This window comes from Rhea americana, unplaced genomic scaffold (assembly GCF_003343005.1).
Source record: "Rhea americana isolate MKP2758 unplaced genomic scaffold, rheAme1 scaffold_41, whole genome shotgun sequence".
Classification (NCBI taxonomy): domain Eukaryota; kingdom Metazoa; phylum Chordata; class Aves; order Rheiformes; family Rheidae; genus Rhea; species Rhea americana.
In genome coordinates, this window is record NW_028186546.1 from 1,767,561 (window position 1) to 1,911,739 (window position 144,179).

Below are 144,179 nucleotides of genomic sequence, written 5' to 3' on the forward strand. Positions count from 1 at the left end.
GCCAGAGGCTTGGTACAGCTAGAGATAAGTCACTTCCACAGATAGCATACATCAAATGGCTCAGAAACTGTTTATGCTACCCCTGTATGCTTAATATTCCTCCCTTCTTACGAGTCACCATGGTTTTCCATAACAGAGAGCTTTGTTTTATCTGCATCTGCAGATCAGCTGTGGAATCTCTGGATTCAGCGGGAAATGGCACATTGTAGATATATGGGCCTAATTGTATCATTATTGGAGTTTGGASCCTTATAACGAGGCTAGTTGTGATGAATGTCTCATTTTCATGCTCCTAATCCACAAGAGTAACTTCAGCAGGGCTTAGACTCAAGTTTTGTTATCTGCTTGTTTGCACTTTTGAGCAAGTACTTCTTTTATTGCTGAGGTACGCAAAAGAAGGTGTTGTTACCTCCTTCCTCAGACTTGTGTGAGCCAAAAGCTTTCGGCAGACCATGCAGCACCCTTGGGACCTGAATGTACTTGCCTGCTCTTGTGTCTGCTTAGCCTGGGTGCCATGGTACTAGAAAAACATTACTATGTACCTCTTTTGCAGTGCCTATTCCCAACTTTCTCCATGCCCTCTTCTCCATCTGTTTATTTTACAGTCAGGCAGGGAAGCAGTCCAGAGAGCTGATCTGCATAAAAAATAAGCAGACCAGAAAAAAAAAGTGGTGGTGTTTTGAAAGTTGTGCTGGCTGCAGCTGAAAGGACAGGTGAGTTGTGGCATGCAGTGATGGGTGGGGAAGGATGAAACAGGCAGCAATATCTTCAGCTSTTTTTTCTGCAAAGACTTGGTGCTATCAAGCCGCAACCTTAATTTGTATTAGAGTTTACACAATGCCATAAGCAAATTTGCTATCTTCTTAGAAAAYTGTTTGTGATCTAGAGCTCCATGTTTCGGTGTCTTTAAATAGGGCTTGTGCTTTTGCCAAAAAGAATGGAGGCTTGAGCTAGGTTTTCCTTTCCTAGTGGTATCAGGATGTGCAGCTGCTGGTGGACTCAGGAAGGAGGAAAGGTCTTTACCAGGGAAGCAGTGCTGCGACCTCACTGTCACAGAGCGTGGTGCATGTCCCTGGGCATGCGCTGCCAGTTGTGCTTTGTGCTTTATGGTGTCTCCTCTCCCATCACGGCTGCCTCTGACCGTTGTCACACGCGCGACCCTCCACATGGTTGTTCTCTCAGAGATACCGAGTGACGGTAGCTGACGGAGACGTGAYTGTAGCTTCCAGACACAGATCTTGTCCTTGGCAAAGGGCCAGAGGCAGAGGAGTGCAAAACCTCTTTCACCTGAACTGGAAAGAAACAGCACGGATTGTCAAGGCCTGGTTGCCTGGGGATGTTTCTGTGTGTGTGCATGATGGCTTACCTAGCCCTCAAAGGCATCTCTTAAAGCTGAGTCTAAAAAAATGCATGTCTTCCAGGAGAGAGAAGGGTAAATCCTGACTCCAGAACTAGGTAGAGACAATCCTTTTTGAAATGACTTCTTGTCCTGCCCATCCCCATCTGAAGCAAACCTACCTGCAGTAAACATGCAGAGGGCTCAGGCTTTCTAGCTTCTGCCAGATAGGAGCAAAGCAACCAGCTCCATCATGTCCAGTGTCCCACTAGACTGTCTTTCCTCTCACTTCTGCTTTACAGGGTGACTCCTCCAGAGCAAGAAAGGAACAGGGTATACCCAGGTATGCAGAGGAATCAGTGGTGATGAAATTGCCACCCTAATTTAAGGATGAGGCCAAAGCAAGCCAGGCCATGAATGCTGCTGAGTGCTGTTTGTGGTTGATGTTAAACCATTTCAACTTGGTGACCTGTAAAGGATTAACATRCTCCCTTTGACTACCAGTGGGTGATCTATCAAGGCAAAGAAAGAGACACTTGTGCCTGGGAACCTCCAGGCTGTTGAGTTTCCTGATGCTGAGCCTGGCTCTTCTCCCTCTTCCCAGAGATCACAAGGGAGTAGGGAAGTCACGATGTTGGGACCTACTGGTTTGATGGCTATGAATCTCTGCTGTGCTACAGCCACAAATTAACATCAGCTTCCCCATCTGACTTCTCTCTACAGAACCGAGGTGACATTTCATCCTAGGACAAACCAAGGCCTGCAGCTGGCTGAAAAAAATCCAGCCTGTTCAGAGCCAAAGGTGAGAAGAGACTGTCAGCAAGGTAAGACGCGAGGCTGGATAGCTGTTCTTTTGACAGCTCTTGCTGATTTGCAGCTGGAGGGGCTGAAGCCTGGAGGCGAGGGTACAAAAGAATGACTGGGATGTGAATCAGAGAAAGAATTTTTCTGTCCTTGGTGCCCTTGGTGCTACACTTAGATGTGTAGCTTGGTCAATGGCCAGGTAGGACATCTTGGCATGCATGCGGGGGGGAATTTCTTCACTGTGAGAGTGACGGAGCACTGGACCAGGTTGCCCAGAGAGGTTGTGCAGTCTCCTTCTCTGGAGGTATTCAAGGCCCACCTGGATGCAACCCTGTCTACCATGCTGTAGGTGACCCTGCTTGAGCAGGGAGGTTGGACTAGATGATCTCCAGAGGACCCTTCAAACCTTACTGATTCTATGATTCTTTGATTCTCTGGTAGGGCTAGATTTTCTTATTGGATGTCAAAATAAGTAGCCAGATTGACAGCTGCGGTCAGTGTAGGGACGGAAGGATTCTGACATGCACTGAAATTGTAGTCCAAATGTTGTCACGGGATTGCAAAGTTTTCTCACTTGCTATACACACTGCTGAAAATCTGCACTTTGCTTTGGTGCCTAAACAAGATCTGGACTCCTTGGAAGATGTGGACATCGATGTATGTGTGTGTGTTTGAGTGGGACCAGGGCTGCAGAACAGTTCATTTCCCACAGTTTCAGCCACACTGAGATGGAGCTGACAGAGAGTCATGCCTCTGAAGATGGTCATTTCCTCTCCTTTTCTTCCAAGAGAAGGATTTGTTCTTGCATCTTAGCCAGAAGCCAGACTGTCCTGCTAGGTTCTGCTCCTGCAGATGGTAATAGTTGTCTTTCTACAGTCACTTGTATTTTCATCTGTAGCCTTACAAATCTCTCTAGTCAAAAGGACATACCCTTTCTTTATTTTATGATGCCAGCCAGGAAAAGCCTCCAGGAGACAGTACAGCCTGCAGTACAGCATTTTGTGCCTGCTCTCCTATCTGTGATGGGCTTTGCTACTGGAATGAAACAAACCTGTTAGGCTCTTTCTGCTGACCCTCTTTGGCAGTGTTTAGCCTGCCCAATTGCTAATCCAACTAGCCGAAGTCAGTTCAAACATGGTGCTTTCCCTCCTGGCCTTTCTAGCTTTTTTCTGAACCTTTATGTTTTTGATGTTCTGAAATAAGATTTAACACTCCTGCTCTTGAAGGTAGCAGAAAGGCTTCCATGGCAGATGAATAGGAATAAAATCTTTGGGATAAATGCTCCATTGTGGTAGCTAGTGTCATATTTATGCTTAAAGACTTTCCAGTGGGATTAATTGCCCATATTTTTAGCCATATGAAAGCAAGATATTGAAAGTAAGCCTTGCCTAGGCTTTGCGCCTAGGCACAGAGTGTGATTCCTCCCACCAGTTTGAGGGTGGAATGGATCGCATCTCAAAAGACCAATCTCTTGCCATCAGATACTGAAGGAGCAGCAGAGGAGTTACCTCTGAGTTTGAAATGGCCAATGCTTGACCAGCTCCTCTCCATCTGAAGCTGTCACAATGTGAGAGCTCCCACTTTATTTCCTGCACCGAGGGGCTGCATGGAGCTCTTCCCTGCAGTGTCTAAGCTTTGTGTTGCTCCTGCAGCTGGCTTCATGCTTTAGTCTGAGTTCATCCATAAAGCAATGAGAGGGAGTAAGAAGGCTTTTCTCTTTCAAATAGCGCAATCCTGGGATTGCCTGCTGTGCCTCCAGCTCCATCTCCAGCTGCTGAATCCAAACAGTGGCCAAAGGTCATAGTCTCAGTCCTCAAATGACTCAAAAGAGGAAATGCTGTACATGCTGAAACTGTCTCCTTGACAAAAAAGCAAGAAAAACATTACAGCTGGTGTTTAAATAGCCTGACCCCTAGTAACACTGGCTTACTAACTTTAAGAGAAAGGTAAATGCCATGTTTGGAACTAGAAAGGTGATTGTCAGAAGGAATGGTCTGAGGTGGTGAGGGGAAGATGCCCTAGTGCCTAGATCAGGTTCATCTGCAGTCCACATAGTGACAAGAAAAGCAATGGCTTGCAGGTGCCTTACAGAGCATGTGGATATCTACGTGCCCCATGTGTGCATTGCCAGGACCTCTGGGACAGCCAGGCTGAGGATTGGCCTCTCAGTASTAGATTCAGCTACTAAGCCTTGTCTGGGGTGTAGAGAACTAGTCCTGGGGGTGACACCAGCAGCCCGCTGAGAGTGGTGATGATCGTGAGCTGTAGGGGARGAGATGGTGTGAAAAGAGACTGGGAAATGCAACTCATAATGGGCACTGATAGAATAATCTGATTATGCAGAACTGACRTCCCGATCCATGTTTGTCAGTGGTGGGCTCATGCCAGGGCTGARGAATTTGTAGCTGGGGGCGATGCACAGCCTATGACTTCATTTCATATGCCTGGCTGCCCTGTTCAGGCATCGTGGCTCAGAGCAGTCAAGTGTGGCTCTGGCCAACCTAAACAGTCCTTCAGCGCTCTCCCAGCATGTCTTGCACCATCTGCCATGCCCATATGCCTCAGTTTTGTCCAAAGGCACTCAACATATACCCTGGACACCACTCTGGTGTAGTGTAYTGTGACACAGCCCCCACAAGGTCTTTGAACTGAAAAATAAGAATAATTACATTTTATGCCACAAAGACAGCAGGGAACCCAGAAGAAACCAACAGCAAGCACTGTTCAGTGTGGACATGATTAATCTATTCCAGGGGAATGATATTTCAAAATGGTGTAGACAAGAGCTCCCAGCATTTAGCCTGGAGGCCAGAAACTGTTTCCTAGAGAGGATGACTAGGAGTACAGAGACAGCCTGAGTTAATTAGATCATCTGTAGCTTGTTCAAGGGGCGTGAAGGATCTGTTTGACCTTTTGTGATGAAAAGGTCCATAGCCTTGTTTTACAGAGTAAAACAAGAAGGTCTAAGCCGCTGAGAAAACACTTTAGCTCAGCAAATTTGACCAGCCATATGGAGAGCTGACCTGCAAGACTCTCCTTTGCAAAGGAAGGTTAGAACAGAGTAATTACCTGTCCTGCTCTGGTTTTGTTTGGGGATTTCTGTGTGTAGTCTTTCAGTGGGAGCAATTGGAGCAGTGACAGAAGGACAGGACTTTTCTACTAGGAGAATGGGGACGCTCCCTGACTCCCTCTCCAGGCAGCAGCCACAATCAGTCTGGCTTTCTGGTTTAGAGGTAGATATAGACGGTATATGTGGATATAATTGTACTGTTGACTGTGAGCTTTCTGACAGAAAACAGCCTTGCAGAAAAGGGCCTTGGGATCTTGCTGGACAGCAAGTTGAACATCAGCCAGYAGCATGCCCTTGAATCATTGAACTGCATATAATGCTACATTARCAAGAGCATAGCCAGCAAGTTGATGGAATTGATTATTTCCCTCTGTTCAATATTTGTGAGACATGTCCAACTACTGTGTCCCATTTTGAGCTCTCCAGTAAAAGAGAGACATTGACATACTGGGTAAAGTTGAGCAGAGGCCATTGAGAAGGTTGGGGGCTGGAGTACATGAGGTAGAAGAGGATGCTGAGAGAGTAGATTTGTTCAGCCTGGAAAAGAGTAAGAAAGATGATATCTTATTGCTGTCTACTACTACCTAATGGGAGGTGTACAGTGAAAGGATAAGATGCACATATGAGGAAAAAGTTCTTCCCCCTGAGGGTGGCCAAACACAGGACGAGAGGGCCTGAAAAGTGGAAGAAGCTCCATCCCTGGAGATATTCAAAACTCAATTGGACAAGGCCCTGAGCAACCTGAGCTAAYGGGCACTGCTTTGAGCAGGGTATTGGACCAGACACCTTCAGAGGTACCATCCAGCCTCAAARGTTCAAAGGTTCTATGGCATGTGAATATGTGTACATAGATGGTACATATAGACAGATACACATGAGAGATGATTTATCTGGGATTTGAGATGCATGCTGAAGTTACCCACAGCACCATCACTGCGTAGTGTTCCCTGACCATGAGCAAATGCAGAGTGTGAGGAAGCAGATAATTTCTAGTTAGAGYTTGGCATTCCAAAGAAAACAAGGACTTTCACTTGTTGTCCCACTGCTCCCTTAATGCTCCTTTATGATTTTGCGTTACAAATTGTTCTAACTAACCTAAAATATGAAATGTCCTGTCCCTCCTGGGCCCCTTTAATCGAGTAACCAGACTATGCAAATGTTACTTCTTATTTGATGTCTTGGCTAAGGGATGAGGGGGYAGAGTGACAGAGGAGGAGTGACCACCACCACTATTGGCTGCTTTGTCCCTGCAGCAGCAGCACAGGGCTTGTCCTCCATCCTCCACTCCTTTGACTCATCTTCAATCCCATCATTTTCCTGTCTTCTCTTCTGAGGGAAGGCACCCTTTAACCTATGGGAGTCAAACTTCCATTTTGCCTCTGCTGTCGACAAGGCCTGAGCCTACTCTGATTGTAAGGCTACATGCAACCCTTCCTCCTCCCCAAAATTAATCATCTGAATTTTAATCTGCAAACTGAAAAGCCCCCCTCCCATTGGCACCACATGTTCTTCAAAGCACACGAAAATCCGCTGCCACTTTCCACATCAGAGTAGGGATTTGTTTTTCCTTTGTATGGGGAGCTGGGCCCCTTCCTCCCTTGGGAAACTGGTTTTTGGAAAGTCAGTGATAGCAGCTAGAGCCTGGTTCTGGGTGAGGGATGGGCTCCCAGGGTTATCAGACATAACCAAGGTGTCTGTCCATGATTGTCCTGCTGATTTTGTCGATATGCCTGGCTCAGCTTCCTTGCAGGATTTGCACCCAGAATGCTGCAGAATAGTGCTATTGAGCATGTCCCCCAACGCACAGGAAGTGATAAGCATGAGGAAAATGGCAAGCTGTGATTACATATTCTCAGGAATTTTGCTCTTATTATATTGTGCATAATGTCACTAAGTCTTTAAACTGTGAGGATAACTCCCTTTTTATGCTTTGCTCACTGTATCTGTCAATATCTGCAACAAATGGGGCAGGTATCTACAGAGAAATACATATTTTTTTCACTCTGGACAACAGGGCTACCCAGGCTGGTAAAATGGGGCAGGAAATCCGTAGAAGAGAAAGAATCTGTGCATGGATCACTGTAAATGTGTTGCTTCCTTGGTTTGCACAGTTGATGGTTGTGGGTCAGTGTCCTCTCACCCTCACTTCATCTATACCCATGGACTTGTAGGTCAGACTTGCTAATCCTTGGTTCTGAAAACAGGAATTAGCACTTTAGAAAGGTAGCTGGGTGAGACATATTTCAATATATCTCATTGAAAGGCATGGCAGCAGATGAATTTGAAGGGTCTTGGGCTGTCAGACCAAGTGTGGCCAGCACTAGAAATTTCTGGGAAATGGTAAATTTCATTTGTGTCCTGCTTGAGTACAGAAATATGCATTTTCCCTTCCAAATGGAAATCTCATAACATTTTCAGCAGAGGGAATGCCATAAATGAGTGCTTCAAGAYTAAAACGTGAACTGCAGGAATCAGCACTGTCAACTGAAACTAGTGTCATTCTTGACACTAGTTATCATTCTTGACAATTTTAAGGCTGTTATTCCAAAATGAGAAGAATGGTTCTGGTTTCAGATGATGRCTACAAGGACTTCTAGGGGTCCTCAGGCAATCCAGATGGATTTAGGTCTACCTAAGACATTGGGCTGGATGGTTCCTTGGGTTATCTGACTGATGGAGCAGTGAAGCACCCYAAAAGACAGTCCAGCAGTCTGGAGATAGCATGAACTGGGATCGTTCCTGTAATGAACTGCCTCAGAACCTCCAAGATTATCTCAGTATTTGACTAGGAACTATCAGAGACTATTTCAAAGAAGTACTGATTTCATTGTGTCTTCTGGCTGGCCAAGGATCCTGATTGCAAATGTGCAAGTCTGCTTTCCTGGAAGTATGGATAAGCAAGTTTCTACAGAGCTTCTCACCCCATCGCATGAACTGACCATCAAGTTTCCAATTGAAATCTGTCTTTTCCAAAGGAAATATCTCTCTGACTGCGCTCCATTGGAGCTTCATTGAATACAATGTGTTTTCCATGACATGCTCACTTTTCCACAGATCTACATGTTCTGATGGGAAAAAATGTTTATCTGGAAAATTCCCAAGCAGCTTGACTGAGTTTGAGTGGTGTGAAGCAGGCCTGGGAGTGGGGTAGTGTTGAGAAACATCACTGCGTCATGCTGTCCTTTCCATCTCTTGGGAGTAACCTCACCCTAGACCTGACAAACCTGTCACTCTTGGCTAAAGACTCGGGTTTTCTGACTCTATTCCCAGCTCCCTAGTCTCTCTACAGAGCTTGTTTACATGGCTGTCTGACATGATAAAGCTATCACAGGGATAGCTTTATCTTGGTCTCCTAAGCAAACAAGACTTACATGAACACACTTTGTATAATGCTTGCAAGAGAGTTCTGGCTTCATCTGTGTCCTCCTTTACTTCAGCTCTCTTGAAGGCTTTGACCAATTTCCATCAGATTTCATGGTAGAAGGCACACTGATACAAAGTTCTTACAAGTTTCTTGAATGCAGGCTGCTGAGGAATGGAAAGAAACTGTCTCAGTGCCCAAGAGTTGGACTAGCTGGCACAAGAACCCAGCCCTTATGAGACAAGAAAGAGTTGAACAAGGGCGCTTCATGAAGAAAACTGCAGCTGCAGCTCACCTCTTAGCAGACACCAGAGTCCAACTACAAGGCACAAATCCACGTGGAGTCATTAGGTATTATTGACTCTACTGCATACAGATCTTCCCCTCTCTTTCCATTCTTGCAGAATGAGGCTGACAGTGCTAGAAGGCTCACAGTCTTCATTCATGGCTGGAGAAAAGGAGCCATAGGGTAGTGTATATTCTGCCTCCCATGTGGGGTCYGTAGTAGCTCTCCCTTTGCTATGATCAAGGCTGGGTCGCTTCTCTTTTCTCTGTTTGCTGCTCAGCAGGGAAGAGAAGAAACCTTGTGATAACTGTCCAGGAAGCTGCCCTTGGATTCTGCTTTGGCATCCAAAGCTGTATGTGGTTCTGGAGCTTACAAAAGGAGATGTTAATGTTTCATATTAATGAAACACTCCTGGCTCAGCTAACCAGAAGTCTATGCTGTGCAAACAACAAACATTCCTGCCTGAAAATTCATGCTGTCCACATTCCTCCAGGGACTGAAATCTAACCATTTGGGAGGCTCCAGGAGCACGCAGTGCACTCACTTGAAAGTCATGAGTCAATCCTTCCCCCTTTTCTCTCCCCCCGTCATGACATTTAACTGATGTTTTAGGCTTATCTGCCTCCTCATCGTGCAGTACCAAACTGTAGGGCTGGAAAATTCGAGGCAGTCTAGTGTATAGCTTTCTCCTCTAACCATGCAACTCCAAGGATGGGCTTTAAGAAGGACGCTGAAGATCAGGAAACTCCTGATGAGTTGGTGTGAGCTCACAATGCCCCTTCTTCTAGAAATATCTCAGATGGATAAAAGGCATCAAACAGAAATGACATGTTTTCTAGCTTCTGCTAAAAACTGAGCCTTTGAATTCTGGCATCCAGACTCTGTCCTGGTTGCAACATGGCCACAGTTACCATCAAAGGTAAGGGTCATATATTGTGCACACCTGCACAGAACGTCTGCAACAAGCTCCAAGAGTCATCTCCCACAAGGATGCTAAAAGCATGTTGAGATGCAGTCTGTAAGTTGTCTCTTAGCTCTGCYGGAAAAACATGGGCTGAATGATGACTCTGCCACCAACTGCATCTCAAGAGTCCTGCAGGAAAGAGGGTTTTTTGTAATGGAGTAGCAAGCCCCTATGAAAACAGACAGGGAAAACTTTGGAGAATAACTTAATGCTGTCAAATCAACTTTGCACCTGCTCCTTTCCAYGGCTGGAGGAAGTGGACTTCATCCCTGTGGGACCGTGACTTTCTTTTGCTTGTTTTGCTTTGGGGCTCTGCATTTGCTGGTATATTGTAGGCGGATTGTACTGCCCTCTGACCCTGCGTTTTTGGAGACATAACACATCTGCTCCTTGCACTCCCGGTTTTGAATTGGAGTCCCCTCCCCAAACATCTAAATAYGCTGCTTCCTGTTAGTGTCAAAGAGGCTTTCACAACCTCTTGCATGACAGCAGTTGACATGTGGAAAGGTGATGATGTCACGAGTGRTTGCTGCAGCAACCAAATGTCAGGGTGCATGCACCCTTTCCAAGAATGCGGTTGTGGTACAGATCTGACACAGAGTCGGAGTAGATCCTTTGGACAGAGCTGGAGGAGATCCAGGTGATGCCGGGACTGTAAATATGAGTGTGCCTACTGTCCAGGGTAACTCTCTCTGATACATAATTGCGGACGTGAGGAAATGATTGCCAGAGAGGAAGTGAGTGTGCATAGGAGTACCTGCATCTCTGCAAGGGCCTGACCTCACCCTGAAGAACGAAACTTGAGGATCAGTAATGTCTGAATATTAAATCAGACAAAGCAGGAAGAGGTGCAGAAAAGAACCCTGAAGGAACTGGAGGCAGATCTCTGCCATTGCTCATCAGGGCAGTGGTCCGGGGAGCCCAAGGGGGTAAACTTTGTGTTTCAGGCCTCATCTCTCTCTCTTTTCATTTGGGCCATAAGGCACCCTGGTGCCCCTCCAGCTCTGGGGTCCCATATGCCAGACACATGAGCTTGCCTTCATCTCTAGAACCAGCGTGGGATAGCGGTGTTGCAGCCCCATGATCAGCCAGCGTTKGTGCTCAAGGGAACCCTCCCGGGCAACAGATGCCCTTTCCCGTAATGAGGCTGGACACGTTGGGTCTAGTGATGACCCCACTGTGTGACCCAGTGTGCAGGGCTCAGGTGCCTGCGCTATAGAAAGAGGCCGTTGCTTAGGCTCAGCAGCTGAGCTGACCTGACAAGAAAGCTTTTCAGCCTTGTTTCTTCCCTTCACCCTTACTCTGGCTATTCAGGTTCACACCCTCTCCCCACAGCAGACCCTTTTTTGAGCAGATTCAACTCACTAATCTGGCAGAACACTATCCCACTGTCCAGGGGCAAAGAGGACAGGGGGAGATGAGGGAACCCCCTTCTAATGACAGTGAGCAGTTAATTTAGTTCACCATATTTCCTGAAGTAGGCCCATAATTTGAAAAGTAGCAAAACTTTCCCTTGTGTACAACTAGGAAGAACCAGGCTTACTTACTGGAAAATATGCATGTGTTTCAAATTACTTGTGTACAGCAAGGACAGGGCTCAGCACCTCCAAGACTGATGCGTTGCTTCCTGAGCTCGCAGCTGATTCTGTGGAATAAGAAGGATGAATATGGAACAACGCAGGAGTGCTGAAACATCAGTCAACAGGTTTATCAATTGGTCTTGATTTTAAGTGCACTATTTAATTAGAGTCGCAGAGGAAAACTTTYGAAAAAGTCCCCCAACTTCCAAACACACAAAGGTAACAGTCCAAAAGGGCTTTCTCAGAATTCCTCCAGCCCAGTAAGTACCAGCCAGATGATAGTTTTTTTTCTTTTTTAATGGAAAAAACAGACTATGCAGGCAATTGATCTGATGTTTCTTGGTGAGCAAGGATAATTAGATCGTTGTAACTATATGCTGCGAAGTGTTCTTGGACTTTATAAATAAAGGTCAAATGCAAGACACTTCCTGCTACTTTTGCTGACACGTGGCTGCCATTTAATGATTCATAATCTCTACACACGGCTTGGCAAACAGAGGGGATTTTTTTTATAGGAGCTGTTTTCCACTTGTGCAAGCACAACAAAGGATTTAAAGGGGCCTGCTCCCATCCACCTACGGGCACGGCAATTTTCAGCAAGAGCTAACTAAGGCGAGTAGGACGGTGATCAGGGGGCTGAATTATGCACAGYGGGGGTCTGATCCCCCCATGCAAAGCTTTTAGGGGGCTTCAAACGGAGGAAGTTTGAAGCTGCGCCTGTTTTTGCATTTACGTTGCATTTTTCTGTTGTGCATCACAGTGCCGTATGCAGCTGCATAAATGTTGCTGTCATCGCATGGCAGAGGGGGAAAACAGGCCCGGAGAGATAAGAAAACCTGACGGTGTTTGTATAGGATTGCAGCGGGCTTTGGTCTTCTGGTCCACAGGCTGAGCTTTAGATATCAGATGGGCACTAATGGGCATGATTTCATTATCTCAACAAGAACAGGAAAAATGTTTACATGAATTAAGAGCCTCTCCACACAGGGACGGCTCTGCGGTTTGCACAGTGCTAGCAGGACTCTCACTGAGGCCTGCAAGTACAGCGACGACTGTAAAAGGTGAAAAGGCCCCTTCAGTTTTAGGAAGCCGGCTGAGCTTAATATGCCAGKAAAATCACAAAGGCTTTCTTATTCTCAAAGATTTATATTTAAGTCGTGTAGAATTGTAGCTATTTTACTGGAGATAACCTTTTCTCCTTGGCTTTTGCGCAGAAAGTATCTGCAAGATTCAAGCAGAGCTGAAGCTTTGAGAGTTGCTGAATATTTGGACATTTGGGCTGAATGCAGAAAAGAGGAATGACTTTTTTAATGCACTATCACCATTTCTTGGACCACCCGGGAAATCTGCCTAATCTCCAGGTTTTCTTTTAATAATCTGATGAGAAGTTTATCACTGATGAAAGTTTCTAATGGGAGTTGTGCTGGGACATATAACCTAGGATGTGTATTTGTGAGCACCTGATTCCATTAAGGATCATTTTTTGCCTTTGATGTTTGTCTCATTTCATTTCATTCGGTAACCTTTTTTCTTTTTTCTTTTTTTTTTTCCTTGTGTTCATGGAAGGCCCAGGGAAATGGTTTGAATACTGTTGTGACAGCATTTGAACRAATTCATCATTCTGTCAGTTTGGTATTTGCACTGAGAGCTAAAAGCTGAATGAAAGGAGAGAGAGGGATGGGAAATCTGGAGAGAGCATATGAGTGGGAGACTTGCCGTCCGTATTCCTACAGACTGAATCCTGCTGCTTAAGTCATTTATTGAAGGCTGTTTTCTGGTAAGGAAGAGCCTCAGCACCACACAGGTCACCAGCCACTGCTGGCACACTCAGGAGTAATGAATCACTGACGCTGTCTGTTGGACTGAGTCACCTGCGTGGACAGAGACCTTTTCATAGAAAACATCCCTTGGCAAGAACCAGCAAATCAGTAAAAAAATCCAGGTCTCTTTTCAGTATCYTTTGTCAGATGAAAGCGCCTCCTTGCAGAGAGTTTTGCTCAGYTGTATATTGCCTGCTCCTCGGGGTTTTGTCTGTGGTTGTGTCCTGGTGCAGAATGACCTGAGGTTTCCAGCTGGCAGAACAAAGCCAAGGGATCGTGTTTGTGGGTTGTTTGTTCAGTGTCCCGGTAACAGGACATTGGGCACCTGGAAAATTTGGCATGCAGAACTTCAGTGTTTCATTATYTTTTTCTTTTCTTCCAGATCCTAAAGCAATTGAGGAAAAAAAGAAAAAAGGTTTAATAATCCCTTCCTTTTTTTTTAACAAAAAAGCAAACTGTGTGAGGGGAAAAAAATTAATGGCAGGCCAGTTTCTCACCTGCTTACTTACAAACCACATGAACATGGGCTTGGGGAGGCAAGTGAAAGCAGAGCACAGTCCTAGATAATAGAGGAGGACATGAGAGAGGGCTGGAAAATCTTGAGTGCAAAAGGGACAGGGTGGCTAGGGAGTGGCCATCCAGTGTCTCATCCAGTACAAGAAGTAGGGGCCCGCAAAGAAAGTTAATGCAATTGGGTTCCCAGCAAACAGTGGAGGTGAGACCTCATGCAGTGGGGAGCAGAGCTGTAAACTTCTTGCTTAAGGATGTTGCAGATACCAGAAGGTTCAGGAAGTGAATGGACCAGAGCTCTCTGGAATTTACTAAAYGGACAAACCGTATCAGGTTCAAGAGATGCCTTTAGCTGAAGGGCCACGCTGCAAGCCAAGATATGAACGGCTGGTTTTGTGATGCCTTGCACCTCACCACGGAGGACCTTATGACAATGCTCGGCTTTGGCAACTTCCTTTCCCAAGCCCCTTCCCACTTTTACCTGCCCCTGAGAAGGTGACTTCCTATGCTCAAACAGGCTGCTCAAACCCAGGACTGGAGCAGCATGGTTGTTCTTATGCTTTTACCCTCTCCTAGTGATACTAGGCAGCCAGCCAGCATTTTGACCAAAATTTTGACCATCTGCTGTTACGAATTCTYTTCTTCTGCTTCTCTCCCAACAATACTCTGCTGCTCTTTAGCTCTGCTGTTGGGTGATTTTACCGGTTTATGTGAAAGTCTTGTTTTGCCCTTTCTTTGGGAAGTGAGACCAGAGGCCTGTTTCCATCAAAGGGTTTTGGCTGCCTGATTCCTGCTGCTTGCCACCAGTTCTGCCCACCTATCTGTAGCATGCTGCTACCTTTCTCCTTCCCATTTTAGAGCCATGAAAACACATCCTGTCCTCTTGGAACCATATCCTAGAGATCTGAATGTCACAGCAGGCTGCATGGTTTAACACAGGAAACATTTGTGCCTGCTATTTAAGAGAAATAAGTTGCTCATGTTTCCCTGGGAACCAGCTTGTCAATCTAGTTTGCTCGACTCCTCTGTTATTAAAATAAAATGTGGAAGAGTAAATGGATATTTTGCAAGATGCATGAGTTAAATRCTATTTGAATAAAGAAGAGGAGCCTAAATTCTAGCACTTTTTCAGATGGATTGTTATTCTTTTGGATAACTTCTGTGGCTAGCAGGATTGTGTGTTCATGCACAAAACTTGGAGGCTGTCTTTAAAAAAAACCTGTGGCTCTTCTGTTGTCATATTATGCCCATATGCAGATTATACATGATATTTGCTCCCCACATCCCTTGGCACCAGCTTCCTCTGTTGCTTGTGGATTTATGGAGGCTGCAGTCTCTTCTCTACCCTATTTTTTCAGAGTTTTTCTCTTCACCCCTGGAGCGCCTCTGCTTCTGATTTTGTGCAGGTTATYYGAGAGCTTATCTTCAAGACCTCTGACTTAAAGACTGCAGGTTATCTGTGGGGCAAGCTATTTTTAGGAAACCCAGTACCAAGATGTCTCATTWCACTTGGCAGCGTACACGTGCAGAACACAAAGACAGCCTCTGTCCTGGGTGTCTTGCAGACTCGGCATAGTGAGGAGTGGAGAGACAGGCACAGACAGACAGCATGGCTCAGGGAAACAACAGGACTGTTTTGGTCAGCAGCAGTGGTCAACAGCTGCGGCCTATGAGCTGGCATCTATAGGCACTGCAGTGCCCAGAACAACAGCAGAAAGGGAGAGATGGGGTTGCCCTTCTGATCCGACCTGAGAGCCGAGTTGGAAGTGCTGATGGAGCAGGAGGGCTCTGAGGACTGTTCACTGGCTTTTGCAGGTATCAGCCCTTGGGCTTTCTGGGGGAACATCAGAAACAGAGATATATTGGCTGAACYTGGAAGTACTGCTGACACCTGACCAATGATGGAGATCAAAAATGAGACCTGTAGGACTACTCTGCATTTTTCCACTATTCTCACTGCAGTTGCCACTTCTTGCCCTTTCCTCTGTTTCCTGCTGTGAGATGCTCTAACGCAAGTGCTCAGCTAAACCTCCTCCCAGATTTCCACATTCAATCTTGTTCCTTTGTACTTGCCCAATTTTCATTTCCTGAATTCTCTGTGTTCACARTAGTCTGAGTGATTGCAGTTTCATGCAACCTGTGCTGCACTGGCAACAAAGTGGAGTGAAGGTCCCTAAGTCCTTTCATAAAAAAGCAAGCTAGGTGAGCCAGGTCTCTTCCGGGGATGAGTTACAATCATGAAATGCTTGGAGAGGTGGACAGCAGTTGACTGTTCCCTCTCTTCTACTATAAGACCATATGGGCATTAAATAAAGATAGCAAGCTCAGAGCAAACCAAAGGAGGTGGTTGTTCATGCAGTTCCTCTGTGGAACTCCTTGATGCAGGATGTTGTAGATGGTAAATACTTATGTTGGAAGAAGGGACAAATTCATGAAAGCAAAATCCAGTGAATGCTACTAAATACCTAGAAACTATGTCTGGTTAATGAAGTCTCTGAGCAGAAAATAACTGGGAGCTGAGAGTGGCAATTCTTACTCTTCTACTTGTGGAGGCAGGATACTGGGCTAGACTAATACTGTTCTTTCATTCTTTGCCAGATCCACTTTTCCACCTCTTTTTTTCTGCTTTTTTTTCAAAGACATCTGCTTTGTGGTGTGGCTGTGTCTCCTGAAGATGACATCCTCCAGGAGGTGAGAGAGATGTAGCAGGTCACAAAGTGGCAAGCACATGCAATAACAGCATGAAATGCAGGAGCCTGGATCTGTGTGTTCCTTGCCTTGCATGCATGATAGTAGTGAGGACTGAAGGTTCAGGACTGATTTGTTTCTTGTGGCTAGTGTTACACTTCCCTTCTGTTAAACACACTAGTAAAAACACAAACCAAATCTTGTCCAAAGCAAATTTAATAACTGGCAAGTGTATGTACAGTGATTTAAAACCTCAGATAAGGACTGTCCTGCATGAGTGCACTGTTCCTGGGAAAGGAGTGCTGCTGATGGGAGATTAGCCACTAAACCAGTTGGACCTTGTGGTGCCTGTTGTCCTGGTTCCCCTCTGTGTTGATCCTCAAGTTGAAGAGAACAGGCAAAGAATGGGAATGGTGGCAGATATATTCCAGAGYATAWAACACTCAGAGACATCAAGTCTCAMATCCCTGTTACAGAAGCTCCAAGCTCTGGTGAGGAGGTGATGGAAAAGTTGGAGAGAATCAAGCAAGAGTAATGAGAGACCCTGAAGGGACTGAAATATGTGGATCATAACGAAACACAGTGGAAGCGTCACAGCCAGATGCTGTGTACGATGAGGCACTGTGAGAGATCCGGGCTGTCGAACTGCACAACCTCTGGCCAGTGCGCAGATGTGTGTGTTTGCGGGGGTGAGAAAGCATGCTCTCTTTTAACCTGCTTTTTGGCTGTGCTCCTGTGAAATTATTTTTACTTTCCCAATTAAAGAGAAAATAGAGGAACCTCACCCAGGAGAACTTACAGAAATAGGATGATTTTTTCAATTTAGCAGAAAAGAAGTATTTGGGGTGTAATGCTTGATAGGTGCAAGCTAGAAACAGGGACACATTTCAAACATTCAGAATACAACAATTTACCAAGGATTGCAATAGACCTTCCASGCATAGACTTTTTTTTGTTGTTGGAAAGCGGATGCTTCTCTCAGCAGGTACATTCTTTCGGGAAGCTATATAGGGAAGTCTTAAAGCCTGTGGCTTTCAGGATATTAGAAGAGATTATTATTTGAGCTGTGTGATTCTGGATATCACCTTCCTGGAAGGGAATACAGAAGAAAAAAAACCTACAAAGGGAATTTCAAGAGCTTTCCTGCCCACCCGGACTTCTTTTGTTTCTAATCGCAAAGGTGAACTGGATGATTATTTTGTGTCTAGATTGTTTATTATAGCAAGGAAATACTTATGATAGATCTCCCTGTCACCTAGACAGCCCGTCAGATGATGACTGAATAGCAAACGTCATTATTACTCATGCCTTTGAATTACTGTAGCTCTGCTGGAATAGGTCACAAGGCTTTTTAGCAAAGAGCAGACTCTCTGAAGAGGCTTTTGAAACCGCCTGTCACTTGAATATACTTTCAAAGGAAAGCTGCTGGGCTCTCAGATTCCCTTTGTAGTTTTGATAAAACCTTTTATTGACTTATTGTCAGGGGATTGTGAGGAGAAGGGGAGAAACATTCACAAGAAGTGATACTGTTTGATCTTTGCCCTTCCCTGTTGTGTTTATGATCAGTAGTCTTCCTTCAGATAAACCTTCTAGTAGGATTTTGTATTTATATTAGAATGCTTCTCTCTCCTGCACCGGATGTGGTTTTGCTTTTCATCTTGGGAATATATGTTTTTGTTTGACTATTCAAGTGTCCCTGAAGTGAGTGAATGAATCATGGAAATTCTGTATTACGTATGTATGGGAAGATAATAAAGCATTATATCTGATCTTTAGTAGTAAATTTGCTTTCTCTGTTGTATTGGGAGCAGGTTGAATGGATTAGTTTCTCTCTAGTAAAAACTAAMGTGTAAAGGATGGAAAAGTCAGCTGGGCTGTTTGGAACGTTTTAATGTCATTACTTAACACAAGCATTTCCGARCTGTATTTTATGTACTGCTTGGAGGAACACACTGCTCTAAAGTCATGTRTAGCCCATCCTCCAGCAGGCAGCCTCAGGAGCCAACAGCAGTGCCCTTATGATAGTGATCCTGGCTTCAAAACTCRGGAAACCTCTGCTCTCAGAAATTTTGTTGGCTCTTAAGTTATATTTTAACTTGATAGAGTTCTATTAGAYGCCAATGGATGAGTCGATCCCCCAAAGATCTGAACGTGTGCTAAACTTCTGAGATGTAATGAAGCTTTTTGACTGCAGTCATGCTCTTAACTGTGAGTCTTAGAAAGAGTGGGGAATTGGTCTGTAAAGTATAGCATGCCTTGTAGTTTGCATGAGATGGCTGAGCACTGAAAGGATTGCTTGACTTCTGGGGGACTTCTGATGATGGCTCTTTTGCCAACCTTTCAAAATCTGTTGTTAGAAAAGTAAAATAGTAAGAAGCAAAGCCTTTTATACTGAATATGAGGAATACTGTATTTTGGAGCATGGAGGGATACTGAATGCTACACAGTTTTCATCCTGCATTCCTACTGGAGTCTTTTACAGGCAGCTGGATCTTTATTTTCCTAAAAAACGTTTCACGTCATGCTTGATCTCCATCTCATCTGACCATTCTAGGAATATGGCATTATGTTGGTCAAGATCTACAGGACAATCACTTAATGTCTTTGAATCATTACTTTGCTTGACAAAAAAAAGGATCAATCCATCCTATAAATCCTCTTGACATGACTTCAACCATCCATAAATCCAGAAGCATAGCTTAATATAGTATGTTACAGGAAAAGTACAGGTATTCCTCCACCCCCTCCATTTCCATCCTTAGCTTTCTGATTATTTCGCTATACTGCCTCCCCCCTTTGAAAGTTTGTGTGTAGAAGGACATGAGATCTGAGTTTTTTCTGGCCCCCACTGGGAGATTTTGGTGAAATGCAAAAACCTCCACAAAGAGGAGACCTTCCAGGCAGTATCCTTTTCTTTCTTTATGACTCCAGCTGGCAGCTCCTTAGCTGTCTTCTCAGCTGTACTGCACAAGAAGATCTTTCTCCTCAACTTTTGGGTTATATTCCCTGGATTTTGCAGTTGATCTTTGGAACGCATCTTTGGAAAGATCTCTGATCTTTCCATTTGCATTTCATTCATAAACCTGCGGTTCATGGGCATCTTCCAAGGAAAGATATTCTATTTACCTTGTTAGGCCAGCTGTTCACAAACCATGAGCTAAGAAGATAAATGTCAGAGGCACAATAAGTGCTTATTTTAGGATCTCCTCCAAATTCACTGGAAATACTGAGTATGACACCAACATCAGCCATACCTGTCAATTCTTCATTTTAAATATATTTAATACTGTATTAAACACATGCTTGTAATACAGTATTGCTCTATTTTCCCACAGGTAATTGCATTTTCATGTACCCTCAAAATTTCTTGTAAGCGTGCCTAAGGCTTTTGAGCTGCCTAAGCTCTGCTGCCAAATTTAGACTGGAGAAAGAGAGTTGAGCCCAAGGGACCGCAGCTACACAGAGCTGTCTAGATTTAGTTCAAATCCTTCAAACTGCAGCCGAGGGAGCTGCAAGCTAGTGCAGTTCTGGAGCACGGTTGTTTATTTGCTATGGAGGAAATAGAAGTGCCATTCAGTAGGAATTGGCTCACCAGCTTTCCCAGCTGCTGGATGACTAGTAGCTCTCATGGGTCAGCTTGCCTGTGGGAACAGGGAGCATCAGCCTGTTCTTCACTGTAGCTTCTCTTTGGCTAGGACAGACATGGCCTAGATTAGAGACGGCTTCCAGAGGCAGGTAGTCGCACTGTGAGATGCTGAGCACTTCAGGCAGGATATCTTGGTTTCCTCTGCTTCCCCTCCAGACRGGTAGCTCCACGCCGTACCATCCAACTGATCCCATTTCCTCTTCATCTCGGACCCTGCCTGGTCCCATGGGAATGGCTGCTCTTTCCAGTCAATGCATTCTACCTAGTTGCCAATTCTTCCCTTTCCAGATGTACCCGGTTAAAACAGGGATGCGGCTCATTTCCCTGAAGTCCTTTAATTTGCAAAGCTCTGCTTCCATCTGTAGGCTCTGTGGAGTCCCTGTGCTGAGCCTGTGGAGCACGTGCATGGGCAGGGCTGCTGCCTATTCTTCGACAGCAAGATGTCTCTTTGATGCCTGTTGTCCAATACTGGCTGTCAAACAGTACCGTGGCTGCAGCTTCCAGGTACCATAAGGTGCTTTGCAGGAGTCAGTTCCAGCTGTGAAAACAGCAATAAAGCAGTCATAAGACAACGAGGCCTGGAAGAAAATGACACATAAAGGCTATATATATAAAATGGAAGAGTTTGTATGGTTCTTACTATTTAGTTGAAGCTGGGAACYCCATGCTATTCTTGCTGTTTTCTCCAGATGTTTTCCTGGCTAGGCAATCCAACCCCAGCTTTGCAGGTATGAACCTCAGCCAGGCAGCTGAATTAGTATGTTTTATAAAACCTTAAAATGTTTGAAGGCAATTTGCACACACAACTATTTTCATCCAACATGCAGTCTTTTCTCAAGACCTTCTCTGCCATGACATCCGAAAGCTTAACAGGGAAGCTGGGGGATACTTAAATGTTTCAGCTCTGCTGGTGCATCCTCATTCTGCATGTTAGATGTTGCTCATCTCTGATTGTAAACTTTTTCAGAAAGGGTCTATAATTTAATAAAACATGCTATTTACAGGACCACTACTTGAAGACTGGTGTTTATCATGTAGCTGTAGCTGCCTGAAAGACATCAGATTCAGGAGCGTGTGATTCCCGTCACCAGAATGAGCTCTGTTATATGGCTTTCAGTGCTGTCTCCTGATCTGTTGAATAGTGGAAGGAGATTTGTGCTTTCTTCTGCCTTCAGCAGAGGTCTGTGTCATTGAAGAGGTTTGTGTCTTGATGGTAATTTTTAGCATGTGTATCCCATAGCACCTAGATGGCATGTCTGAGGGGCACTGTGGTTTAATGCTGTAATTCCCGGTGCAATCCTTTACCCATGCTGTCCTCAAGAAGCCAGCAAAGACCTATGTATACCCAGGACTTCACCTTTGCAAAGACATCTGCAGCACCACGCTATGCTTTGTAATTAGTAGTTTGATATTGCTGTGAATTTTCCTGGCTTGCACAAACTGCTTGATGTTTTTAAAGGAAGAAACATCATATACTTGCAGGTAGGAACAGCATTTTAGGTCTTCCCATGTTGGTCTTGCTTTTTTCCGCGTGTTTGCTTCCAAGCTGAGTTCAGTCTCAGCTTGGGGGCAGGGGGGAAAGAGCTGGCTGCGGAGGGGCTTTCCCCGAACTCGGAGCAGCATTTGGGGATGGCCTTCGCGGGCGGGGGGACGGGACGCCTGGGGGCGGCGGAAGCGTTTCGGGGGCCACCTAAATATTTTAGGGGCGACACCTGCTCCCGGGAGCCGGAAAGAAGGTGGAATTAATTGGCAGGGAGCTTCCGTGGATTATTATTTTATTTTTTGGAGGGGAAGGAGGGAAGATTTCGGAGACCCCAAGGGAGGCTTTCTGCGGAGGGGGCCGCCCGGCCTGGCCCCACACGCGGCCACGGCGCGAGGAAGGTGGCGCTTGCCGGGCCGGGGGGGAGATGAGGCGCCCCGGCCGGGGGTTTGGAGGAGTGAATGCCTCAAAATGAGGGATTAATCCCCAAAATAGGCCCGAGGTGTGTGTGTGTGTGTGGAGGGGGTGGTGAGGGGAGAGGCGAGGGCCAGGCCGCCGCCGCCGCGCCAGGCCGCGCTGCCCCTCAGCGGGGAGCGGCGGGAGGCGGAGGAGAAGGAGGAGGAGGAGGAGGCGGAGGAGGAGGAGGCGGGCAGCGGGGGCTCCTCGAGGCGGGGCCGGGGCGGGCCGAAGGGGAGGGCGGCTGGAAAACAGGCCGGCGCTGGTTCTCGCCTCGCAGTGCCAGGAGGAGCCGCCGCCGCCGCCGCCGCCGCGCCGGGAGCAGCGAGACGCCGAGGCGAGCTGGGCGGGCGGCGACACCGCGTCCCCCTCCGGCCACCGCAGAGAGAGAGGTACCGGCGGCGGCGGCGGCATCATCGTCCCTGCGCTCCCCTCGCCTCGCCGCCCTCCCCGCCCCGCTCCCCGCCGGGGGAGCCCGCGGCCGGCCGGCCGCGTCCTCGGGAGAGGGGCGCCGCCGACCCCTTCCCCGCCTTCCCGCCCCCCCTTTTTTCCCGCCTTCCCCCCACTTTTTCCTCCTATCCACCTTCTTTCCACCTTTTTCCCTTTATCCCTGTTCCCCCCCTTTCCCCTTTCCCCGTTTCCCCCCGTTTTTTCCCCTTACCCCCCGTTTTTCCCCCTCTTTTTCCCCTTTCCACCGTTTCCCCCCTTTTTCCCCTTTCCCCCCGTTTCACCTTTTTTTTCCCTTTTCTCCCCATTTCCTGCCTTTTTTCCCTTTACCCCCCATTCCCTGCTTTTTTTCCTCCCCATTTCCCCCTTTTTTTTCCTTCCCCTCATTTTCTCCCCCTTTTTTCCCTTTCCCCATTTCCCCCCTTTTTTCCTCTTTTCCATTTCTCCCCCTTTCCCCCCTTTCCCCAATTTCCCCTTTCTTCTCTTCCCCCATTTCCCATTTCTTCCTCTTCCCCCCATTTCCCCCCCTTTTCCCCTCTTCTCCCCATTTCCCCCTTTTCCCCTCTTCCCCGTTTCCTCCTTTTTTCCCTTTCCCTCTGTTTCGCCCTCCTTTTTCCCCTTTCCCTCTAGTTTCCCCCCTTTCTTTACCTTTCCCCCAGTTTGCCCCCCTTTTCCCTTTCCCTCCATTTCCCGTTTTCTCCCTTTCCCTCCCTTTCCCCCCTTTTTTCCCCCTTGCTCTTTTCCCGACGCCTTTCCCCGYGCGCCGRCGGCGGGGTGCTCGCGGCTGGCACRCGTGCGCACGTGCTYGGCGGCTCTCGTTCGCACCGGGCCGGCGCGATGCCGGTGTCTGGGCGGGTTTTCCGGCAGGTCCGTCGCCTTTCGCAGCTTTACGCGGGCTTTTAAATCATCGAGCTGGCGCGGGAGCTCGTCCTCGGTGCGCAAGAGTGAGATGCATCAATCCAATCGCATGTAACCGAAACCCGACCTCAAAACAAAGGTTTTTAGCAATATACATCCTCGTTCCCCAAATACAGCTGAGCTGCTTGATCCTTATTCTCAGCTCGCCCTTAAAATTCCTCTATTTAGAGGCACGCTGTCTCGAACCCTGTGCAAAGCCCATCGTAAAGAGTGCGGAGCCCATCCGTAATTGCCCTGCTACGTTGGATGCAAGCACGAGCTTTATGCAAAAGTGAAACCATCTGTATAAGCTCGTAYGCGGCCACTTTGGGATCCCGCGCTAGCGCGGGGTTGAGTCCAGCGCTCTGTCCTTAGCTCACCCCGCTGATCCACTTTTCCCGTAGCGCTAAGACCCAGCACTGCGCTGCAAGTTCCCCGACAGGTTTAGCGGAGGATGTGTGATCAGACAGCGAGCGTGGCTGCGTATTGTGTAAGAACGCTYTGTGTTTCCAATCTTTTACAAATGTTGTTTTATTGACTTACTGATAACGTTTTGCTCTTGCAGCTCCCTTTTTTTTTTCCAGATTGTTAGCCTGATACAARCTAATGTTTTTTATGGTGCTTCCTTGCAGCAGATGTGCAGTGTTTCTGTTTTTCAGCGGATAGCAAGGTCCGTAGATTCAGCTGGCTCTGCCTCTAAAAAAAGACGAGTGTCGTCTTTCCCTAGTCATCCCCTCCTCTCCCTCCCTCATTCTGCCCTTTGTGGAGTGGGAAACTGGACCGGGAAGCAGATAAATACAGAGCTGGCAGCAAGACAGGTCTCAGATCTGACTTGGTGTCTAGATAGAAATTGTGGCATGACCACTGAAGTGTTTACGTGGGCAACTTGGGCATTAGAGAAGCAACTGGGTGGTATTTTTSGTGGGATTTTGGCCAAATTATATGTGAAAGTGGGCTTTGAGATTGGGGCTTTACCTCATGTAAACACCGTCTGATGTTGAGCGCTGTTGGAGCGCTGTTTATAGTCCTCAGTCCTTTAGCCCGCTGGAGCTGGTTTGCCCCCCTCTTTCTTGAAATGATGGCTCTGGAGTGGAGGGGGRACACCCCAAATCCTGGGAACCCAAATCCTTTGCAGTCTACAAGCAGCCCTGGATAACCCTCTTGGTTCTTCACTTGGATAACTGTACTTTTTCTGAAAAAATCTCTGTTGTGTCTTTGCCACCAAGCGACAGAGTGCTGTCGGAGTGTTAATTGTGGTATCTTTGAAACACAGTCTTTTTCTGGGGCAGGGAAATCTCAGTCAGCTTGATAGGGATGAGRAGATTAAGATAGAGTTTGAAAAGCTCTGTCAGATTGCTAGCTTTCCTCGAAAGCAGAAGGACACTTACTATTTATGGGCTCCCAAGGGACCCTTGCATCTGAAAGGTGTGAATGGTGTTCTTTTACCTGTCCTCACCTTAACTAAGTAGTGTAGTTTGGGGTTTTTTGCAGTCTTCTACCTTCTGTGAACTCCTGCCTATCTCAGTCTATGGGACCAGCTTGGGAAGTTTGGAGAGGAGTTACTAAAATAATCCAGCTGATTTATTTTTTATGCTACGGGTTTGAGTGAATCATGTAGTGCGTTCCTGCTGCCTATTGCAAAAGTGGAGCTGCATGTCCTCTCAACCCCGGGAACTGGTTTATGTCACCTTGTGTTTTTTACGACCGTCTTCCCTCAGAAAAATAATTCTTCTTAAAGTGATATCAGATTCCCTGTTTAATTTCTAGCTGACCCAAATGAGGGTCAAAGGAAAATGGTGATGCTGGCTTCTGAAGTCTATGCATTTACTTACTTTRTATGCTTGGGTTATATCAAAAAGAAATGGAAAAGATTTTCTYTGTGCCTTTTACAAATATTAACGTACAGTCCATTTAATTTCACAAATCTGTCTGCCATCTCCCTCTTCCAGTAACTGTAATTCACAGACCTGAAAGTGGAAAAATGTAGACATGTCCCCTCCCAGGAGCTACAAACATCAGTCCTCTCCAGAAGTTAATGAAGTCAAAGCTATGGAGATGAAATAACTGTTTTTTTTTTTTGTTCTGTTAGTGAGTTAAAAAGTTGTACCAGAGTGGTAAATAATAAATTAAATAGATATAAAAAATCTTGGAAATGAAGTAGATGGAGAGTGCATTTGAACTCYTCCTTCTGAAGAGAGTGTCTAAACCATGTGGCTTAAGGATCCCTCCTGCTCCACCTTGGTGAAAATGTTAGTCTGAAACACAGCACTAACAAGGGACGGTGATACCAGCCCACCATGTAATAACCTGGAGCCTAGCAAGTCTGTAAAAGAGGGATTAGAAGCATAACCATAGATCAACTAATGCCACCAATTACTTGTATTAAGGACACTTAAAAATGAACTATTTAGCAAACACATCACAAAACATTGTGCCCTTTCCAGAACACGTTGTCTGTCTTGTTTCAGCCAGAGCCACTGAGGGAACAGGAAATTTCTGAGCTGTTTTGATGACACATCCAGTCTTCGTCAGCTCTTCCTGGCTTATGGGTTTCAATGTGGCCAGGTATTTCATGCTCTGTACAGAGGGCGCATTTGTATAGGCATAGTAATATGACTTGGGTTTATAGTAGTCACCATGGAAATTATGATAAGTCTTTGCTTGTTGAAAACTGATGTTCCTGTGGTTTCTTCTAATTTTAAGAGTAAATTCCAGAAATACCATGGGTGGGAATATGAGCTATTTAGAAAATAAGAGCTTCGTGGCTACGCTGCTCAGCACGAGAACACCATGTGCCTCATGGTATCTGGAGCTCATGTTGGTGTATTGTAGCCGTTCACATGATGTGTGGCTCTGCTCTGAAAAGTGGCTGCGTCAAATCATGAGTTTGAGGTCCTGTGTTTGTGTCTTGGTATCTTTTCTTTTTTCAGCTGTCAACACTGTATTGCTGTGAAAATATTTTGGGGAGCATTTGCGGTTCACCTTCTTGCTGTATCTGAAACTTCCAGCTTTGCAAGCTCRGAGGTGAGCTTGATTTGGAGAACCACCTGTATTACAACCTGCAATAAAGGCTCTTGAGATTAATCTTGACTCATGCAACTATCTTTTCTGAAAGGAGATATTGTCAGTGGTGTTTTAGTTGTTTCACTCTACAGCTGTGCAGGCTGCCTAGTCTTTTATGGAGTTCATGGCACGGTCCTTTACCTTCACCTGACCAGAGTGCATCCGTCCTGTCACCAAAATATAAAGCCTGGCCAGCAGAGTTTGCACATGTTCTTTTGTCATCTCTTGGGAAGAAAAGGCCTTGGATACTTCAGGTAGCATCCRTGAAGGATCCTGGGGACAGCGGTTGGACTGCAGGCTGGAGGAACGATGGCAGGCAGTCAACTAGCATCCTCASCCTGCAAATAGCACAGCATGCAGGGTGGATCCTGTTTGCAGGTTGAACCTGGCAGTAGCATAACACRGACCTACACTGTGAGAGATGCACTGTATATGTTGCTGTCTATTTTTTTCCTGGGGATAATTAATTGCAGGGAAATTTTAAAAAGTGGTGCTTCTTTGAAGATTTTTAATCCATGCCGTGGTTTTAAGAGTATTTTTTTTTTTTTTTGGTGGCCACTGGAGTTTTTGTATTGTGATAGTATTGTGATATCTTGGAGCTAGGACCTGGTGGTTGTAAAAATGGGAGTGGCGAGGTGTGGTTTGGATTCTCATTTTTGCAAATAGGAAAACTATGGAGAGATCTGGAGACCACAGAGTAAATCATTGGTAGAACTGAGATTTGAGTAAGCAGGGCAGAGTCTCAGCTGTGTGAAGTCCAGAGAGCTGAATTTGCTTGAATAAAGATGATTTCAGCTTGTGGGGTATCTTCAGTTTCCATTATTTGGTCACTTATGTTTCTTTTATCAAGTAGTCTTTAAAATGTTGCAGAGTCTTTGTAATGGCTTGAAAATTTAATTAGAATCTAGTTTTCTTTTTTTAAACTACTGAGTTCAAAGGCAGGAACTACCTTTTAAGAAATAAGAAAATATTTGTTTTCCTGGCTGACAAAAGTAGAGTACCAAGCAATGKAGGATCATTTCAGAAGAATGGATAATTGTTTATTATTTTCTTCACGCTTCACAGTTATTCTGCATGATCACAGACTTTTTTTAAGTGTGTCCTCTAGATTTAGCTGAATGGCATTTAACAGCGTAGGTTACTGGCATGCTTGGAATGACTCAAATATTGGACAGGATATGATGGTGTTTGAAGGCTTTGAAGAGAGAAGAAAAAAACCTTTGGTTTGGTTCGTTTCTGTTGTGAAATACCTACTCAGAGAAGGCTGTCTTGTAGCTGAGGTGTCCAAGAAAAGACCTTTTGCTACAAGCTAACAGGTAATCTGCGGCTGTCCCTAAGCCAGCTGCTGAATAAGAAAGGAGCAGTTTCTTTTCCTTTTTAAGAACTGTGTTTGGTTTAATTAATTTTGCAGGGCAGATGGGGTATGCTGGAGTACTAGGCTTTTTCTCTGGAGGGTATTGTACAGGTGCAGCATTCAAGTGTGCTAACCTAATGTTTCTGTTGGACGGACAGACATTTATTTTGAAACTGAATTTAAAATTCTTTTGTTCCACRAGCATGCATATTCCAGGATGTAGGTGTAACCTCTTGCTTTGATCTCCAGTCTTTTTCTAACAGGATTTTCTTTTTTTGGAATTGCTTGCTGTTGTGGTCCCAGTGGACTCTGCTGGGAAGACGTGCATCATTAACGTGTCTGGTAATGCTTTGATTGAACTCTTAAAAATTGTGGACCTTTTTGGTAAGTCTGGGTTGCTGTGAGGAGTATAGTTTTGCAAGACACTGGCTTCAGCAGTGGAACTGCATTAAGCTCTTTTTATTGTGCGGTCCTGTCTCTGCCTACATGTTTCCTCMCTTGCAGAACTGTTCTCCACCCCCATCAGGACATAGTCTCATGATTGGCTTATGCTGATTTAAGACACTACTGCTATTGAAAGGGTTTGTCCCACTCAGGCTTATGAGATGCTGCAGCCGTAGACAAGAGGATCAGGGTGCCTATCTGCCTGACAGCAGGTTATTTTTTGTTTTTATAGGGTAGATTTTCAGTTGGATCCAATCCCTGGCCCATTGCATGACTGCCACTGCCAGTACTAGTGAGAGAGTTGAACTGCRTCCCTTGAGAGCAGTGCAAAATTAGATCAGTGGACTGAAAAACTGTGCCTGCAGATGTACAGGAGTGTATCCATAAACACACATACACACACAGCAGAGGGGGTATTTTTGCCTTGGATCATTTCTGCGAACTTGGACACTGTGCGGTTCYGCAAACAGGGACAACTGAGAGGCTGGAGATCTGCTTTGCAAGAGTTGAGCAGGGGGGAAGGAAGCAAAAGCTCTTAAAACCACCTTGCTGTCGAAGTTGATAGTTTTCAAGCTGTAACCCTGAGATAAAGGTTAGTACTTCGGGGCTTGCAGTTTGCAGTCTGCTGCTTGGATTGTCTGATCTCCCAGAACATTATGTGCCATTAATTAATTCTTTCAGAAGCACAGTGCTTCCAGTAATTTAGCAGACTAAATTAACAGTCCCGTTTACAGTAATGGGAAGCTCACACCGTTGCTCCAGTTATACAATAGCATCTGGTGCCGGACATCGAGAAGARCTTGACAAAGGACTAAATGTGACAATGGTCTTTAGAGATAAGCACTGGGCTATTAATCTTTTTGTCCCCTGATTCCCTTGGAGTGGGATCCGGAACTGTGTGGTGGGCTCCCTATACCCTGCAGCAGAGCATCAGGAGGCGATCCAAGGTTTTGATCAAGGGCTGCCTAAAGTCAGCTTCACTCTTGTTAGCTGGCTGCTGGAGGCTGGCCAGTAGGAACATTGTAGATCTAAGGGATGGCCGAAAGGTCCATCCTAACTAGATATCGCTTCACAAATAGTTTATACAGGTGGGATTCGTGTGTTGAAGTCTCAGTAAAGCACAGGGAGAGGCAGTGCTGGAGTTGAGTTTGTAATGCTAAGCAGATGATCTGAAAGTGTTTTTGGGGGTTATTTTTTGGTTTTGGTTAGAAGCATAGACATCTGGCTCAGGGGTCCCCAGAACGTGAAGGGGATCCACTCCTAAAGATTGTATGCCTGCATATATTCCAAGGAAGAACAGCTGAATGGCTTAAGGAAAAAATAGAGTTATTCTGGCTGCATGGTCCAAAATTGGAGGTCAAGTGCAGATGGGCTCTTGTTAACAACCATCCCCGTGGTGTGGGATGTGAGAGAGGTACTTGGCAGCTGTGGTCTGTCTCATCGGGAAGGCTGTGGTGTGTAGCTCCTGGTCATGTGTCCATGGTCCTATTCCATAAGACTTGCTTGTTTGTGTTGTATTGCTCTTCAGGAAGTGAGGCAGGAGTTACTATGTAAGAATGGGCAACCCCTGCCAACGGGATCCAATGGGATCTCATGGCATTTGTGTGTCATATTATGGAAACAGAATTATTAAGAATAGAAATAGAAATATTAGGAAAGTTCTTTTGGTCTGGGGCTGCTGCTGATACATTTTCTTGYCATATTTTTCTGTTATAACTGAAGAACAGTAGGGCTGGAAGGGACCTCAAGACATTGTCTAATCTAACCTTATGCCCCACAACTGGGTCAGATCTATCTAAACTTTTTCCCCAGATGTCTGTCCAACACAGTTCTTAAAAGCCTCCAGTGATGTACTCTCCCCACCCTCCCTGGGTGAACCACCTCAGTCCTCTGTTGTTCTTAGCATTACCAAGCTCKTCCTAATGTTTCCTGCTGCAGTCAAAAACAGCTGACATCTTCTTCATTTTCCTCTTTGCAGCAGTCTCTGGGAATGGGCAGTGGCTGCAGTTGGACGATTTCTTCTGTGAAATGCAGGATCCAAAACAGCAGTGTGCCATCTGGCACCTTACCTATACTGAACTGGCAGATTACTTATGACTCACATGTATAGACTTTGTGTTATCTTTTATTTGGCAGAAGCACAAATAACCGCTCATGACGTAATGTGTTGTTTCATTATGAGTTATGTCTCTCTACATACTATAAAAGTAAGACACATACTCTTCAAGTACTGTCTTTTCTACTGGGATGTACTGTGGGTCTTCACAGAGASAACAGTGTGGTAAAGTGGAGGTCCTTGTCAGCTGCTGTCGTCAAATCTTTCCCTGTGACTAATTGGGTTGTAATTTGGGCAGTTGTGCCCTCCCCATTTGACGTCCCAGCTGTAGTTCACTGGTGACTTCCTATTCACCCTCTCTGCAATGGTTATACTCTGTGCGTTTGGTTTTGTGGGTACTCTCTCTTCGTTGCTGTGAAGGACATTCATGCATTTGCACAACTGGTAGTGTGTGGCTATGTTGATTCCTTTGGGAGGAGACCTGATGTTCAAAAGTAAAGCATGACAGAAGAGAAAATGTAGCGGATTAGCACTAGAACCATTACTTAGAAGGATAAACTGGTAACATGCTGGTCAGCATGATAAGTAATGATCAGCTGTTAGCTTGAAGGCGATTGCCATTTGATCATTATAATCTTAGGAAAATGATTCCAAATGGCTATTGTGTGATGGAGAATCTTAGGAAAATGATTCCAAGTGGCTATTGTGTGATGGAGCCAGATATCTGAGTTTGGTTTGTTCTGCTTCCAAGTGGACAGATGTTCCCATTACACAAAATATTGCAGTTTGCATCCATTGGCCATCTTGTGTGCTGTAGCTGAATCTGTTTTCTGAGGTTTTAGAGGGCTCATTTTAGCAGACAGAGGAAGGTGGCAGTTTCGTTTGAACTGTGTCTGAGAGAATATGGCTATTTGCTGTTTCCATTTGCAAAATTGGGCTGTACCAGTTTTATTTTTGGAAAAAATCACTTGCCTGTGAATATCATTGTGACTATTTTATYTAGCTTCTTATACCTTTCAGTGGGAGAGAATCATAGAATCATAGAAATCAGTAAGGTTGGAAGGGACCTCTGGAGATCATCTAGTCCAACCTCCCTGCTCAGCAGRGTCACCTAGAGYRYRTTAGACAGGATTGCGTCCAGGAGAATAGGAAATATGTATGAAAGCTGTGTCGGCTTCCAGAGAGCCTTCATCTCGAGGTAACTGAAGAAGCTAACGTCATTATAAAGGCTGGTCTGGACAGGTCTGAAACACCTCTTGGAAGCTGCTTGTGTTTATTGTGCTAGGAGGAGCAGGTTGGGTTGAACAGCCTTAATTTTATTTGAACTGTTAGTACGTATCTTCTCTGAATTCTCCTCAGTTTTCTTTTAGAGTCTTTATTTGAAAACTTGTATAATGTGAGTCTTCAGTTTCTTTTGCACTTTCAAAGATCTGGCTGTTTCAAAGAGCTGTGAAARTTCTAGTGTTTTCTTCTTATGTTTTTTTTTTTCTCCTTTAATTACAGATAAAGGGGACTTCAGTCATATGAAAGGTATTTGATTGATGGCTTTTGAGTCCAGAGCACTTGTTATTACTGAACAGGTGTATAGAGCTGTAGGCTACTGTGCAAAATCCCTTGTTCAGTGTTTCTTCATAATGATTTTTTAGAATTATTGAATAATTTAGTTTGGAGAGGACATCTGGAGCTCTGTAGTCCAAACCACTGCTCTGAGCAGGGCCAATTTCAGAGCTGGTTGCTCATGTCCTTGTCCAATCAAGTTCTGAAAATCTCCAGGGATGGAGTTTCCRTCAACTCTCTGGGCAACATGGTCCCATGTTAACCCTCTGACAGTAAGGAGTATTTTCCTTTTATCTAATCAGGATTTTCCTTGCTGCAGGTTTTGCCCATTTCTTCTTGTGCTTTTTTTGTGTGCTGTTCAGAGGAGTCTAGTTCCATCTTCTCTGTAACTGCCGGTTAGGTAGTTGAAGATAGAAATTAAATCCCCCATTAACACCTATTTCTTCTCAAASTTAAACAAACCCGATTCCTTCATTCTTTTCTTGTATGTCTTGTGTTCCAGTCCCTAGATCATCCTARTGGCTCTCTGTTGGACAGTTTGTTGATGGCTTTTCTGGGACTGTGGCTAAATTAGATAGTACTGCAGATGTGGCCCCACTAGCACCAAGAGAAGAAGAATCACTTCCCTCAAACTGCTGACTATCGTCCCTCCCGATTGAGCCCATTTTGTGGCTGTCTTTCACTGCTGCAAGAGCACACTGCTAATTCCTCTTCAACTTACTGTCCACCAGGACCCTCAGGTGTTTCTCTGAAGAGCTTCTCCCTAGCTAAGAAGTCCTCAGTTTGTGTTGATAAATGCTTTTCTCCTGTCTTGGGTGCAAGACTTCACATCTRTGTTGCATAACTTCGTGAGGTTTCCTTCAGTCCATTCCTCCAGCTTGTTGGGGCAGTCCTGTCCTCCAATGTACCAGCTGYTCCTCTCAGCATGATGTTGTCTGAACTTGCTGAGGGAGCTCTCTACCCCATCATCCAGGTCGTTAATTGAGATGTTAAAAAATATCTGTTTAACAACAGTCTGTTGGCTACTGCCCCTTGCACTCAATGATCCAGCCAATTTTAATTATTTTGTAGTCCACTTACCTGATCTGTATCTCTCCATTTGTGGAGACAAACTGAATGTCTCTAGGTCAGTCAGWCGATCTTTTCAAGATTTGCTAAGATTTACTTTGGAACAACAACAAAAAGTTGTGTTTAGACCTATGAGGAGAAGTGTGCTGGAAGAAGTGAGGTGTGGAATGAAAACATATGGGGAACTATAAAAAGTAAGGTTTCTGGTCTCTTTTTCTGTATAGATAAGCCCATGGACTCTTGTTCTTTCCATGCATATTGCTAATCACTAGCTTGTTTTTAAGTGGAGAAGTGTCTTTAGAAATAGTTACACTGGGAATTTTTCCTGCTTGATGAAGGAAGAAGGAGGCTTCCTTCAGGCTGTGGCCTGCCTGCCTGCTTGGACTAGTCTATTCTTAGCAACATGTCTGACTTAAATGGATCCAATTTCTTCTCATACCTGGTGGTTTTTTTTAATTATCATGGATTTTTGTTGCTCTTTCCAAGATCCAATCTGCATTTTGTAAAAATGTACAGTAGGTGCAAAAAAGTGAGCAGCTGATGGCAAAGCCATGCAATGTATAGCTAACTGCTTTCCATGCTTTTCCATAACTGCAGGCTGAGGTTTGCATTTATGCTGCTTAGGGAATTACTAATTGCTGCATAGGGARTTGCACCCCATTTTTACATTTGTTCATGTAACTTTGCTTTCTTAAGTATTTCCTCTTGTTGATATTGGACTAGTGTGTGAAGATCATTTGGAAATCTGAACCTGTACCTCAGAGTGCTTGCAAATCCTCCCAGCTCTGAATCATCTGTTGGTTTTATGGGCATACATTCCAGTCCATCATCCAAGTTATTAATGAAAATGTTGCACACGTCTTATACCTGGCTGGACCCGCTTTCAAGTGCCTTACCAATTATATAGCAAACCATTGATAATTACACTCTGAGAGTTATTTTGTCAAGCAGCCATTTTATAATGATTACATCTCGTTCATGTTTTCTTAGCTGGATCTTCTGGGAATATCATGTCAGTGTCAGAGCTAATAAAGATTGTGTTTCTGAATATCCTTATCRCTTCTGTATGGGCATACAATTTTTTCCTGGTGATGCATGGATCCTTTATGAAAGGATCTGTCTTCCATAGATTTTTGAAGATAGAAGGGACCTTGAAGGTGGTGAGATCTGCCCCTTTCAGTTAAACGTGCAGACTACACCAGATTTATGAGAACTTTTGTAACGGGACAGTTGCTATATGGCAGCCCCAGGAGATCAAGAGGAAGCAAACGTGATGTGTTTATGGCTCCCAAATGAAATTAAACAATTACCTGAATCCAGTCTTCAAAGCAGTCTTTGAATGAATCCCAACCCTCTTTCTGCAAGGGTTGGAAAAATAAAGTACGTGTCTAATCTGTACCAGATATCAGCCAACTGTTATCTGTGCCTACGTGCTGTTACTCAGATCTTGTTAGTCGCCTAATTGGATAATAGGCAGTACACTTCACAACTGCATAAGTATATTAAGCTCAGTCTGCTTTGGAGCAGGGAGGGGAAGATGTGCTTGGTGACAAATGGACAGAAGAAGCTACRCAGCGGAGGGGCAGTGTAAATACGGCCCTGTACCCCCATCACTTCATGTCCAGGAACTTTCCAGGACAGAAGCTTTGTGCATGTCTGTAGCATTTACATGAGTATTTAAGTCCCAGAGCGGAGAGTTGTGACACTTCTAGATTTTGTCCACATCAGCTGAGCAATTTCACTTTTAAAAGCACAGTTCTAACAGTTAAATCCCTTTCAGAGGTATCTTGTGCAGGATAAATTCATCCCTGGTTTTAAATCCAACAGGATATAGCGAAGGGATGTACCCTATGTGTGTAGAGAAGTGTGTATTTTGCAGCAGGTTCCTGGTCGTAAAGCATGAGGACGATGCAGTGTGACCAGGATCAGAAAGCCTGCATGGGACTTGGGGTGAACAGTTCTAAGCAATTCGACATATGGAAGAGAGAAACTCTTTAATTCTAGAAATACTCTTCCCTGTCTTTCYGGTGAAGATCCAGTTACTGCATTTATCTGTTTTAAAACTGTTGGAATAGGTTGACTCTTTTCCAAGGCGTAGCTAAAAGTCAGTCTCTTATAGAGCACTGTGTGTTTGTATTTTCCCAACAAATAGCTTATTCATTAAAAGACATGCAGATGTGAGCATAGTTCATGAGTTGTCACCACCTATTATATTCTCAGGAGAAGGTATGCACAGGGAACATTTCTGAGTACGGAAGTTGCATCTGATTGAGGGGATCGTTATCTCAAGTTAATGGGAAAGTAGCTGTGCAAATGTTTTGTGGATTCCCTTGGGACAGATGGAGAGTTTTGACACAGGGCTCAAGTTTAGTCTAGCTTTTGGCCTTGTATATGGAGTGAAAGGCTTAGGGCTTTTCATTTATAGCTTATTTACCTCATCTAATGAATATCTCCAGCTTTTCATGCTGTCCAACATCTGTGTAGCAGGCAGAAAACAAAGTAGTAAGACCTCTTTTCTTTATGTATTTATTTTAAGCAAATGTAAACTCGTTTAAGTGTGTTTATCATTGTGCAGCACGGTTAACAGCTGTGCAAAGTGCCTTRCAGTTGTGTGCATGATTTCATATATATGGGAAGTTGAGAGGATTCTCTGATATTTTTTTGTTTTTATATTTGGCCAACAAGGGTTAAGAGTTAGGCACTTGTCTGTGTGGGGAGGCTATTCCACTGCAGAGGGGTGTGAATTTAAAACATGCCAACTCCCCTATGGAAGATCTTATTAAATAACAAAATCCCAGACCACTTTTTTTTGGATGAAGATAAAGGATTGCAGCATAGCTGTTTTGGCTCATTTCTGTGTAGATGATCCTCCAAACTACCACCTTATTTTAGATGAACTAGTGAATAGCTGTCAAATGCATTTTATAGTATTCATGCCTAATGTAATGACTAGGTTAAGATGGCCTTTCTGCAAAGGATAATTCAAATGTCAGCATCTAGATTACCTAGATAGGCACTGGAGGGAGTCTACATCTTTTTTTTTTTTCGCTACATAGAAGACCTAGACTCCTGTCTGAGACACTGAAGGTTGGTAGCTACAGGTAACTGTTGCTGCATGCCAGAGGCAGATTTGAGTTTTCAACATCCAGAAGAGATGGATTAGTGATCTGTCCAAAGTGTTCAATGAGGTGAAGGTTGCGTACTTTCTGTAGCAATATACACTGATAATTCCTTTCTCTCCCATCCCGAACTGCTGTGTATTGTGGTAATGACTGACTCAGTCCATCATCAACTCTGTATTGGGCTGTAGTTCAACAGACACTTATTAAAGGGTGACGAATACTCTGTTGTATGCAACTGATAAGAGAATTCAGAAATGAAATTGAATATTAAATTGTCAGTGACCTTTTTCTCTCCTTTAGCTTTGGCTGAAAAAAAAAGATAATGACGTAGGCCCCTTTTCTGTATGGGCAAGATCTAGACATGCCTTGCACTTTCAGAGTTGCTTTTCAAAACCCASGTAACAATTTGGTGGTCCTGTCTGACCACTGCCTGTTCCAGGTAAAACCCAGACCCARTAACGTGTGTATCAAAAGCAAAATSTTTTCTTGGTTGATTGTTAGTGCTGTCTTTACAAATTTCTTAAAACCAAACCCACAATGCTGTATGTTTTCCAGAAGATGAGGTGGTGTCCTAGGTGGTGAGATCTGTGATGCTTCTTAGTTCTTGGAGGAATTTATCTCCCAGTTTTGGCTAAGCAGAGTGGAGCTTTCCCCTATTGTAGAGAGGTCTRTGGTGCTCATGGAGCGAGTTTATCAGTCTGGGTCTTCACTGGGGCCTTTAGGCAATATTTTAAGTTTCCCCAACTTTGATCRCAGAACATCTTATGCCTGGAGTCAAGGCCTTGACTGTGACAGGCAGTTCTTTGGAAAGCTGTGCAAAGATCCTCGTGTCTCTCAAAAGCAGTGGCCTGTGTTTCAGAAAGCAGCGCTGTGAACGAGGAGAACAAGTTTGAAATCACGTGTCCGCCTGCAAGTACTTTTTCTTCCTTAGGAAGATTTGCTGGAGAATGTTAATTGAGTCCCCTTTTAAATGAAGGAGACTTTGCTTCCTTCCCAAGTTTTCAAAACAAATTTTCCAAATACAGAGACCATGTTTCATTCAAGTGTAAATCCTTTCTCTTTAACCTGGAAGTTATCCCAGAAAAAAAAAAATCCATTCACAGTGGGACAGACCCTTGCAGTTGCAGTGGAAAAAAATGAAGTGGATCAAATTGTCCAAACAGGAAGGGAATTAAGAAAAGACTTTACTCAGTGAGGTGAGCTCTCAGTTTAAATAGTCTTCCTGCAAACTCCACTTTGTAACTCTGTTGCTTTTGAAGCATCATGCTATAATTGAAGTGACTGCTAAATTTAGAAATGACGCATCTTCCTTGCCAACAGGCCAGCCTATCTGTAGGCTGCATGGGTTTAAGTGTGAAGTTATGGGGTGGATGCAAGAAGTSGCTTGAAATTCATTGGCTTGTTATCATCTCTTTTGACTTCTGCGTAGCTCGGTGGTCCTGTTGGGTCTCTGAACTCCAATAATTTATGCTCCTCTAGTTTCTTTTCATTTGAGGGCATTAATCTAAGTGCTCTTTTGACATGGCTAGGTAGTAATGCTGTTTAACACATAGTGAAGCTGAAGCAGTGAAAGGATAAAGCTTGACAAGCTGAGTGAAACGAGCTCCTATCCAAAAGCTTTGAAATTGTGCTGTATTTTTAGCAATTCCTGGTTAGAATTGTCATTCTGTTATCCCCTGTCACACAAGAAGTCTGTAAAAGAACAGATAAAACACAAGTGGCCCAATCCCCAGCCTCTGCTGTTTACTGCMTGACAAATCTTCCTGCTTGGTGAAAAATCCCTTAGAAATATGATATTTTTTTTTTCGCCGGTAGCTCGTATTTCTTAATTCCTCTCTTCCTGAGCAGTATTTTATCTTAATTCTGTGAAGTAGTTTGAGACAGTTTATTGAAAAGGAGCAATGCAAAATAAATCTCCCTTTGTTTCAGTAGTATGGTTTGATAGTCACRGAGAAGAAATACTGTTCTGAGTTTGGTGATTCAGGAGGAATGAAAGGCACCTGGTGGAAACAGTAATCCATCATTTCTGTGCATCCTACGGTACACTGGGCTGCAGTTGCCTGCAGGGAATTTAGTAACCTCAAAGCGCAAGAACTYGAGTGGAGGAGGTTTTCTATCTCAAGAGAGAATTTCATCCTCCGGCTCTGTTTTGATGTTTGCAGTAAGGTGGAAACAAAAGCCGAAGGTGTCACTGTTGTGTTTTTGTCCCCGCTCTCCCACCTATCTTTTCCTTGCCTTTCACCAACAGTTTACGCTTTCTGCTGTGCTTCAGGGTGTCTAGATGCTAGCACTTAACGAGCGAAATCCCGCAGCAGGGTGAACTGCTGCTGTTGCGTTACAGCCGGGATGCTTACTCCTGTAAGATGCTTTTTGTAGCAGCACCTGACTACCTAAGGATAGCTGTAGACAGCCTGAATGCAGGCAGTTTCTAGTTAGGAGATGTGTCTGTGCTTTTCCATCGAAAACATTTGTGAAATCAGAACATGTAGCTGTCGTATGCAAAACCCTACGCTTCAAGTAGCATGAGGAAAACACCTTTCTTCTTCAAGGTGAGCCTCTGATGGGTAAAAATCTCAGAAACCCGGTCTGTCAAGCATGACCCAGAATTCATCGAGATCTAGGGAGATGCTTCCCAAACTGAATTCCCCTATCCTGGGGTTCTTGTCCGATGCATGCATTTGTGCAGAGAGCAGTATGGGGAATGCAGGGTATATTGCAATATCCTAAAGTTAGTCTTGGCCATGTTTCTGCTGCCTGAGAGCTGAAGCATGGCTTCCCCAAGAGTTCAAGATCCGCATTTAGTGTTCCTGAGAAAGATATGCCCCAGAGAAGTCCCCTAAATACAGTTCCACCTGGAGAGACGTACTTTTCCTGCRGTAACGTCTAGTCTGTTCCAGGCTGAAGTCAATCCAGTTACTGTGGCAGTAAATCAGCACCGTGTTCGACTTTTCTARTTTTGGTTCTCAGCCCTTGTGTTTCAGTTGCATGTAATGATTTTCCTCATGACTTGAATGGTAAAGATGTGGTAACCACACAAGGATGGCTTAAAATCAAAGATTGGGTGTGGGTGTTGCTTTCAAATAGAGAATAAATGTTGCTATTTAGAGAGTTGTGCTGCTATTTCAGGACAGCTTGTTAGGTCTGGATTCTGTAAAGTGGTGAGAAAATATAATTGCTTTTGGGCTAGTATGTCTCATATGGTGTGTCCTGAATTGATCCTCACGTACACATTGAGTTGGAGCCAGTACTGAGCCTTGCTGAATGCAGATTCATTCCCTTTTTCACCCTCCTATTACACAGAATGGGGGAAGGAGAAGAAGATTCCTGATGAAATTTTGCTCCCAGGCTTGCTCCAATGAATTTAAAACCCCAAACCACAAAGAATTCCCAGATGTAATATGGACACCGGTGTTTATTTGCCTGAGACCCCATTGTGTTCTGAGTTGTGCAAACGTAGGCATGTTTCCGATTTAATTAAGGCTGTTTTTATCAATTAAGTTTCACAAACAATTGGAGCGAGAAGGAGGGTAACGGAGATAAGATTGCACGGTTATGCAGATGGGGTAGGGTACAGCTCTTTTTTGGCAGTCAGAATACAAGAAACTTGGTTGCAACATAGTTCTGATCCATTATGCCAGTGGTTTTAGCTTGCAGCCTTTTTCCCCTGTAGTTTACTGTCTGCTTCTCCTTCCTTTTACAGTCCTGAAACACCAAGCTTTGCTTCATGGGAAGCTGAGCAGTGGGAGATGACTTCCAGTGTTTACTGGACGTGCTTGAGGAGCTGGGAGAAAAAGGGAGAGTTCCCAGCACTGGGTCAGCTRCTGCTTGGCAAGCATGTGAGTCAGAATTGATCCATGCTCATGGACACAGACAGACCAGACTCAATCTCTCCATGCTAACTTGGAACCAGAAACATGGGAGAGCACAGCACAGACACAGTAGAAGGCAAACCAGTTTGGGTCTGGATATTGCTTGTCCCTGTTAGCTCAACAGCATGTTTTTGAACTAATAAACTCTCTCCATGGTTTGAGGCTAGCATGGTTCAGCTGCAACTAGTTGTACTGGCTTAGGTTTTAACTAGGTCACTGTGCAGATAGGTCCCTGATGGCCTGTAGTATGYGAAAACACAGTGATTTCTATCAAAGATTTTAGAATTCATGGCTASATCATGATTTCTTTCTCCAGGGTTAAGATGAGACTATATCATTTGCTGTGCCAGTTTGAGTGCCAGTCTAGCAGCACTGTTTTCCCAGCTTTTCCTGATCCATGAGGAGACTGTTCTTCTGGCAGTGTAAGCTATCACTGGTGATAGAGCAGGTGTTGTGGAATGTCCTCTAGATAGGTGGGCCCTTGTACCTARTATCTCAAGCTCCCAAAAGACAAGTATATACTAAGCTGTCAACTACAACATATACTTGTTCTTCTCTCTTTGGGGGATTTGTAGAGCAGAGGATTTACTGGTAGCATTTGCTCATCTGTTTTGCAAGGAACATGCCAAATTGAAAGCTGTGCTTTTGGTTGCTGCTGTGAAACTCCTTTTTCCTGTCTCCTGTGTAATATTGTAGCCTCTGGCACATGAACCACAGCATTAGTGTTCTGATTTCATTAGCTCTGTGGGCAGGAGAAGCTCTGTAGCCCAGAACGCATGGTTCAGGGAAGTCATTGTCTCAGCTGCAGATGAGCTAGCTGGTTTTGTGTGACCAGAGAAACTGCAAAGAAAGGGAGAAAGAAGAAGAGGCTTCTCTCTCCAAGACTGTCCCAGGAACGCAGTCCGTCTAGCCATAGCTGGCCCATCTCTCACCTACACATGGTGTCATTGCAATGTATTCCTGAAATGCCTTTGACTTCCTTCTTAGCGCATTTTTCTGGGAAACACTCGGGGGTGATGACCACATCTTAGCATTTCCATGGCGGGGTGGGGTGGGGTCATACGGGTGGAAGAAATCGTCTAGTTATTACCTTAGTCCTCAGAACTGTAAATCCAGCCTGCTGTCCCGCTGGCTGAGCTGCCTTCCACTAGGCTGTCAGAGAGGCCTTTAAAGAGCAGTTCAAGATAGCCTACTCCCTTCTCTTGCTCTCAGAGCTGACCGAGTCAGCTGTATTTTCACGGTGCGCTTCAGCCAAGGGAGCAAGCTTGAGAATCAGCCATGAGCCAGCCAGTTATTTTGATTTATTTTCTTTTCTTTCTCGTTGGATGAGAAAGATTTGAAAAACATATAATGGTGCATTTTATCAGTGAGTTTTAAATGGCGTGATTCATCCACTTATGTTCTTGGCATGAGGTTCTTTGGTTTATTTTTTGGATATCCTTGCAGCTCTGTTAGTGCCAAGCACAGTATGGAAGTGTCCTGTGGCAGACAACCTGCTCTGCCCATATGTTAGCTTAAAAAAAAGATTATAATAGGAAGTCTTTATACTGCATGCCAACATGCCTGGGACTTGTTAAATATATTCTGCTTGTCAACAACTACCCAATTTAAAAAGTAGCCTTGGTGTGAATCAGCTTTGAACAAGTTCATTTGACTCAAGGGATATTTGCAGGCATTAAAACAAGTTGGATCACAGTGGTAAAAATGTGCAGTGGTTTCCCGATCAAAAGCACTATCCAAAGACTTCTTCTTTCTTTCTTTTTCTTTTTTTTTTTGAAAAAACTTCTCCTCTAAATGTTCAAAAGCACAGAGATTTTCCTAGTTAGCACATTTTTGGTGACTTTGGAGAGTAGAGGAGGCTTACTGGAGCAAGTATTTTTGGAAGCCACTAGCAGGTAACTGGAACGCTTGTTACAGTCTATGCAAACAGTACATCTGTATAGAGGGGTATGGGTGTAAGTCTTGCCTGAAGTCAGTATTATTCAAYGGGGTTCACTTGCTGCTGCGGTCGATTCCTCGCTAGGGTATAAATCACTGTGACACTTACGGGCTCTTTAACAGGTTCATTTTTAAAGTCAGAATTGTGGGATCCGTTTACAAAGCGAGCTCTGTGCTCTGCCTGCGCCCTCTTCCCTGGCTTATTGCCTGAAATTGCCTGCCTGGCCAGCTTGCCTGCCAGCTCTGCAGATCTCGCCTCTGTGAGGAGGCTGGTCCGCGTGGGACTGGCGTGGGAGCTTGTGGTCGTCCTGCAAAGCTTCCTGGCTCTCCTTGACTTGAAGACTGCATTATCACTGGTGCTGTTCTGTCCTCGTTTCCCTCKGTCCATAGGATATTGGTCTGATCAGTCAGAGGCTTAGGCTTTAGCTAGTTGTCTTTTCTTGCAGTTCAGCTTTGAATAGGTGTTGTCTGCTCAGAAGAGCAGGCTGCAGAGAAGGTGCTCCAGTGCCTCTAAGATAGCAGCAAGTCTTACCAGGGTGCCTTTTCCACTGTCTTACTAGGGTTGGGTTTGACGGTTTATTCTCTCTGTCTCCTCCGTGTTTTTCCTGGATGATGGTGTTGCAGGCAGAGGCAAAGGGGACAGCTGTCTTGGATCACACTTATGAAAAATATTGTTTCTCAGAACATTCTGTTTTTTTTTTGTTGAAGAACTTAAACATTTCTGCTTCATTTTCTATGCCAGCAGTGTGGGACCACAAAGTGGTGCTGTTGTTGGAGCCTGTTGCTTGCACAAGATCTGATGGCCTCAGCTCTAAGATCTAGCAGCTTTGGTTTGTTTCTAATTCATAACTAGCAGAATAGTTTTACAGAGTTAACTAAGGGTGATAGTCCTTTATTTGACAGACAGGGGAACTGATGCACAGATAGATGAAATGGCTTGCTCAAGCCATCACTGGTCACCCTGAGAGCAGGAGACTGTTATTTGTTGTGTGTCTGTCTACTGAAATAGGACAAGTTTCCAGCTTGGGAAGTATTTTAGTATGGCCCCTGCTCTGCCTCTCCTGAGCGATGGAGGCATGATACTTCTGGAAGTGAAGAGGAAAAAGAAGATAAGGTTTGCAGCGTTTTGTTAAAAGATGGGGAGTAGCCAGCCCAGCTAAGGTCATCATCTCAGGCTTGAAGAGACTCGAGTTTGGGCAGGCAAAGTTTAGTACTGTGATAGCCCTCTCTACCTTTCAGGATGTGTCCAGAGGAAGATAAGTGCAGAGTCAGCCTGAAGGTCTCTGCTACTTCCAAAACACTACTGCTGCAGAGGTTTTGGGCAGAGGGCCGTGGATTTGGTGGATGGGTAAAATGGGATGGTTTTTGTTCATATTACTAGTTTTAAGATAGTAGGTACAGCATGTTGTTACTGTGTTTCTGTCCTTAGGTATGATCCAGCTGTGCATGCACTATGTGTCAATCATTGTGGTGGGTCAGTAATTAGTAAATGGGGCTTGTAGAGGCTTGTGTAAGATCACTGCTACTGAGCTGCAGCCTTCTTAGTTCCTCAAGCTGCATTTGATAGCTTGGGCTTTTATGTAGGCACATTTTAGCAGATAGTAGCATTCAGTCCAAATTTGCTTTTCTCTGACAGCCACCCCTATRAATTCTAGCAGCTCTCTGAAAACCACTTTGATTCTGCTTCTTCTGTGGAGATATATAAGGCAAGTCACAGGCTGTTCATCTGTAGCAGAAGTGTTGTCTTGTTTTTATCACTGCAGTAAAAAGCTGTGTCTGTCTCCCTTGTACCATCATGTTGAGGGAGTTTAGAGGCTAGTCAGCTCTTCATCACYGGGGCTGGTGGACAATGATGAGGGCCTCAGGATAAGTGGGTCATATTAATGCTATGAGATGTGATGGGTAGGGTGATGCAGAAATGATTGAGGAGCTCCACTCAAAGCCCACTGGGATCCAGGAAGACTCTTTCTCAGGAATGTTAAATGCAGGTCTTACTCTTGGTGAAGAATTCATATATATATATATAYATATATATGAATTTTTATAATTATAAATTTATTTATAGATATCCTGCTAAATGAGCAAAATGTGGATGTCTTCCTCCCCTTAGGCAATGAAGGATGCCATGGGAAGATACTTTCTTTTGAAGGTGTCTTGCCACATGATGGGAAGGAGCTACCAACACCTTGGGGAAAGTGAGGGGACTGTGTTGGTGACAGTCCTGCTTGGGGCAGGGGGTTGGATTGGAGCTCTTCAGAGGTCCCTTCCAGTCAGCACTTCACAGTTTCTGTGAGCTGTCAGGAAGTCTCCCCTGCAGAGACCCACTCCCTGCCCAGACCTGGTGGCTATGTGGAAAGAGGGCAGCAGGAGCAATCTGGGCTAGGTGAGTTATTCCAGCAGCCCACATCCACCTTGCAAATTTACTTAGAGTGATGAAACAGGTCTCCCTCCCTTGGCTGGTCTTTGGCCAAGGAACTTGTGGTTAGGCTAAAGGATTGAATTGGACAAAACCTGAGCACAAGGCTGACGGTGAAACACTGCTCTGCCAGTTGTTTCTACCTGGTGATTGGAGGTAGGTTTCCAGGGTGTGCAGGCGTGACGGAAGTTAAAGTAAATCTCACTGGTGCATATCCTGACGGCAGCACGGGTGTTACGAGCCTGGGAAGGGCTCTGGTATGTACTGGGATGGCTGAAGTCCAATCTGCTACTCCTGCAGCTATCCCGGTATCCTCGGGAAAACGAGGTGTGTCYGATTCCGCTGCAATAAAGCTCCTGTTGCATGGCATACAACCTTGTTGGGTTGGTGTTTGTGCAACCACTTTATTCTGAAGGGAGTTTATAACAGTCTGTTTCATTGCCTCACGTATTTGATTGATGTGGAGGACTTAAGTTCAATTAATACGTCTCCTGCCTTGTGTTGAAAGGTTGTCCATACTTAACCTGTGGTGGCTCTGAAGAGGATTGTGAGCAAGTTTGGCAGGCAACCTGCTGGACTGGAGGTTGCAATTGCAATTGCAAGAGTGGAAAGGAGGAGAGGGGAAAAAAAAAAGAGAGAAAGAAAAAGATGTTTCAGTTTGACATGTTTACAGCCTGGAGAGCTTGGAAAGAGCATCTTGAAGTAACAGGGAGCAAGCATTAATTAAAACAGCTGATTACTATCACTATTAAAAATAGATATTTCTATTTTGCATTTGTCTAGCTTCAGCTCTTAGGCGCTTAACTGCACTTTGWCTAGATTAAATAGCTTTTTGGTGTCAAGTATTGTCTGTTAGTAAATACTTTCAGATTATGACCAATATACCTGTCTTATAAATGTGTGTATATAGTGTCCCTTCATGTGTTGATATTCCCTGGAACAGTTGCAATTAAAAAAATTCCTTTCTTCCTCTGGTTAGTGTGTTTAGTTCTAGTGCCTCCATTTAGTGGTTCAGTTGAAATTAGGTCTCATCTGATTTATTTGAGTTCCTTTCAAACACAGTCCTGTTGTTTAGGTTTCTGATGAAGGGTGATGCATAATTCCCAGCAATTAAAAACCTGGAGGGAAAAATGTGATTCTAGTAAATTTTAGTCTGTTTGTGCTGGAGCTTCTTGGTCTGTGCAGTCAGCAGGGATTTTGTTTGTGTTGATTATGCATTTCTCACCCTCCAGACTGGCTGTTGCTCTTGTTAATGTTTAATGTGAAGACTGTGAATTCAGCGCTGTACAGAAGAGCTAAAACATGCAGTCAAGTATTGTGGTTAGGAAAGAAAATCATATCCCTGTGCAGGAATCTGAGAATAACATGTGGAACTACAGTCACTCCTTGCCTGTTCTGGAAGCGCAGTTCATCTCAACCTCATTTTAATTGTCTAAAACTATTTCTAGATCAGTAAGTACTGTGGTGGTAATACGAGAGGATGTGTTGAGTGAATGAGTCAGTGYTGAGGCCCCCACGTCTACACTGTATGTGTTTGTGTGGAGCTGCTGTGCTCTGGTCCCATAATGAACATCCCTTAGTGGCTGGGATGCATCGTGGGTTCTCTTTGAGTGCATCTTCAGGTTTGGTTTCATCCAAAAGGAGTCCAAGAACTCCAAGAACTGCACAACATGAATGAAAGAGTGGGAAGTGGAGCTGTCATTCCAAAGCAARCTTCTGAGCCTAGCTAAACTGCTAATGTAAGTGGACTCAGAAATGTGAGGTGACTTTTTTTTTTCTTTAACTGGTCTGCAAGYTCCCTTTCAGCTATTCCATCCTCAGATATGTCTGAGATCAGCAGGATGGTTTAGCTTCTGCTGGTGTCTCTGGCTTTCCATCAGCTGAAAGGTTGCGGACAGCAAATGCAAGTTGGACTCCAGACTGATGAAGTTGGATGAGACAGATTCCACCTGGAGTGGCCATTACTGTGGTCTGTGGGATGCAGGGAGCTCACTTTTGGGTCTTGGACAACCTACTGTGTGAAACAAAGCAAAGTCTGAGGGGAGAGGAAGGCCTTTTTTAGATTAACTGATCTAGGTGGAGAAAAAAAGCCAAAATGAAAAAAAAGAGGACAAGCTTTTAAGCTTGAAAGCCTTTTCTTTTTCCAGTACATTACCTTGCCTAAGTCTTTGTGTCATCACAGCTATGATAGTGCTACTGTAAGAGTGTTTGGGTGAGCTAAGAATAGCAAATTTCCTTGACAAATGTTTTTGTTTATTTTGGTTTTGTATTTTTAAATTGTCTGAGCCTTGGTGACCTTTTTCTTAAGGGTCYTTGGAAGAATAGCCTCATGAGAGAATACAGTTGTGATAAAGGTGGCAGCTGTGAACTRCCTTAATTCTCTGGGTTTTCACTTGTGATTGAAGTCCTAATGAAAGCTAACAGCTCCACGGTGCAGATGAAAAGAATCATCTCCCTGGGACCAGTCACTGGGCTGGCTGCATAACTAAGGCCAGYAGAGATGAAGGGATGGGGAGTTTGTAGTTGAGAGGTACAAATGCCAGGAATGCAAACCCGTGATTCTGGGTTAGTAGAATGGTGCCCATCATAGAAAATATATTTTTGTGAAGGTTTGCCTACTGGGAAACAGAAGCTCTTGGGTGTTATTTAATATTTTTTTTGAATGGAGAAGATGGACAGTAGGGAGAAGAGATGAATGAGGAAGAGTCATGGCACCTAGGAATGCGAGGGTAGACTGGAAATAGAGACTGAGAAAGGGAACAAATCTAGAAGAAGATGAAGTTAAAATATCATGAGTGAGATGCTTAGATAAACAAGAGGTAGTGGGATCAAACCTATATTTTTAAGGCTGTAAGAAATTGTGGCCTATTTGGATTTTCCTTTATGGTGGGTAACCCGTGCTGATTAGCTATCTTACAAGAAGGCCRTAAGAGACAAGATGGGAGGATTTTACTCTTAGGCAAGCTATGATTTAGTATTACCCTTGCTTTTGGTTGGATGCATAGTAAAGTTACAGCCTCAAAGAGATTCACAGCAGAGCAACTAACACACTTCTTACCCTCTAATTACAAAACAAAACAAAACAAAACAAAAAATCCTCCCAACCTCCTGGGAATCAGGTTGAAGTCAGAAAGCCAGATAGTCTGGTAATACTCACTGGTGCAAGTAGTGTCTGGTGGATTGGCAAATATTAGTAGACTGTTTTATGTACTTATCTTACTTCTGAGCCTAACTAGGTGTATAACTGATACTGAAATAAGTGCAGTGGTGATCATATATTTATATTGTCCATTGATTTCACAATAGATCATGTATCTTGATTGGGAAGCTCAAGCTCTTGCTAAATTTTAATTGCCTTCTCCTGTCGATCATACAGTGAAGGTTGTTGGCTCGTTAAGGGTRGTTTCTAAATCCGGATTCTGCACACAGAAAATACCCTGTTATTTTCTCATCTGTCTAGACAGGTCACATAATCCAGTATTAAAATGATGAAATGGGAGAGGAAGACATGTTATTTAAGACTTTATGTGAAGAATTCACAAGAGTTTGCTGAAGCTAGCGTTAGGAAAGCTGTACTTGAAGAACTGAGCTAAAACTGTTAAATTCTTACAGGATATAAGTGGCAGAAAAGGTGTTTCTTTACTGTGGCAATTAAAATATATACCTCAAGGTGCCATCTGAAGACTAGCTGAGAAATTAARGAGTTTTATGGAATGTATATGGGTTGTAATAAATCCTGAAGGCATTTCTAGGAAGAGTTATTTCAATTGTGGGTTTATAATAGCTCGAAAATGAGAAAGGGCTAGCCAGATTAAAATTTACTGCTTCTTGAAGAAGAGATGACTAGGATCATGCATGAAGGTCCTGGGCACTGAGAAGAATGTGAACAGGGTGCAATTACCAATATTTCTCATAACATGCTTTTGGGGAATGCCCTCAGTTCTCATTGAGTACTGGGTTTCAAACTACCAACAGGACATTAATGTTTGCATAATGTTAATAGACTGAGGAGCTACTCACCGTAGAACTGTTGTGAAGGCCAGAAGCATTAGAGGACTTCCAAAAGGAGTCAGCAAATTCAAGAAGGGAAAGTCCACCAGTGGTTGTTGTGCTCAGAGGTCTGGATATGAGTTCCACCTTAGAATGTCCCTAAAGAACTTAGGCTGGAGGCTGKATACTGCCAGAAGAGGGTCATTCCTGTTTGTACTTACCCCAGGCTCTTCGATGTGACTTGCTATGGCAGCTCTTGTGTATCCTTAACTGTACTATTTTGTCCTTCAGGCAGCTAAGCTTCATATTCCAGTGATGGTATCCTAACTTTTCTTGGTTTTTATAGAGCAAGTGTAGAGAGGTGACGTCACTTTCCTGCAACTGCAGGTCTTGATGTTCAGGGCCCATCTTAAAGATTTTCAAAGAAACTAGAAACCCGTGACTTCCTAGCTTGATAGGCTAAAAGTCAGTAAGTTGGCATATTTGGAAGGGGAGGTCAAGGACTAATGGTTGACTCACTGACCRCTTACCACTTGTGCAGCCTTGGAAYGATATAGGGACCAAGAAAAGTGGTGGCTTCACTCAACCTCAAGTGTAGGTAAAAGATGACAATGGAAGAAAAATCTGTTTCTGGGAAGCCAAGCTCCTTCCCGTTGTTCTGCATTGTAAATAGAGAAAAGTGATGTTTCCTCTTCATATATTTTTTTTACTAAAACGTTGTCCCTGATCTCTGTTTGCAGAGTGCGTTGTGTGCCTCTSAGGGGTGGTCTTATGTTTCATATCRGYCTCTGTCTGGTAGGGATTTAATCTACACATCAYGGAGTAGTTCCTGATTCATTCCCAAAGGAAACTCTCCTTACTGCAGAGTAGGACTGCTGTGTTCCTGTTTATCTTAACCCATTCTGAAAATCCGCTTTCAAAGTGAATTAAGATAAACAGGAACCAAACACTCCTGTCCCAGATAAGGAATGTCTGCAGGGGGAGTGAATCAGAAGCAAAGCAAGCAAAGACTAGTTCTGAGGTGTCTGCAACAGAAAGCTTGGCCCATCTCATCAGCTGCTGTAGGGAAGGTATCTTGCATCTTCCTCCTCCCTGCCTGTTCCAGAGCTTTACTGTTGCTTCTGGAGCCAGGGAAGAAAGTGTTCTCTACTGCTTTTTCAAACTGATTTACTGCTTTTGGATCCAGCTTGCTTGGGAGTAAGTCCAGTTCCTGGTTTTGGCYGCTCATAGCTTTTCCTCTTGTTAAGTGACCACGATTCGTGACTCTTGCCATGAACTAGAAAGCACTGCATGCTTGACATGTTTGACTCCTGCTTGGGAATAACTCTCCAAATGGCTGACTCCACATGAGAGAGATCTGCCAGCTCAGATCCATCAGTCAAGAGGTGAAAATAGTGAGATCTGATTGATGTAACCACAGGTAGAAGTCTGTAGTATGGTTGYAGCCAAAGCTGGCTAGATGTCATCTTTTTTGTTGTTCAGCAACATTTGGAACAAGCTATATTCATCGAAGCAGAGTTTGCTATAGGCACTTTGCTAAAATCTCTTGCAGACAAGCCCAAATAGAAYGGATTGGGCTGAAGTTTCAGCATTTGAAACAAAACCGTTTCAAAATAGTTGTGAAGAGTGCAGGCAAGATCATTTTACTTTTTATACCACTGCTTTAAAGACTACTGAATTCAATCTAGTGTCATCTCTCTATTACCCATAGCGGGACACAGTTGGTCAAGAAAGATAAATGCTTTGTGATTGTGGAATAAAAGGAACTCTCCAAATGAAAATACTATTGTTTTGTCCTTCATTAGTACACACGGTCACATGCTGCAGTGGCCCAGCAGTGTCTTAAGTACAAAGGTTTGATTCTTCTCCTGGTGGTGCAAGAGAGGAACAGTAGTCTTTGATGTTGGCCAAGTGTTGGGAGACAGGAAAAGGAGAAGGGAGTTGGGGAAGAGCTCTGAAGGAATATCCTCTGTGTTTTGTTTGTTTGTTTGTTTTTAAAACTCTGCTTTCAGTAAGTATTGGATATGGAGGACAGTAAAAAGGCAGAGAATGATGTGTGTACTTTGTCCAAATCATTGGGCACCAGCTAATTCAAGAGTTGATTGAATCTTGGACTATGTATCTCTCCTTTAGAAGCCAGGAAAACATATCCTYTTGAATCTGGATGGAGTGTGGGTCTTCATATGCTGTTCTTTGGCACTCTAGAGGATACATGTAAACCTATCCAGACTAGACATTGACATTTGTGCATAGGGACATCCTACAYGTATGATCCCTGAGAAAAGGTTAAACCTTCCTTGCAAGGAGACTGGAAGCACTGACTGTGGCTGCTGGCAGCTAAGGTGGTGACTTTGGCCTACTGTCTCTCTGGAGAAGGCCTGGTGGACACTCTGCTTCCTCTGGTTCCTGCCACATGTTGTGTCGTTTGACTTTTCTTCCTAATATAATGAAGTTCATGGCATTGATTCCTATTGCTGTGGATGAGAACAGCTGTCTTGTTTGAGTGGGCGTATTTTCTATCTCCTGGCTCCTAAATCAGAGCATAAAATTTTCACTGGAGCAYGTCCACAATACCTCCATATTCTCAAGAGTATATAAGCAGACAGGGACAGAATATGCATTCAGGCCATGTACTAAAATAAGGCAATGGGACCTGAAACTAGGAGTGCACACAGTCAAAAAGACAGCCTCTAGGATTTTGCAAAGAAAAATGAGATGCYTCTTGGAGGATTGGTTGGCTATGTTGCATAGATGAAGGTACTYGAGTACTGYGTCCAGTTCTGGRCTCCCCASTACAAGAGAGACATGGAGCTACTGGAGAGAGTCCAGCGTAGGGCTATGAAGATGATCCGAGGGCTGGAGCACCTGCCCTGTGAGGAACGGCTGCGAGAGCTGGGCCTCTTCAGCCTGGGGAAGAGAAGACTGAGGGGGGATCTTATCGATGTGTACAAGTACCTGAAGGGAGGGTGTCAAGGGGACAGGGCCAAACTCTTTTGAGTTGTCCCATGTGACAGGACAAGAGGCGATGGGCAGAAATTGAAGCACAGGCAGTTCCGCCTGACCGTGAGGGGGAATTTCTTCCCTGTGAGAGTGACGGAGCGCTGGACCAGGTTGCCCAGAGAGGTTGTGGAGTCTCCTTCTCTGGAGATCTTCAAGGCCTGCCTGTATGCAGCCCTGTCTACCATGCTCTAGGTGGCCCTGCTGAGTGGGGAGGTTGGACTAGATGATCTCCAGAGGTCCCTTCCAACTTTACTGATTCTATGATTTCTAATATCAATCTAATGGGAATAGATATGGATTTGAACCTCTCCTAACACTAAGACCGATCCTGATGTGACAGGATGGTGTTGGCTTGGAGGCTGTGTCATGTGACTGAATTTTTCAGTTGACCSTCATTGGCTTTCATCAGTTGAAACATTTTGTCCATCTGTACCATTGCTGTAATGATTGGTTTGATATCTGATCTCCATGCTTTCAGTTAAATCCTCTTTACCAAGTCCCGTAGTTATATGATCTGAAGCTTATGCTTTGTGGTTGCCACAGAGGCATAGTGAAGCTTCATTACTGTATTGTGAAGCTCGTTGTTCTTGGGTATGTGATTTTCCTTTTTATTTTTTGAAGTCTTTACCACAAAATTGCCACTTCTTGATGTTATTTAAAGAGATTGGAGTTTGCAAATCCTTTGACTTCTCTAGAAATAGAATACATGGTTGCAAGAGGGTGGAGATTTCTGGAGTTTCCAGTGTTGGTACTGCAGACCAAAAATCTGACCTCGGTTATCCTTTCTGTGCATCCAATTTGAAAGTCTGGTTCTAGTTCACAAGTTCACTTTCTTTCCTTCTGTACATTTTTTTTTTTTACAGACTTCTTTAGGATTTTTAACTGCAGGGCTAAGTGYGAGCCAAGTTCCCTGAAAATGCTTGTTTGCTTTTTCCATAGGTTCCTTAGAAAGAGAGCTTGGACGGCATGCAAAGTTGTGAAATATCTGCAGACAGCACGGATGATCCTCTTAGTAGTGGCCTACGGAGAAAACGACAGCCTCGAATAGTAGTTATTGGTGCTGGGCTTGCGGGCCTGTCAGCTGCAAAAGCGCTCTTGGAAAGTGGTTTCACGGATGTAACTATCCTTGAGGCAACTGATCGAATTGGAGGCCGAGTGCAAAGTGTGAAACTTGGTAAGAGCAGGATTTTGGTAGCAACGCATTGGGTTTTCTTTCTGAATTTGRCTAGCAAGCTTTTGTATTATTATTAAGTTACTTTGTTCTTGAAAGCTTGCTTTTTTGGTCRATGTGCACATGCAGAAGGGTACTTGAGGTATGACATTATCAGACACGTGACTGCTTGGGCTTCCTTTAGGGTGGGTGGGCAAATTTGGGCTGTGCTTACAACACCTTCAGATCTTYAGATGGAAGACTACTCCAAAGTGGACCATATTTGCATAAAATGAAGATCTTGGTGATTGTTTATCTGTTTATAAGAAAAGCTAAGTATAATAGGCTTGTGAGAAGTACCTTGTGATTGACTAAGTTTATCAAGACAGTTTCCACCACAGTTTTCAAGCCTGACTCTTGCTTAAGAGCAGTCAGTAAACTCCTGACCAGAGAACATCCATTTCTCTGTGACTTACATCACTTGCAAAGGGACAAGCTCAGAGCTATAAATAGGCCCATTCATTTCCCTAGAACTAATTTACTGTGTAGGCACTACCCACTGTGAATCAGGCTGCTGGAAAAACCTCTTCAATATATCCTTTCATCATGATTTGCAGCTTTCCTACCTCTGTGGCTTCCTTTCTCGGCATGTAATAGTGGTGCAGACACTGGATATTTTAATCCTATCCTGTAAAATCTCTAAATGCAAAGTTACTGGAACAAATGTTGCCCTTTGCAGTGCAGTAGTSAATGAGATTTCCCCTGGTATCTAGAAGGACATTGCCTGTCTTCTCCGCAGGAGGCGAACAGCTCTTCATTTTTACTGAATTGTCTTCCTGATTTCAATTAACTAGTTCTGCTTCTGATCCCACTCTGTGTATTTATTAACTCCAGCCTCTTGCTGGCCTCCTTTCTTTTTACTTCTCAGGTCGTTAAATCACATACTGCATTTCACTCGATAAATTTACAATAGTAAATAAACAGCAGTGTCCTATGAACTTTTAGAAGGGAAATGAATGAAAAGGCAGTCGGACAAATCTAATCTCCAGGGTCTTAACAGGGCACTTTGCATTCTGCTGAGACTTGGCATAGAGGTTAGAATGGGAAGTGTGTCCTTTACTCACAATACACTGTATTAAAAATATCCTGTATCATGTCTGTGAAAGGAGGGAAGTGTTAGAGATCTGAAATCTTCAGGGAGCGATAAATATTTTTGTCAGTGCACCTGTGAAATAATTTTGTGGTACTAATACAGAGACCATTTCTGTCATCTTTGGACACCTTCACCAGTTACTCACATCTCTGCCTTTGCTGAGAATCTACCTCCTGTTAGAGGAGGTTACCACTTCTTAACTAACATGAAGCCAAAGCAGGCTTTTCTGCTTGGTGAAGATGATGCAGTTTGTAGCTGTAACCATTATTTGCAGAGTAAAGGACTGGAATCTAAAATTTTAATCTTGATATKTTAACACTTGTTTGAAAACTGTGACCTGTCTTGTCTCTTCTTATCTTCTGCAAATTAGCAAAATTACACTGTGCAGGTAATGCATGCAGCTCTTTACCAAGGTAGTGCATGTTCTGGCACCTTGTGAGCTTTGCAGATGCGCACACTGTATAGCCGCACTATTTTGGAGCTCTGCTGGGTGGTAAAGCCTTCAGAAGCAGCATTTACCAGGAGCCTCCTTATTCCCTGGTTACAAAAGCGACAGGGAAGCATGATGCTAGGCAGTASTGTCTTCTTCTGTACTGCCCAGAGCATCAAGGTCACACCTGGGGCAGGTGAGACCTGCTCATTTCTCAGATCTGGCTAAAACTTCCACAAAACTACTACAGAAGGGGTTCTTCTGAGTCTTCAACATACAACCGCTTTGATCTGCTGGTTTGAAAGGAGTTTAAATATTAGACTTTTCTGGCTACTCCCCTCTGATGCAAGATGAAATTTAAACCTTCAGCACAGATAGGATTACACCTTCACAGAGTTATATCCTAGTACTTCCACTCTCACTGAGCAATGCTGTATCCTGCAGGGGTTAGTATTTTCCTTTACTTCAGGGCCAGTTTTAAAGKATGTTGCTACTAAGCGCAGGAGAATAATTTGGATTTTCAGAGGTTCGATTCCTTGTCTCTAACACAGGCGAGGCAGAGGGTTTGTGTGTCTGTGGACTGTAAGTGTATTTCTTGTATATGATATATAACATCTGTATCCACTGCAGATATTTCACGACAGGATGCCTGAGGAGTAGTCAGGGATTCAAAGGGAAATGTGAAAGTTCCTGTGCATATTCAGAAGGCTTGATATGCAATCTATGCATTCCTTTGGAAAATTGCTGGTATGGTATATTGTTGTGTATAGGCCTGTTTTGACTGCTGCTTGTATGTCAATAATTATATTCGCAGAGTAGCAGGCAGATTTTACAAAAAACTTGTTCTATTGTGTGTTTCATTCAAAGTAGTTTAATACTGAAACTGAAATCTTTTAAAGCCTTGAAAGTGAATTAGGTTTCTCTGTTTAAAAAAAAGATGTTATTTAATCTTACATTTTCAAATAACTTATGTAATTTATACTAGGTAATAACTGGATTATCTGCTTGGGAGTAATGCTAGTGAATTTCTAAGTATTACAGGCTAGATGACTATTTTTAATTTCCTGATATTTGAATACATTCCACACAGCCACTGAAAATGAGAGAACTTGGATCACATCAGTCATGTTACTGAGCACCAATTGAGAGGGACCTGCTGGTGCTTTTGGCATTCCTTGGAGAGATCAGGTGCCCTATAAAAAAGAACTAGATCCAGGGGGGTTGTTAGTACAGCAAAGAGCAAGCTCTTGACATGAAGCAGCAGGCAGTATTCCTGCTGATGATCTCGTATGTGAGGACTTGCAGGAGGATTGCAGTTAACAAGGTGACTGCCACATGCAATATTTATGAGCCTTGTACCTTGGCTGCCAATGTACAGCAGTCATTTCCACGAGGCTGGATGCTCTGAGGGTATATTAGAATTTGTGGTGCCTTAAATATTCACGTTTGTGCCTTGATGTTGCACATCTTTAAGCACGTATTTTATTTTAGGTGTGCATAGAAGTCTTTGCACTCTGAAGCCCTCAAACATATTTTGAAGGGCAGTCACCAGTGCTCCTTAATGATGAGGTTGTTGTCTTCTTGAAAAACAAGGTGTGTGAAGCTTCCCTCTGAGGTAGGGTCTCAGCTGGACAGTGGCATTTCTTGGAGCTTGCTCCCAGTAAACCTTAGTGCATTTGTATAATGCTGCAATGTTTTTGAGCATCTATTTACATGTGAAACAACACGTGATGGCTGGTAACTGCATGATCCTTTCTTCATCAAGCAAGATCCTGTTGAGAGTGAAAACCTTCAGCCTGCTAACTACTCCACTTGTTCTTAATCACACATTCAAATACCTCTACAGAATGAGTGATACTATGTGGTGTTGTCTGGGATACTGAGAAGGACGATGACTGGTTTGTCAGATTTTTTAAAAACAGTTAGCTTTGGACTTCTGAACCTGATTTAAATTTTCAAAGGCATAAATAGTAAAATATAACCTATTTCCTCATTTCAGGAATGCATATATATTTTTGCATTTCAGATGGCCTGAGGCATTTTTATAAATAACTTACATTTTTAATCACAAGGCAGGGCTTAGTATGCAGGCCAATGTTACTGTCCCAAGGCAGTCCCCATTTTTCCTGCATCTTGCTGCTTTTTTTTTTCCTGAATCTGGATATCCATCTCCTCCTGTCCAATATAGTAGATATTTGAAGTCTTTAGGTAATCTATATATGTTCTTTCCCTCCTGCTTTAATATTTGTGTAAGTATTCTCTTATGTCCTATTTGAAATACTACCATGTGGATTCTTACAGCTCTTCTCCTTTACTCCCTCACCCACCTTTCACTAGTATATAGCTTACACGAACAGTACATCCTCTACTCTCCAGTCTTGTTCTTAGGTGCAATTTTATAGAAGATGATATAGAAAGGCCAAGTAGCAGGCATAGAGCAGCTGGCAACAACCGTGATAAGAACTGGGAACCTTAAAGATTCCACATTTCACTGTAAGTATCAGTGGTGGCACTGTGGTGTATCTTTACTGGAAACATCTCATCTTTCTTGCACTGTCTGACATTGTATCCTGAAGGACTTGTTTGAAGAACACTGATATTACCCTCATATAGCAGGGAAAGCTCTACTTAAATGATGTTCAAACACGTGGTGTACTTAGGCAATTGCTCTGGTTTTGCACATGTACATTTCATTTGAGATTGAGTGTGACACACTTTCAGAAAAATGGGTTTCTATAACTAGTCTGCTTGGTTTACACTCCTACAGAGCACGCCACTTTTGAACTGGGAGCTACGTGGATCCATGGTTCACATGGAAACCCAGTCTATCATCTAGCAGAAGACAATGGTTTACTTGAGGAGACTACTGATGGTGAGAGAAGCGTTGGCCGGATCAGTCTTTACTCCAAGAATGGGGTGGCTTATCATCTTACCAACAATGGACAAAGGATCCCAAAAGATGTGGTTGAAGAATTCAGTGATTTATACAACGAGGTTGGTATTCAGCTGCTCTGTCAGGCTGTAGATTTGTCTGAAACATGGGGACCCCTTGTCAGGTTTAACACTGCAGATGCTGGGCAATGGTGGAAAACTGGTAACATCCTGAATTTCTTTTCAAAAGATCCAATGCTTAGTTTACTTCCATCTGCTTAACTCTTCCCCATTCAACATCCCTGATGTGGGATTAACTCACTGTTGTTAGGAAGAACAATCTTTCCATGTTTGTCATCAATTTAATCACTTCCAGCAACGATTGCTGGGGAGATCCAATCTTTTGCTATAGAAATCATTGCTACTTAATTAGCAGGATAAAGTAGGGATCAAATTACTAAACAAAGTAGAATGCAAAATCTTAACAACAACTAAAATATTGTAGCTCTGTGACATTTTATTGATGTTATAAATACCATAGCGTGCTGTGTAGTATGCCAAAGTCAGTGCAGCATCGCAGGCACTGCAAGATTTCTTGCATCAGAAGGCAATTGGCGTACTTTGCAGGAGATTCAGACCGATAGGGGCTTCACTATAAAGTTATTTTAGTTTGTTCTGCATCACGTTCAGCGATGACCTCTTCATTTCAATGTAGAGTGGAGCCTCGTTGTAGGGCTGAAGAGCCAAATCAAAACAAACTACAGATGCAGACTCTAAAAGTACTAAGTGGAATATTGCAGGGTGGAAATGGAAATGCATGTTTAGTGAAAAGATTAACCGCTGCTAAAGAAGCAATAAGCTGATGTTAGGTTCCTTGACAGGAAGAACCAAATATGCTTTGATGTAACTCAGCATTGCTCTCATGATTCTGCGGTGTTTCTGTCAGAGGGAAAATGCAGTTCTATATATTGATTTGTGTTACATGTGAAGTAGAAAGATTGATGGTACTTCTATCGGCTTTCACTAGCTAGAGTTAGCCTTAGAATAGAGTGGAGTCAAAGGAGGAGGCTTATCAAAGTTCATTTATAATTTATTTTTTCCATGTCACTTAGAAATTATATTTTGGGAAGGGAAGCTCAATGAAGAATATCTTGTTCTCCAAGGAATGTGATCTCTGAGTGGTTTGTATAAAATAGAGCAAAATCTTATTAACTTTTTTTGGCTACAGTCATGTCTAAAACCCCCAGATTTTCATCTGACAGGCAACTTCATCAGTATTTGATATTTGGCTAAACACACACCAGATTCAGGTTACTCTTATATACTTTATGTTTAAAAATACATCCTTAAACGTTCAGAAAGCCACCAAGAAAAACTTTTTACTGTGGCCTGTGATCAGTTATCATGAATTGAATGTAGAGAAGGAATCAGGACGTTTTAGTTGGAAAGACTTTTGACGTTTGGGGCCTTGGAGCTGGAATCTGTGATAGGATGGCACAAAATCACTTCAGTTATAGAGGAGAGTGGTAGGAATTTTAGAGAAACTTCATTAAGGAAGGAGTTCAGCAGACCACAGCATGAGAGGGAATTCTTGGACAACTGAAGGTGGAGATAATTTGTTTGAACATCTTTTTCATATTACTGGATTGAAAACGTAATCCCAATCAACGGGGGAAAAAAAAGTAAGATGACTTTGGAGCAAGGTCAACAGCAAATAAGTCTGGAAGAGAGAGAGAGGGAATAAGTGAAAATAGTGCAGTGAGAAACATTAATGCGTGTAAATGGACGGAACACCACCAAATTGCAGGCAGTGTTCAATGATCATCTTGTCTTAAAGAAAATAAATAGAAAATCTCCAGCAAAGAGGGGGTGTCGGGGGTAGACAGACTCTGAATAGAAGAAAACACAAAGATGAAAGCTACTTAGTTTTRAGGTACAGCTTATAAAACAAAGACTGTAACAAGGTGCAGACGTTTTAAAAATGATTAATTTAGTAAACCTACCCTTTCCTTTAAAASAAAAGAAAGGGAGCAGCCAGTGACATGAAAGAACAACACATTAAAAGTTAATCTTCTTTATGCAACATGTAATTAGCTTATCGTTGCCACAGGATATCTTTATTGCTAGGAGACAGAAAAGGATTTCACGTTTATGGATTGTAAAAATGTCTACAGCTAGTCTTTGCCATAAAAAACTGTGTAAGAGACAGCTTAAGCCAAGAGGAGGACATCAGCCAACCTCTAATTGCTTTTGATGGGGAGGTACTTTGTGCTGGCATTTGTTGTGAGGGCAGCTCATGGTGCTGTGAAGCTTCTTGTCCTGGCTTTTCTTTGGGGTGTTAGACTAAATGATCTTTAGGGATTTAAGACAACTGACCATGAGTTCTTCCCTGTGCTATTTCAGAAAAGTGAGAATTAAGGCGAGCTGTGTGAAGTGCTGAAAAACTCTTKTTAAAAAAAGACTGTGTGAAATACAAGTTGGCGGCTGCATGTGCCACAGGCCTGCACCTTTGGGAACCTTTTCCTTTGGCATAAAGTGCAGCAGAGGTTTCTCTTTATGCATAGGTAGAGTCAGTCTGGTGTATCTTTGCTTTCCTTCAGCTTTTCTGCATTTTCATCGTTCCGTTGGGTTTTTCTGTCCTGGCTGGCCAGTACTCTCTTGCTTTAACCTGTGAGGAAGTGGGTGCTGGGGAGAAAAGGTGGGAGTTTGGGCTTCAGTTCTGTACCTCTACTTTTATTTGGAGGCAAGATTTTAGCGAGAAGTATTTTTGTCACGTCCTGAGGTTGTCACACCAAGGTAAAGAGCAGTTCTGCAGCTCACCAAATCCTGAAGTCAGGTGCATGTGATAGACTTATACTCTGCCTTGTAAGAGCTCCCAGAGCCTTCTCAGGACTCCCTGCTGTTAGCATTGCACCCTCCCTCACTACATCTCGCCCTGTAGAAGAGCAAGCAGTAGCAAAGGCTGCAACGCAGACTGTCCTGACCTGGAAAGAAGAAAAAAAAAGCAGCAGCAACCACATGATGTAAACGCTAATCAGGGATGGAGCACTGGCATTAACAGTGGAAAATGCAGTCCTGAATGAACAGGGGCTAAATTTGTCACAGTTTCACATGCCTGCCTTCCCCTGCGCAGCCTGCTCGCTTCCCACGAACTCGCACACTGCCCTTCTTTTGCTGCAGCTGCTGCTGTGTGCTTGGGTTCAAGTGTGTCCTCCAGCCCCGCTTCTCCATCTGCGTGTCCCTACTTCTGCTTATCTTGTTGTTCAGACTCTGAATTCTGGTGAATACAAAGAGCAGAGGGTCCCTTTTGAATGAATGTTTCCCTTGGCATGTAGGTCACTGAAGCTGGAGCTTAGCAAAGCCTTAGGACTCCCTAAGCAATGCCTAAGCAATAAGGGACTCCTATACTGAGTTCTCCTGGTATGAGAGGCAAAGAACCCCAGTACCTCCACAACCTTGCCTTGTTTGTTCACTTGGAAAGTTCTTACACTTTTTCCGGGAGCTTTTCCAAATTTTTCTTTTTTTTTGGCTGTCTTTGTCTATACAAGTTTTGCTTCGTTTTGTTCGTAGTAGCTTGAATTTTTAATAGCTACGGGGATATCTCACAGAAGCCTTTATTTGGTTGTGAGGAAGACGTGCAATAAGACTGCTCATCTCTTCATTTCTATAGCAGAAAGGACAGTCAAAGTCTTACTGCGAGCTGGTGACCAAGCTGACTTGAGTGCTCTTCTGAGAGAGCACTAGCAAGCTTGGCAGTGTCTGTAAGGATTGTCTCCATTGCTGCAGAGCAGCTACCTGTATTTCCACTCGCTCCCTTGCCAAGCAGTGCCCATCATGAAGGGCATCAGGCCTGCATTCGGCAAGACAGCTCTCTGGCTATGGTTGTTTTAAGACTGTCCTTATAATTTGTACTGTGGAGGGCTGGCATTGCTTAGGGTCATCATCTGCCCACTTAGTTGGCCTCATCAAAGTAAGGAGGAAGGGTTAAGTACCAGCACTGGGAAGTTCTCAGGCCTGTCCTGTCCATACCACATGCATGATTGGTATCCATACCAATCTTTGTTCCTTCATTGCCAGTTCTGCTAGGATAACTGGGGGGATCCTGGGGTTGGGAGGGATTTAGGGCTCTGCTTGCTTGTAGCACACTTGCACGCTGCACAGAAACGGGGCAGGAGCGTGACCTCCGAGGGCTGTAGCTCGAGGGTGCACATGTATGTAGAACCGCTGAGAAAATGTGAATCAGGTTTAGCTCGGTTGGTTGGAGTGTGGTGCTGCTAATGCCAAGGTCATGGGTTCAATCCCTGTATGGGACTATGCTGAGGGTTGGACTAGATGATCTCCAGAGGTCCCTTCCAACTTTACCATTCTGTGATTCTATGAATCTGGACAACCCATCTCAGAGCTGTTCTTCTGTCACTAGTAAGTGCCCTTTTTTCACTGCAAAGAGATACTTAACACCAACTCCCAGGTATCTGCGAAGAGTGGGAGGCAGTTGGTGACTTTGGCTAGTTAAACCCAGGTAACAGACTGCACTGCTTTTCCTGTCCAGTGTCCAGGGATTTCACAGTCCACTGGTCAACTTGATTTAAAAAACGTGCCTTTTTTCACTTAGGCTTTTCAGTAAAGGCCCTAAGGGCCCGCTTCCCAGGAACCCTCCCTTTAGCAATCAGCTAATTAATGGCCTCCTTATCTGTCAGCTTTCTCCTGTGTGCTGCACAGTTTCTGGGGGAGGGATGCAGCCAAAGAATTGCAGAATTTTCCACCCTTCTCACCCCCACCCTGTGCTGGGCTTGATGCCATCTCCAATTAAACTCTAGTGCCTTGCATTATTGTAGAAAGCAGGGCTGGAGGGCCACTGAGAGTCACCGTTCCCTCCCTGCCCCTCTATTGCACTGACAGATGTCTGCCCTAGTAACAGCTTGGGCCTATCTCCTTCAGAGGTTTTGCCCATCGGACCGGGGATTAAGTCACTTGAGTTTTAAAGCCAAGTGACAAAAAGACAATGCTAAGGCTTGTCAGCTGCTCTGACAGGAAAGAGCGTGGATGGGGATGTGCTTTCCTGATCTCCTCCAGTACTGAAAAACTTCTTTATTTAGATTTGTTCTTCCTAAGAGACTGCCTCTTCCTGTGGTAGATGAGCACATACGTATTAAACTTGTAGGTGGAAACCTTAGGGTAATAGAAAGGACATCCCTGGCAGAGGCTGTGTTCTCTGCGGAGACAGCTGCTGCAAAGCTGATCGGAAAGGAGACAGACTATTTGAGCTGAAGTGAAGCCGTTTTAGGATTAAAGCCATTCAGTTAACTCTTTTTAGACTTCGATGTTGAGCCACGTTTCCCTTCAGGATTGTATGTAGACCCTCAATATTAAGGATGGCTGTCTACCTAAAAAGGATAGTCGCTTGAGAGGTTCTGCTGCTTTTGCTTCTGTTCATGGTTCTTGCAGATTTGCTTCTGGGACCACTTATTGTGCCCCAACCTAGAGGAGCTTCAGGGTGAGAAATGAGTGGATTGTTGCTTCAGGATGTGAATTAACCTATAGTACAAGCCAGGAGAAAATACAGATGCAATCTGCCTTTTCTTTTGTTTTTTTTTTTCTTTTTCCCTTCTTCCTGCTGTGTCAGGTCTGTCTGTGATTAGAGAAAAAGAGATGAATCTGGACTGCATATGGTGTAGTTGTCCTTGCTGATGGGCAGATGGGCATGGTGCCCTCAGTTTTGATTCGTGGCCATTTTGTAGGGTAAATTATAAAATCAACAGAATCTTTCAGCAGGTTCTTGACACTACCTTTCAGCAGGCTTTACTTGATGTTTACAGCACAGGGAATTGTTCATTTCTGCTCTTTCCTCTGTTGGGCAATGAGGAATACAATGCTTAATAAAAACACGCCCATGACTCACTTATCCTTTTGGCCAAGTGGTAACTGGGTTTTAATACAGCTTTGCTTGTCTTGTGAATGCGTTATCTGCTTATAGTGTGCAATCGGCTTATGAAAGCTGAGCTGCATTATGCTGACGCAAGGTCTATGCAGCTTGTACTTGTTTGGGCTTCGGAAATCGGTAGACCTGAGAACCGTGGGACGTTGAAACTGCCAAAGAGCTTGTGACATTGGGGGATAGAGAAGAGATCATTTCTTTTCCTTTGCTGGAAGTCTTCACTTCAGCATAGGACATTGCTCCTAGCCTTTCTTACCTGGAAATCTTGGAATGGCTACATGTCCTATCAGTGCCTGCAATTCTCTTCTGTCTTCCGCAGTTCCACTCATTTTTTATGACTACTTCTCCTCCCTTCTTTTGTATATATTCCTTTTTTCYCCCTCTTTCACTTATTTTCTTCTTTGATTTCCTTGCCATCCCTTACTTGTTCTCATCTACTGTCCTTCCCCCATTCATTTACCTGCTCTCTCTTACTCCTACCACTGTCATGCATYTTCCCTCATTGTATCCCTTCCCTCATCTTCCCTCCATTCAGCCTCCTCAAATACACCTTACTCCTAAACCCTGAGAGAAAATATAAATCGTATCAAGCTTCTGGAGAGCATGGATGGCAGTTGGACACTAAAACATGGTGGGTTAGCCAAATGAGGAGAGAACAGGAAGCTTTAGGAGACTTTGGAGAGGATGGCACAGTACTGCCTGCTTCCTACTAGGCATTTACTTTCTAGTGAACTCTAAGTACTGGATATACCCAAATAATCTGTCTCCAGAAAGGAACATGAGTTGTAATCAAACCGTCTTTGACAAGAAAAACAGGCAGGGATCTTGCCACTTTACTTATAAAAGCACTGTGCACTCCTGTGGCATGATGTAAATGAGAAAGTGACTCATTCTGGGCAAACAAGTTATTAATGGGATGAGTTGCCCTTCTTGAGGTACCTTTTAAGAACTTCTTTGTGCGATGTTACAAAGTTCCTCAGAATTTTTCTGTGGAAAYGAAGGGCCATGATTCAACTGCAAGCCATTCTGAGAATCTTGCAGACAGAAGTACTTATTGCCGCAGACAGTCGCAAGCGGATGGCCAGGGTTGATGATTGTTTTCTTGCTTTTAAGCAGCTTATACTGTGGAAAACTGTAGTAAAAAAATATCAGAAAGATCTTCAAAGAGGAATGATTTGTAAGAAAGGGATCTTTCCTGTGGGTCCTTCTCAGGCTGATTCCTGGTTGTGGTATTTTGAAGTTTTTGTTTGGATCTATACTTTTTCTGTACTCAACAAGAAAAATGTGTGTGCATACAAAATTCCTTTGCTAAGCTTGTGCTTGTTACTTCCTATTTCTCGGGGGACAACAGAAAAGTAAGAAAATGAATTCCCCCAGTTTGATGGATTCCTGGGCATTGCTGCTGAACAGTTGGGATAATGGAGAGGGTGGAAAGGCTGGTTCCAGATTAGAGTAGTCAAACTCCTGGGCCCTGCTACCTGAGGAAGGTTTTAAACATGGAGTCTACAGCAGGAATTGCACCTGACACACTGAGGTTGTAGGAAAGAAGAGCTGATGCCTTAATGTCAGAGGCTAGGGAGCACATAAGTCTTAGTGTGTGAGTTCGCTCCTAGCAGACTTTGAATGGAGAACGGGGTTGACCCAGGTTATGTCACTGCTCAACACAGTCAAAAATCACACCTAACCGTGCCCTGTAGAAAAGCTAGAAATCTGAATCTCCTCAAATTAAAAATCTGCCCTCATAGCATCCTCAGATGCCCTTCTGTCGCTCCTGTGGTGGTCTCTAGATGGAGATACTTTGTAGTCTGCCCTTAACCTCCAGGGAGCTGACTTACTGATTCAGCTGCMATATCTAAACAGCTGGTCAAATAACAGGATTTAGCTCCTGAAAATGGCAGGATTGTCTGGCCTGGTCTTATGCCATTGAGAGAATGGACATACTCAACAAACAGCTTAATAGTAATTAAACTATTGCAGGTGAGCAAGGGTGATTATCTGTGGCCTTTTTTTTTGCGTGGAGGAGGGAAGTACTGTGTCTTCTTCTGACCAATAGAACTGTGGGTGCAACTTGATATGGGGTTGGAACAGAGGGTACAATAAACTGCTGAAGCTCATTAGAAGCCTGGATCTCCAGAGYTGGCAAAAGGAGGTGACCTGGTTTTAGATGCAGGAAGAAGCATGCTGTGTGGGGTTTGGATTCTTCTGTGAATCACTTTGTCTTTCTTTCTGTCCTGTCTCTGGCAGGTCTATAACTTGACTCAGGAATTCTTCCAACGAGGTAAACCAGTCAATGCTGAGAGCCAGAATAGTGTGGGCGTCTTTACACGGGACGTAGTGCGCAAACGTGTCAAAGCCGATCCGGATGACACGGAGGCCATCAAGAGGCTGAAACTAGCCATGATCCAGCAGTATCTTAAGGTGTGTGTGCACGTTGTTATTTGTTTGTTTTTTCCCAAGGGCAGATCCATCTTGAACCTCAGAGACCTGGCTAAGCTTTGCCCATCATTGAGGCATTGCTTTCAGTGGACTCTTGCAGCTGGGTCAATTAATATTTATATAGACAACTTTTTCTTTTGAGGCAGATGCTAAGATACTGGGCTGCAAGAAATAATACATTTGCTCATTTTGTCTTTCTTTGAGTTTCCAGATTTCTAATCAGAAGGATATTTCCTAAGCCTTGTTAAATTTTCTGGTGCAATGTAAAGTTTTCTTTCCAACTGAAGCTAGTTTATTGTCAGCTTCTTTGAGAAATGTGTTGTCTTGTGCCTTACACTTGGGACCCCATGATCCAGCCAAAATATCTTTTCCCCCTTCTGCCTCTGTCCGTACCTCAGAGACCAGAAGAAATGTAAATTTGATACTAGTAATTTTCCTGGGGAAATCCCTGGAAAGCATCTTAAAGGTAAAGCAATAAAATCAAAGGCAGATTGTATAAACCCATGTCCTAATCATTTTTCCTCAYGGCTTCCCTAGTTCTTTTTATCTCCTTGATGCCTTGGCCTAAATGAGATCTCTGTGGGACGAGGACTTAATGCTGCATCAAGCACTCCACAAGTAAAGTGTAACAGTCATTCCTATTTCAATTATAATGACTTAAAGGCTTATGAAATGAGGCAGGGGAGCCAACCGGCACTGTGTGACGTGGGTAAGTATGTAGCATTCACTATTCACAGGTGGGAATCTGAAACAAAGAGAGATAAAGACCTACTTGAATCTYGCAGGAGGTCTGTGGTAACACTGAGATTAGAACCCAGGTGTCCTGACCACTGCTCTGATCTGTCAGTGTCCTAACTCAAGACCTTGTACAGCAGGATATCTCTGCAGTTGCCATGTAGTGACTAAATCATTCTGTTAGCCATGTAATATTTTTGGTGTAGATGATGTTAGTCATTTCATATACCTGATTTTTCTGGTGGTTACTTCTGTGGTTGCTRCAGCTAGAGACTTTTCTGTAACTCTTGCAAATCCCTTCCAATGTGTAATACTTGAGAATAACAAAACTTTCTGATATTTAAGACTATCAGATCAGAGCTACTGCTGAGTGGATTAGCTGGTGTCTCAGCTGAAGTCAAGTCTTGGTAGTTGCCTGTTTTTCTCCCTAGTAACTGGTTTGTAGTCTTCCTTCATGGTTGAAATGACACAATAGGTCATCACTGTCTGTCACCTTCATAGTGTGGAGTGTTCAGTGATCCAGCAGGATGAACAGCCTGCTGTGTGATCCRTGGTGGTTAGCCAGTGTGCTGGGTCTGTATGCCAGTGGGCCAACAGCACTGACTCTGGGAGCTGGAGAGTGCTAGCTCCTCAGACGAACTCAGAGGACCGATCTTCAAGGCCTATCTGCTCGTGACCTGGCCCAGTAGTTGCACCTTCTCAGTCCTTCATGGAGAAACTGGGTAGTGCCCAGGAAGGGACATCCGTATGTGTGGATACAGGCACAGGATCACGAGCAGCCTCTTCTCCTGCCTGTGAACCAGTCTAGTACATCTCTGACCTTTCTCTAAAAAGGAGCTTGACTTGTTTGTATGACATCCTAGCCCTGGCAGAGAGATCCATATCCTGCACTAGGATGTTCCATAGGGAGAGGACACTGGGCTTTCCAGGCTTCTCAAAATAGATGTTACAGATTGGAAGGGCCTGGATATTTGGCCAGGCATGGAACTGTAATGTTCCCTCTGCCTAAAATACTYTTTTAAAGAATTACTGTTGGGGAATGAATGCGACTGTGATGATTTGAAGCCCACATTGTAAGATCGCTATGTCCCATGCATCACCATTGTCAGTAGAAACTTATCACAAGTCAGTTAAAACATCCTGCTTTTGTTCCACGGATTGATGCAAGCTACAGCTTTGCCTAATACCTCTGCTAACATTAACAAATAGGTTCTGAGTCTGAACCTTTGATAATCACATCAGGTGAATCAGATGTAAGTGTCTCACATTCTGACATTTCCCTTTTCTATCTAACTCAGTTCCTTCTGTGTTGGATCCTCTCACCTATGMTGCAGGTTGCTAGCTTGGTGGTCGCTAACTATTTGACAGTGTGTTGAAATCATCAGTCAGCAGAAATAGCTGTCAAAAATTTCTCATCTACTCATTGCTCCTCATGGAATGGGAATATTTATTGACATTGGGAAGAACATCTGATTAATACGACTCCATCTTTTGTTCTAGCAGTACCAAGCAGCCAGTCCCTGGCCACTACTGTGGGGTTTTAAATGGAAGGAAATGGTCAGAACTGTAACCCAGAAGGATGCAGAAGGAGAGACATTGTTTCAAAGCTGTGGCCGGTGCAACCAAAGCCAATGCAGCTTGTTACTGTGACAAAACAAAAATKATTTCTCTGATAGGAAGTAAGAGTAAGAATTGATTACCCTCCCCGCCACCCCCCCACAAGCACGCATCCTGTGGTAAAATGCATCTTATTAGCAACAATGATGTAATTTGATAGATTGTATTTGACTCCCAGCTTGTGCAGCTCCTGTGTGCCCTTGCGATGCTGTGCTGTGGCGAAGTGAGTTGCTTTGTGGCAATGTTGCTTTTGTGTTGCTTTTCCTTAGGTAGAGAGTTGTGAGAGCAGCTCCCACAGTATGGATGAGGTCTCGCTCAGTGAATTTGGGGAATGGACCGAAATCCCTGGGGCTCATCACATCATTCCTTGCGGTTTCATTAAAATCGTGGAAATTTTGGCCCGCTCCATTCCTGAGTCTGTCATTCAGCTCCGCAAGCCAGTCAAGTGCATCCACTGGAACCAGTCGGTCAGCAAGGAGATTGAGCGGGTGGCTGACCACAACAGTGACCTCCCTGAGGAGGACAAGGGCTCTAATGTCTTCGTAGAGTGTGAGGACTGTGAGTTCATCCCAGCTGACCACGTCATTGTGACTGTGTCTCTGGGAGTCTTAAAGAAACGCCATGAGAGCCTGTTTCATCCTCGCTTGCCCGAGGAGAAGGTGATGGCCATTGAGAAACTAGGAATCAGTACAACTGACAAGATTTTCCTGGAGTTTGAAGAGCCCTTCTGGAGTTCTGAATGCAACAGTATCCAATTTGTTTGGGAAGATGAGGCAGAGAGTGAGAGCTTGACCTATCCTGAGGACCTGTGGTACAAGAAGATCTGCAGCTTTGATGTGCTCTACCCACCAGAGCGGTATGGCTATGTGCTGAGTGGCTGGATCTGTGGAGAAGAGGCTTTGATTATGGAGAAGTGTGATGATGAAACTGTGGCAGAAACCTGCACTGAAATGCTGCGTAAATTTACAGGTCAGTCATGCTCTGGTTTCTTTGACAAGTCGGGAGGAGAGGGAGAATGGGTCTGGGGTTTTGAATTACTACTGAGAAGGGAAAATATTAAAGTAATTTTTARTTCTTTGGCATTTACATCCCCTTGGATGGGTTCTGCAAGTGCTTCCAACATGTCTCCTGCTGTAGGGGCTTAGGTGTGCCTGAAAGCTATTTACAGAGAGGCTGATAACCAGCTCAAGAAGTGGTAGGCTGAAGTGCCCAGGAATTCCACATGCTCTGTTTTATTTAATCACGGATAATGCTTCATCAGCTGGATGAAGGTGGATGAACTGTCAGAGTCAGGACTCCTGAGGACTGATCTCAGCAGTGGAAAGCAGCAGAGCTCTATTAAAGCTAGTGAGGTTGGATAGAATGAGATCCTGAGATGTAGTGGTTGAATCACATCCCTGACTTCCATTTACCATGAGGCCRTATGGAAATCTCATTGGCCAAGTGTCCACTGATCCTGAGAGTTTACATTTCTAGGTGCCTGACCTAAACCTTCCAGGAYTTCAGACTGATTTAATGGGTACTGAGTTCACATGACATTAAAGGTAGCAGCTGGAGCAATACAGATCGTTTGTGTTCTATGCTGAGAAAATCCAAGATGAGAGCACTAAAAGTTTTGGTACTTGCACAAGCCTGGCCTTAATTTGTCTGCAGTCACTTCTCTAGAGCTTGCACAGCTTTCCAGTGAAGAGGCTTTGAGTGTCTACAGAGCTTTTTGTGATCCTCAGATAGAAAATACTGTGCAAGTATAAAGTGTTACTTCTGAAAGGAATGGTGATTGAGCATTGAGSCAAGGATTTTTGATTTATACGTAATTACAAGCAATTATAAAAGCCACGTGTCGTACAAGATTAGGTGTGGCTTATGTTATTCTAGAGATGAGTCTCCAGATTAAGCTATTTATATCTATTAGCCTGTGTTAGTCAAATATCAATATCCAGCAATTCTTCAGCCTTCCCCTCTTCTCTGTGCACCTCCAATTATCTGGAGAAATTTGCCTTCACAGATTTAACTTTCCTTTATGCTTACAGACCATTTGCTACAGACGGTGCTGAGGTCTAGAGAAAGGGTCCTGAAAGCTGAGCATAACTGGAAACTGCAAAAGAAATATTATGTCTTACTAGCCTCTTTAGAAATCATAAGGTAGACTTTGGTTTCAGAAACTCTAATACTGTAGACTTTGGTTTCAGAAACTGTAATACTGACACCAAAATTGAATCCCAGTTTCAGCTACCACCATAAGTAGTGGCTTTATGTTGGAAAATGAACCTGTTGTGTATCTTCGGCTTGTGACACCTCTTCTCCTGTACCCAGGCAGTTTCTGGTTCCTGAGCTGTTTTCATTTTTAGTGGTATTGGGTATCCCTATGTTATATTGCAGTGTCAGTATGTACTTACCTTCTTTCCTCCTGACCTTGCCAGGCCGTCTGCTGCCCGATGCAGATGTAGCAGGAGGCTCTTCTGCTCTTTAAGGCCAAGTTGTTCCATTCATGATGTCTCCCAAAGTGTATAAACAACATTGTTTGTTGCAGCTCTTTTTGCTTAATCCCCCACTTTTTTTTTTTTTTCTAAAATACCTTGATTAATTTTCGAGAATTTCTTAGGTCTTTCTCACTGTGACAAATGGGAGTGTTCTCTACCTCTTCCTTCCTGCACTCCTTTGCTGTTTTTATAGTTACTGTTATTGTTATTGTTTGCATGTATTGGATGTTCCTCTCTTCCTCTCGGGCTGGAAATATGCTGGCACTGTGCTGTCGGTACGTGCTGCGGTTGCTGTTCCAGCTGATACTGCACCTGGTCTCTGTCCATCAGACTATATAGCAGCATGAGCTCCATCTCAGCCTTTTGCTGATCCTGGGTTATCTAACCCTGAAGAAATTCAGACTGAGTTTACCAGGGCCTTGTGTAAAGTGAGARAGGTCCCTTCTTTCAGTTGCTCAAAACTACAAGGAGAACACCTGTCCTTGGAGCACCAATTACACAACATGGCCTGTTCCACTTTTTGTCCCAAAAGCTTGTTAATTTGTAGAAAACCCTTGCCTGATCTTACGAGATAGCCTTGGTAAGATAACTAGGTTTATCTCCAGTTACCTTTGCTCCCCCATTTTCCTTGAGGGCTTCTCAAGAGAAGYGATACCTCAGTAATAACTGGACCAGATGCAAGGCCATATGGTGTTCTCCACTRACTTGTTCCATTGGGTGTGTGAGAATGGTTAGATCATTGCCCCAATGGTGGAAGTATGTCTAGCCATGAGGAGTGCTGCCGGTAGTGATGAGATATGGAKCAGAGCACAGAAACAAGTAAATCTGTTTCCAGGATCCAAAGAAACCTCTGGACTGTTGTCCTTTTCCAAGAGTCCTGTGCCTACACCTCATCTTGAAGTTCATCTATCTCATGGCTGAACTGCTTATTTGAGGATATCTAGCACTGTGTCTTGGAGACTTCAGGCTTAAGATTTCCRCATGTTTCCAAATGATTGGGCTCCTGTGTACAGCAGAGCGAGCCCTTCCCTTTCCTGGAAAAGAATCATGTTTTGAAGTAAGTAAAAAGCTCTAGCACATCAGTTAACAACATTTTTTTTCAGCAGATTTATTTTTTTGGAGAGGGGAACAAAACAGGCTTCTATCTGTGATCTAATTGTAGACATTTCTGGACATGACCAGTACTCTGTAGTCTATTTAGCACCACCAAGGCCAACTTTGAAAGGATTTTCCTACCATCCAACTTCATGTATGTCAGAGGATTGAGTTGGGAGACTAGTTTCCCTAACTTTCTATGGTCAGTGTGAATAGAAGCTCTTCCACAAGGCAGATCAGATCTTCCACACCCCATTTGGTGCTTCAAGACTCCTTCTGAAGAAGTTTTTCTCTGCTGAGTATAAGAGAGAGCCTTAGGACTGTTATTCAGTAATGAAAGTAGATAGCATTAACCTTTGTATGTCCACGTCATCCTTTGTAGCTTGCATGTTCTGGGTATAAAGGCTCCAACTTTCCTAACTCTTATCCCTCTTTTACAGACTTAATGCATTAACCATGTGAGTTCCTGTCTTCAGCTGTGTTTTTCTGGTACGTTGCCTCGGTCCATTACCCACCCTGACTTCAGAGGGTGTTTGACCAATCTTTCGTTAAATCCTTTCTTTTAGGTGCAGTTTTATTTTAACCTGGGAATTTCTGTCCACAAGGAGATTATTTGCCTCTGTGACCTTAAATTTCACATGCAGGTTAGTGTAGCGGATTATCTGGCTTTGCTGTGAAAGCTCTCAGGATCCTTCTAACCTAAGAACCATTGACAATTACAGCTCTTCAGAACTGGATGGCTGAAAAGCATAGCATCCTCTAAATCTGATTAAATGTGATGCCTTTAAACAATTAGATGTCTTGTACGAGTTTCTTTGTTGGCTAAGCTGTGAGAGTTAGAAGCCAGAGGGTAGTAATTGCAGGCCTGCTTCCTTCTGAAGTACTTGAATTTGTCAAGCTGAGCCTGGAGGTGTTGAGGGGGTGGGGCTCCTGCTGGGAGAGGTGCTTTTTTTTTTCTGCTTCTCATGTACTTTCTGGATCTCATAGTGAGTATGAGCTTTTAGCTATACTAAAAGCTATTTTCCCATTTTCCCTATTTTCTGCAAGGGGTTTCCACACTTCCATCTCCATGTAYGTAGCAGGCTCTCTGCAGTATTGTAAAGCCAAATTTCCAAAGATACTCAGAGTAAGATCAGTGCTTTGAACCKCATCAGAGCAGCTTCATGGTGCCTAATTCCCACATGTTTCCAGACACTGGTCTGAAGACTTTGCACTGACTCCAGTGGCCCTCATAGCTTTAGATGAAGACCATCAGATTTTAGAGAAGCTTAAATCCACACCTATTTCTATGAGAAACTGATCTAGAGACAGCAAATCAGCTSATTCCTCCTACTTCCTATTTAGGTGTCAAAGCTGTCTGTCTTTCAAACTTTTATGTAGGTAGAACTCTCCTCATCTTCAAGAGAGGATATTCATAGTGTTATTTTCTTTCTGATTAGTTACCACCTAAGTTTAGGTGTTTATGTATGAACTGGATCCCTGAGCTTCCACTTTACTCCATGGTTGTCTGGGGCCCAGTTCAGCTCCTACCCATGACATTTTTAATGTTGTTGAAGATGCCCTCAGGTGTCCTACCTGCCCTCTAGCTATTTCTGTATTAGAAAAGGGATCTCTTATAGGCTCTGTGTCATACATGCAAGTTCCACGTGGCTTCCTCGGATACCCTCATGTATACTCTGTATGGCTATGGACAGTAGCGTGTGGATAGTTGAACAGTTTTGTAGATCTCTATTGACTGTGATGGGAGTTTAGGCCCTCTGCTCACAGGCAGACACCTAAATTTGTGTATATTAATTTAATTGAGATCTATGAGATGATCTTACGATCATCTGTGTTTCATAATCAGCTCCATAACCAATAAATATGTGTAGCCATATCTCTGAATAGTTGAATAAAGAGTGGATAGTTTGAGGCACATGGATTTATTTTCCATAACTTCACAAGTATGAGTTTGTGCCTGTTTCAGTGATGACGGAAGTCCTTTTTTAGCCATTCTGTCTCTGTTTGAACAGTGAATTTGTGCTCAATTCTTTGAAGTTTTCGCATSTATATCCATTAAGTTACTTTTATCTGTAGATGAAGAGAAGCAGCCCACATGTTTACTCATGTGTTTAAAAGCGGATTGAGGAAGCCCAGTTAAATATATTATTTGAAACAGTCTGACTGTACCAGTCATTGTAGATTTTGCCTTGCAAAGAACAGCTCAGGAYTGGAGCTTGTGTTGTGTCTTCCTTTGTGATCTTTGACCAAGCTCCCTCCTCTCTGCTTGCTACTGAAATGACTCTTCTCTCTGGAAACAGTTGGGGGATAATGTGAATCCTTGACTGGTGTTCCCCAAAMTTCCTACCCCAAAGATAACTCATGCATAAATTCACAAATGTAGAGGCATGATAGTTGCCACTGTTTGCAGTCTTGCAAGCCTATAGGCAAAGGGGAGGGCGGGATAGTGGTTGAATCATAGAATCAGTARGGTTGGAAGGGACCTCTGGAGATCATCTAGTCCAACCTCCCCACTCAGCAGGGCCACCTAAAGCATGTTAGACAGGGTTGCATCCAGGCRGGCCTTGAAGATCTCCAGAGCAGGAGACTCCACAACCTCTCTGGGCAACCTGCTCCAGTGCTCCATCACTCTCACAGGGAAGAAATTCTCCCTCACAGTCAGGCGGAACTTCCTGTCTTCAATTTTTGCCCATTGCCTCTTGTCCTGTGACACAGGACAACTGAAAAGAGTTTGTCTCTGTCCCCCTGACATCCTCCTTTCAGATACTTATCCACACTGAGACCCAGCTCTCGCAGCCGTTCCTCATAGTGCAGGTGCTCCAGCCGTCTGATCATCTTCATAGCCCTACGCTGGACTCTCTCCAGTAGCTCCATGTCTCTCTTGTACTGGGGAGCCCAGAACTGGACACAGTGCTTGAGATTGAGGCCTCCCCAGGGCTGAGTAGAGGGGCAGGATCACCTCCCTTGACCTGCTGGCAACACTCTTCCTAATGCAGCCTGGGAGACCATTGGCCTTCTTGGCCACAAGGGCACATTGCTGGCTCATGGTCAACCTGTCATCCATCAGCACTCCCAGGTCCTTCTCTGCAGAGCTGCTCTCCACAACGTTAGCCCCCAGCTTGTACTGGTGCCTAGGGTTATTTTTCCCTAGGTGCAGGACTCTGCACTTGCCCTTGTTGGAGCTCATGAGGTTCCTCTCTGCCCAACTCTCCAGCCTGTCCGGGTCTCTCTGGATGGCAGCACAGCCCTCAGGTGTGTCAGCCACTCCTCCCAGCTTGGTATCATCAGCAAACTTGCTGAGGAGGCACTCCRTCCCCTCATCCAGGTCATTGATGAAGAAGTTGAACAGGATGGGAGCCAGTCCTGAGCCCTGGGGGATGCCACTAGCCACAGGCCTCCAACTAGACTCCACGCCACTGATAATGACCCTCTGAGCTCTGCCTTTCAGCCAGTTCTCAAGCCACCTCACTGTCCACTCATCTAACCCACACTTCCTGAGCTTCTCTAGGAGGATGTTATGGGAGAGAGTGTCGAAAGCCTTGCTGAAGTCAAGGTACACTCATCTACCCAGCCAGTCATTCCATCCTAGAAGGCTATCAGGTTGGTTAAGCAGGATTTCCCCTTGGTGNAAAGCCTTGCTGAAGTCAAGGTACACTCATCTACCCAGCCAGTCATTCCATCCTAGAAGGCTATCAGGTTGGTTAAGCAGGATTTCCCCTTGGTGAATCCATGMYGGCTACTCCTGATCACCTTCTTTTCCTCCATGTATCTGGAGATGACATCCAGAATGAGCTGTTCCATCACCTTACCAGGGGTGGAGGTGAGGCTGACTGGCCTATAGTTGYCTGGGTCCTCCTTCTTGCCCTTTTTGAAGACTGTAGTGACATTGGCTTTCTTCCAGTCCTCAGGCACCTCTCCAGTTCTCCAGGACCTTTCAAAGGTGATGGAGAGYRGCTTGGCAACAACATCTGCCAGCTCCCTCAGTACCYGTGGGTGCATCCCATCYAGGCCCATGGATTTGTGGATGTCTAGCCTGCCCAGAAGGTCTCTAATCCTATCCTCCTCAACCAAAGGAAAGTCTTMCCTTCTCTGGACTTTCTCCCTCRCATCCAGGACACATTGACTCCTGCAGTRGAAATCTTSTAGGWACTGTGACAATGAGAACATGCACTAGCTACGTAAGAGCCATCACTAGCCCTTTGCAGTCTCCTCTTATTTGAATACACATTGAGTGATTGGTTTTGTGTATTGGAATTTGATGGAAAACTTCTTTGACCTCATTTTTTCATGTGTTGTCTAACAGCATTCATGGTGTGTTCTGGGCTTTCCCACAGCCTTTGAAAATAAAAGTGATAACTGTTCTCTTGACATATCTGAGAGCTCTCTGCTCTCAGCTCCCACTGGGCTTTTCGCTTCCACCCCGGGCATTCATTCCCACTGTGAAGATTCTTGGAAGAGCATATTTTATATGTTTGGTTATGCTAAGTTTATACTCTTGAAACAACATGCAGTTGCAGGATGTATTTTTTGATAGGGTGTATTTATTTGCTAGTCTGTGACATATTTTGATCTGGAAGTTAGTGGCTGACGATGTAATGCAGCAAGCCAGCCACGTTCTGAAGTGACCTTTTCTGTATGGCTTATATTTCATAGTTCTGTTAGGCACAAACTACTCCTAAAATGGATAGCTGAACCAGGAAAATAGCTTGCTCCTAATTTTAAGGAACTAAATAATATAATGCCTAGCTAATCTCTACAGTTGTATTTTTACTCYCTCTGTAAGTCCTAATGAAGAAAGTGGGGGAGTTTAGATTATGTTCTCTGTAGGTTAAGCAGSCTTAAGTGTTACAGAGTCGGGGTCTGTGTAAGACAGAAATGTATCGATTACTCCTACTTCTTGTACTGATAGTCTCCCAAACTTGAAGGAAGTAGCTGAACCTTGCCTGGATATGTGAGGCTGCCTCAAAGGTGGCCTGAAGGGTGGGTCTGAGCTCTCCTGCAGAGAGAATTCTTCTTCATTGTAATTCTCTATGTCTCATCTCTTCTTTTCCCCTCTTGCCAGAGAAATTACAGTCACAGGAGTCCCAACAAAATCTCAGTCAGTGACACAGACTGAGATGCTCTCAAGCTGTCCTGGCGAGAGGCTCTCCAAAGTATGTTCCTCTGTATTTGAGTTCTAGGTGGAYTGTAGTGCCAGGAGGTGGATTGCCTTAGTTACAAGCCCTGGGTCCCATATACTTCTGTTGTCTTTGAGGTGGGATTATCATCGCATTATCATTGGTCACTCAGGTGCTCCCCCTGGGTCCAGTGTCCTTGTAGCAGTTGAACTCCTGCAGCCATCTAGAAGCCCTGCTTTTCAACCTCATAAACATTCTTTCACTTCCATGTGCATCACACAAAATGGATTTGTTGGATTTTAGATTAACTTTGGGAGGCAATCAGGTAAAAGTTCAAGTAAGGAATACAAGTATGGAGAACTTTCTGTCAGATTTTCCCACACCTCTGCAGAATGAGCATTTGCCTTGTTGTCTTCTTCCTACACCCTCTCTGGAGGTGCACCTCTTTCACCATGCTACCTAAATATCTGGTTTAGACTGGGCACCGAATTAAATGGCTAAAGTGAATGATACATGTGATGACTTGATCACCACCATGCTCTCCAAAACAAGTGAAACAGGAAATGCTCTATATTTTCAGCCAGACAGTGTCCAGGGTTACCTGGAACTCCCCAATCGCTTAAGAACATAAGCATCTTAACAGTCTTTCCCAAAGTGGAAGGCAAGATGACTGGCATTAAAAGGGATGCTSTTTCTGTTACATAGATATTTAGAACTCAGCAATTAAAGAGAGATCTATTTTAGGGCTATTCATGCAGTCCATGGGCTCTGTCAGGATGTATTTTCAGTGGAGTTGTCTGAAAGCTACCTCACACCTGACACCAATACTACCATGTTTTCTCTCTGACACTGTCTTAGTTTTTTGTCTTCTGTTGGTTTCCACCCAGGGAATCCAAACATTCCGAAACCTCGCCGRATCCTGCGATCCTCCTGGGGCAGCAATCCCAACTTCCGTGGATCCTACTCTTATACTCAAGTTGGGTCTAGTGGGGCTGATGTAGAAAAACTTGCTAAGCCACTGCCTTATGCCGAAAGCTCCAAAACTACTGTAAGTATGGACCAAACTGGCCCTCTGGCAAGGAGACTAACATGACACTGGGAGGGAGGTTGAAAGAGATGCTCTCTAATTGGGCCTCCAGTGATGTGTTTTCCATTTTTTTTTTGTACATACTCTTCTGGACAAATGATGCCTGTGGGATTTTCTCTCTTTAATGACTGGAATCCCAGCACTTCAGAGAATCCCCTCAGCTCTCYCTAAAATTATCAAGAGCTGGGCATCTATGTGGCTATTGCCACTGGGTAATTGTGATCTCTGTGTTTTGATGACTTTTGTCCTTCTTGTGCTCAGTTTAAAATTACTTAGGAAAGCGCATGTTATTCTGATGTAAAGTGTAGCCTGAATATGTAGCATTAAATGCATGACCACTGCTAAGGACTAATTCTGAAGATATCAGAGGTGCATATTAGGAAGCTCTTCTGTGTTGGCAGTAGAGGGTTTGGGAGGTCCAGCGCTTGGTTGGGGAATTGTGCATTGGTAGGGAACAGTGAATTTATTCCTCAGAAACTGCTTTTGGTTTGTGATTATAACATGAAGACTAAGAGCGCACATGGAGATAGTTGCCGCAGCTCAGCTGATGAACAGTAATGCCCTAAGCCAAAGTCACTCCATCATTCAGGGTAATGTGTCCATGTCCAAAAATGATGGATGAATGAATATGTAACCATCAAACAGCTGTCTRTCTCCTATGCCCAGAGCCTGAATCCACTGTCTAATTTTGTACAGCACAGAAATATATTTGAAAAGCTAGTAGGAGTTTTAGGGGTCTTTCAAGGCCTCTCAGCAGATCTCTGCCTCTTGGAGAAGTGAGGAATCTGCAGTCTCTACCTCAGAACTGAGTTGGCACCAATTTTAGCAAACACCTAACTATTGGCATAAGAGACAATACTTACTCTTACCTTGCCGATTTTGAGACAGACCTATCTTTCCTTCTGAAATTGCAGTCCTGAAAAAAAAAATCTAAATACCCCAAAGGCTAAAGTGTRATTTAGAGGAGTGAGGAGCAGAGTCAGCTCTTCTGAAGTTAGGTGCTCAGTGAGTTGTGTAGATCTGTTTGAGGGTATTAGAGCAACCTAGCTCCAGGATAGTGCTGTGGCCCTGCAAGCAGCATGGTGCTGGCACGCTGACACACATGAGCTTGGTATTCTCAGCCRTATGCTCTCCCTGCCTCTGTAGCCCACCACGTTGGGAATTTGAGAACCAGCACTCCAAAAACATAGGTGTGAACTCATGGGAGTAGAAACTTCTCTCCTCGTTTTGCCTCGTTTGTGCTTGAGTATTCCTGCTGCCGAGCTTTTACACTTGTCTTATCCTCTCCAGCCGATGCAGGTGATGTTTTCCGGGGAGGCCACTCACAGGAAATATTATTCCACGACCCATGGTGCTGTGCTTTCTGGACAGAGGGAGGCTGCTCACCTCATCGAAATGTACCAGGATCTCTTACAGTGCCAGAGCTGAAAGGCCCCGTGTTTGAGACCACCACCAGCTCCCAGTTCCTTCTGTAGGTGTGTCGAGGGGTTCTTTTGTATTTCGGTTCCCAGTAGAACAACCTTTATCTTTTTATATTAAAAAAAAGACCCTAATGGTTTAAAAACGTAGTCATCGGTAGCTTCATTTCCGTGTGCTGTATCGTTAACAGGGAAGGGTGCTCTTTACGTCTGGTAAGCTGTTCGTTTGTCATCTTAATTCTAATTGCACTTTCAGTGCCTATCAGTTTTTTTTTCTTCTTTCTGTATTGTAAGTGCCTTCTATACTAAAATAAATGTTGTAATAAAAAATGGATGTTGTGGTAGTTCCTGGACATTCAGCTCAGTATTTCATTTCTCTTTTTTCCAACGTGTTATAAAAAATAGTGTTTTTTTCCCTTTCTACGAAATCTGGAGTAGGAGTATCCCGAGATAGGTCTGGATATTCAGTGTACCTTATTCACCGTGTGTTGGAGGAGCCGCACTGCAGAGACACACTCATTTATCTTATCCGGATTAATTCTGAACTGAACTCACTTCTGTTCAACTTAGTTCAGTCCATTTGTGGAAAGATGTAAGAGGAATCGCAGCACAGCAAAGTGGAAGGTTGGGCAGCCTTAGGGAAAGCAGCATCTGAGACTGCGTCTGCATTTGGTCAGGAGAAGTRTCGTCGTTTTGAGGGCAATGTCCCTGTCACCACTGCTTTTCAAAAATCAGTATGTGCTCGGGTGGAAGCAGTTTCTCCTGTATGTTTGGGCAGATAGGCCAATACTGCTGAACCATGAGAAGAAGAAACACCATTGCCAAAGAGTATGACATGTCTGGCGAGGTCTGTTTTTGAGTATGCCAACTCTTCCTTGTGTGAGCTGGACAGYCCAGCTCCATCCAAAGAGTACCTCAGGCAATGACACTTCTTGCAGTGACTCAGCCAAGTTGCTGGAAAATTCATGCAAGTGTGTTTGAAAAAATATAACTATGAACAAAATTGACTGAAAAGGGGAATTTAATGAGAAAAAGTTTTGAAATTAGCTTGGGATGAATGAATACAGATAATGTAACAAGCTTGTCCTAATGTGTGCCACTTAAAAGTTCCAGGAGACAGGCTAAAATTTATCTTCTAAGTAGAGAGACAAACTGTTTCCCACTAGAGCCTAATGATAATCACCTTTAGTGAATTGTAGTGGAAATAAAAATTCTATTTACAATRTCAGGAATTTGTTGCATAGAAGGTACTTTGTCTGGAAAAAAACCTCTCAGAACTGGGGCTTTCCAACAGTGGCTCTTATTCCAGCAATGTAATCTGGACTGAAAAGATCTGGTCAGTGTGAAGCTAACAGGACTGTGACAAATGAGAAACGGTTTGAGTGCTATATTCCGCAAGCTAGTTCAAAGAAAAGTCAGTGAGTTTAATAAGGGAATTCTCTATTGATCTAAATAGGCTTCCTGAAAAGCCTATTTAAAATGTGTTTTAAAAATGTGTTACAGCTTTAGTTGCTGAAGCATATGTGTGTGTGTTTGTGTACCTACTTTGTTTCTGTCAAAGGGTTTTCTGATCGTGTAGCAAGTATTTGCCAGGACATATGTTTTTTTGTTTAACCGTAAGCCAAACTTCTTCAAAGCCAACTTACAGTATGTCCTAAAGAGGAGCTGGGTGCAGACTCAGGAAACCTACAGTTTTCACAGGTCATCACTGTTTGTAGTTGTTTGGGATCCCTCGAATTGTGTGAGTTTACAAAGAAAGACGACCTTGGATAACTCCTCCTGGCTTTGAGTCTTTAACCAGATTGGAAGCACTCGGTACTGCTTACACCAAATGCAGAATGTGCCTGCATATCTCCTGCACCACCTAGCATGGACTTCGTGAGATATGGTACATCTAGGCCAATATCTTGTTTCTGAGATGATATTTCACGGCATTGGCCATGGAATTGGCATGGAATGGTGGAATGGCATTTCATATTCCAGCGTCACTCTGGGACTGACACTTGAATCCAGAGAGGATGTTTTCTTGCTAGGAGGCTCTGTGGCATGAGAGTTTGTAGCTCAGTGAGCGTACTTGAACTTTTGAATATTACCTTAGGGCAAGTGCCTGTGCCCACCGCAGAAGCAGATGTTTAACCTTAGTAACGTCTGCTTTTCCCTTGGGGTAACAGCTTCTGTGAGGACTTGTTTATACAAATTTGTCCCTTAGTTAATGAGTCAGTTTGCTTTAATTGCATGTCCCCTGGCTTAACATGAACACTCTCCTGCAATCTAAACAGCCCTAGAACTGTGCAGATGTGTGTCAACAGGCACAGATGTTAATTACTAGCAAGGTTTTGTCTTAACCTTATGAAAGGTGAGTTCTGGAAAGAAGAAAAACAAATGATTTTTTTCTTTAGAGATAAAAATCCTTTTTTTTTTTTTTTTTTTTTTTAAGTCAAGTAAGCAAAATGAAGACATCAGATTAGTTTTAAATGTCTAAACAGTGTTATTCCAAAATAAGTTTGCAGGATGAAGAGGACACGTGTTTAGCTGTTGCCTTATCTCTTTATATTTCATTTGTCCATCTAGCTGGCTGCTGGCCAGGGGTTCATGCAGGGAGTGAAGTGAAGAATGTGTCTATTTTGGCATCTGTTAGTCCTAGTGAAGTGGGAGTATTCTCTTTGTGCCTCTCTGTGGAGCAGCTACAATGAGATTCATGTTGCTTAACTGCAGCTGTTTAGAAGTGGTATGTCCAGTTAATAAAGTAATTGCAGAGGGTCCTTCTAGAGTCAGCAAAGAAAGGCAAAAGAGAGAGAGAAACCTTGCCAGAGTTTGAGTCAGCTCATCCCCAGATAGATGTTCTCTGGGCACATAAAGCTACGAGCCACGAAAAGCCAGAGGACCGTTGCTTTCTCCTATAGCTTCTTTATCACGGCAAATCCAAGAAGAGCTGCTATGCTGGTAATTCATCAGGGTTTCAAAGCTCCTTATTCTCCTATTTGCAGACAATATGATGGTTGTGTCTGGTTTTGCTGTATAGGAATCTATGCCAGTGCTCAATCAAGTGCAAGTGCAAGTGGTGGCACAGTTCCCCACTTCACTGAAGTTTTACTCTCTGCCTGTGAACTGGAAACCTGTGTGTGGAGCAGGTAAGTGAAGGAGGAGAGGTGAGAGCAGAGCTGAAGGCTGGACTGAAGCCTCACACTTCCCAGCCTCATGGTATTTTTAATGCTCTTTTTGTGTGAAGGCTTCTAATTAATGGCTCCTTTCCTCCCTAGGAAAACCTACCAGGACAGCCCCACTTCACTCCTTCAGTCCTCTGCCTCAGTTGCCAGTAATCCAGCCTTTAAAGCAAGGCTCATGTTTCTCTTGAAGGCACTAAATTTAGCAATTGTTTACTGAGAGGTACTTAAAATTAGCAGCCTCCACAGCAGCAAAGGCCACTCGGAGTACATGATGAGGAGAGGTTACCCTGSCATCACTGCTGGGCACTTTGACCACTCCGAGACATGCAGCTTCTTCTCTCCAGCTGTGTCCAGCAAGAGTTCATAGGTAGCACAAGGGATGCCAGAAGGCAGAAATGGATGCTTAGATGGTTGGAAGGCCCCTCAGTTACCCAGAATTTATTACAAGAAAGTTACCCAGAAATTCTTACAGGAAAGCTGGCTGGCCAAATTGGAAAAGCAATGGGTTTGGAAGGCAAGGTACTAGGAAAGTGAGACTCTGGTGATGGATCGACTGGGGCACTGTGCAGACCTGTCCCCAGGTGCAAGAAATGTTTTAAAATGGGGGTTGTTTTAAAAGTTAAAACGARTGCTGTCCATCTTTTTCTTGTACCTGGAGGGCAGTGATATTATGGGCCAGATCCTAGATCTGGGCTTAACACCCCTCCCCATACAAATTGTTACTGACCTGAGGTGACCAGAGAAGCCCTTGAACTTCAGTGTCTTTGCATGGCTAAGCCTAAGTTGGTGGCAAAGGGTGGCCTGTAGTTGTCCATGTTGGCATGCAAAGAGGGRATCGTTCAGACTGCAGCTATGCCAGTACATCTAATACTCCCCACATTGTTTTTTGGCACAGAGCTGTGGATGTTTATAGTGTTTAGCTCTTTCACCCTGCTGCTGTGTGCAAGCTGCCTCGTGGGAATGATCCCATATCCATGCTAATCCCTAAACTGTGCTAGCTGGCACAAGCCAGGATATAGTAGGGGTTGCTAAAGATATAACAGTGGAGACGATGCAGAGCTTGGTGCCTGGCAAATTTCCCTGGCACTGGTTTATTTGCACTAGCAAACAGACCCAAAGCCTTTTTGGAACAGGAGACTGTGAGACTGTGAACCCCATGGGAGATACAGAAGACMTGTAGGAGGAATTAGGGGAGAGGAGAGAAAGAAATGCCAGCAGCTTGGGACATGGGGTAAATGCCACGCTAGGTCTAACCATGTCACTGAGACACTGGGAGCATGGTGCGGGGTACATATGGACTCAGCTGGGCAGGGAGAGGCAGGGAGATGGAGGGATGTATTGCAGGTTCCTGAGTTGACCTTCTTCCCTAATCGTTAGGAATCARTTTGGTCTTCTGGTTTGCTGAACGTTTGCTTCAGGAAGTCCCTTCCTAGCTAAGGCAGCCAAGCCTTAAGCACCCTCAGGTGCTTAGAGCTGACGGGCAAAGCCTCATGGCCTGGCAAAGAGGTAAGAGTTGCAGCTTTCTGCTCTGTGCCCTCCGGGCTGATCCACCCAACGGTTCAGCACATTAATGCCTGCAGGCTTCGTCTGGCTCATCCRCAGCAAGGCAATGGGTGAGTAATGCCCTTGAGTATATCAAAACTGGCTTCTCCAGTGGCAGGTGCTATGTGGGGAAGCAGAGAGGAGCCTGGCATGTTGGCAGATCTGTGTGTCCATCACATCTGCAAACAAGGTAGCAATCTCCTTGGAGTTACTATTCTAGAAAYCCAAAAATTTGGCAAAGTCTTTGCAAAGGTCTTGCAGGCCTTCAGTTTTGTTCRTCTTTCCTACTGCTTTAGTTGCTAGTACAAGTCTTGGGATTATGTTAGATACAGAATCTTGCTTGCTTGGTGATMTAAACCAAAGAGATCTGGGCTGCTCCATTTTTCCGAAGGACAACTCGGAGGCCCTTTGGTTCCGAGGGTGTTCCACTTGCTGGATTAGAAGATAACAACGCTGCTGTAGAGAAGTCCATCTCTGTGGCTGACTGGGCTTGGTCGGTAGCAGCTGAGGCTGAAAATGTGTGCGGTGACTGGATGCTGAAATTGCGGGTGGATAAATGATGAAACRAAATGCCCCTGAATCTGCACCTTGCAGGGTTGGCTATTTCCTCCTCCTGTGGCCATCCCTGGGGCCTCTTGCCTCTTTCCAGGCCTGATGGCACTTGGTAACCCTGTGAGATGTGAGATGCTCATTTCCTTGTGGCAGCCTGCCCCTACAGCCCCACTAGCTTCTAAGGAGTGAGATGGGTCCAACCTGTTGTGCAACCTGATAAACACAGAGAAGGGAAAGGTGATTCTATGCTGCCATCTTGTGGCTTCAAGAACTTATCTTGAAATATTAAATCTGATATAAAAATTGTATGCATACRTATTTATATTCAAGTATGAATGAAGTAAAACAGCTAGGAGCCCAGAGAATTAATCCCAGAGATGGCCCATGGAGTAGATAACTTATCAGCTAGTGAATGATTCTGTGAAAATTTTCTGCTATCCATAATATCACTGTGGATGTGATAACATCGAGGCCTGTGGAARCGTGCTCCTGGGATTCCCTGATTTGGAGGGTTGGAAGCCACTGAATTTAGAGCTGATGTCTGGTTGATGACAGGGTTTCTGCAGCAAGGTCACAGTTACAATGCATTGGAGATGGTATTAAGTCAATGGAAGAGGTTGGTATCCTTCACGGCTCTGACAAAAGCAAATTAGAGCCAGTAATGGAGCTATCCGCCACTGACTGAGGGGCAGTAACCATCTGTGTGTGGCTTCTTTGTCCAACCACTGCCAACAGYGAGGGAGAACCCATGGGTCAAGTGTGCTCACAGATCAAAATCATGGCCCCAGCTACCTTCAGTTAGACATTTCTGTGTGAGCTGGGAGTCAAAGTTTCTTATAGTTAATGAAGTTTAAGGGCTCAATAACATGAGACATGCTGGGATATATGAAACATCCACAGGATATTGACAGGACCTATGGGAGAGAGACAGAAGAAGGTAGATGCCTTCYCATCTGAGTTCCTGGCAGACTCCRTTCCTAAATGGAGTCCTTTCTCACYCTAATTGGGATGTYCTTTTCCACTCAAAAAAATGATRKATGGCATTCCTTCACTCACCTGAGCACTTCTTACAGCCGTGGAGAAACCATAGATGGAGAAGTTCCCGAGGACTCCTCCTAATAAACCCTGATGAATCTTGGTGGTCTCCTGTGGGTTGGAGTTTGAGTGTCATCTCTTCAGAGCATCCCACACATCCTTATCTGCCAGGTTTTCCACTGGCAGGCTGATCCAGGTGGCTGTTATTACAGAAGATTACTTAAGGATCCCCCATGCTATTTGTTCAGTCCGTGAACTGGCTGGGGAAAAGCAGGTGAGCTAGGATCACACAGAACTTGGTCCTCTCTGGCTAAAGAGAAGCAACAATGTGCAACCAATCTTCTCTGTTGGAGTTGCAGCTCTGAAGTAACACATCTGGCTAGGGTTGAGGCTGGCAGTGTGTAGAAATAGCAGTAAACAGGTCCTGCAGCTCATGAGGGTMCAGCAACAATGTGCTGAATACTTAAGGATTTACATGAGCTTTAGGGACTTATGAGAGCTCAGCACCTTTCAGGATCTGCTTTCCCATTCCCACTCTGTWCCCACATTATGGCTCTTCCTGCAGGAAAAAATGGTCACACATGGTAGTGGTTTGGAGACACAAGAGTGTCTAATGGGAGTCCCAGGAAGACTGGCCTCCCTTTGCACGATCAGGCAGCAGTAACGTATAATTTGGGTGACTGACCAGAAGGAATGAGTAGCTAAATGAAATTTGGTCAAGTAAAAGACTCTGATCCRAGGAGCATTAGCTTTGTCCATCGTGTGGACAAAGAAAAGAAATGCAATATCCTTCGAGAAGCACTGGGAGAGATTTCCTAACTTCACTTAGCCTGGCAGCTTCAGTGCAGGCTTAGAAAGACAAGAAAGATAAGTGACGYGAGTGTGAGAACAGCAATAAAATGAACAATTATGTAATGAGGAGAAGCAACAGGGGGGGCATTCTCATGAGCAGTGTGGCCCTGGCCAGAGTGACTTCCAAAGAGCAATTTGCAAGGCATCTGGCAAATGAACATTACCTAATGGAAAGGCAACAGCACAGGCAGTGATTAATGGGCTGGAGAAATTGATTTATAGAGAGAGAGAAAAAAAAAATAAAATAGCAGAGCTAAATATGTAGCGTTTGGCTGGGCAGTGGGTGAAGGCTGAAATGATGTGACGCCAGGAATGTTGGAGGATTTGGCGGGTGCTCCGTGCAAGGAAGGAGAGAATTCTTGCTGGCATGGATGAGGTGGTTGGGAGCAGGGGATGGTATCAGAGCAAGGAGAGAGAGGGCATGCAATGATCCTGCTGATGAGAACTTGTATGTGCGGTGTGTTCAGTAGTGCTGTGCTAAAATTCACCAACTGAGGGCCTTAAATGTCCAGGAAATTTGGGTGCAGAGAAACCAGAGGAAAACTTCTTCTTCTCCCCTGTAGCTCATTTCATTTAAAACAAAGCTGAACACTGTAAATTTAGGCCATGGCGTTTGACAGGGGCTTGAAGATTGAAGGTTAGATCTTGATCTGCCCTAAATCAATGCAGCCTTATTGCCTTCAGTTAATAGATTGAGTTATCCCAGGTGGTGATCTGCTCCTGCCAGATTAATGTGCATGCTCATACCTCCAGTAAGGAAGATAATGTATAGTCATATCATAATCACAGTAATACTGTTTTTTTAGGGGAAATATGTTATCTAGATGGTGGCTTTTTACTGTTACTGGTGATTCTAACTCAATCCAGATATGGGGACACAATCTTCAAAAATCCACACTGGTTGTGGTGGATTTTGTGCAGGCTGAGAGGTACWTCCTCTCAGACCTGGGGATTTTTTAGTACCTGCACTTCCTTGTGTTCGTGAATATATCCAGAAACCATGGCTAATTTGTAGTCACAATACTACTTGATTTTCCTGAGTTTCCCTGGTAAATGGATTGAATTCTTGCCCACTTTTGTGTAGGTAACATCATGCTTCTGCCGTTGTGGTCCACACAAGTAAGGAGCTGTGCTCCTGTCCCGTCCTGCGCTGCTGTCCTCTCTGATCTGGACTAGACCTTTCTGGTACTTGCCCACTCGAGCATATGCGAACCTTCAGCTGTCATAAGTGGATGTCTGCCTAGTTGTGTCAGTGGCCTTATGGTACTTTTTACAAGGAAAGACAGTAGTTGACCCTCACACCAGTCATGTAGGGTCATGCAAGGTATTGCAGAGACCCAGCTGCCCTGGGTTTTGGAGTGAGATCACCTGCACACCCTGCGATGGCTCTACAAGCAGAGATGCAGCTTGACCTGGGCCTGTGGGGACCATTCAGTTCACCTCCTTCCCTCTCCCAAGCAGAGCAGCTCCCAGGGCTCTGAAGAGCACTCCTCCTGTAAAAAGCAAACTAAGGTTTGGTCCTGCCATCAGGAACCTCTCTGTTTTCTGTTGTCCTTTTGATTAAAACACCAATTTAATTGCCATATAGCAGCCTTCTGATGGGACTACTGGAAAAGGCAAGGTGATTTTCTACAGACATTTCATGACATCAGCCCCAAGGAAACTTTTCTGCTATGAGTTTTAAATGGAAAAATAACTTTGTTACTACCAAAGAATGGGAATATCAAGCTGCCTGCTGCCACAATYGGCTCTAAATAGGCTAGGCTTTCAGCAAAATCAGGATGGAGAAACGACAGCTTTATCCTGTAATGCCTCTTCAGTCAAGGATTAATTTTAGCTGGTTGTCTCTGCTGCCTGAATCACACCTGGAGACAATACAGCCCTCTTAGAAAGGAAGAGCTCTTCTAAAACTAGCTTCTGTCCAGTACCTCACATGATCGCATTTTCAGATGAAAAAGCTACATTTGAAAAAAGCATATCCCTTTAAAAGTCTCAGTTTATGAAAAGAAGTGCCAAACTATTCACAACTGCAGATAACTTGTACTCTCAGATAATCTGCACAAAAATCAGAATCACGGGGACTAGGGACATAGCCAGAATAGATGACAGCAGATCAAAGGTGGATGGAAAGGGTGGATTTGGATAAAATCCCCCTCGTATTATCTAGAGCTGTACACAACCAACACTGCAGCTGGGTTACAGTTTTGTTTGTCTGAAATGAAAACTCTTATACATACGTGTAAAACTGCAATGATTCTCACTCCCAGGTCTCTCCTAAGCAGAGACTGCCAATGATGTTGACTTTTTAAGTGGCTGCATGACCTTGGACTGATCAGATCAGCTCTGAACTCATTTTCTATCAAGATCCCTTCCCAAAGCTAACTCTAGTCTTGCGCTCTCCACCCTAGTTCCTATTCCCATCATCTTCTGCTGAGTGTAATGTCCTTGCTATGTGGTAGCGTCACTGCAGCCACGCCTGTTAGTCCTGGATGAATATTTCCACTGGGAAATGCAAAAGTGGGAGAGAAGGAGTTTTGCTGAGCCAAGCGAGGCTCATCGTGCTTACCCCTGCTCTGAGGAAACTGAGACACGTCTTCAGCCCCCGTGGACACAGACCCAGAGATGCCTCTGACCTTGAAGGGTGGTCGTCCTTGCAAGAGGGAAGGTTACTGAGGATAGTGTTAGGGGCTGCACCTCTGCTAGTGGTCACCTGGGGTCACCTCACAGCCTCCAGCCCTGTCCAGTGATTKTCCACACTATTTGTTGTCAGGCTGCCTTGGCTTTAACCTGGGACAGCTACCTCTCTCCTAAACAAAATTTTCTACTCTGAAGGCTTTTTTTCTGCAGCATGTTCCTGACCCAATACTAGATGTAGGGGACGAGCCCTTCTGGTTTGGAAGATCAGCCGGTGGAGACAGTCTTTTATCAAAAGGTGGTGTGGTGGGAGGTTCCCCAAGCTGCTTTGTGATCAGGTAAACAAACAAACAAACAAACAAACAAGAACTGAGCATCTCCATCTCTGATCCTTGCATATGTCTCTCTGTCCTGCTATTGCATCCCGTGTACCTTGTCAGGGAATCCCGGAGGGAGCACATAGCTGTGATTGTCAGCGGGGGAACTGGATCAGGCACTTCCTGCAAACACTGCAGAAGGTTGCACACTAGGATCGGTGGTAACCAGACCAGCCGCCTTTGTTGCCTTCAGTCACCTTCACTTTTGGTCAGGGTTGTGAGAGCAGAACTGACTTGGGTAGCTGGCAAACCCCCTAGGAACAGGRGATGGCGTGGAGCTGGTAGGGATGTGTATCCATGCTGCCCTTGTCTCCTGGATTTCAGCTAATGCAGAGCCTAACCCTACATGAAATAGGTAGGAATAGTCATCTGAGCAGGAGTGTATCAAAATCAATTGTACCAGTGGGGAAAATATAAGGAAGAGAGAAAATCATTAAGATTACTAAATATATATGACTTCAGTGATACCCTGAGCTGAAAATAGTTGGAAGCTGGGAAAAATACTAGGGAAAAGTATCGTRTGCAACTGCCATGCCATTATTCTCCATTGTAGGCATTTCCTTGACAACTGGATGAGACGGGCTCAGGATATGGGGCTTGAGGTGTCATGGTCTGACATGACACTGTTGCTGTTAYGTTCAAATGGATTTTGCTAAGAGACAGTATCATGTTCAGTCAGGCCAAAGTAAAATGCGACCAAAATAGACCTTAGTTTTTCAGGGCTGTATTTTTTGTYCTCTACTAAGATTTCTTGTATTTTCATGATGGGACTTGACTCAATTCCCTTTGGGACCAGGGTTGTTAAYTGGACCTTGTTGTAGCAAATCAGAAAATAGCTGATTTGAACGAGGCAGAAAAGACTGCTCTTCCTACTCCTTTCTCTTCCTGTGGCTCTTACCACAATRCTCTTACTCCCTGCCCGTCATTTAAGCATGGGTTGCTTTGGCCTTAGGCCCATCTGGAGAGTGGGAAACCTCCCACTGGGTCTGCAGTGAAAAGAAGAGTGAGGCAAGGACAAGTGCCCAGGATTAGTCAGAAAACCTCTTAAAGAAGATCTGCTGAAATAATTTTTTGAGAGGAAGCAGATTGATTTTTGGAGGTTTCCACCAGRTCCCTCCTATTCTCTCTCCTCAACTCTACCCTGTGCCAAACTGGCCTTGTACATGGCTGTGGTTAGGGACTGCCTGGAGCAGGTCTTCAGACAGGTCAGGAAAGGCAGAGGGAGAAATCAAGCAGCAGGAGGGCAGGAACCTCTTAGGAACAGTAATGGAGTAGTAAGGCATTTGAGAAGACAGCTGGCAAACCTAATACCATTGAGCAGCCTTGGCTGGGACCTGTGGAAAGACACTCCTCTGCAGGTAATGGGTTCTAGGTGAGCCCTGCAAGTCATTTTGTGAGGAAGAGCTCAGCTTCAGTGGTTAACTATAGATAGAGAAGGTTGGCAGGTGGAAGGAAAGTTAAATGGTGGCACCATGTTTCGTGTCTATGGCACAAACTACAGCTTTGTTCCTAAGGTGCTCTCAAAATATTTGGAAAGGGGAAGTCTGGACTTCTGTCCTGGAGAATTCGTTTCAGCTGGATGGGATATTAATTGCATCACTTTCTGCAGAAATGCAGTGACCGCACTAGCCTGGCTGGCTGCTGAAACGTAGATGAAGCTTTGCTGTGAGTCAAAGCGGCAATGCATTGCTCTCTCTCCAGCCCCCACTGCCTCAGTCCCAGAGAGGGTAAATAATGTCAGACATTGGTCCTGACTTTAGCTTCTCCTTGGTGCACTGGGGAAGATTTGCATTATCACAGATCACAGGTTGTTGTTATTCAAAATCTTCTCATTAGAAATAAAAATAAGACAAAAGAATTAAAGATAAACTCACTGCCCACAAGAGACAGTTTATCAGATTTGTGGAAATCAGTGTGGATCCACATACTTATTTGTAATTTCATTGATTTTCCCCAGGTGAGGCTCTGAGCTGTCATTTATTGCCTGGAGGGATAATTTGGATGTTGTGGACACCCTTTTAGAGACCCTTTCACTTGCTCTGTAACGTAAGAGTTAGAGAAGTGGCTAACAGTTGGTAAGACTATCTGATCTTGAGAGTGGTTTTGATAGCTTTARGAAAAAAAAAAGGGAAAAAGTTATTATTTTACACTTGGAGGCAAGTCAAAGAATCCAGGGCCTCATCCAAAGCCCATTAAAAATAAAGGAAAGATTCATGATGACTTCAGGATGTTGGGGGTCCTGCCATTAATGACCAAGAAAAATAATCCTGGGCTGTTTGTAAGCCAGTTGCACGTGGGCTGTGGTGGGCTGGAGCTTCACATCAGATGGTCYCTTAGGAGCTAATCTGATTATGTGCCTGTTGTAATAAGGCAAAGTTTTTATCTCTGTCTAGCCAGTTCTGATTTACTTACATACTTCCTATATAGCCTTACATAAAATATTATTTCTGGCTTATCCAGCCCTTCGTATCTGCTGGGCAGAAACTCTATTGACCCAAGTACCTAGAACATGAATTATCTATATCTCTATATCTATAGAGAGTTTTTAAAGTCAGATACAGAAATTGTTTCACTGCAAAGGCTCACAGTAAAGCACTTGATCCAGTTTCCAAATGGCAATTTGGAATGGATTAAAATGAAAAATGGAAATGGCTGTGGATTACGCTGAGTGTATATAAACTGAGAGGCAACTAGAGGTTCCTCTGATACTGGGAATCCTTTTGCATTGTCTGTCTAAGGAAACTGAGGTAATATATGTCTTAAATGGAGAACATACATGCCCTAAAATTAGAACCATTGGTAGTAACAACAGTAATAAAAATTGAGCAGTTTCTCTGCTCATTTTGAATTGTTCATGGAGGGTCAAAGAGTACACTTTGCTGTATCTTTTTTCCTTAACTTGGCCCCTTCCAGTGGATCTTCTCTCATCTCACTTTTGTCCCTTCATTATGACCATCCATTTAACTTTTTTTGCATGTGAGCCTGGGACCATGGGTGCAATCAAATTGTTAAAATTGCTCTAATGTATTTGGCAGGGAGCGGGAACTTGGCCCGTTGGGGCTGGAGGTGAGGGTCGGACTGCATGGGCGTGAGGAGGTTCTCCCAGTCCCTGTGATGTTGATTCTGACCACGGAGAAGGTCAGATTCTGACCACGACTGAGATTTTTTTAAAGAGGACAGAGAGAGGAGAGAGATGCTGATGTGACTTTTAATACTCCCTGTTAGAAAGAGATCTGAGCCAGTCACAGCTGAGAGACGCAAAGCATTAGGAGAGATCACTTGAAGGTCAGTGAACTTTAACAGAGGAACACTTACTGATAACCCTCCCTGCGCATCAGAGTATCTGTGAGATTAACAATTGCTGCCTTTAGAATTGATTTTGCTACCCTGGATCATAGCGTGTTGAGGTTAAAAGAGTTGCATTTTGAGCTTTTATTGTGCTGTGACTCTTTTAGATAGAAGTAACAGTTTTGGCAGCCTTTTAGGGATTGCAATGATTTTGTGTTTCTTAGCTGTGAGGTATTAAGGAGGAGGATAAAGAGGAGGTTAGAAGGCAACAAGAAATCGCGCATCTCAGTGGTGAGAGGCAATTGGTGTCACACCAGTCGCACCATAGTGTCTCTCCAGAGGGAGGCAAACAGTGGAAAATGAAACAWCGCCATCCTGAATCCTAGATGATGAGGGGAACTGGGAGGGTCTCAGGGGGACACAGGCAGAGTAGATGTGGCACTGAAGCCCTAAGAAACGAGACAGCTGATGAAAGGAGCAATGGTCATGTTTCAAGAGTGGCCTTCAGGTCCAGAAACCAGTACAAAGCACCCTGAAGACCAAAAGATTGTTAATGAATTAGGAACATCAATGAAGCTGATTTAGGCAGTGCTCAAACCGAGACAAAGCGGACGGCGGGGTGGTACCCACGTGACGTGAACCCTGCTTTATACAGCTGAGCAGAGGAGCTGTGCTTGCTTTGCTTAAAAGCAACACTTTGTGAAAAGAAATAATGGGGAGAAGTTACGGAGATCAAAAAGGGAGAAAAATGAGTTTTCCCTAATAGCAGTGTATACACCTTTATGAGAGATACAGGATATGATAGTGCTTTTATCATAAGCTTCAGTGACAATAAATAGACCAATTTACTTATTCACTGGGGAAGTCTGATGAAGATGTATTAACATAAAAGTGACTCAGTCTCTGTCTTTCTCTGTCTATATTCTGCTGATTAAATYCCATTTGTTTTCCCCTTTTAGTGACAAACTTTACTTTTAATGATCAGTAAGGTTAACATACCATTTTTTCTAAGTGATTACGTTTCTATRTCTTTGTTTTTGGAGGGATTTTGGAGAAAATTAAATGAGACTGGTATTTTTTGTAAACTTTTTCCATTATCTGGGGAAATTCTGAGATTAGTGACTGACTGTCTCATGTGATGGCAAGTAACATGGCAATAGTGYGCTAATTTATACTGCTATAGAATTTCTATATGTAATTAAGGACAGACAAGCAATTTAAAAGCTAAAGGTCATTGTGGTGCCAACTCCAGGCAGATGGTGATATGGGGAGGTACAGAGGGCRCAGCCAGCAGGTTTCATAAGCCCTGAGGCACAATTTAAATCTATGTTTGCTCTTATTCTAGAGGAAAGCGAGAGCTGAACTCTTTAGAGCATCCCTAAAGTTTAGAGCAGCCTCAAATTGTTTAGAGCATCCCCCAAACATCTTGGTGGTGTTTTTTGCAGAACGTGTGGCTCTATCCAGCCTCAGCTTCCCTGTGTGTCCATGAAGAGGAGGGAGAGGTTGCCTAAGCTGAGCAGGAACAAGCAAGGTGCTGCCACAGGCAGATTTTCAATTATTACGGCTGGCATAATATCAACTGTTACGTGTCATGTGCCCGTGAGCARCAGTGGATCCTGAATCCCAGACCCTGCTGAGTTTGGAAACACGTGAGCTCTGAGCAATGCTGGCTCTCACACGCATGGGGTCTCCCATGAGGAACAGGTCATAACCAGCTCTGATTCCTCTCCTCTTTCCTGGGATCCCACCATCACAAGAATCAAACCATGATTACTGGAGTGTCAAGCTAGGAAGGCCTTTCCTTTGGGTATTTATTGCTTGACCTTGGTATGCTTTTCATCTCTGATCCTATTGATGACAGCACAGATATAATGAAGAGTTATAACTGGTCCGAACAAAGCTGGGTGATGAGAACTTAGGTCACTAATGATTTATGATAGCCACTGGGTTTCAGGGCGTGCCGACATTAAGAGTACATCTGAAATGAAATACCAGGGACTGTGTTTTTCCCTTGACATAAACAACTCAAAAACAGCAGAGAAGAAGATCCTTTTTACTTTTTATTATGGAAGTTTTTAATATTCTGGACAATGGCCAATGTTTTTCAATGAAGTGTCTTTAAAAAATGTGCCCAGCGAACTCTGAGGCCTTTTGAAGGGTGTGCTTATGGCTGCACTGTAGCTTGGTAAGAGATGCTTCTTCCAAGCTTACTCAGAGCCTCTAATCMCGTCCTTCCATTGCTTCTCTCCAGACCAAGATGACAGCTGTAAAGCTTTGTGCTCTGCATGTCATGGAAAAAGAATGGCATTTTTCACAGGGGAGTTTCACCCAGCACAAAYGGCAGCCTACAGAAAAAGCACCTCCTAAGAGGGAAAGCTGGGAGTATTACACATACATGCTCTACTATCCACAGAATCRTTGACTCAAGGGATAAATGAGGTTGGAGGACTCTGCTTCAGCCAACTGCTTAAACCGGGGCCAGCTTCAAGGTTAGCCTAGGTTGCTCAGGGCCTTCTTCAGTCAAGTTTTCAGTATGTCCAAAGGTGTAGATTGCACAGCCCCTGATCCAGGCCTGCACTGCTTCCACGGGGAAGACTTTTTTCCTTAATCCTAATGGGAATTTCCTTTGTYGCATCTTGTGCCTGCTGCCTCCTGTGTTTTCACTGCATATTCAAGTGGCATCTGGCTCTGTCTTATACATACTCCAGCCTTCYGACCACCTCTGTAGCCTCCACCAGACTCTTCCAGGTCCYTCTGAGTGGCAGCTCTGACCCCCAGTGTATTGACTACTCACCCCAAYGGGTGGACTCCAAGGACATTGCCCAGAGCTGTACTGGTGCATCAGAGATTGATATTCTGATATCTCCCTAAAGATGTCTTCCCTTTGTGGAAGGTAGGATGATTCTCTTTTTCTTGCTTAATTATTCATATTCTATGCAAATGTAAGGTTCTATCTTTCTATCTTTTCAAACAGCTAGTGGTGATATTCACTCGGTTTTATTTGATGCAAGACTCTCAAAGCAGGAGCTCCAGCTCCTCTTYCAGCCTTTCTCATAGTGCATTGCAGGGCAGGAAGGCTTTTTTGCATTTGTTCAGCACTGAGCTGAGAGAGTCCAAATTCATTTGAAGATATTTCCAAATCCTTTCTAATAGTTATTTTGATCCCTGATCACTTCATTGAGTATCTCTTGAAGAGATTTGAGAGTTGGAATGTTTTAAACCTGTATTAGGTATTTGTTACCTGGTGCAATTATGGATTTTTTGTTTCCATATTTGCCTAAATTGTTGATGTGAATGAGTTTATTCCTTTAAAACCTGTTTTTATCTAGTCACTGCCCAAGACTTTTGTTTCTGTGATGCTAATAACATTTTTAGGAATACATTGGCATAAGCAACATTTTCTCATTTAAAACAAATATCTGACCCGTTTACTTTGCAGTCACCTGAAAAATATTGGCGTTTGCTATTAGCCTGTCCATTGCTTCCATGCAAGTAAGTATTTGGTCTAGTAAAGGCATATGACACATGCTATACACAGTTTTTGTACTCTGATATCCCTTACAAAATTCCTCAGAAGTGATATCATCTGCTACTCTTCCCTTTCTCTTTCCCATACAGTCATTATTGTCTTAATTTATGAAGGTTTTACCRTGTGTAGTTTTGTATGTAATATTCACCAGTCTCTCCTGAAAWTTTCCCTAGCTTTCTCTAAGCTGTCATGTGGTAAAGTAAAAGGTCTTCTTCTGTTTTAGTAACTGATGAAATAAATGAAGAAGAAGCAAAATGTATGATTGAACAGTCATTAGAATTTGTTAGAYATTTCCTTAAGATAGGGCCGGGGCCTATAATAGTCACTACACTCCAAAAAAGTCTGAGAATGATGTAAACAGATTGGTAACTGTTTGCTAACTATTCTTTGTTAWTCAAAGTACTCAAAACTAATGCTAGATGTGAATATTTGTGGAAGAGATCTCATGATACTGTATTACTAGGTGGTGAATTTAATATTGATGAGTGCAAAATAATGCAGATGAGGAAAAAGCTGTGCATAACTGGTCATGCATTTAAAAGTAGTTATTAGCATTCAGGAAAGAGATGCTGAACCACTGAAAATAGCTGAGATGTAAACATAACCTCACTACTCAGCTGTGGTCAAAAAGGCCATAAGATGTTAGGATTTATTAGGAAAAGAACTGAGAATAAATGAAAAATATCATCATGCTGTGTGCATAATGATGTTAGGCACTTAATGATATCCCTGGGGGAACTACAACTGATATAGTCAGATTAACTCTGGCCACACACTTTCAAAAAAGGATATAATAGAACTAGAAAAGGTCAAGGGAAGGAGAGCCCTGATGAGCAGAAGCATGGMAAAACTTCATATTCAGACAGACTAAATCGGACAGGACTCCGAGCTTGGCCCTGTGGTGTCTGGCCGTGCACCGCAGATGGGCCTGTTGGCTCACCCCTGAGTGAAGATGTGATTCCTCCCTAAGCCCAGGACTCTCAGACTCCCCCGACAGTCTTGCCAGAAGCAAAGTCAGGGTGGAAGGATCCATAAAAACGCCACACGTGGCCTGCACTTGATTCCACGTGCCTTGGGGAGCAGCAGAAGGTGGGGCAGAGACAAGATCGTCCCGGGAGGGCTACGCTGCGTGTCAAAGCCCAATTCCCTGGCTTAAAAGGGGAGGGGAAAGGGAGAAAGAGACCTCCCAGGCTGTCAGTCAGGTTGCTTTCTCTGCTAATAAATTCTTCCAARATAAATACCTAAATGAGAAGAGTAAAAAATAGCTTGTCTAACTGCCTGACCCATTTCCACCAGCTAAAAATAGCTGCAGTGGCCCTTGGTAGAAAAATGTAATGTACAGAAAATGGACACTAAAAATAGAGCAAGAAATAAACAAATGACTCAGGAAGAGAAGAGAAGAAGAGAGCAGAGGAGAGGAGAGGCGAGGAGAAGACGAAATATTTCTGTCCTGGTTCCTTCAGGACAGCAGCTCAGCTCGATATATTTCCCCCTTTCAGCAAAACAGGTGCAATCTTTGCTCAATRTTTTGAGCTCAGCAGCASTTGCCAAGTCAGGYAGAAAAACATTTATTTTTTAGCCCRGACAGAGTATTATGATAGTTTAGCTTGACCTCCTGTATAGGAAGGGCAGGAGAGCAGATTTTTGCATCAAGACCATTACTTCTCTGGAGCCAGGGCATGCATTCTGAAAAGGTGTCTCGGTTCCTGACTGTGAAGTTTTGCATTTCAAGAATCTCTCAGAAGATCTGCTCCAGTTAATTACTCCCCTGTTCATATTTACACTTTATTTTTAGTGTGAATTTGCCTCACCTCAGCTTCTTGCCACTATTAGTCCTTCGCCTCTCAAATGAGAGAGTCTGCTTTCTCAGAYATCGAGAGGTCACTGCTGTTGAGGCAGTCTGTGAACAGAGGCACGCCGTTAAAGCATGGTTGACTCTCAGGAGTAACGCTGGACTGGAAGAAGGATGATTGTTTAGGGGCTAAAGTCGATGATACTACTAGAAGTCGATGGAGATTGGGATGAAAAGAGACACCATCTCCACTGCTAAATTAATCACTCAGGGGATGTTTATTCCTTGTTTCTCAGCACAATCCTTTGCTCAGTTTTGGCGATCTCATAAGCAACTTCTAGGTACTGTTTGGGAGCAAGCACAAGGCAGAAAGCCTTCCCCTGGACACCAGGGATTAAGTCAGCTTTGAGAGCTGGGTGTGTTTATGGAGCACAAAAGGGACAGACCATTGCAAGATGGTGGGATTTAGGGCCAGGAAATGTCCTAAGGTAGCAGGATGTGAAGACTCTTGGCTGTGGCCAAAGGGAGCTGCCCACATGGAAACCCAAGAGGACCTTGGATTTTCCTCTCTTAAAATGATCTCACCTGAGTTTTGTAACYTCATTGCCATCATCGAAAATGGACTTCTAGGTGATAAATACATTTAGAAAAATAAAGCAGCTTACTGGGAAACCACTGGGTTGTGCAAATCCAGCCCAAAGGGCTTTGAGATAATTTCTACCTGAGCCCATTAGTTATTGATTTGTTACTGGTTAGTCATTCTTGTTCAGACTTGGATCCGCTAACATCTCTAGATTTTTTTTTCCCACAGAGTTGTCTTTTCTCCAGCTTTGCATTTTTGAAGTTGATTATTCCTGCTGAAGTGTAGAACTTCATACTTACTACATTAGGGTCAAATATGTTGTATTTTACTGAAAYCATTCCTTAAATTTGCCAGGGTCGTTATGATCCTGATCTTGAATCTAATCCTGTCTTCCGTGATTCTTGCAATTCTACCTGCTTCATGCAATGGCAATGGTTAAAATATTGACTGGAGCAGGACCCAGGAAAGAGGTCCTTATAGATCTCATGAGGGATCTGTATAAATCTGAGTCAACACTGTGTATGTTAAAAGGYTTAAAAGCCTTTCCTTGCTGAGACATGGATTCCAGTTAGTTCTGTGTTCATCTTGTAATAATTTCATCCAAATTTTATATATATATACACATATTTTTGCATGTAAGATTGTCACATGACAAAATCCACAGCCTTGCTAAAGTCCACATATTCGACATCTTCCTCTGCTCTATGTACAGGGCATACTGCCTGTTACAGAAGGAACTAGATTGGCTGGATTTGTTCCTGACAAACCCATGTTGGCTATTTCCTCATATATGTCTGCAAGGGATTTGAATTTTCATTTTTCTATTTTTCCATGAATTGAATTTTACTTGGCCAGTCAATGGCACATGCATGTGTGTGGGGTGATGGCCCTTTCTCACAATGTCAATATTCAAGCTGTAGYCTTTTGCTTACAGATTTTAAAAGCTGAGAGTGGGGTTAGTAACCATGGTATAGTCAGCAATAGGCAAATCATTCACAAAACTTGAAAAAACATTTCTCTCATTTCTTGGGGTTAGGGTACAGAGGAGGGTATATAGAATAATATAGAATATAAAATGATATGGCTCAAACAGACAGAAAAAAGAATATTTTTGCCAAAAGAGCATGAACATATATTTGAAGAGTCAAATATGTATTTATTTATTTGTGTAACTGTGTATCTGTGTGTACATATCAATTTATACATATGAGTAAATGTATACCTATATAAAAATGTATTTATRTGTTGTCAAAAAGCACATGTTCTGAAGCTTTGAAAAGCAACATTTACACTTGCAAGACTAAAGCAGGTTAGAAATTGAAGCATCTCAGCAATCACAGTTAAATTGGATTTGGACAGTGARTCATCTGTTCAGTACTGTAGTAATAAACATGCATAAAACAATAGCAATTTACTCTCAAATTAATGTTAGTGCTCTTAGGGTAGCAAACTTTTAAAACCCATAAAGCTACCCTGCCATTTTAGAAACAGCGTTRCTCAAGAGCATTCCATATTTTCTATAATTTGCTGAGACTTTCTGATCTATATTAAGGCAATTTGTAAATGGCAAAGTGCTTTGGGGACAGCTTCATGCAAGTATAGCTTTGCCTTGCGTGTTCCTGTCAGGGTATGCTGGGCTTTTGGGTTTTTTGGGGTGTTTTTTGTGTACCTCTCAGATTCAGACATTATCTGAAACTCTGGGCTCTTTTTAGAGCAGATTTTTTTTACATATCTGAGTTCTTCTATTCTGTGATCTTCCACCCACTGTTTCTTTCACCGGGACTGCCATTTCCCGAGGAGAGATGTCTTGTAACGGTCTTCTACATACCACATGAACTCAGCCTCCTGGCTATGGACAGGGTTATGGTTGGGACTTCTTCCTTTCAAAACACCTTCCTACCACAACTCARCTCAAATTGCTAATCCATAAGTGACCGAATTAGGCTTTGAAGCAATAACAGACCTGCTAGGAGAGAGCGGCAGGCTCTGAAGAGGCAGTGCTCTGTCTCTGGGAGGTGGTGTTGCTACTTAATTACAGTTAGGTTTCAAAGAGGTTCCAAAATAACTGTAGTATTTAGGAGTCTTCTTTCTTTCATTCCTTTTTTATTTATTTATTTTTTTCCATTTKGAAGGTAGCAGCTTGTATTTTTGCRGTTGAAGAAGGAGGACTCCTGTCWCTCCAAGTTTATGCACCATGTTTGGTTGTGTTCATGGGCCAACAAGTCCTTCTGRTAGATGGAGCAGAGCACATACTGAGTACTGTCCGGATTTCAGTGCTAGCTGTTTCCTTTCCACACCCATGTCACAGTGTTTGATGCAGGTGCAATTAGTTTTTTTGAAAGCAGATGCAACACTATGGATGAATGCCATCATAATACTGACCAGGCATAATAAACTGGAGGAGAAAATCTCTTAGAAAATTCAGAATCTGTTTTCAGTTGTAAAATGGGAAAATATCAACCATCACAGGAGTTGGGCTGGGCCTGGACTTTTTGTGAAATGCCCAAATACTTTCTCCAAGGTCTGAGTGAGATGTTAGCATTGGTCAGTCAGATCTATTATGGGCAGAGTACCTGCCTTAATTCAATCTTTTCTTAAGGTAAAGGAGGGAAGTTCAGAAATTTCAAAACTACGTGAAATGTCTTGCTTGAGACTGTGCTGTGAACCTGAAATTGAGATAGGAGAGCTGGGTATAATAAAGGGAAGATGAAGCTTCCAGAAGATGCATAAATATTATTTTTGATGCCCACACCCCACCCTCCAAACCCCAAGACATCTGTTATCCACTAGGATTGCATAAAGGAGCTCTTTAAAGTTAGMGGAGTTTGTTTTATTGAAGTGAACAGAACTGAACATTGTGCTCTAAGCCTTTTTTTTCTGGCCTCATGGGACTTGTAGTTAGGTTACTATCTCTGATCTGTCCTCCCCACTGTCTTGGCAGGACTATGTCTCCCAGGATGCCCATGGGACTGGGTGATGTGGTCCATCCTGGGAGTCACACATTGCTAAGACTCTTGGTGACATAGTAAAAGACAGTAAATTGTTTGTCTCTTTTTTACTTTGGGGCAAAGGGKGAATCTGAGCTTCACTTTCTGCCTTCTTTACTTCTGTTCCCGGCTTAGAGATCAGCTCCTTCTGCCATGTCCCTGCACTAATTTTGTGCAAGATGTTTTATGTCTTATCTTCTASCACTATGTGGATGTCTTGGATAACCTGAGATGTTTCAAATGGCATGAAACACCTATATTTAGGCAATAAATTTTTGCCCTAGATCTCAATGACAAGATTTAAMCCCCTGGCTGATATGTAGACATCTCTTTGTAATGCAGGTGTCTTAATCTGTAAGTAAGTACAGATTACACCAGAAAGTATATAAGAAAATCAAACCTGCTATACATGATCTGCACCTGTAAGGAGGAATATTTAGAGATCTGAATGCTGAAAAGAAGTTGAAACATTTGCACAAGCTGGCCAAAGTTTCTTGGGTAATCTCCAGGCAAATCCCAGCCCCAGCTACAAGTTTTCTATGGTAAGTTCTTCAAAGTCAGTCTTTTCAGGAGCYGGTTTTTAATTTATGAGTGGTATTCAGTAACTGAAATTCCTTTGGAGGAATTTGAATATAGAAGTGGCAAAATGGTATGACCTTGTAGATCTACTGTGCATTGGAGACTAACCTTAAGTTTTCTGTCTATTTGCTCATTTTAGCCTATGGGCAGAGCAATGAACAATTTAATTGGCATGGCCAGGCTGCCCAACATCTAAGTAAAGAGGACATAGAAGCAACCCTACAGGCTTTGGACCAGTCTAGCTGAGTACCTGGTCTCTGGCAATGGAAACTCAGGGAGGGAGAGAGGAAAGGAAGCAGCCTGAAGTGATATCCCCTAAAATATTCTCGYAGTTAACAGCAATTGCTGCCTCAGGGATTTCTTTGCTCAGAGGTTATATAAATGTTTCCAACAGCCCTTGATGGACTTTTCTGTCATGCAGGCATCTAATTGGTTTTCTAACCCATACAAGCTTTTGGCAGGTGCAATATCTTGTAGTGATGAGTTCTACAGTTTAAGCATGTGCCATGTGAAAAATTACCTTGCTTTATTCATTTTGATAATTGAATTTCATGTCATTTAGTTCTTGTATTATGAGAAACAGTGAACAATCATCCACTATCTGTCTTCTCCTTGACACTCCTGATTTTGTAGACTGTAGACCTCTATCACATTCCTCCTCAGTCATCTTTTTCTCCAGGCAAGAGCCCTTTGATTTTGTTGTTCTTCAGATGGAAACTGTCCCATGTCTTTGTTCATCTTAATCACCCCTTTCTGAATCCTTTCTATGTCCACTCTATCCTCCTTTTGAGCTCAGTTAATCTGAAATGGAGTGATAGTGTAAACAGTGTTCGTATTATGGGCACATCGTGGATTTATTCAGAGACATAAAGACGTTTTCAAGGCTAGTCTCCATCTCTTTCTCACAGCCCTTTTCCCTACATCTCTTGCCCCTCCTGCCCCTGTTTTAAAAATCAGACACAATAACAATTCACAGCAATGTTTTAGACAGGTTTGTGCATGTATTTGGTACAAACAAACAAACAAAAATATGTGCATTCTGTTTCATAGAGCTTACATCAATCCAACATAACTTGAATCACAAAACAGAAAAACTCTGGCTAATAAATACATCTGAGGATGAAAAATAAAAATCTATACATAAAAAATTCCAATGTCTGCTAAAGAAAATGTACACTTATATACACACTGTAAACAATAGTAATGCAACCCAACTGCAGTTCAGCTCAGGCTGACAGAGGTCTTCCTTCCTCCTTGAACAGGACTTGTGAGGGTCTACTGAAATAAAAGCCACTGTTCACCACCCTTAACACTARGTTTGCTGAAGCAGCAAGGTCTGGYGATGCAATAGTGACACACAAGCCMGCATGATGAGACGAGAGCTGCTGGGTAACCCAGGTACAGGTGCTCTGGGAAATGGTCTWCTTGGCAAATTTGGAGAAATGGGGCCATAACCCTGGCTGGTCACACCGTTGTGAGCCCAGAGAACCCAATGGAATTGGAGCAAATTTATCACCTGAAGGTGTGAGCCTGTTTTCCCAAAGCTGGGAGAGCTCTGAGGTTAAGGGATTTAGAGTAAAATGCACAGGGCTAGACACCTAGGCCATATTTCCTCCCYGGCCAGCAAAGACAGCCCCGATCTACTCGAAGTGCTACACATCCAGCTTCAGAGCCCCATCCAGGCATTGCCCCTGCTGGTGCATTTTGCTAAACCACACTGCCAAGGGGAAAGGGAGGGCCTGGGTTTAAATGGGAAGCAGGTGTTTTGCTTGAATGCAGCACAGCAGAGTTCAGGACTTTCCCATAATACRTACTAGCGCAACCTTTGGGACCCTATTAAGTGCAGGTACATCCATGTGCTTAAACTTTMCCCTCTTTTTCTCTCCTGTAACTCTACAAAGAATTGGGTTGGAGAGGCAGTAAAACCCCAGATCTTTCCTCCTTTCTCTACCTGACGCTTTCAAGTGACTGKAGGCTGTAAATATTTTGAAACTGGAAAGGTGAAAGAAGTAAATTTGAAAGATCAGGGTGAAGCGTWAACAATATTTTTAGCGCCTCCTTGGGAATAAACTGCTTGCCGGCAGATGCAAAAAACCCCCGCAAAACCTCCACTTYGTAGGGAGAAGGTCTGCCATTTTGGAGATGACTATATACACAGGTGTGGTAAAATGTGTACTTGTATCTACATGGTCATGGATGAACATATGTTGCCACGTACTATGGATGTCTGGCTGGATTCCCACTGAGGCTGAGAGACATCAGATAAAMACAATCCAGAGCATCAGAGAGCATTTAACAGCAGATGTCCACCTTCCCATTGACCCGACTTTCACCTCTGTTTGTGCAGTTAACATTTTAATCTCAGGACCTGATTATGTTTGCATCAGCTCATCCTAAACTGTGCCTCGAAATTGCTTACATTACATTTGCATGGGTCAGACCTGCAAATGTTGTCACCAGAAGGGGCCAAAAAATGCCGATCGGGTGTATTTACTCCCTCCGATGGTACTATGTGTGCACATGCATCCAGAGAGGAAGGTGAGATGAAAGAGGAGCAACCCTTATTATGCCTCAGGAGTGTCCTTCCAGGCACCTCCACTCTGGCCAGGAAAACTCTTCAGCAACTACCCTCTCCTAGTGCTCCTGATGACTTCCCCACTGAATCTCCATGGCCAGCAGCGGGAATGGTGGGTGTGCTCTCCCCTCAAGATGGGCACCTAAATCCGAAATTTTCCAGGAACCAGTGGAAAGAGCAATCCTTACACTGGAGAATGACTTTCTGTGCTATCCCATCATCACACAGGGTCTCACTTCCCATGAAGGCCAAAGAAACAGCAAAAGAAAAATACTTTTCCCCGCAGGGGTCTTGGGCACTTGTTTTGGTAGGTTTGAACCTTGCAAGCTGGAAATCTCTGACTAGTTTTGCGAACACGTGCAAGCAGTAATGAGTTTGGATTCAGCACAAGTGTGGTGCTGCTCAGGCTTCTTGATGGGGTTAGTTTCTGGGAGGAAAATACTTGGACAAAATCTGCAAATGTTTGTGCAGTAATTTGTCCAGTATAGAGTCCACTGCATTGAGTGAAGGGCAGAAGGGTGTTATGGGTGTGGAGTTGGGGAACACTCAGGATACCATATCTCAGTATGCAATATGTCACTCYTGTTCCCTTGAAAAGTAAAAGCCTTTCGTCTCTTTTGGTAGCCACCCTTAGGATGATTATTTAGATGTGCTATARGCTCCATTCATGAAAGACCCCTAATGGGTTTGGAGGACAGCGCTGATGTGGGTGAGTTTCCACCCAGTATGCATTCAGTATCATACCTCCATCCCTGGACTTCTTGTTCCTGTTCTTTATTTACCTTGTAGACTGGGCTTGAGATGCTTTGCCTCCGATTCAGACTTCCTCTCCAGCATCTGAGTGTCTCGGGCCTGCGCCCACTGCTAAATCTAATGTTCGTATGTTATGAAAACTCCTGGGCTCATTGTCTGTCTGGAATGTGATAAAATCAGTGCCTGAAATGCATGGCCGAGCAGAGTGCGAGCAACTAGATTTCTGAGCAGCAAAGCACAAGGTGCAGTGAGCCTGGTTGGGGTAGGCTGTGTTGTCACAGCTCTGTCACTTTATTATCCCAGCGAGGAAGTCATGGTGCCTTCCTGTGGGGAGCTCACACTCCAGGACTGTAAGTGGAGAAAAGAAACCCTTATTGACATCATTTTTTGTCCACACTAGCAGATACAAAGAAGGTCAATTACTGATAACCACCAAAGGCTTCAATGTCAGGCACATGTGAAGTCACCTGGGAGAAGAGTCGTGGATATTATCCCGACTGGGAACAAGATGTGTTTACACGAGGGAGCTCTCATTGCACTTCAGCTCCATTTCAGCTTTGACCAGTAGAAATAGGACTCAGACTCAACCATCCCACATTTCCTGAGCCATAGGGCAGGCTGAGTTTGGACCTGAGCTGAGCCCCTAGGATGCATCTTTAATATTCTTTGAGAGAGATGGAAATTCAGAGTAACAAGGGGAAAGAAAAAGCCTAGGATGGCCGACATCAGAAGGAATTGCTTTCTCTCTGTATTACAGAGGGAAGGGCACTACAGCAAGGCAGATTGCCAGCTCATTTTGGACTCAAAGGTGAAATGAGAAAAGCGTAGTAGGTTAGAACTAGAGAAGAGAGACCCTCATATCCATTGGCATCAGTGTATAAATCGGGACAGCTGCTCTGACCTAAAGCCATGTTACGTGGACCTGGCAAAGCTGTGGTCATTGTAGACACAACAACTGAGAGCCATGGTCCTCCCCGGCCTGCTTGGGAACACTGCAGTGTTCTTGCCCTGGAGAACAAAGACCTGGGCTAGAGGCCMTGTCCAGCCCCGTGGTCTGCAAGCTCCCAACCCATGGACTGAAGAGCYAGCTGCCAGTTACCACTTGACAGCCTCCTTTCTAGATGCCACCTCTGGAAAGAAATGTGGTCACATGTGCTAAGGCAAGGTTGGCATCTTCTGGGGTATTATCTTTCTATTGTATTTTATGTTGTTTTTAAGGCAAAGGAGATATCCTGATTTCCCTTAATTGCACAGTTTCTTCCAAAGACAGATAACCATCCCATTGGAGGAAACAGTTCTTTTCCTAAGGCCCCACATATCAACCCCACATCTTCCCCCTTCTGCCATGGCTCATTAAAATGGGATATGCCATTGGTTCTTATTTGAGGAACGCATAATCCCAAAGAAGGGGCTAACCTCCATGTGGGAGATGCTTGTATAACCTTTGAGTGACCATGTTTTATACCTGATTGCTGCTTCCAGTCTGCCTGACAGACCTACAGATGACATCCCTTTGTGTTTCTGCTAGATACCTCTAAAGAAACCATCAACAGCCATCCCAGAGGCTTTAAATATCTGTTTCTCTCAGCCCACAGCAGTCTGTTAAGTCATAGGTTTGATAGTCGATGGTTTCTGTGAAGTCATGAGGGATCCCAATGGAAACAGACTCCACCTCTGTTTTGTAGGCGGCTGTCATCCCTCCTTTGCTGGAGCCACCCCGGATTTTGTTAGAAAGGCTGTTCATTTTTTCCTTCAGCTGGGTGGATGCTGGTTTTTGRAACGGTGTGAGCATTTTCCAGCCCTTGAAGCTGAGTGTTCTTCTCTTACTGACTCTCTCCTGCAAGGAAGAGTTAAATATGAATGAACTGTTCAGGGTGTTAATTCTGGGTCTCAGGTCTGCCTCAGAGTCTCGCCCGGAACTGTTCATGGAGGTCCCTCGCCAGTGGTGGTCATAGACCCGCCAGATGGGCCTCCTTCTCCGGCGGCATTGGCACTTGAGTAGCCTGATGAAAGCTCGCTTGAACTCTTTGCTAGAGCAAGGGTAGATGATTGGGTTCACGCAGCTGTTGAAGTATCCCAGCCAGAAGATGACCTTGAAGACCATGTCTGAGGGCTTCAGAGATGGGAAGAAAGAACCTTGGAAGAGAGAGAAAGAAATAAGGTTAGAGGAGAGGGAACAGCATAGCAGCACAAGGTAGCAAGGGTGGTAGAGGAGGTGACAGGACAAGGYTGAAGATGTGATTCCATTGTTAGGTCCATGGCTAGTGATTGTTTTGGTGAACAGGTTCATGGCCTAGGCAGCCAGATGGAAACAAACGCCTCCCTGGTCTACCAGCRCTATGTGGTCAGACCCTGCTCCATACCAGACTGACACTCAGCTGGTTTGCAGGGATTAGTTTTGGTGATGAATGTTGTACACCCTCTGTTCAAGTTTTGCAGTGATGCTAAGGTGCATCTTGAAGGCAGACACCTGAAATGGCCTCAGATAAAACCCATCCCAGGCTTGCAGCTGCCATGGGATAAAACTCTTTTGTCCATTCTAGCCCAGTTTATGCTTTTGGGCTGGAGGCTCCTGGTGGTTTTCTTGCTGAAAAAGCATGAGGTTTTTGTGTAGCCAGAAGATGTCACTGTTGCTCCCTCACGGCCCCACGACTTCATATTACCCACTAAAACCTGAAATAACTTCCTGACTCAGCCCAAACTTCTTTTAATTCTAGGTCTGAATGACAAATCATGCCACCATGTGACTGAGCATTAATTTGTATTTTAGTAAATAACATTAGCTCTAGATATCATTATTATTTTCCCCATGCTCAAAAGTCTGGTGTCAAAACAATAAAACGGGTGCCAGGAGCCAGAAATTCAAGACTGAGACTCCRAACTTCCGCTGACCACATAAAAGCTCCCCAGCTTTTTCCTGGAGAAAACTCATCATATAGGAAACCCAGTACTTTGATTCAAGTAAAGCATTCTTACACCCATCCCTAAACAGCACAGAATTTACAAGCAGACTTCAGTTCAGGTATGTGGGCTACCCCAGCACAGGGGTGTGGCAGAATAAAAAGAGATCTTAGCATTTTCTTGTTATTAGGCAGGGAAAGCAAGGAGGCATCTGTGTAGTTTAAATATCTGTTATCTCGTGCCACAGGGCTGAAGTATGTGCTAGCTGTTAATATGTGCTGATGGAGGCATTGAACAAGGAAAGTATGCATGACTGAAGTTTCTATGYCGCAAAAAATGGGACTTTCATGGAGATGCATGGCCTTTATAGACTGGTGTGCAACCATAAGTCTGCAGCTTGTGGTTTTGAACAGAGCAATGGGACTGCGAATAAGGGTTTGCGGATGCAGTATCTCCGCCACGGCTGTATTTAACTGAAGGRGTTATTGCTGCATTGCCTGAAGTGTCTCCTGCTTTCTCCATCCTATCCAGGGAGAGTCAGAGCTTTGCCTTGCCTYGTTCTTGCACTGTCCCCCAGCTCGCCTTCTTAGGCCCACAAACAGCATCCAGTCTTTGGGGAAAGTGGGCCAGCAGTGGGTTTCCAAGTCCGGCATCAGTTTCTCTCTTGAATCTCAGGTCTCGGTAGTAGGAGATGGGTCTGTTTTCCTGCCCAGACTCACCCAGTCCCCGCAGTGCCTGGCACCAGCATCTACAGAGGGCTGTGTGCTCTCTGCAGTGGAGTCCCTTGCTCTCAGCCCTCAGGAAGACATCATTACCCAAAGTCTGACTTGAAACTGGCCATGCCTTAGCTCAGTGCGAGTACCTGGYGCCAAGGGATGTGAACAAGTATTTAATCTTGCTCATACCCTTGTCAGAGTAGAGGTTCTGTGCCTCAGTTTCCGCTGTAGAGAACAGGGTTAACTATCATCTCTTGTTGCAAGGCTCAGCTCAGCAAAGTTTGATGCACATTGGCCTCTGAAAGGAGTCACAGCTTTATAGAATGTTTTTTAACTTTGAGAGAGAGGAAAAGAAAATAGAAAGCTATAGTAACAGAGCAAATAAAAGAAGAGGCTCTTTAAAAATGAATTGGGTAATTACTGCTTGAGCAAGGCTACCTAAGAGAACGGTGCTTGCTCAAACAGGTCGTTAAAATAATAACTTATAGCTTGTGTTTAGTAGCTAATTGCACAATGCAGTTTCTGTGCTATATTGTTTGTTTTTGCATCTAGATGAAAAACACAAACTGAGAGGAAAAAAAGCTATGAATTCTCTGAATTTCAACTTTGGCTGTTTTTCACACTCTAGARCCTTGTGTACATCTGAAGAAAAGGGGCTCATTACCATTCTCATTAACATGCAAATAAGCATGCCCCTCGGAAGAGACGTGCACTGAGTGCATCCATAGTTTCCTCATTTCATCACCCTGGGATGAACAGAATTGGGCGAGGAGTCCTCAAAACAGGTTCTTGGCTAGTAGCTTGGTACATGCTGAAGCACCAGACTGTCTGGATAGGCACTGGGAGGCTGTGAGTTATGAGTTATGAGTTCTTATTTAGGGAATGAGTAAAGTATGAAAAGCATTAGCCCTTGCTTTCATATACACAAATGCACAGTGAGAACATCTTGAGAGGGAGAGTTTTGGGGCTGGGCTTTGTGGTGGTTACTACACAGGACATAGATGTTAGGATGCCTGGGAGAGAGTGCTGAATATGCTCTYGCTCTCCTGGTGGAGGGAGGATCCTGGCTGCTTCTCCATGTAAGATGCTCCTACGCAGGGTAGGATGCAGCTCTCTGGTCAAGAAAACTACATGTTGACTTATGTCCTTCTACTGAGGACTTAATCTTTCCCCTACTGCAGTAGAACTTCCAAATTTTCTTCCAAGGTCCTAGCACCTAAAAATGTTAAGATAGCAGTGCTGGGGAGATTGAAAGCCCTATAGGGACTTAAGTACTTCAGACAATTTATAAAAGGTCACTCTAAATCTTGCAGAGCTTGAATCCTAGTGATGGAGCCGTGACTGAGCAAGGGTGGCAGGTGCTGTTCTAACTGTAGACAATTATCTTCAGGAACATTAAGAAATTAAGAAAGTTGCAGGCAAATTCTCAGGCAAAGCCTGCCCCCACTTTGCAAAGTGACTGGAGTCCCAATCATCTAAATGGGATCTGAAGATTGAATTTCTCTCTCTCTCTCTCTCTTTTTTTTTTTTTTTTTTTTTTTGGTGGTGCAAAAAAAGGAGCCACTATTGGTAGCTGCTCTGAAGTGAAGATAAGGCAAAAAAATTAATTTATTTGATGGTTTTACATAATACTTGGATGTGGATGTACAGGACACATGCTGGTACCTCCCTGCAGCAACCTCATTGTCTGCTGATCACAGGGCATTTTGGGACCAGACCTGATGGGGTTTCCCTGGGTGGGTATCACCCTGCTTAGCTCTGAGGAAGAAATCCAACCAGACACAAAKCTCTGATAAGAGAGAGCATGCTCCCCAAAGCTGTAACATCTTGTTTTAGGGGTTAGTGGATGCATCTCTCCTCCACACACTAAAACACACATCCCCTTTTCATATCCCCCCTTTCTAGGCTGCATGAGCTAGCATAATCCTATGATCTTTCCTTGTCYGCACTTCTCCACCCTGCCTTCCCTGTGATTCAAAGGTGATATCACTGGATTGTTTGGAGAGGTGCTGGTCTCTGTGTTCAGAGCACAAAAAAATAAAGCAAAACAACAGAAAAAAGACAAATGCACAAATGAAAATGGACCCACGCCAATCTAAATTCTGGCCGTGGCTCTTAGTACGCAGCCAGAATCTCTGAGCAGGCTTGCTTTCTGCTGCAGCCGGCAGTGGCATCATTGTTTTAAAAGGTCCCTGCTCCACAGCATGTCCCGGACAGTTCATGCCACAAAAATGCTGCAGGCGYGATACTAGGTAGGTAAAAGGAAAGGCCGGAGACGTGCCCCTCCACTGCCTCATCATCAATGAGAAATGCAAGGACTCGCAGGAAAATTCGCACTGACAAAGGGCCTTGCTATTGTTTGGTGTGARCTATGTGTGAGGAACAGCCCCGGACAAGAATAGCTTATGGCCAACTGGACCTTGSAAGTGTTGGCAGAGAGTTGTGGAAACAATGAATGGGGAAGTATTGCTCACTGCATTACAGAAGGCTGAGATTGGTGAGTGGTGGATTTAAAGGACAGAAGACAGTTTGTCTCACAGCATGTTGCTCAGCTATGGAAGTCTCTGCTGCAAGAGGCTGTGGGTGCTAAAAGCTTGCACAGTTCAAAAAAGGGCTGGACAAACTCAAAGAAAATAAATAACCTACCAAGTGTAAAACCTTCCATTCCTGATTTAGGAAGTTTGAGAAACCCAAATCACTGGAAGCTGGGAGAGTACTTTGGGATAATATGACTACCTACTGAATCTGGTCTTTTTCCTTGATATCAGTATTGACCAACAGGGACAGGGCACCAGCCTGGCCGATCTGATCTCAAGTGATGGTTGCTGTGTTCCCACACTCTCCTCCWTTCCTGCAGATGAGATAACATGGGGCCTCTTACGTACGGAGGGCTGATAATCTTGGTGTGCCAGATTACGTTGGTTGGTGGAGGGGAAAGGCATCACACTGTTGGAGCTTCTACTGAATGTGGCCTCTATGGTCTGGAGATGTCTGAGGACTCAGCCTTCCTTGGGATGTGCCAGAGCAGCAAGGCAAGAGAATTGCAGCTGGTATAGAAATACCCCGGGGTGGGAGGTAGCGTAGCTGGAGAAGCTCAGCGGGACTAAAGGAAACAGTCATCATCTCTCTTCCTTCTTTTCTTTCTGACTCTCACGAAGGAAAGAGGAAGAGCTCACACCCTTCATCTTAATTAAATCTAGTCCAAACATTGACGTGCCCCCTTCTGCCCGCTACTCAGGTGTGGATCCTTTCTTGCCAGCTCCTTGTCAGACCCCCACAAAGGAGACCCAGACAGTCCTTGCCTGATACTGCTGCCAAGCTATGGGAGGGAGGGCTGGATATCAGCAAGTATTTCTGTCCATGTGTGGGACTGGGAGTCTGGCCAGCCTTTCCTGATTTTCTCCCCCATCTGCTATTGACCGCTTCCTCTGGGCATCTGTAGGCGTATCAAGGTCCCTAGAGAGTAAACACCTCCTTGCTTTTTGCAGCTGGCGGCATGTCTTGGGGTGATGGGGGAGTTCACTGCCCTCCTCGGATGGATCCAAGAGCTGCTTGGCCTGGGGAGGAGGACAGCATGTTCGCAGTGACTCCAGTGTTTTCCCTCGAGGACGATGGCGTTAGGATATCAAGCGGAATTCCTCAGGCCTGAAAATGTTCCAGCCATGGCTCGACCCCATAAACAATCTGGAGATAAGCGATGGCTTCTGTCACGCCAGTGGAAACCCGAACAAGCTGCCTGTGTGCATCTCTGCGCGTATGCCTGCCTGTTTATTTGAACTTTTCTGAGCCGAGTTCTTCCCCTGTGCCCTGATCCAGTCAGGAAAAAAAGCACAGACAAATCACTTCTTCACTCACTGTCAGATCTGCGTCTCCCAGAGAACTCCCAAGAATGCCAAATTCCTCCGTGCTCTGCTCTCCCCCAGTGAGGTGCCCGTGTCTAGTGTGTGGGATCCCCTCTTGGAGGGGGCAGCCTCTGGGGGATGGTGTCCTGTGRTGTGCTGGGGCACAGGGAAACGTGCCATTAGTGACCACTGACGGTGGTAGGGAGGCTGGAAAGGAAGGAAAGACAGGCCTGGGGAACCAAGGGCTCTGTAAAATGCCAACACAGACAAGAAGGACTTCAAGTGTGAGGGTTGCATGTGGTTTGCYCTTCATCAGGAGAAGGATAAGGTAGTAAATTATTCTGAATTTTTCAAACAGTCAGTAAGAATATATTCAATAAGTATATAATTATTTTTATTATTCAAATTATTCTGCTAACTTACTGGTCTAATTCACTGGTCCCCAAGCCTGGCTTCTAACCACTAGACAGTACAGTCACTATGCTGGTTTCATATTTGTCTTCTAAGATGCATCATAACTGCAGGAATTTGGCTGAAATTTCTCCTCAAAGTTCATGTTGGAGCTTTTCTCAAAACAGCCTCCTGAATCTAGACCACTAATATGAGTCAGTGCTTTGAGGATGTTTCCATGCCTGAGAATTGCGAGTGTCTTGTGTGATGCACCTGACTGAATTCAGGTATTGACCAGGTTCCTAGGTTCCTCTCAGTGAGTGACAAAGTCAGTAAGTCACTGACTCAGTGGAGAGGAAGGAGTGATCCATCTCATCCTGAAGTGTGAGCCTGTACTGAGCAGATGGAAAACACTTTATCTCAGCTGACTCAGGTGAGATATCATGGGATATCTCTTACTATCCTCATTTTACCATCACAGGAACTAAAACTCCTGACTCATGTGGAAATCTCCACATTACAGACATTCAAGGTTGCTCCAAGTGAATTTCAGTCTTAATATCACTAGCATCTGGTGGTGTCCTCCTTCTATGAGTCTCTTAGACTGTTAAATCCCCAAATCCTTCCATGCATTAGTTTCTGTCTTTTGCAGGATATGACAATTTCACCATGGAGTCCACCACAGTGGTGAAAGGTAGAAAGGTAGAGAGTCATACAGGCACATCTACAGAGCTACCTAATGGAAAGTCAACAGGTAATTTCAAGTCTTGGACTGTTCACAGTGTTAATTTGCTTAGCCTGTTCTAGCTTGATCTCTCCCAGATATGTTTGGTTCAGGGAACAGTTCATTCCAAAGACTGCTCTCAAATGGTCGTATGGTTTTGACYGTATTGTCCTTCAACATTATGCCAGCAGGCTTTGCACCCTTAATTGCCTCCATATTCCCTCACGCTCCATCATAGGGTATGCAATGCATACCATCTGTTTCATACTAAAGATCCACTCCGGTGGGCTGCAACACAATAYCCCTACTCTTTCAGAGACTCACAACTCACACAAGATGATAATTATGTCTTATGGGACACCATATGGGGCCTGAGAGAAACTTTGGGCCAGGTGCTCTGTAGTACTTAGCCAGTCTGCTCTAGTCTGCTCTATAGCCCTTGCTCTGGGAGCTAGTGACCATACTCTCTGGCCATTTTTTTTCAATGGTATAGTTGACCCATAGCAGTTAGCTTGGCTCCAGAGCAAGCTGTAGCTAGTGTTTGATTTGCTGGGTACCGCTGGGAATGTGATTATGTGATACTACAGACAGTTGAGGGGACCAAAGTAGGTTCAACATGCTGTATTTCTTGTGGGTAATTAGAGTGTGGTAAACCAGTCTAGGAACAAAATAGCATGTAGCATGCTTCTGAAGTAATAGACAACGTAGAGAGGCCTGAATCCAATAGATTGGGCTGGGAAGGCATTGATCCTTCCCTTGCCCCTGAACGCAGCAGCAGAAAATCTCAAAAAAATCACTATATTCACTGTCCMTAACATTCTCCTGTCAAGGAGCCTGATGTCCCATGCTAGCACTACACACAAAGCTCTGTTGCCYTGAACTGAATATGCTATGTTCCTTCATTTATTAGGGAGCTACAAAGAAGAATGTCTTACTCAACATAATAAAGGAAGAACTAATTTCTGCATTGGAGACTGTGGCCTGCTGCTACACTGAGGTTGATTTAAAGATGAATATAGGCCTGGGTCAGTAGAAGACCAAGCAGGGCCTCCTCTATTTCAAAATTTTATAGCCTTGTGGCATGATCACAGAATTATTTGTCTAAAAAATATATGCCAGCAGGCTAAGGACTGAGAATTTTCCCYTCTTCTTGCTTTTTAACAGGAGCTCTGTGGACCCAAACCAAGTAGGACTAGATAAAAAGAAGGGAGAAACATTTTGGAACTGTAYCTAGGCCTGGATACTGCAAACCAAGCACACAGCTCTCTAACAAAGCTTTTAAAATGGTTAAGGCAATGCTTTTGCGAGTTAGTGAAAAGCAGGACCGAATCTCTCTTTTACATGTCTTGGAAGGCAACACTGGCCCATCAGGTTTCTCACACCTGCAATGAAGCCAGGATCTGGGCTGGCTGGAAAAGCTGCTGCTCACCATTAATCCCAGGCCACCTGATGAACTTGCTGTCACGAGTGCTTTGCTTGCTTTGTGGTGAAGAGCATGAGTAATTCAATGCCTTGCAGAGGGGCTAGTAACTTTGAGCCTGGTATTTAATGTTGTCCTCCCCATGCTCTCAAACCAGGCTATCAGTTAACTCGCATCAACATTGCCCTGCTCAGCAGTAGCTTTTTCAGCTGCGTGGTTCATCCTCTGAGAAGGAGAAGGGCAGGGCAGCAGAATCAGGCCCAAGATATTGCAGATATCTGAACACAATGGGGCAGTAGGATGATGGTGAATGTCCACAGTTTTGGTGCAAGTAGGAGATTACCAGACCACTAGTTTGAAAGCTACTTCAGGAGCACAGAGCAAACATTTATCTCTTGTGGAGTCAGTGAGATGAATCCCAGGCCTGTGCGCACTCAGGTTGCTGCTGTATGGGTATGTGTGAGAGCCCACGTGAGTCTGCTCAGATCTGTGATGGGGAAGGAAAGACCTCCACTCTGATCACTCAGAATTACATGGAGAGCTATAAAGAGCAGTCACAAGATTAAAAAGAAGACAAACATGTAGGTTCTTTTCATCTGACTCCCAGTATAGATTTCCTTAAAGGTAATATTTTCACAGTGTCTCTTATTCTTGGGAAAGCTAGATGTATATGCAACTGTCCATCTCTTAAAGATTTTTGGACAATAGCCTGACTCCAACCACCAAAGGGACTTTAAAACAAACCTTAAAATCATGAGACTCAGCAAAAGGAAATAAATAAAATAAAAAAGAGAAAACCACAACAGGAAGATTTGTCAATCTGGCAAATCCATAGGGAGACATCAGGAAGGTTCTCATTTGTCAGCTGAAAATGAATAATAATAATAATAATACGTCTCTTAAGAGAAAGAAAAAGTCCAGATAACTGAGTCACATGTCAAGAACTCTTGTCTTTCTGTATGAATAAGAAGAGAAGACTGGAATCTGCATGCTGATGGTAGAGCAGGCATAACAGAGACCCCAGCGAGATTCTTGCCTGTATGGTTAAACAGAGGAAACAAGCTTGGGGTGGCCTTTGAAAAGAACATTTCCATCTGGGTCAGAACACAATGGCTGTGCAATGTTGCTAGGTTCCCTCCAGGGCATTTCAAAAATCAATGTGTCATTCAAAGAGGAGCACTCCTGTGGCTCTCCATTGTGCAAGTTTGGGGACTTCTTGAATGTGAAGGTCTTGCCGCATATGACCCTGGGACTCTCTTCTCTGCAGGAAGGCATCTTGGGCATGCTCTTGGGTAATGCAGCCAGTATGACCAGCCCTCTGGGAAGGGGAGAGGCATGGACAAATCGATCAGCTACCACCTACAGCAGGAGCAGATAGGGCCTAGCAAGCAGAATGTGTCATGGACAAAAATCCACCCATATGCATAGATTGTCCAAAGGCTTGCTGCTTATTCAACTCCTGTGTGATCTTAGCAGTGACTCAATATGCTGGATAATCTCTCAACCATGGATAGCTTTGTCCTTCCACAAAGCTCCCTCTTAGTGGACCATAACTCTTAGGAGTAGGGGGCTAACTGCCTTTCAGCTATATCYTTAGCCTTGGAGCTGGGGCTTCCTGATCCTTGCATTGCTGTCTCAAGAGCATGATTTGGTTGGTAAAACACAGGAGGCTAGAGCCATTTTAGACACCCCAGTCTGTCTTTTTTTTTTTTTTTTTTGGCCTGCCACTACTGCTTCAGAAGGGTGGTGTGGGTCTGCCTCATATCAGCCCAATTTGTGCAGGTACGTTAGAGACCCTAGGGTGGATCAGATGGTACTAGAGACTTGGATTAAGGCAACTAAATTGAGCAATGGATGCCTCTCCTTCAATTGGCACCTAATCCAGCTCATCAAAATGAATCTCGTATGACTGTGATGACAAACTGCCTTGCACTGTGACCTAACCATGGGACACAAGGAGCTAWTATCCTGCCTTCTTATGTACAGGAAGCAAGGGAAGTTGGCTACCACTAACTCCTGGCTTTGGAACCTCATAGCAGGTGGTTTGAGAGTACAGTAGGTCACCACCACTCTCCTTCCCTCCTCTGTATGCTGTCCSTCACTCTGTGATGCAAAGAATTGAATGATCCCTTTTCGGGAAACAAAAGTAGGAACAACCAAACAACACAAACTTTCAAAGYCTGGACCCTGGGCAGAATCAGCGTTGTCAGTTGCGTGGAGGCTGCAAACCATGAAAAGGATAAATACTGGGAGAGGTTCCCAATAGACTTCACACTAATGTAACAGTTAATCAATATTACAAAATAGTGCATGACTTTCATAGAATCATAGAATCAGTAAGGTTGGAAGGGACCTCTGGAGATCATCTAGTCCAATCTCCTTGCTCAGCAGGGTCACCTAGAGCATGGTAGACATTCAGGCGGGCCTTGAAGATCTCCAGAGAGGGAGACTCCACAACCTCTCTGGGCAACCTGTTCCAGTGCTCCGTCACTTCTTTTGTTAAGAAAATATTCCCTTCTCAGGCTACTTTGAAAAAACAACAAGAACATTATAATCATTACACCAGTTATTTAGAGAGATGAAAATATTGTATATAGAGGGCAGAGGAGTTGATTAAACATACAGCAGTCCACGAAGAATCCCCCATAACTGAGGAAGAGAGTTGACAAAAAGATTCTGTAGGGTCTGTTGAAGATTCACTATAATCATCTACTTGGGTAAAGCTTAGGCATTATGTTGAGAAGAGCAGTGACAAACTTTCTGTCAAGGTAGGTAAGTTAGTAGAGGTGCTGCTATGAATTAGTCCTGTGATAACCCTTGAAATACACATTTCATGAAAAGCCATCAATGCTTTTTTGCAAGAAGCCTTCAGCTCTTGTCCCAGGTTGCTCTGTGCTTCTTTAAATAGTGAAAGAACAGAGCATAGGTAGACCATTTTTTTTTTTTTGAATCAAAGGTTGTTAACCTTCAACATGTTTTGCAGACTGCCCGGCTCCCTCATAATCCAGTTTCCCATAGACCATTTACCAAGGCTTCATGGACCATCAAGGTTGGGAGATCACAGTTTGGGAGCTACTATTCTAGACTCCTGGCTCTTGTATATATTGGCAGACACAATGACACTTTGTGCTGAACACTGCCACTGGCTTCCTCTGTCCAACACTTCCTAATAGCTCTGAACACTCTCCTAAACTTTCCTCTGCAAGTAACTGCTGTTCCTCTGGGGATATGATGAACAGAAGCCTGGCTTCAACCCACCTCCATGATAAAATGTCCCTTTCTATCAAGTTATCTCCCCCACTGTTTTCAGAAACACTGAAAAAATGTGTGGTTTTTTGTTGTTTTTTTTTAGAGTCCCCAAAAGAGTAAGCTTGGGAAATCCTGGAGAAAAGGAGTGGAGGGGAATGATTCTCAAGCAAGTCATCCAAGTCTTGGAAAAATCACTGTGTTTGCTGGGTCTGTCCCAAGACTACTCTTTGTTTTTCCAACTCAGAAGTTCTTTTCTCTACACTTGGTTTTCTAAGAATGTGAACTCACCCACCCTGTCCTGTTTACAAGCTTGTAAATATGTAGATCAGATTTGGCTGTGGGATAGGCTTTGGAAGGGCTGAATCCTGCTGGGAACACATGGCATTTTATACACACTGGGGCCAGATTCTAGTTGCACAAAGGAAAGAGACAATTTCTCACTGGGCTCAACCCAATCCAAGAAAAAATTCTCCTCCAGGGCAAAATATGTGAGCCCTAAGTGTGACTTTAACCTGTGGGGTGGGGAGAGCAGATTGCACCTTGTGGGGGTGAGCATCCCCAAGACTCAAACGGAGGTAGGACTATTGACCTAGAAAGATACTACATGGGAAAGCTATTCTTGTTGGCGAGGTTATGGCGCCAGGTCTGSAGAACTTGATAGTGGCAGGAAGCCAGCATTTGGAAAATACTCTTTCAARGGAGGTGTGGGAGCTTCCTCAGCGCGTTTCCACCGTGCTGGTCACAAGCACATTCTGTTTATATCAGAATTCGACAGACAGCACGTCACCAGCCACGGAGCCTGGCATCGTACCATTCACAGCCAGTGCCCCCCTCCCAACGTCGCTGGCTGTGAAAGRCGCTGAACAGCATCCTCCAGGGAGCTGCACCACCGAATCGGGGCTCAAGGAGCACAGGAGCTGTGACGCTGCGAAGGAAAGGGTGGGGGAGAAGGACTGGGGGAGGTTGACTTTCTGCAGCTCTTATGAAAAATTGTGACCTCCTGTGCTGGCATTCAAGACCAGTCAGCCAACTTCTTGTTTCTCTTCAGACTTGGCGGAGAAATTCTCCAAAGCATGCCCTATTTACGCACTGAGCTCCAAAGCACAGCCCTTCTGGAGTCAGCTGGAGTGACAAAATCTGCAGGATTTCTCGTTGCTCACCCTCTCTTTATTTCTCATTTTTATGGCAAGAAGAAAAACTTTAAAAATTTGTTTTCCCTTCTTTTCATCAACCTGCAGTTATTCAGGGGCGATAGCAAAGATTTCCTCTGTCTCTCTCCCCGAGCCCTGRGAGTCAGCTTTCAGCTGATACCGAGCTCTATAAACATTACACTTCAAAAAGAGACTTTTTTTCTTCAGAAAACAATGGGTCAGTGTAACAAGGCTCCAAAAATATAACAGGACTGCTGAGATAACAACATCCTCACCATTACCAACAGTTCCTGAAACCCTTAACTTCAAGGGATAAAATCTCTTATTTAGTGCCTCATCTGTTGCCGGCAAAGGATACCTCTCCTGCTGCTCTTGCTCAGTCCTTCCTTCATCTCCATGGGGAGGGCAATGTTATCTTTCTGATGGGACTGGCTAAACATCTCTTATCTATCTTTTCAGCAGCGATGCACTTAAGCTGAATATCTGTGGGTAAACTGAACAGGGATGGGGCAAGGGTTGAGATCTGGGCGGGTGAGCACCCAGGCTCACCSCTAATGTTGAGCAGGGGATTTCTTCATGCCCACAGCATGTGTGAGACTAATAACAATGCGGCTGGCAAACCCGCAGCAGTGAAGCTAGCAGCGTGGATGGGGCAGTGTAGGAGTGACTGGAGGGGTTAGACCTCTCCTGAGGAGGAGACAGCTTGCGATGCTCAGTGTAGAGCAGTCCCGCAAAGACTATAAATAGATTTTTTTTTTTTTAATTCTCAGAAAACCACCTTGATGGCATGGCTGAATCAAAAGTAAAATGACACGTGATGCAAAAACTGGCTGGTTGTCTTAGACACAGACTGAGCGAAGGAAAAGTACAGAGACACGTTGGGAAGTGCAAAGAAACACAGTAGCAACCTAACCACCATCATGGTCTTTGTTTTTAGGCTTTATGGATATGTGGAATGTTGAGGAGACATTTTGAGTGAAATAATGCAGGAAACTGCTGCTTTGCCTGGTTTAAGTGGCTGCACTGGGCGATGGGATCTCTGCTGAGCAGCCCTCTCTGGAGGCAGGCTGGAAGAGGCAACATGTCGCAAAGCACCTCATTACGGTGATGAAGCTCACTCTCCACTGATGTGCTCCTTCTCCATCTCTGCCCTATCTCACTTTCTTTTTTAATCTCTGATCCTGACAGGAAAGGATGGAAATTTGCATTCATTTTTCATGGCAATTTAAGTGCGTCCCATGAGATATCTGCCTGCCTCTCTCTTGCCTTTTCCTTAGATAAACAAGTCTTTTTGCTTCCTGTGCTCTTCACTCACTGCTCAGAAGTGATAGCTATGGGAATCTGGGGTGCACTCTCTATTTTGACAKAGCCCTGGCTCCTAATTATCTTTGGATATGCTAATTTTGCCCATTCACTTTCCCTTTCAGGTTTGTGAGCCTCAGTGAAGTTTCCACCCCTCCTTAGGAAACTGCTGCTCCCATGGATAACCCCTGTCAAGAATGACATAGTGCCAGATAATCATCCTCTTCTCCCAACAGCACCAACTTATTTTGACTTGCCACATTCCTCTCATGAGGTTTTGATGGTTCCTTATGCTGGGGGAACAAAAATCCATGCCATGTATAACTTGCTTTGTTCATACACGTCCACCAGCAGTGTTGTCTAAAGAMATGGGATCTAGGGGACCAAAGTTGGGTACTGAGAGGCTCCCCAAGATTTGTCAGTCAGCAGGTCTGCAAATAAGGTGCTTAATTACCTGTGTGTCTTGTTTTGTGAATCTGTGATTGGGTAAAGGGATTATACACTGCTGTGAGACTCACAATCATCTGCCCTATGATGCAGATMGCTTCTGTTCCTACATCCAACACATCAAATTTTCTGAACGTGAGCAGAAATACATGTCCAAAAACACTGACCAGGGTCCTCAAGCATTTAGGACAGCTCTGCTCACCAGGCCCTGAGCCGGGCACACACAGAAGCTACTTGTAGCTCCAGGTTCTTTCTCTGTCCCTGCAAATTGCCTCCAGATATTCCGAATATTGAAAAGAAAAATTTTGCTGACAGTTGAAGCCATTTCTTTCTCAGATGATGGCAATGATATGTTTCTTCAAGACTATTGACTTGTTTGTAACAGGAAACAAATATTTTGTAATACTGGGTAAAGCAAAGCTATATGATGGCTCCTAACATAAATGCTACAGTACAGGTTTTAAAATTATTTGCACATTTAACTCTCATTAAACTCATGGGCACTAAGCATGAAAATTTCTTCTGAGCTGCAGGACTTTTATTCCTCCCCATATCAATCCCAGTGTCACATGTATTAGTAATACAGTCAGTACTAGATAAGTACTCTTGCCCTTCTGAATAGCAGCACATGTGCCCATTTGGATGTAATGATTCTTTAGAGAAACATCTTTCCTTCCAGGAATGTTGATGACTTACTGTTACAGCTACCTCCCTCACAGAAAGGCTGTCAAGAAGTTGGCAAAAAGACATGTGTGATCCACCTAGGAGTAGTGATTCATATAGAGCTAGTAATAACAATGAAAGCTCRGATCATAAAGAAGTTAAGAACAGGAACAGATGAACTGGACCAAGGAAGAGTGAAAAATGGAAGCCGCTCATATAGAAAATTATGCTCCTTTTCAGTGCCTGTGATGCAGAAAGGATGGCGAGTAAATGGGAAATGTTCTGAGCAATTCTATGAGATTACATAAAGGTCTGAAAAACTTGACTTGCAGCAGGAGATTAAAGAGCCTGATCTATTGACAATTCCCAGGAGAAAYTGAAGCTACTTGCTCATGCGTTACAGGGACCTACAAGAGAAGACATTTTTGATAACAAATGTTTCCTTAATCTAGCAAAGAGTAGTAGRAAAAAACCTAATAGTTGGAAGTTATAGCTAGATAAATTTACACTGGAAAGAAAGCAGTCATTTTTAATAACAATGATACAAAGCAACTGGAAAAATATAACTAGAGACTTGGATTCACCATCATTTGTAGTCCTGAGTTAATGTTGAATATCTTTCTAAGAAGAAAACTAGTTTTGAGGAGTGGGGTGAGCTGGGGAAAATATTGAGTGAGATGATTAAGGTTGCAGTAGTCAGTAAATCACATCAGATGGTCAGAGTAGGTCCTCATAGCCTTGCAAACTTTGACTGTGATTGGCAGCTCCATTTCAAAATGAGGTAGGACTGGAATATAGAAGAGGTGTAAAAATAATCATGTCACTGAGAGTCTCCAGGTACCTGCAGGAGCTGTTTGGGAAACAGTTGATCTGTTTCAGAAACTGCTTTAATTGGGAATAGCAAAGGACCTTATCCCCCAGTGCAAGATCTGTCCCTGGGTTTGACTCACACGTATGCCATGATGTCTACATTTCTATGCATTTGGTCTTAATTAGAGGGACTGACAGTGAGTCAAGCAGCTGTGTCAAGGGGTTTAATTGAGTATAATGAAGGTTTTGCTTATTGGAGATCATGTCAACTTTTAATTAATTACAATGAGCTACAATGTTGGTATTTGAAACCAGTTAGTCTCTCTGCACTCTCACACCCAGAGTTAATATCCTTTGGTGTGCTAGTAATTACTCACAGCAAATAAAGCTGGGAAGAAACTAAGCACTGCAGAGAGTTTTCTGGGCTCTTCCCCTCAAATCAGGCTACTATCTTTTGTCTGCACTAATGGTAACATCTGCATGGCCCTGTGGAGGCCGTGAAGAGATCTGAGCCAGCTTTGAACCATCATTCAAGTCCTAGCAGCATCAAAGCTGCATTTGTTTTACTACTCAAGAAATCAATGAATGACATACTAATATGGCTATGCAGCTTTGGGTCCTCCACGTAGCTGGCTGGAGTAGCCCAGGGTGTCCTGGTGCAGCACTATTTGGTGCCATATGGACAGTGAGGGCCAACCTGATATGTCGTTTTTCACATCATGTCAAGTGGGGCTTGTTATGTGCTCCTGCAGTGTGTGTGTTTGCCCCAGGCTTCCTGAGGACCAGCAGATCTTCCAGACCACAGAGGACATGCTATATTCACTGCCATGTGACTGACCCAGACTTTTCCCAGAAATAAGCAGGAACATCACTGAAGGTCTCCAAGAGCTGGTCTGCACAGTCTATAAAGCAGGTTTTCAGGAGGGCCAGGGCTGAGGGAAGACATTTAACCAGCAGTTGTAGCAAGGCTGTTGATAAGGGTCAGTTGAGACAGAGCTCTGGCAGCTGGAAGGGGAGAAAATCATGCTGCAAATACCTTCCCCTCTCCTGCACTGAATGATGGCCTGATATGGTCTCTTGTCACTTCTGCCTACCCGTGAAATGGAAGGAGAAAGCCATTTGGAGCACTAGATGGGATCTAGCAACCCCTAAAGGTGGGATGTAAGAAGCTGTGTATTTTGCCTGAGCTCTTGCCCTGCCTTGTGTTTGCAGGACCCACAACCCATCTGGGAGGGGTGTTAAGGACTCCTGAAGGAGCAGAAGGAGCATTATTTGTTGACATAAAGCTCAGTGAGTAAGGGCTTCCCTAACAACATCCCTTTCTCCTGACCTGTGAGTTCTCCTGACAGCAGAAAGCCTATAACCGAGATCAAGAGATTAAAAGACCTCACAAAGCAAAAATGGCTTGTAAAAATATATCGTCCTTTCCCCTTCCTACACTTAGTGCTTTCTACTGTGGACACTTAAGCTAAGACACCCCTGACTATGCCTTCTGTTCCTTGTCGGGGCAAGCAGACCGCATCTCCCTGTTGCTCTCTTCGGAGCCTCTGCAGTTGCCTCTCCCTCTTACAGGGACAGGTGCCAAAGGACACATGCTCATTCCTGGCCATGTCCAAATGAGGAAAATCAAACCCAGGGCAGCCCTGCCTGGTGCAAGCACTTGGCAAACTCTGCCCGTTGCTCAGTGGTGCCAGAGTCTCGCACAGCGTCAGTGTTAGGACTCAGGAAGCTTTGTGTTCCCGCAGTTCCACCACCCTGAAATGCTTCTCGTCTTGGTGGTAGTGGTGGAGGGTGACAGACACTTGACTACCTTCTTTCTCCGTTCCCTCTCCTCAGTTGGTCTCTTTAAAGTCTTCTCATCTTATTTCCTTGGCTTTTCATACCTGGCTTGATGCCAGCTGCTGACTGAATTTGATCTTCAGAAAACACCAGTTTACTGAAATGGAATAGTTTCATAGGAAAATATTACTTTTCTGCAAGATTTCTCAACCCCATGAAGTGTCAGAGAAAAAGAGAGGAAGCTGTCCGCAAGCATCTCTGCCGACTAAGTGCATCTATCCATCAGGTGCCTGTCCCTAAGTCCGTCCAGGCAGAAGGTGGCTGTTACAGTGGCTCTTCTCACCCTATCTGAGTCCTGTGACACCAGGTGTCAGGTGCCCTGTAGAATAAAGGCTTTCTCATAGCAAGATCTCAAATCCCATGACAGTAATGCAGAAGCATCTGGGGTATTAGTGTCCTGCCTATGGGTGTGAGGTCTGAGTTTTCGTTAATCACAGCCTTGCTTCTCTTTTTGAGACATCCCTTTTCCTCCTGCTGGGCAGCCCAGAGAAGATGGGACTTCTCTCCTCAGTGACTCTCCGGAGTGAACATCACCTGGCTCTCTCACTGCAAGATGCTGAGGGAAATACCTTGAGTGACAGTGTTTTCCAAATCTGGCAGCTCTGCTGGGTCAGGCTGGGCAGCTAGAGCTGTCCCACTTTGGAAAATGAGATGAACATTAACAGAATTAAAGAAAAGGATCCATCTCTAATGGATTGGCCAGGAGGTTTTTTGGGGATGTAGGAGAAAGAGGCTGAAAATCTGACTGAATGTGGAAGAGCATGTGGCTGGGACCTGAGTCTCTTACATCACTGGGAAGCATGTGAACATTAGACTATGGGAGAGTGGATCCTCTTCAGCAAAAAAAATGGGAATATCTTTAAAAATTTTGTGGGCCAAGAAACATTTTCCTCTGTGCTAGATCTCCAGTTGGAGTTGCAATGTTGTGCTCATCCTTAACAGCTGGAAAGATGGGTTTGGAAAATCATGCACGTTTCTCAAAACTCTTCCTTTCCAGGAGTGTGATCAGTACCAGCATTTCGGAGCTCTCTGTCCCAGCTGTGCCTCTTTTGGGGGAGGAACAGGCAGTTATGCTGAGAAGCCAGCTGCAAGCTGGGTCGAGCTCTAAGAGGCACTGCAGAGTTACGTCAGCGCTTGGCTTGACCTTGTGTCTCTGCTGCCTACCAAGCAGTCACTGCTGATGGATGCCTTAATAAATATATTTTATTCCAAGTGTACCTTGGATGCTGAGCTCTCTGTTGGGCTAACCGTAATGTCACTCCAAGTGACCTACTGGCATTTGTCTCCAGAGGAGGGCAGATAAAGCCCCTGATCTCAGCTCTTCCAACACTGTATATGCCGATGACTGCTTTCTCCCAATTATGTGTCAGGCCACGTAGCATCACACAGGTAGCTTGATCTTTTAAGTATATGCATCTGACTTACTTACAGAGTGTATGACTCAGGATAGAAGGGAACAGGGCAGCAATTACTGTTTGCAGCCAGACACCTCYTTTGCCTCTTAAAAATTGCTTTTCTAATTGAACCAGGCTCTTACTTAGAAACAAATGACCGGGGGTGTATGGATGGAGAAGCAGAGAAAAAAAATGTTAGGCTGCTATTCCTGTGTATTCCTGTGCTGTTGGGCACAGAAGACAGAGGTTATACGAGGCTTGGCACTAGTGACATCAGTCCCGGATATCTGTGGGTAAGGCCATCCCTTGCAACCCAGAGGGTTTTTGAACCAGCCCATTGCACATGGAAGGGCCAAATCCCTTCAGCCCAGAGATGAATTTTTCATGAAATTAGGTTTATTTGGTTCCAAACATGGCACATAACTGTGGCTGGCCAAGGGTTACAWTCAAGAGTTGAGTCTTTTCCAGTGTGCTTTGGTCTTGCCAGTGTCCTCCAAGCTTGAAAATTCGGGTTAGCTCAGCTGTACTTTCCCTTATCTGGTAATTTCCTTAGAGTCTCTGAAAATTGCAAAATGCCAATACACTACCACTACCACCACTACTACTACTGTTAAGYCCATATCAGAGCAAAAATAAAGGAACTTGCTGCCAGGTCTGGAGCTAAGTCTGGGCTGATCCTGGATCCAAGCAAACTCATTTCAGATTAGCCGACAGGTCTCTGCGCATGTCACATTGTGACAGGTAGGCAGAGGGTACCCGGCTACATGGATGCAAAAACAGATAACCCRAGACTAGGCTGAGGTGCATCAGCAGGAGAAGAGACAACAGCAACAGCAATCAAATTGCAGAAAGTGAATCAGAGATTCCTGTGCACCTCAGTAACTCTGAAGACCACCTTGAAGAGCAAAGGTCAGCTCATARCAGCTATTTCAAGTGATTATGTTATTCAGAAAACGTACAGTCCCCCCAAATCTGTTCCGTTTCTTCAAATTGCTTGTCTCATAAGGTGCTTCTATAGGCCAGAATGACAACATCTTTGATTTCAGCCTTGACAGGCAGTAGGAAGGATATTGCTTTAGGGCAGTCAGAGCAGGTCGTTCCTCCACTTTTTACTACCAGCGAAGGAGGCTGGAGTGGACTTATCTGAAGTTCAGCTGGGTTTGCGTCCCCTGTCCACCAGCAGAGCATACATGAAGGACACAAAGATTAGAATTTGCACCTCTCCTCCATAGCCTATTTTTCACATCCCTGTGAAATCTGTGTGCTTCCCTGGTCATAAATGCTTTGGGAGGTGCTGTGTTCAATTCTCTCCTGGAAGGAGAAGCAGTAAACTGTGCAGCAGATATGCCAAGGAGATGATTGTGGGTGGAAAAATGGCATCTACCTGCTCATGGTCCTGCTGCTTCTCTGGCTTGTGTCTCCAGGAGTGGTATAGAGAGTGCAGGTATGCAGACCTGTTGTGCAGAAGCCATTTACACCTCTATATTTGCATCTTGATATTTGTATCTCTAAAGGCATTAATTCCCTGCGTTATCAGCTGCACTCTAGAATTTCATAAAGCCATCTGCTGTGCCTGTGTACACAARAGAGCTCAGCCTGAACTCTCAGCCTGACAGATGTTTTCCCAACACCCCATTCATATCCCTTTATTCCACGCTCAAGGAGAAAAATGTGGACAGATGAAAAGACTGACGCTTCTGAGTTCTGGTTCACTGAAGATATGGGAACGTCTGTGCAGATCCTCCTTTGATAATCTACCTCTGGAGACAGTGGGTTCTTTAACAAAAAGCAGGAGCTTGAAGCACAGCTACACAGAGCTCAGCTAGGTGTACACATGGAGAGAGGGCTTTTTTGGAGGTAGAGCTGGTGGAATAAGTATCAGYTATGATGTGGAGGAAGATTAAATATTTGCACAGTACTAGACTGTAAGTCTTCATGKATGGACTGAAATAAATGGCTTAAAAAGAAAAAGAGTCAGTGAAAGGCAGAAAGAAAGCATAAGAGAAATTACTTCAATGTGCCAAAMCAGCTTTCATTCTTCTCACAGAGATGACACCTACCTAAGTTTAGATGTCTGCATGTGAGTGAAGGGCTTAATCAGATGCCCAGGCAGAGATGTCTAGTGCCATTTGAAATGACATAGAGCATCTAAAACTTTTGCACAGGGCTGGTAACTATGACAGGGCCTACRGAGGCTTGCTACTTCTGGAGTGGAAATTGGAGGCTAGCACAATATAAAGCCCTGTATCTCCATGCACTGCAATGGGAGTTCAGATACCTACCTCTCCTGTAGACACCTAGATATGCACATCTATTTTTTTTGAGCATTAGTATGCAAACCAGTCCCCTTGCCACGGTTGTGAACACACTGACAATTTCAAGCCTCCCTAGGAACTTCSCCACCACTGGACTGCAAATTTCCATGAGAGTAAACCTGTCCAACCAGTACTAGGCATGGTGTGGAAGCAGAACCTCCCAAGGTTCGTTCCCAGCAGGTGGGCTGCACACAGATGCACTATTTTGAAGGCTAAGAGAGATGAAGGCTTTACTAGCTGAGATGAAGGCTGTTCTTTGTTAGTTGGCCTCAGAGTCCGGGAACTTCTGAGACATTTGGTTTACTGGTATAGGTGAAGCTTACTTGCCTGAAATTTTGAAGCATAGGTGGACACCAGCCATCTATTGACAGGAGTCTAAGACACTGGGACAAAAGCCCAAGAGTGGAATGACTGACACATAACAGAGTCAATTATAATTTCACTGATGTATGGCTTTCCAGTTGGACCTGATTTTACAGTTAGGGAATAATTGAGTTTCAAATGRCTCTCTGCAGGTATCTGGTCCAACCACTATGCAAAATATGGCCAAACAGATTTTCTGTGCAAAAGACAAAGAGCACAGAGCTGATGTCCATCTGTCCCTTTAGGTTCTAAGTATCTGGCCAGAAATTTGGAGATCTTTATAAGTCACTGAGTCAAGTAAGGCACAGCAGAGTGTGCCCTAGTTGAGTTTGACATGTTGCCATCGTCACATGAATCATGCTACACCTTTTACAGATGATAATGTGGACAATACTCACATGATGTACTAATAAAATACCATCACATCAGGCAACTAATCTGTTTTGGTGATAAAATAACTTCTTCTGAATAATATATACCATTTGTTCATGTGTTTAACCTACACATGAGACTACGTGCACTCCTTTAAAGTTCTGCTACTTGAAAATAAGTCTACTGATAAGTTATACTCTAAATTAACTCAAACCATAGGACAATCACTTAAATTTCAGGGACAGAGATACTTGTGCATATGTTGTCAGTAGGATAAAGSGAGTCAGTTGCAAGAGAGTGGGGGACTGATTGAGAAATAGGAAAAAAAGCTTTGCAAAGAGTGAAACTATTAGGAGGAGTTGAGTCTAGGGGCAATTGATGTCACACAATGTAACTTGCACTGCTGCTGCATGGCAGAGTTTTTTTCTCAATGATACCTCATGTAACAGACTTGTAATGTCATAGATATGGGCTGTCTGAAAAAAAAAAGTAGCAAAAGCAAACTTGTACACTAGAACTGATTTCATAGCAYCAGGCCAACCAGAAATTCCCACGCAATGGAAATACTTTTCTGTATACTCATTACTACTGGTCAGATCCAGTTTCTCTGACTTGAGGTCAAGAGAGGGACTAGATCATCAGTCAGCATAATTTGAAGACCAGCCATCTATATTTCTACAAAGTCAGTGGCACAAATCCCCATGATTTTAATGTGACAGGATGGAATTGTTGAGACTCAGCTTTTGCAAAGCATGCCAATACATGCTTGGGATCAGAATTGCCCCAAATCTAGATGCCTAGTTTGTGGGAAATTTCAGTATTTGATATTTGTTTCCTTTCTGAAGCAGAATACAATAAAAAAATACTGTTTTTTCCCAGGAACTATAAATTTAAAAAAGAAATTTTAAGAATCATTAATGCACAATGTTGTTGAAAAGCAATTTATTCCTGGAACCCTGACAACTACCARCTGAGGGGGAAACACTTGTTAATCCATGGAGATGATAGCCGTGCCAATGGTCAGCAGCTACTAGACTAATTGGGACCTCAGGACAGTCCACCCCGCTCCATTCGCAAGCCTCCCTATCTTCTGTACCCCAGGGGGTGCAGAAAATGCAAAGTTCTTGCCCAGCTACCTTCCCCAGGCTTTTCCTGGGATGAATAATACAGGAAGACATGGACTGGAAGTCCTGCGATCCTTGGAAACAAGTCYTATAATTTACAGAACTGTGAATGTCTTAAAGTCCTCAGAATTCATACACTTGTAACAGGAAGCCTTGCAGCACTTGAAAACTCTTTGTGGAGCCTGGGTATTGAGGGCTTCCAGGTTACTTGCTTTGGATCCTGCAGTCAGTCCTGGGTTAGCACAGRGCTGCCAAAGTTTTCAGTCTCCTAGCTGCATGTCAGGAAAGTCATGGAAACTTGGCATGAAAAGACTGCCCTGGAGCTACRAAGTAGTGATTGAAGTAGAGGTTGTTAAAATTGGGACATTTCCACTTGGTGCTCCAACTGGCATTTTCCAATGAAATCTTTTTTTGCTGGCCAATGCCCAGATATACTACTTGGGAATCTTGTGAGCTCAACATCTGCTTAAATGCTTAACTTACTCTGGGCCAAACATCCAGGAGAATGACAAGTGCCCTGCAGATGTGCAGAGGGCTGAATCCATGTCCTAAACATTACAATGTGAAGCCAAATGAGACTGAGCTGCCCTGATTTACATTTGCTGCCAACTCCAGGCTGACACTGGAGAGCGTAGGGCCTTCTGTCATTGATATGTAACCGAAGGAGGAGGGATATGCAGACTGCGCAGATGTATCTTTTTTCCATCCTTATTTTAACCTTTGCCTAGTGGTTTCGTTTTCTTGTTTTTAACTCCTTTTTCTTCACTTACGTACTACACCACACAAACGCAAAAGATGCCAACCAGTCATTTTGAGGCAGTTAAACTTCCAATTTTGCACTTGGAATAGCTATTTGCAGGTTTGTAAATGCAAATGCATGCAGGACTGAATAACACAGCTGGTGACTTGTGGCAGCCTAGATGCCATCAGATGCTTGAGGCCTGCACTCCTGACAGCTGTAAAAGCCACTGCTTCTGTCTCCAGCCATGCTTGACTGGACATAGAATTAAGCTGGTGATTTAGAAGTATAGARATCATGCAAGCAATAGAAAATGGAGGTCTCCTTTCGATGAAAAGGGAGGGCAAAAGGCTTCTGCTCAGACAATTTTACTTTCTGTTTGAGGAAAATAAATTCTTCTACTTACTGGAGAAGATCAAAACTTGCCTTGACAGATGCTGACTTCCATATTATCCCAGAGGAGGGTTCCCCACCTTAGCTCCCTAAGAAGATAACTTTTGCTTTCCTGCAAAATTAAAACACAAACACTTTCTGCTCAGTGGCAGAATATCCTATGATGACCCAATGTAGGAGACAGGGAACTGCCCCTCTCAGGTACTTTCTCCAGACGATTGTCATGATCACCAGGATGATATCTTGTCCTGCCYTTGCGCTAGGTTATTTAAACAAGAAGAGAAACAACAGAGCAGAAGTTGGGTGACATGCAATATTCCCCCAGGTGCTTGGTGACAAATCAATCCYGATTCCTCTAACAGAGTATATCCTTGGGGAAAGGATGGGTCATTGGACTGGCCAGGAGATTGCTCTCCTGAGGGGGCCCTGGGGTAAGGGTGGTTTCTTCCCCATTTCCACACTGGGATTTCCATCCTGCTTTGCTCATTTATTTCAACTCCCTTGGCTTAGCTTCCTCATAAACCTCCCTGAGGAATAAATAGGCCTGGTATCAATTAATTGCATTAGGCAGCTGGTTATAATCTCCTCTTTGATGTCCTGGCATGAAGAAATCCCTGGATGCTCACTTTCAGAGCAAGGAAATGGTATGGTTTATTGACTGCCTCTCTAGGCTAAGTCAGGGCTCCCTTGATTCTTAGCTTGGAAACCTCTGCAGTCACAAATCTATCCCTATTCCTCTTCTCCTGTGGCATAGATGGCCTAGCTGTGCCTTGTGCAAGAGGGCATGGTGGACGCCAGACAAACCAAGAGCCCCAAAGAGGGATTTCAAGATAACGTTGTGAAGAATTTGGCTTCAAGCCTGAGTCTGACCTAGTGCCATTCATCAACAATGAGCAAGTGCTGGAGTGAGAACATGGCRCAGTGGGGAGGGACAAGCCTGGACGGTAGTGATAGTATCTGCTCCCTCTTTGCACATGATTTCTATGGGCATGCACCCCAACCCTCCTYGGGTGTTCCTCACCACAAGAACAGTGGAAGTGGGGCATTTCAAAACCAGTGTGTTCTACAGACAGACTATGGAGTTTCAACAAATATCTTGTGCTGTGACACTGGGCACTGTCCCAAAGCACGGAAGAATATGTTCCCCACTGCAGAGGGTCTGCACCCTGAACCATCCCTCCATCTGTTCAGCTGGCAATAGGAAACRTCTGGTCCCTCTCTCCAGCTTGCTCATGGCACACTCCATGGTGGTCTAGTCCCAGCTCTTCTCCATCCCTGCCCGGGGTGCATCAGCTGGAGGTGAGGGGTGTGCAATCCTGCACAAGCAGCGCAAGGCACGCTGTGGAGTTCTGCCTGCTTCAGGGCTTGGGGGCTGCTGCTTTCTTTGGCTCTCGCCGCTGCTCCCACGGCCAAGCACACTGACAACTTAGAGGCCAAGAATGTCAAACTGACCCCTCCTGCCTGGATTTTGGAATGGTGCAAGGATGATTATTTTTTTAAGAGCTGGGTGATATCCTTTCTCACTCTCTGCAAACACTAAGAGTGTCCATGACTCTGCTTTAAAAGTAGTGCCTCAATCTCCTAAAATGACTTTTGGAATACACAAAGCAACAAAAACTTCATTTCAGTCCAGGGCTTGTTCTCCAAAGGGAAACTGAGAAATATCATGGATGTTCACAGCAATAACCTGCATCCATTTGCTAACCTTTTTAATTCTTCTATACACAGGGATTCCCRAGAGTATTCCAGATTGTACCTGGATAGCTCCCCTGACACGATGCTCACACAGCCTGCCAGAAGAAAAGACATCTGATGACAGCATGGCAAAAATTTATCGGTTGGCTATTTTACTTACTGAAAAGAGTGCAGACTGGAAGAGACAAAYGCAACTTTTCATTTATGGCAAATTTGTCAAGTTATTCTGGCCAAAACAGATGAGAGAGAAGGAGAACTACTCAAAAAGAAATACTAAGTYTTGATTTTGAAACTTTTCTAAAAGAAAATTCTTTTTGGGGTGTGGGGAGAGGTACAGGATGCCAAAGTACTTTGTACTGAAATTTGTTTACATTTTAGTTTAGAAACCAAAACAAACTAATCAAAACACACAAGGAAATAGGACAYTACAGGTCAATCTGAAAAACAGAGGATTTATTCTTTTGACCCAAGAATTCTACCTCTTCTTTCAGCAGATCCTAAACTGACTGATAAAGGAACCATTATCAACCTTCAGAATCTCTCTTGGGCAACCCTATTACATCATCATCAAACTTTTCACTGAAAATATGCACATTTTAATGCTTAATATTCCTTTGTGCATCAGTTGTGATACTCACACAATCTACTGGTGTTCAGAGGTCAGCAGTCTGCACAACTAAGCTCATGAAACCCAGGCAATGAAGCCCTTCAAGTGAGAAACTATCATTTGGCTATGGGTGCCCCAGCTCCTGCATGCATGTTCCTGGATGTAACTGCTGCATAAATAAATTTTTTAACTAATAAGATAGTTAGGAATAGGAATAACAAATAATGAATTATTCTCAAACGATCACATTCTTGCATTCTCTGTTGTTTTGGTTTTTGGTATTTGCAAATGGCAACAAACAGCTCAGTTTGCTTTTCATTCGTAGATCCTTTCTGCAGGGTTTTGCAAACATCCCCAAATTTAATGGAAACATCTATCCAGTGGGATGTATTCTGCTGCCCAGGGTAAAGCAGGGGCACAATAACGCTTGTGGTGGTTTCTGCCAAAATATGAAGCATCCAAAATCAAATGCCTGTCAAAACCTGCAAAGCTGGTTTTGTTTTGTGCAGAGAATGAAATATTATTATTATGAAATAATAAAAATCAAGGAGAAGACATGAAGGAAAAACTTGCTAGGGCTGAAGCTTTTCTGAGTGACCATATCTCTGAAAAACTGAAGTTAGGAGAGAGTTTTCTCATGGGAAGGGAGAAACTCACAGTGGGGACAGGCCAACCCAGCACTGGCASACTTGAGGGAGAGAGATGTTCGAAATGAGGTGGAGGCAAACAGCCACTGCAGAAGGAAGGACCCAACATAGTGAAGGAAGCAAGCAAGCTCTGGGTATAAGGATCAGTAAGGTACCAGGTAAACAGCAGCGGGGGTTCCAGTTCTTTGAAACAGAGGATCCTGGAGTGACAATTTGGCAGTGTCAACCRATCTCCTTCAACAGCAATGGGGACTAGACACTTGACTCTGATGCAAAAACCTAAATTCAGTTTCTCACTCTGAAGAGCCATTAAAAATGCCTGCACCATTGCCTGGGTGCCTGTCAGACCCCCAAATAAGATTTTCTAATGCCAAGGAGCAGAGGGGGGCAGGTTACTGGTGTAAGGAGGAGAAGAGGGAAAAATACAACGGGAGGTACTTGGGGAKAGAGGTGGATCCAAGGTACCTTTTGGGTAGAGTAGGTGTGAGAGAACTGGACAGCACGGCTAGGCATAAAAAGGGAGAGTTACYAGAGCTATCCAAGGAAGAGGTCCTAATTTTTTCCATTCAATGGAGATTTCTAACCCCAATATCTTTTGCTCCCCTCTGTCACCGGTGCAAAGGTGTTACTTGCTGCTTGGGTGCTGGTGGAGGTATCATGCATGATCACATGTCTCAAGCAGAGTCTACTTCAGTGCAGCCCAGACTAACTCCCAGCCCCAGTTAACCTGGGAATCTTACTGCTTGTGTGTTTGATGGGAAAGGAAGTGGGAAAATGAGGTCCTGAAACTGCTTGTGGCTGACCCAGTCCCTCTGTCACTCTCTTCAGAGGCAAAGAGATTTCTCCTGGACTGTAACAACTTTTTCAAGTGCATGTGGTGGATTTTCTCGGTGACCACAGTTTGGAATAAAATAAAGAGCCCTTGATCCCCTGTGAGCTGCTGCATCCTCAGAGTGCAGGCCACTCCTGGGATGGAGAGGGAAGAAGACGAAAGGTGGGGATTTGGAAATGACAAGAAATAAATGGGGGAAAGAAAATTGACTTTCTCAGATCATTTTTCTGAGGTGCTTGACCCAGTCACCATGGTGACCATAACTGAGTGTTTAAAAGGCAGGATGACTCATATTTGGCACAGGAGCAACATTTAATCCACATTTCAGCACTGGCTGATGTGGACCTCAAGGCTTTGATGCATGCCCCATCCAGTGACCTGGGGAGCTGTTTTCAATTGAGTTTGGAAGGAGGGTCTTTTGGATAGCCCCTTATATAGAGAAACAACACGGGACTGGACTGGCTCATGAAATGAACTGTCTGATACAACTCTGAGCACATACTCGGAGGTGGGAGGTGGCATTTATTTATTATTTCAGATACTTTTCCCTGGAGATGTCTGTGGCATGACTCAGAGGAGTCTAAACTCAACGCTGACATAACAGCCAGAGCACAAAGCTGTATAGGCTGTATGGTGGCAATTGCAAGGGCACAGTCACCAGTGGGATGCAGGTGGATTGCCTTCTCCACTTGCTTCTCCAGGTGGGAGGTGTGATATGCCATTACTGTTGCTAACAGTAACATCAGCGTTATCACAGAAGACTGTTTGCCCAGGCACTCATTTTTCTGGTGAACCTTCAAAAGATATTCACTGAGCATAAAGCTTAGCAGCTTTATGAGCACAAGGTTGGTCTCCCAAGTATTCAAACCATCAGTGATCTCCTCTTAAAGAGGAGGAAAGTCAGACCAGAGGAGGAATATGGTGATAAAGGCAAGGGGGAGACCTTTTGGTGAGATGAAGTTTAGCTTGTTCAGTGTAGCCAAACAGAGGCAATAGGTGAAGAACGTATCTGAGCACTTATCTGCCAGAAGGGTAAACACCAAAGATAGAACAGAATTATTGAAGCCAGAGGGTGATATAGGTACCATACTAAATGACTACAAACTAGGCAAGGATGTGTTCCTGCTGGAAACAGTAAAGTTTTGAACAGTGGGATATACTGGAAGACTTCCCCCAAGGTGTAGGCAGTAGAAGCCAGGGACTTGGAAAATTATGAGCCTCAATGTTAGGTTTTGAAAGGGATCGTACAACATGGTGACCTGCAGCAGCAGTAGCTCCTTGAAGTAAGAGGACCTTTCTCAAAATGGAGTGCCGCCTACTCCAAATGCTTGCATCAGAGAGCTACCTACGGTGTGTACACACCAGAAGCAAAGAAGGCTGCAGATAGGTGGCAAAACAAGATGAAGAAGAAGAAGGTGAAGGGCTAAAAAGGAAGTATGTACTTGAGGGATTTTCTGCTAAGAAATATCAGAAGAAAACTGACTTATGGACCTTGTGCTGGTGATAAAAATGCAGCTGGCAACGCATATRGCTGCTCTGCTATAATACAGATTCATTTACAGGGCACAACTGGTCTTAGCAAAGCCAAATGGAAGAGTTACAGAGTGGATGTGTGTTGAATGCACTTGGTGGAACAGCAGACCTGATCACATCTGTGGTTATGTTGCCCTCCAATGGCTTGTCTGAATTCTGCCATAAGTCAGGCACCCGCCTTTGAATAGTAAATTCCTGTGTTTTGGAGCAAATGATTTTAGTTCCATACATTGAGTTGCTGATTTAACTGTCTTTGACCTCTCTAAGTACGAGCTGATGGATGTGCAGCAAGAGTGCACAGAGCAAAGGAACAGACCTTTTCCAGCTGAATGTGTGGAATAAATCCTGAAATRCTGACAGCCACATTCAATGTAAACAATCTGCACTTGCCTTCCTACCCTCGCCGCATTTGACTCAAACAGCTTCAGATACTGGGAAAGTTCTGTTTTGAATGTAAATACTTTCCCTTGCCCTTTCATTACAGCAGGAAAATGAAACCGCCCACGTCCTGGTTCCCCCGACCTTTGGGGAAGTTCAGGGATCCATCTGGTAAAGACAGCAGCAGCCACTTTGTCCACTGGAGCCATCAAGGGACACCAATGAATCCCAGGAAGACCCTGTGCATCACCATGTGGCTTGTGTTGTACCGTCTATTTCTGAGCTGGTTCTTGGGTCTGAGCATTTGCAGGTGGTCAGAGTCCTAAAGCTATGATGCAACAAGTTTCATGCACACCATGGCATATCATCCTATTCTAATAGCCTTATCTTCACTTCATGTCTTAAATGGAGAGGTCAAACCCACGCCTAGCAGGCAATTCCATGTTCTCCATCTATTTGACCAGCTGGGTCCTACCTGCCAGGATGCACACAGAAGCAATGGAGCTAAGTGACTTTGCTGGAAAACTCCATCTCTGTTTCTGTTTTAGGGTTATCTGTGTTCCAGAATGGGGATGGAAAGGATGCGCAAGACCTTAAACTAGACCAATCAGGAGCAAAGGTAATGTAAAATTGATTGAAATAGAAATCCTAGCACTAAAATAAACTTCAGGAAAAACATGGTCCTGCTCTAKAGAAATCAGACAGTTTTTCTTCCCTGTCTCTATCACTCAGCAAAARTTAAGTTCTTCTTTCCTACTCAGTAAATTTGGTCAGAAGACTAGCTTTCTAGATGCCCATGGGCAATAATGGGAGCTGAGACACCTATCTCACATGCAGAAATCTACCCATAGATAACTACATGTCAGAGTCTTCTTCATCTGTGAGCTCTGTCCTACCACTAATCTTCTGCATACTTCCAAAACATCTACTTATTTATCATACAGGCATAGATGAGAAGGAAATCACTACCAAGGAGATATTCAGGAAGGGGACTCAGGTAGGGAGCAGGGTGGCCTTGAAGGTGATCAGATGTAATGGGAATGAGGYGCTGGCTGCTTCCCATGAAAGGCAGAAGCAACCAGCCATACAACTATTTCCTTCTCCTTTGCCTCGATGTCACTGCTTAGAGCTCCTCAGGGCTGGAAATACCAGTTTTGTTCTTACAACACTTGACACAAGAGGGGCTGAAGCCAAGAYCAAAGCTCCTACACATCGTTAAGGATCTCAGAGAGATCAGTCTGCAGAGTCCTGAAGTGCTGCAACCACGTGGTGTCACTGGACATAAAGTACAACGTGATTACTCACCAGTAATCCTGCTTTCACAGTGCAGAAGAGAGGGAGAGACGCAATGCTTGAAAAACTCCTTGTACTGTCCTTTTTTCCTCCCATATCTCTGCACGCTCAGCTCTGAGTGAGGAATAAACTGCAAACAAATCCTGTAATGTGAAGTCTTTTTGTTTTGTTTCCCCAAATCCCCAGTCTGAGTGCATTATGGAGGCAGGCAGACAAGCCTGTGGGCAGGCTGCCAGCTTGACTTCACAACGCATCCTCACTGCTTTCCAGATAATTCCTGCGGAAGGGACTCTGGGAACAGAAGTAGCCTATGTCTGAAAAACTTTTCTGGTGCAGTTTGAAAAGTCACTCCTAAAGAACTCAGCTTTATAAGCTGAGGTTCACAAGTTGGGCTGAATCCAGGCCCTTTGGCCATGCTCAAAGTAGGTCAGTGAGTGGCTGAYGGTGCCTTCACTGTTGTGATGTGCATGTGTGTGTGCCTGGAGCCTTTCCAAACTGCATTTCTCAAACCATGTGTGGCATGGGAATATCAATGTTGGAGTCTGACCCATGTGAGAGGTCTCTCACCTAGGACAAGAAATAGCACCACTGTCATCTTCACCAGGCTACTCAGGGCCTTGGGCTGGCTCTGAGTCCCTGGATTTCAGGGCCAGTCCTCTCAGTGATCCCTATTGCTACCCACGTGCTCTTTCTCRGTGGCCTTTTAGACTAGCCCTAGGATATCTGCAGCTGCAAAACAGCCAGAGATGAAACGTGGCATGATCCTGCTGTGCTGGYCACCCCTCCCTCAGGCCTATCCTGGCCCTGGAGGGGTGGTAGCGCCTGGCTCCAGACTGTTCTCCTGCTGCAGCAAGGGTTTCTCATTCCTTTCCTTGTGCATTGCCCTTATCCCCTTTGGCTCATTGTCATGGTGAAAGAGCCAGCATGCCATGAAGCTATCCCTGTTCCTTACTAAATATTACAGCAAATCATCTTTTTTTTTTTTAGATTTAGGATACGAATTTCCCTCTAAAGGATGTAATTGGGGCTGTGCCCCACTCAAGTAGTGTTTGTGTAATTGATCCTCGTGTGTGAGATCTGCAAGGCTTCTCTRTACATTTCTTTGTTTCCCCATCATGGACATCTCCTGGAGTATTTGCAGCTTGCTTCTTGTTTGTGCTTCTTGAGATCTTGCAACCTTGTGTTGCAACAGTCTTACAGCCATCAGCACGGAAACACAGCGTATTTGGGGTTCCTCTGCTCAGGAGATCAGGCAAAATAATCTGTGTGATCTCTTCTAGCCTTTATCTCACTAAGGGAAATCTGGATCCCAGTAGCTATGTCTACACATGTCTAAACAAAAGAGGTCCAAGTCTTATCGCAGGCCCTGAACCCAAGTTGCACCAAGTAGCTCAAGTTCACATTGTTAAAAGCAGTGTGTTTAGACTTCTAGGGCAAATTTGTCTTGGAAAGAGCTAGCTTCAGGGATTCAGGGAGCAAATTTAGGGAGGATTCAGGGAGCAAATGAGCAGTGTACTTGCACTCTGCTCCTAGGTCTCCTTCCCTGATAGCCATAAACGCACCCACTGAGAGCAATSGGAAATGCATCTTGGACTTGATGGAAGCAGAGATTTCTCCCAACAGGAACCCCCCWGAGCTTTACAAAAGGGAGAGCAGGAGTGGCCAGTGCATTTCCATCGTTGTGCAGGGACACTGCAGACCAGAGCAGCCGAAAGGTGGRTTTCTATCTCACAGAACTGGGACTGATCCTGATTCTGCCAGCTTAGGTCCCACAAGGCTGTTCAATCAAAGCAGGTAAGGTAAAACCCAAATTGCACGTGTGCGCTCTGGGACACAGGCTTTGCCAGTGGGATTTTTCTGCTACCGGAGGGGGTGGGGGATAAAAGTTGCATTTCGAGGGCCTTAATGACTGTGCTGTGAATTACAACAGGTTTGAAACATCATAGGGGGGAAGGAATGTCCTGTCTCTAGTGAGCTGGTGGTTGGTTTTCTGCCACCAGACCTTGTGGTTCTCTGGCTCCACTCCAAATGCATTAGCTAAGGAGCACTCTCAGAGAAAGGCTATTCATTAGAAGTAACTAAAAAGCCATATCCTGTTCCAGTCACTCCAGTAAATCCATCCTTGGGCTAATCACACCTGTAACTTATGAGGCAGGGAAAAGTACAGTGTTCTGGTTCAGTGTGACAGTTTTTCTACAGCACCAAGACAGACAGAACACGCAGAAGTAGCTGGCTGGTGTGCTAGCAATASTAGAGAGCTATCAAATGACCACAGGTAGGTGAACGGTGCCTCGGTTTCTCCAGCTGAAAATGATGATGAACAATATTGAAACAGACTGGTTGTCTCTCTCTCTCAAGGTATGTGTGTGTTCCCCTTCCTGCTATTTAGTTCTTTAAATTACAGAGCTGGCACCACCTTGCACACATTGCATGGGAAGATGTGAATTTTACTGCTCTGCCACTCAGGCAGGTTTCCTTACAACTCTGGTGAGCAAATCACTGATGCAATTAATCAGTGACCACCAGAGACTTCACTTTTGTGTTGCAGAGTCTGGAAGTCGCTTTGGAGGGAGGAGGGGGGAGGTGTTTGGGAACATGTGTTCAGTAACAGGTGCAAAGGGCTTGGAGAGCTTTGGACAGAAAGTGTGCCGTAAAGGCAAAGCCTTCAGAAGTAAAATCCCATCATTCAGTGTCCCTAATGGCATTTTAAAAGAAATATTTACAGCAAATAACAATGGCAATTAACTGCCAAACTGGAAAGCAGCTCTCCTGTGAAAGCAGCCAGCTGCTGAACTTTAATACTGAAGCAATTCCTCATGACTACCCTCACTCCCAAATCCCCAAACCCTCTCAGCCACAACAAAATTAAGAGCAGGTGGGTAAACAAAAATGAGACCATCAAACACTATGGCAGCAGTTGGCACTTAGAAATACTCCCATGAGCTTGAACATTAGGAGAGAGGCGACAGTTACATTTTGGGGCTGAGCAAATTCTCTGTTGCAGGAACCACCTCTGGGAACCCAAAACCCTACCATCGCAAGGGTGCTGGAGAGGGAAAAAGCTCCCAATCCAGCCTTCCCGGCCCCTCACTAGCCTCACCACATCCCTTGCCTCTCTCTCTCTTACTTCTCATTTCTACTGCACCTTCTCCAAGTCCATTTCTTCATCTTTGCCTCAACTGCAGGCCTGAAATTACAGAATTTTGAATTTTTTTTTGGCTGCTGTCTCACATAGAAACAAGTTACTACGGACCAGCTGTTCCACTGCAGCTACAAGGRGTTGTCAGGCTGTTTCCGACCCCTCCGCCATATTCATGAGGTCTCTTTTGAGAAAACCCTTCCCACAGGATATTACTAACCAACAGCTGCTGCACAGTAACCTGTTGGGACACAGGGTTGGATGGGACCCATCTGTGGGGTCCTCCAGGAGCACAAGGCAAAGTCACATGCTTGGATTGCCTAAAAGCTTCTCCAACAGGCAGCCAACAACTTCTATGTTATTGTACACCCTTTATACTAAGAAAGTATAAAAATACTAATTATGCTTTAGACCTACAGGAATACCTTGTGAAGGCTGGAGCAGCCCAAAGAGCATTTGCACGTCAATGTGGATGTGCAAGTCTCCTTTGGAGAGGACTAACCCTGAGTTACATGGACATGAGACACTCCACACCACTTGGCTAGTGAAAGGGCAAAGATTGTTTCCTGGAACAGAGTGCATTTACCTGGTGGATATAGCTTTAGTGATAACCCCAAGTCGTATCTGATGTGAAGAAACCTGAGGGACACCCTGAACTTACACAAGGTTGATCCAGAAGTTGAACATTTTCCTGTATTGAATTTCTACTGAAAGAGAAATTTGAAAGGAAAAGCCTGTTTTCTCCTGTCAGCCAATTCCTGTCCTCATCAYCGTCACTCAAATTTGGGGGTGTGTCTTAAACAGTAGAAGTTACTGCAGGAAACACTCAAAATCCCACCATTGTTCATGGAAAGATGAGATTGCTGATTATGTGTTCCTCATATCTCAGCCTTTGAAATGACAGATTTGGGGATTAAGTTGTCATAAAGACATCTTTTCTCATGCAGAGAGGAAAAATAACAGATTTTCACTTTCCTTATGTTGCAACTGAGTTCTGTGGTAATAATTGTCTCAACTTTACTACTATGGCCAGCGCTGATTTCTACTGAACATACAGAACTGAAGTTTCCAGGCAAGTTATACTATATCCTATACAATAAAACTGCTATGTGAACCCAATTAAATTGCAAAATTAAAGGCTCAAATGATGGACAAAGCCAAAGTGAAAGCTGCATTCGCAAAACTTCAGTTTCTTACATTTATAGTCTTTAATTTCATGTTCTATTTCTCTGCAGCTTCCCTGCCATGCCAGTTGCATGGGAAGGGCTGGTGCTCAGTTGAGGAACAGCTATTCCGGATCTCTGTGTTGGTCAGTATGTGACTTCATGCTTTTTAAACTCACTCTATTCAGCCCTCCTCTGACAACCGCATTATTTGTTTCCTCATGGGTATTTGAAGGCACTTATCACAGTGATAGTCAAATAATTTGCAGCCATAAATCTTTCTTTTCACAGCTTGCCTAGGAAAGAAAGGRCCTTTTGACCCATTTTTCTGTTCTACCCACAAAGCAATGTCAAGTATGTTTTTATTTTGGGTGCAGAGACATGATCTGTTCATGTCACAGTGTTATGGAGCACTTCATATCCTCAAAGTGTAACTCCTGTCAGCTCCRGTTGAAAGTGTCAGACTTTGGCACACCAGGTCTCATTTGGCTGYACTGCGAGATTCATCTCAGCCAACTGTAGATGTCTCCCGTGCACATCCAAGCTAGTGATTTTGGCTTTCCTCAGAGGCACTGGGGAGACACAGGTGCTTTTGAGGTATGACTCATCTGTTTTAGATGTCARTGTTAGGATGAGATGAACTGCAGCCTCAAATATCTTTCATTACTGGTTATCTAAGAAGCTGAAGAGTGATTAGACTGTACACTGCTGGTATTCGCTGTTAGGGAAGGTCCCATCTCCTGAGACTGGTCTGACACTGGAGAAGGGAAAAACGTGGGAATGTGCAGTAAAGGCGACTGCAGAGGAGCAGAAATCCTTATCAGCGATAATAAGGCATTCAGGAAATGGGAGATGGACGCAAAGGTCATTGCTCTCCAAACTCCTTCCCCAGCAAGGTCCGTACTGCCAAASCACTCATCCTTGCCAACATCTCAAAAGTGTGCTTTCTTTTCAGATACATATAACTTCACAGAAATTGTCCATATTTGCCTAATTCCTGCACTTTCTTGAAAGAAAGCACCTCCCAGCCCCAGTGGGGTAAAATAYCAAGTTTCTGCTCTGACACATGGTACTGCTAGAGCTTTTTAAATTCAAAGCTGTCACCATAACACTTCCTACAGGAGCTGAAAACTTCATTTTTTCCCTGTCATCTTTCTCAGATACAGCTATCTCATTTTGTCTTGGATTTGGCAGAACAAATTCAGACTGTTACAATCACATGGAACGGAAAAGTTTTCCTAATAGATAATGTTTGGCACCAGAAACTGAGACCTTACTCCAGAAGGGTCCAGCAATCTTGATAGGACTACCAGCACTACCTGGAATACAGCACAGTAATCACATCAAATAAAAGTCCTGATCAATCAATATGAGGATAATTCAGGTTGCTTTCCCAAGCATTTATTTATATATTTATATATATTAAATATTTTCCCAAATATTTATTTTCTTAAAAGCCATGAGCATAAGTGATATATATATATATATATATTTACTAAAGTGAGCACACTTCTAATTAAGATGGCTCATAGGTAGCACGAAGCTCTTGCAATACTAATCATTAACATGATGCAGTCATAAGTACCTAGTTAATGCTGTTTGTTATGGCAAAATCAATTAAAAACAAGCTAGTAACAGGAGACTRAATAGCCACCCTGCACGATCATACCAAAGAGAACCTCCACCCTTCTACTTAGTCTTCGTTATGTCTCATTAAGCAGATTACAAGAATTAATAGCCAAATATT

The 144,179-nt window shown here is 44.1% G+C and overlaps 2 protein-coding genes across 3 annotated transcripts in view; one reads left to right on the forward strand and one right to left on the reverse strand.

The window, feature by feature from the left end:
* The first annotated feature begins 22,242 nt into the window (after positions 1–22,242).
* SMOX (spermine oxidase) lies at positions 22,243–79,097 on the forward strand. Of its 2 annotated transcripts, none has more exons than XM_085314670.1 (7): positions 22,243–22,393; positions 52,162–52,396; positions 56,723–56,949; positions 65,006–65,179; positions 67,819–68,518; positions 77,129–77,289; positions 78,619–79,097. In XM_085314670.1, exons 2-7 carry the CDS (start codon positions 52,189–52,191, stop codon positions 78,754–78,756), a joined length of 1,608 nt encoding a protein of 535 aa, XP_085170796.1. In that variant the 5' UTR covers positions 22,243–22,393; positions 52,162–52,188; the 3' UTR covers positions 78,757–79,097. The 2 variants fall into 2 exon arrangements, with proteins under 2 accessions (XP_085170796.1, XP_085170797.1); XM_085314671.1 differs by lacking the exon at positions 22,243–22,393 and adding an exon at positions 23,707–23,835.
* A 23,547-nt stretch (positions 79,098–102,644) lies between these two features.
* ADRA1D (adrenoceptor alpha 1D) overlaps positions 102,645–144,179 on the reverse strand; it is a 51,150-nt gene continuing 9,615 nt past the window's right edge. The window contains exon 2 of the mRNA XM_085314672.1: positions 102,645–107,127. Coding sequence (XP_085170798.1) covers positions 106,559–107,127 — 569 coding nt within the window. The 3' untranslated portion in view covers positions 102,645–106,558. The remainder of the gene's footprint in view (positions 107,128–144,179) is intronic.